Source organism: Sinohyriopsis cumingii, chromosome 2 (assembly GCF_028554795.1).
Source record: "Sinohyriopsis cumingii isolate HCF-2022 chromosome 2, ASM2855479v2, whole genome shotgun sequence".
Taxonomy (NCBI): domain Eukaryota; kingdom Metazoa; phylum Mollusca; class Bivalvia; order Unionida; family Unionidae; genus Sinohyriopsis; species Sinohyriopsis cumingii.
In genome coordinates, this window is record NC_142962.1 from 158404631 (window position 1) to 158531232 (window position 126602).

Sequence of the window (126602 nt, forward strand, 5' to 3'; positions counted from 1 at the left end):
AGACAGACCTATTACAAATGCTCTTATTTCTAAGAGGTCAAGTTCATGTTCATGTATTGAAAGCATTACATTTGTTGTGTCTAATAAACCCCAGTCTGATTTTATTATGGAGAATTATGAACCATTCAAATCGAAGGGCCTACATCGCTCTTGAGTGATTTAGCCAATCCTAACCCTATTAAAATTGTATGGGACACAGGAGCTTCTCAGAGTCTTTTATGAAAGTGTTCTTATTCAGGGAATAGAGTGAGGCTTTTGTAATGTTCCTCTGAGTCTCCATTGTGTAAATTTGTCATCAGACTTAGTTTCAAGACCCGTGACATTCGGAATAATATCTGCTTTACCCGTTGAGGGCATTCATTTATTACTAGGCAACGACCTAGCTGGAGATAAGGTTGTGGTTAATCCACTTGTAACTGACAAGCCATGTTTGAATCAGAAAGTTGATCCAACTGAAAAATCATTCCCTGATTTATTCTCAGCTTGAGAAGTTACCAGAGCTATGGCAAAGAAAGCTCTTGAGAATGATGTTGATTTAATTTAATTGTACCTGTTCCACTCAGTAAAGATTTAAGTGAAGGAATATCATCGGATTCTACTGATATTGGAGTGACAAATCTTCAGAATTGAGAAATTATGAAAGATCTGGACTAGAAACTGTCACATTTGCAAGAGCAAGAAATAAATGAACTGAAACAGTTATTATTTGAATATGAGCACTTATATCCAGATGTTCTTACAAGAACAAACAAAAATTTTATGACGTTGAGATTGTAAATTCCAAACCTGTGAAATAATACCCTAAAGGATGAACCCTCTCAAACAGGAATACTTGAAAATAGAAATTCAGTATTTGCTGGAGAATGATTTCATAGAGCCCAGTAAAAGTGATTGGAGTTCGCCATGTACACTTGTTCTGAAACCAGATAAAACTTCCTGTATGTATGTGCACTGATTATAGGAAGGTGAAAATTTTGACGAAAACAGACTCATTTCCATTCCCAAGAATTGATGACTGCATTGATAAGATCGGAAATGCCAAGTATGTCACTAAATTGACCTTCTGAAAGGACTTTGGCAAATTTCACATATGGAAAGAGCAACGGAAATTTTGGCATTCATGCCTCTAGCTGGACTATATCAATTAAAGTGATGCCATTTGGGATGAAGGGTTGCCACATACTTTTCAACGTCTAATGAATATGATCACCTCTGGTCTTGATAATTATGTTGCTTACATCAATGATGTCATCATCTACAATGAAACCTGGAAAGAACATTTAGCAATAATTCAGAAATTCTTCAACAGACTAACAGATGCAAGTTTGACAAATAATTTATCCAAAAGTGAGTTCTGCCATGCTAGTATAGCTTTTCTAGGACATATCGTGGGATATGGACAAGTTAAACCTATAGATGCTAAGATCAAGGCTATCTCTGAATTCCCAATGCCTGTTAGTAAAAAGTAACTGATGCTATTTTTAGGTATGGCTGGATACTATCGGAAATTTTGTTCCAATTTTTCTATAATTGCTGAACCCTTGACAAATTCATTGAGTAAGAAAACAAGTTCCTTTGGATTGAAAAATGTCAGGAGGCTTTTGATAAGTAAAAAATTTTTTAAGAAATTAAATAAGCACCAAAGATATTATTCAACAATTGAGAAGGAATGTTTGGCTTTGATACTGGCATTACAACATTTTGAAGTTTACATTAGTTCAGCTCCTCCTTCGAGTATTGTTGTTGTTGTTGTTGTTATAGGGTTTAACGCCATTTTTCAGCACAAGATAGGCTATAAATGGTGGTCAGTATTAATGGTGGAGGAAGAACCCAATAAAACCCTGGAAAGAACCACTGACCTACGAGAAGCTACTGGCAAGCTTTCTCACATATCCACATTGGCCGAGCCAGAGACTCGAACCTACGCAGACAGAGGTGAGATGGCAGTGATCCGTGACGGAGAGCGCTTTAGACCACTCGGCCACTCGGGGCCCCTTCGATTATTGTGTTTAGTGACACTTAAATTAGTCACATATGATAATATATTTAATGGTAGGGCACATAAATTACTTCATATTCAAATGTACATACTGATGTACAAGAAAATGTAATTGCTTCCAAAATGCAGTTATTTTCCATCAGATGCTTGGAGAGACATTCAAAACAAACAGCTTAGTTGAATCACATGTATATTTTAAACATGATAACTGTATATGAATATATTTATGGTAACCATCAATATAATTAAGGGTGCACAGTGATAAGAAACTTGTGCTAATGGATGGACATATGATAGACAAAAGGCCAGCCCATGATCTCTTATGGTTTATGACCAGCAAAGCTTACAATTGATTTGTGACCTTGAATCTCTTCTTTTCCCACTATCCATAATCCTGAAGAATGCTCCATGTACATCAGAAAATCTGTCTGAAAGTATGATGCATATCCATGGAAACAGGTCCTTCTCGCCACCTTCACCCCACAACAAAAGAAACTTTCACTAAATGTCTACCACACTTCAGTTTTTACCTTGACTATCTGATGTTGTTGTAGGATTTAACACCATTTTTTAGCACAAGAGAGGATGAACTTGGAAAAAACCCAGAAAGAACCACCAACCCACAAGAAGGTACTGGTAAGCTTTCTAACATACCCACATTGGCCGAACCCGAGGCTTGAACCCACGAAGGCAGAGGTGAGATGGCAACGATCCATAATGGTGAGCACTTTAGATGACACAGACACTCAGGGTCACATGACTATCTGATACCCAAATCCCTATAGACAGTCAAAAAGCCACTCAGGGCCCCTTGACTATCTCATACCCAAGTCCCTATAGATAGTCAAAAAGCCATTCAGGGCCCCTTGACTATCTGATGCCCCAAATCCCTATAGATAGTCAAAAAGCCACTCAGGGTCCCATGACTATCTGATATCCAAATCCCTATAGATAGTCTAAAAGCCACTCAGGGCCCCTTGACTATCTGATACCCAAATCCCTATAGACAGTCTATAGCTCTGAAAAATGCAGTGGAGTCATGAAAAGAAAAAATGTCAATTTTGTTGCAAGAATTGCTTTATTTATGAACTACTCTTCTCCATTATGTAGCAAATATAATGCAAACTGGAGTTCATAGAAATTGCAGATTGGTGAAATATCATTTTTATTCTTCTCTGACATTATTCTCATCTGATAACAAACATCATACTATACATGTTCTACCAGAAGCTGTGGCCATCTCCCTTTGAGAATTATGTCTATCACACAAAAATATAGGTAATGGGTATACACAAGTTGTTTCATGCCAAATTTACATTCCATCTATCTTTTCTTTGAATATAGCTGCATTTTCTGTTTTATCCATGGCAAGAACTCTCTGACCTTGGCATACACTCCTGGTGCATTAGGCATGGCACATTCTCTCCCCCATGATGTGGCTCCTACAACAGTGTATTTACCTGAAAACAACATTTTCAGCTGTAAAATAACAATATAAAATCTGTGTTGATTAACTAGAAAGAACTTAATGCTATTTTAGAGCATTCATGAGATGGTGAATGCAGCAGATTACGTGGTAATTCCATGAGTCATTCAAGGTACGTTTGCAATTGGTCTATTGTAATTACTGCCTCAAGAATGCAATGAAGGTAACATCCCTGTATTACATTTTCCTAAGGTAGTGATCACAAATTTTGAAAATGATTTTGTATGGCATATAGGTGTTTAATTCTTGAAGTTGTAAATCAATTTTAGAAGCCTGCCATATCAACATGATTGTTATGGGTGTTCCCCTTTACATCCATACTTGATGTAGAAAGGTAACTCACAATTTGATCTGAAAGAGTAAATAAATATTCGGACTGCAGACCAGACTGAAAGGGATCAAGCATTAAATGCCTGACCAACTGCATGCATAAGTAAGTTTAGTACAGTTTCATTTCCCATTTTAAATCTGTCAAATAATTTGTAAATGTCCATAGGTTAAATTTCATAGTAACATATATATATATATATATATATATATATATATATATATATATATATATATATATATGTATATATCCTGTAGATCCTACTTCCTACTTCCTCCAGCCTCTGGGCATTCTGAATTAGTGCTAATTACTCTCCCTTGTCACCATTAGGTGACTGCCTGTATGCCAGATGATTTTCAGTGTTACAGCTCTATGGAGGTAAACTAAGTAACAAAAGAAGCAAAACCAAGTTTAGTAAAATTCAACAAGTAAATGACTTACCTAGAATACAAGGTGAAAATTGAAAAAGAACTTAAACTATTGTGAATTAAATCTCAAGTCCAAAAGAATAAAGTGTTCTGAATGAATTCCAGTATTGAATGTGCTGATGTACCAATAGCCATGGAAGAGCAGATATGCCAACAGTCTTGATATACCACAATGATATTATCCTGAATGTCTGGAATGAATTCACAATGATCCTAGAATAATGATGTAGTACAAAATGTCAATGAGAATGTTGTAATTCATTCTAATGAATAAATTTTAAAAAATGTTTCTGCTCAAATTATGTCTGAACACAACTGAACTTAAAATCAGAATGAAGAATGTTGTTTACTTCAAACCCTTATAAAAAAAAAACTAGGGCATAATGAGGGGACCATGATGTGAGACACTTTCTCATCAAATTTGTAAACAAGTTCTTTTCTAGAACCACATTCTAAGGCTAAACCTTGAACTCAAACATCAGTAAGCAAACTATGTATAACATACAAACAAGACAAATAAGCATGTACACCTTGTACAACCTTTTAGGGTCAAAAGGCTAATTCAACAGGTTGTCATTATCCTAATGTCCAATCTACAATCATGGAAAAAAGTTAAACATAGTACAGATATGGAAAACATTGAACACACAAAATAAATATACATAACACAGGTGTGAATAAAAAGCCTCTTCAGACATGGATAGAACACCTGCAATCTTGTCTGGATCTTCCTGAGAATATTTACCTCTAGATCATTTGGATCACTGACCCATGACCTTTCCCAGCTGAGAGGGTTAATCATAACCACTTTGCAAGTGTGATCTTTTATTTCTGAATCACTCTTTGAACAAGAATTGTAGGATGGAAAATTTTCCCCAAATGAATTACAAAGCATCTACTACCTGGGCTCTTGGGTTCAGTGACATGAAGGTAAGTAGCTTGTGCTTCCACTTGATCATAAAACAAGTGACCAATAGGTGTTCTCAAAAAGAGCAAAACCAGTGAAAGATTGGTTAGTGGAGAGATCAATGTCTGTGTAGAACATTACTCCTTGATGAACACTCTGCTAGGACATTGATCCTGCCCATCATATGTGCTATCTGTACAGTGCAATGATGCCAGATAAACCAATAAGGAAAAACCCAAAACTAGTAATGGTCTGGTGATTTGGCCATCCCTTATCTCCAAAGCTAACTGACCACCGCATCATTTTCTGACATATTGATGGCATCTCACCACAGAAGGTTCTGCCAGGAATGAAAGACATAATATGGCCTTCAATTCCAAAAGATTTATGTGATGTGTCTCCCTCTCCAGCCTGTAGTGAAGAGATGCAAAATGTGTGACCCAGATACAGATCCAATAGGTCTCTTCAGCTGCAGCTTTAAATTTAAATCAGTCCTCTCCCAAACAGGACTGGAGTGTATATGTGTTGATCCAGGTTTTTTCTGCATTCATTTCTCTGTGTGTGTGTGTGTGTGTGTGTGTGTGTGTGTGTGTGTGTACAAATGATATTAGTAGGTTAGCCTTATCAGGGAAGCCTTTCACAACAACACTAATCATATCAGGCAGAAGGGAAGAAGCCGTATTGGCTAAGGGCACGGTCTGGTTGACAGGTAACAGGGTGGAGTATGACTTGTTGAAGAAGTCAGCTGTGGGCTGGCCATATGGATGGACCAATTGGATGGATCCCCATAACTGGATATAGATGACTGGTTTGTGGCCTAACTGACTGATACAACTGACTTCCAATCAAACATACTTGGTAGCAATGGACAGCTGTTTGGCCAGCTGGACAGACTGGTTAGGAGCTGGGATGGTCGCAAATGGCACATAGGGCTACTGCAAAGAGCAAAAACTTCATACAAATTCATCAGAAAATTCCTCATGCTGAGATTTGAATGCACTCTGGTCATAGTTTAAAAATAGTTTAGCATATGGGTGGACCTATGCCCACTGAGCTGACAAAAAGGGGAGCAAATTTTCTCTTCACATCCATGTCAAGAGTTGAAGAAGGGAAGTTGGGCAAGAAAGGAAACCTCCTCAATTCCATATCTGTGATAAGGACCCTTGGATCATTCTTTGTATCTGAGATATGAGGAGCAAATGAGAATGTTGCTATATGTCTGAATCCTTAGTGTTTCATTCTTCCTGCTCCAGCTGTCTGGAAGATGATGATTACTGACAACAAAGTTCATAAAATATTGGAAGGATGAGAGGCCAAACAGACATGTCCCACTATACTTGCAACAGAGTTGGTGTTGGTTGACTTTTACATTTGAAGACTTGAATCCAAAGCATTTTCCCTGCCTTTCAAGTGTTTCTGAAGAACCATGGACCAAATTTCTTCTAACCAACTTATGAAGGTATTGGAATGTTAGATATAATGTACATTTAGTACACTAAAGGCATATCTCATTTGTGTCCTCTATGACCTTGAACTTTTTACACTTCGGTCAATTAGCTGTTCGTTTCTCACAACACTGTAAAACAATACATCATGTCACAACACTATAAAACAATACATCATGTCAACACTACAAAACAATACATCATGTCAACACTATAAAACAATACATCAAGTCAACACTATAAAACAATACATCAAGTCAATACTATACAACAATACATCACGCATATCATGCCACAAAAGTGCAGTCCTTACATAAATTAAAAACATAATAAAATTCAACAGCAACTGCTATTTCAACATTACTACAACATGCCAATAGCAAAATTATAAAAGCTCTATGGTCAATGACCAAATCTACAGAGCTGGAAAATTATTCAAAATAACCAATGAAAAATGAGCATAAAGTTACTGCTGCTTGAAGCAAAGATAATTTCACCAAACTATGCCAATTTTTCAAACAGTTTATGATACTTCTGGTGAATCCAACTGATTTGGATAATTATACAGATACTATGTTTGCTTTATCAAGTCAAAGCTTAAATTGAAGAACATTTCTCATACAGGCAGTCACTTAGCCAGTAATTATAGCAGTATATTGGAAGAGTTACTCCCCACAGATACTATTTTTATATTGGATATAGGCAGGAAAGATGGTCTTTTTGGTAGGGCTGAATTTAAGGGGTGGTGGAAGTGATTCCTATTGTTAATGTGATTAGGTAATGAATAAGACATAGACAATTATTATACCAAAAAATACCAAGAGCTCTTACCAAAGTAACTGTTGACCTAAAGGCCTGAGTTTGATGTTGTTCTCAAAGGACTCAGGCATTATCAAAATGTGTCTTTCCTCATGGATGACAGCTAATCCTCTTTTCAAACATTATATTTTCACTAAATGGCATGCAGGCAACAAACGTGTAACAACCATTTAAATTTGATGATCCTTAAATAAGTTTATTCTAAAACCTTTTTCATGTGTACTTGTGTTTTAGTCAGTAACAGATCAAAAAGTCACAGAAATGGGGGTAATTACTGCTCAACCATAATGATCAATATGACATACCGGTATGTATGTTCTAAGCCCATGTCAGATTATGATCATTGTCAACATGTAAACAACACAATTGTTGTTTATAATGGAAATCATTAGTTTCTCTTATTTTGAGACTAATGTAGTGAGGCCTACAGTTCCCACAAAGAACCTGCACTTAACATTTGCTTTTGGCCTTTGTGCCCTACATCATTTGTAGTCAGTTTTCGATCACTGCACAAAAGCCATAGTTGAGAGACAAGACTTGCCTAGACCTGCCAACTCTACAAAGACCTTGCTAGCAAGGCAATCAATGTTTTACTGAAAGTTAGAGTAGTTTTCAATATGATGTAACAATATGTAAGAATATATCATGTACTACTACTGTCAACACACAAAGGATTTGAAATGTGGTCTGATGACTACATTAAGATTAACTAAACAGTTTGTAAAGTGGCCTTAATAACCTCCAGTTCAGTTTCAGAAACTGTGGTTCCAAAACCCTTTTAGGTCAATGACTACTTGATAGACTTCTGAGAAACTAATGGGATGGTCTATTGTCTGTCATTGGACTGTTAATTAGCACATGTTTGTTGTCATCACTCCTCCAAAAGAAAGCTAGAGGATGGCTATGACACTTGAAATGCAAATTAATCTCATGGTTTAACTGGTACTGAATGAAAATAATGCCACTTGTACATTCAATATGGCTGCCATGAAGGAACTCTTGAAAGTCTTGCTATTGCTACTTCTCTTAAACACGTAGATTAACATGGAATTTTCACTCTTATGTCTAATTAGTCCTAAATGAAAATGATACCAATCTGACATCCAATTTGGCCAAAGTCTAATCGCAACTACTTCTCTTGAATGGAAAGTCAGATTCACATAGGGTTTACAGCATAAGACAACATATTATGTTTATTTGGTTGTGCATGAAAATAGTGCCAATCTGATGTCCAACATAGCCACAACAACAACCATATTGAAATCTTAACATTTCTACTCTTCCTAAATGAAGAGTCAGATTTTTATAAGTTTTCAAATGGAGTCTTTGCTAGCTGTCTAGTTGATCCTAAATGAAAAAGATGCAGCTCAGATTTCCATTATGGCCACCACAGTGGCCATCTTGAAAACTTTTTTATTAGTGCTTCTCCTAAACTAATGGTCATGTGACATTTTCACTGAAGGCTTCTTACAATGTCTTGTTGGTTGTCGATGTAAAATGGTACCTATCTGATTGCTGATATTGCCATCACATGTCCATCTTGAAATCTTGTTACCATTACTTTTCCAAGATGGCTGGTCATGTCAAAAGACTGCTCATAATGTCTAGTTAGACATACATGGAAATGGTGCCAATCTGATACCCAATATGGCTACCATCATTTTTTTTAAAAGCTTGATATCCATAATTCTCCAAAACAGTCTAAACAATATAAGCTTTTCATCAGAAGAGATTCTATTATGTTTTGTTGGTCCTAAATGAAAATGGTGCTAATCTGACATCCAATATATCCACCACAACAGCTAATTTGAAAGTCTTGTTATTGCTGAAGAATATCAGAGGTGGTTTCATAACTTAGCAATTTTAATGAAGAAATGGTCTTATCTTAAATTGCTGGAAATAAATTTGGGCTGCTAGAGAATCAGTCCTTTTAAAGGATTCTTGTTTTAAATTCACACAGTAGTGGCAATCGTCGCCCACATTGTGAGAACTGACACATAATATCCAATAAATATAACTGTTGCCTTTCCTAGTTTAAAAAAAGAAAGAAATATTCCAAACATGACCAAGTGCCTGAATAATAAATATATGCAGTAAGTCTGTAAGAAAACCATGAGCAATTAAAGCGTTTGAGGTACTCCTGTAAAATTTGTCTGGTTCCCTGACCAACGTCACCAACTCCACCGACTCTAACATGAAAACCAAGATCCATACAAAACTTGGCAAGGCAAATATCTGGACTTTTGATTAATGATTATATTTTTTTGTATCTTTTGCTTCTGTTCTGTAAGATTGCAATTTATAGGTTGCTTCTGTTCTGTAAGATTGCAATTTATAGGTTGCTTCTGTTCTGTAAGATTGCAATTTATAGGTTGCTTCTGTTCTGTAAGATTGCAATTTATAGGTTGCTTCTATAATTTTTATGGTAAAATCTTAAGGGCTGGCAGGTCTGCTACTCAAAAAACTAACAACTTTAACTGAAGAAGATCCCAATACTGCCTACCAGATCAAAACAACAATACAATAGCAATATTTTATTACCTTTTATGTCACACACAAGAGGTCCCCCACTGTCCCCAGCACAGCTATCCACACGTCCAGACAAGTAACCAGCACAAAACATCCGTGGAGTTAGTTCTCCCTTGTATACACGGTTACATACACTCTCACTGATTATGGGAACTACGGCAGCTTGCAGCATGTTTGGATACTCTGCAAGACAAGTATAAAAGCCATATCAGATATTTTCCTATAAACTGCTCAACTACACGAATCATTAGTAATTTCCCATACTCAGAGCATAAATATTTTAAGAATTCGAACTTTTCGAAACTAACACAATGCTTTCATCAGCGACTAATGTTGATCATGTGACTTATAATGGTCTTGTGATACAAGGAGACTGGTGTAGATGAGTGGTAATTCAAGCCCCTCATCCCTGTTAAGTGCTGGCCTTCACTGTCAAATTCTGAAGATATTTATGCTCTTAGTATGGGATATTACTAATGATCATGAATTATCTAGTATGAGAAATTACTAATGATCATGAATTATCCAGTATGGGAAATTACTGATGATCATGAATTATCAGTACAAGAAATTACTAATGATCATGACTTATCCAGTATGGGAAATTACTAATGATCATGAAATATTCAGTATGGGAAATTACTAATGATCATGAATTATCCAGTATGGGAAATTACTAAAGATCATGAATTATTCAGTATGGGAAATTACTAATGATCATGAATTATCCAGTATGGGAAACTACTAATGATCATGAATTATCCAGTATGGGAAATTACTAATGATCATGAATTATCCAGTATGAGAAATTACTAATGTCCGTGAATTATCCAGTATGGGGAATTACTAATGATCATGAATTATCCAGTATGAGAAATTACTCATGATCATGAATTATCCAGTATGGGAAAACACTAATGATCATGAATTATCCAGTATGGGAAATTACTAATGGTCATGAATTACTCAGTATTGGAAATTACTAATGATCATGAATTATCCTGTGTGGAAAATACTAATGATCATGAATTATCTAGTATGGGAAATTACTAATGATCATGAATTATCCAGAGCAAGGAAGCAAACTATTTCAGTTGCTCAACTACAGTTTTGGACAGAACAGCAGATAATTTGGTCAAGACTGTAAAACATTTCTCATATTATGTTTATTTGGATAGCTTTTATCATCATCATCAGTAGATTTTAAGATCTAATTATTTTCCAGTTTTTACTCTAAATTACCAAGTCTCACATACTATCTCAGTTTAATGATCCACCTGCATTGAGATAAGTTTATAAACTCTAGAAAATGAATCTAATAGGGGTAGTTTGACTATATCTTGTGAATTCATCATTATTCTAACAATCCCCTATCCCCATATTTTACAACAAAGAGGAAGTTCTTCCAGAAGGAATTTGCTATCTTGGCGATCTGTCACTGCCAGAGTTCTGAGTTGACATTTTCAGAAAACAATTTGGAATGGGATTCAAGCTTTACTACTGAACAAAAACCTTTTCTATACCTTTCTTGGTATTTTTTACTTTATGATATCATTATCATAACCTACAAAATATTTGTTATTAACAAATTTAGTTTTCCTGGTTATATGCCACTAAAAAGTTCATGTACTTTTGATCTACTGAAACTGTTAAAATTATGTGAATATTTTGTAATTGAAAAAGAAAATTCTATATAAAGCACTCATACATTTTTATTCATGCTCTTTTAAATTATTGCATCTTTCAAGCATATATCTCCATGGTAAACTGTATTCAGTATGTCATTATCCATACCCTATATCCATATGCACATGTATTTAGTACATCAATATCCACACATATATCTCCATGGTACACTGTATTCAGTATGTCATTATCCATACCCTATATCCATATGCACATGTATTTAGTACATCAATATCCACACATATATCTTCATGGTACACTGTATTCAGTATATCAATATTCATATCTATATCTCTATGCACATGTATTTAGTTCATCAATATCCACACCTATATCTCCATGGTACACTGTATTCAGCATATCAATATTCATACCTATATCTTTATGTACATGCATGCAGTATGTCAATATCCATGTTGTATGAGTCACACCTGGTAAAATTCTCTCAAGTATGTTTTCATAATTAGTTTCAAGAATTATCAATTTTAATGATTGGCAGCCACAGCAGTTGGAAAATCAACATCATTTTACAAATGCGATAGATACTGACACCTGGTTGCTATCTGTGTGATTTGTTCAGGTTCAGTCAAGCAGTCAAGTCATTCCAATAATTTTCCATTCTTTGGTAATGGCAGCCACATTTGTTGGCAGATTGGCATAATTTATATACAAAATTTGAAATACTTTAATACTTTAATTCTTCCTCTGACCTCTGGTCAACCTCTGTTGATTATTTTATCAAATAGTAATATAAATGAAAAGTCTTCAGTGTTGCAAGAATGCTATCTTTAAAAATATGGTCAAATTCTGCTGAGTGGCTACTACAAAGATGTTATATAAAGGATTTCTCTTGTTTTAGTCATATGGATGTCTCACAATAATATGATCCAAAATGTACTTGTCTGAATCACTATAATTCCAAATTAGTGTTCCATTTGAAGAATATTATTGACAAGCAATTTGTTTTTTAAAAAAATAATAATTTGAATACATAATTCCACCCAAATGAAAAACTGAATACATCAATAAAACTGATTCTACTTCAGATGTTAAGGCAAAAAATTAATAATTTTAAGATAAATAAGATCATATACCCCTCATCTTGACCTAGGTCACAATTACCATTTTCTGGAAATACTGTGACTTAATGGAAACTTCCATTCTAGAAGTTTCTAGGGTCAGAGTCAAGACTGCATCTTTTAATTCAAATATTTACATTAATCATGATCTGAATAATGAATCCACAATCACAGAGAAAATTTTAGCTATGTATTATGTTGTTTACAAAAACAATGCCCCTTGTCAGGTACACATTGAACTTGATTTAGACTAAGGTTGATTACAAATTATAAATGTATATAACAAATAATCATTAAGAAAAGTCCAAAAATATTTTAAATTAAATATATGTAACATTCTTAGAAGAAGCTTAAAAATACAGATAAAGCCCATCACAAATATCCAAAACTTGTTTCTGAAGTGTTAACATTAACTCATATCATCCCCCCACCACCACATTCCCCCCCACCCCCATGATGGCAAATAGGTTTCAAAACCATGTTGTTATCTGTTCAATTTCGTGGAACATAATTCTAACTATGATCACTCTCCCTTAGTTAGGGCATCTGGAGTTCAGGTTACAGGGAAGTGTCCGTATTACCTATGAAGTTGTGGCCTTTGATGCCCTGCTTCAGCTCAGGATCTGAAACCTGTATTGCCACCCATTCATTCTCATGAAATAATAATACCAGACATTATCACAATATTTCAAATAATGTAGAAGAATCAACTGATGGATATGAAAAATTACAATATGGCAAGGTCTTTACATGTAAACCTGGATCCCTATACCGCTAAAGCTCATTTGGAGCACTAATTAGTTTGTAGCACTTAACAGTTTTGTATGACTGGCCATGAGATAAATGTTTACTTCATACAGGTTATCTACAGTACAATCAGACATGTCAATATCAGCCACCCATGGGGAAAGGCAAAACAGGTCATTTTATACAGGTGACTGTTTATTACAAACCTAAGGTCTTACAATAAGTAATAGAATAGAGTCAAAAGCAACAATCTTTGTAAAATTCAACAAATAATTTATTTCTCGAGAATACAAAGTGATATTTTTAGCAATGTACAATCTGCATATCACCCTCGCCACAGTACTGAAACTACTCTTCTAAAAGTAGTTAATGACATTCTCTTTGCGTTGGATAGCGGAAAGATTACAGTCCTCACCCTTCTTGATTTGCCTGCAGCATTTGACACAATAGACCATGATATATTACTTCACTGTCTCCAGCATGTATTTGGCATTCATGATACAGCCTTACTCTGGTTCAAGTCCTACTTGGTCAACAGGACACAAATTGTATCTGCAAATGGAATACACTCTAGCCCAGTTGATCTATGTTGTGGTGTTGCACAGGAGTCTGTTCTTGGACATGTTCTCTTCATTCTGTACATTCAGTCGCTCTCAAGTGTCACAGATCATCATCCAGTGTCTCACCAATCGTAGGCTGATGACACCCAAATATACAAATCTAGCCACCCAACCGAAGTTGATGCTACCATCCAAGGTGTAGAGAGGTGCATTTCTGATGTGAAATCATGGATGACATGTAACAAGCTGCAGATGAATGATGATAAAACTGAGGCCATTCTGATCACAACACAAAGACTTTCTCATTAACATCCTTTACCTCAAACAATAAATATCAGCAACACCAACATTAAATTCACATAATCAGTATGAAACCTAGGTGTTACTCTGGTCAGTACTCTCACATTGCACCAACATGTCATGTACATATGCAAGGCTGCATATCTTGAGCTGAGATGCATCAGCTCAATTTGCAAATATTTTCAGTTGATGCCACTAAAACACTTGTGTGTTCATTAGTACTTTCAAGACTGGACTATTGTAACTCAATTCTGTCTGGTTCATCTCAATATCTGCTCCAGAAACTTCAAAAAGTTCAAAACACAGCTGCTCAGATCATACTTAGAGTAGCACGATCAGAGCACACCTCCCCGCTGCTCTGTACCCTTCATTGGCTATCCATTCGATCCAGAATCAAACACAAAATTTGTTCTCTGTGCCACATTTCACTGTCAGACTCTAGTCCAACATACCTATCCGACCTCACCCATGTGTACACACCAGCAAGATATGCTCCTCTTCTGACAATCATATACTCATTATTCCCACTATGAAAATAAAGTCATATGGACAGTGTTCTTTTGCATACCAGGGCCCAGCAATGAATTGCCCACTGGACTTAGACACAAAGACACAGTGATCCCATTCAAGAGTGCTCTCAAAACTCGCTAATTTCAACTGCAAGAACAAACTTAAAGACTTAATAATGCTTCCTACCTTAAATATTCTCAGCATGTTTTTTATGTTTTCTAATTTCATGGTGTTTCTTTTTGTAATCACATCATTATATGTTTTTTTATCTTATAGGTGTTGTATAATGTTGTAAAGTTCTTAGAGCTTCTAAAGATTAGGCGCTATACAAAGTCCTCATTATTATTATTATTATCATTATATTGTAAAATTAACTTATGGTATTGTGAATTAAATCCCAAAATAATCCTAGAATTTATAACACAAGTCCTAATGAATACAGTCTGAATACACTTTAGTGGTATTCTAAAAATCTCACACTGATGGTGTTGATGTGGTTGTTATGGTCTGTGTTGTGACAATGTGCCAAGAGTCTTTTATTGAATCACAATAATACAATCCAAAAATATATCCTTATTTGAATTTCACTATAAATCCAAGCCTTGAAGTACAAGAATATTAATATTGAGCACTTTGTATTTCCACTGAAGAATTATTTGAACTAAATAAGTATGCCAAAATCAAAATACTACACAACAATATTATAACAACTTGATTCTGATCAGATGTTAATGTTCAAATGACTAATTTTCCAGTAAACAAGATTTATATAAAAAACTAAGACTTAAAATGAACCTGGATGATGCTCAGTTTTTATGTGTAGGTGTTAAGGGGCTAAAAAATATGACAGGTTCAAAATACAGTGGGCTAGAATTTTATACAGTTAAGTTTTAGATGTTAAGATGCATCCACAGAGCATCAGTGTAATATGAAAAAGGATACTAAGGAAGTATTAAAAAAAATGGATGAAAATGCAAAAGTTACCTACTGGTAGGAATAAAAATTAGGTCACACTAACCAAGTTATTGATTAGTTACTCTTGCTGAGATGCATCAAATACAAATGTGATGTGTTAGAGTCCAAAAGAGTAATAGTGTTGTGAATAAATTACTGAAAATGAAAAGTTGCTCAAGCATGAAATTTCTGTCACAATAATGTAGTTTTGATAAAGGTGAGTTACGCTTTCCAAAATGCAACCAAATACCAAATATCATGAGTGTAGGTGGAAAAGATTCCAATATACAAAGGGTATAAAGAACCATGAATCAACAAAGAAACACAGTACACCTTATCCCCGTAACTTTGATTGTGTGGGGATGAAAAACTCCAGCAAATGTTGATATACTGACACAAACAATAATCAGGACAATACCACAGGTTCACTTAACCTTAAGGACTTAAGAAGTGCAGGTAACTGAAAGGAACTATCATTATATCATACCTACCATTCAACAGATGAGTAAGCAGCAAATTTTTGGAGCACCATCAAGCTTCTACATACCATTTGACATTTTCCCCCATCCTGAAATGTGGCATTTCATTCCCACTTCATACTCAGTGTTGCTTTCTGGGAGGCATGCTGGCTGTACATAGTCATTGAACACAATGCCTTGTCCATCCTGGGGTCGAATCTTAATAAGTGCTATGTCATAATCCACAGTGTCATCTACAATTATGGAAAATGAGTATCAACAACTTCTGGACTCAAACACAGAATGAAATGCATTGTACATTTCTAATACATTGAAAATACTTCATAGGTTATGTACTGACCATCTTGGTCAGAAAGTGGAAGTGTTCTTCAACTAAACGTTACTGCAAATACTGGTATAATGTGCTGCACCCCAGAGAGCAGTTTGATACACTACAGATAAAAACATTACTAATGCATCACACTAATTTATACTAAAAACAGCCCTGCTTCAATTTATCATTTGCTTCTAATTTATCTCTTCCAAGAGTCAAATAGAAAAGAGGAAATAAAAATCCAAAAAATAAATTTAGTATCTGACATTAACATTAGTAAGGATAGGTCAAGTTGACACACTGGACTTCAGTGCTCTCCAGTCTCAAAGTTTTTATTTTTGCAACTCTGAAGACTAAATTATTGGACTTATGGTGTCATGTGCTTAAGCTTGTCCAATGAGATATTTTGAAAATTCATTCAGAATTATGGCACGATAAAAAAATAAAGCTCTGAAAAATCATTAAAAAATAATAATAAAAAAGACATTACAACTCCCATAATTTCCAAATATGTATAACCAAGTAACCTATTTTGCCTTTCCTAATCTCTGAAATGAAAAATGAATGCATTTCAAAGCAGAGTTTAATAATTGCTTAACTTAGTATGTTTCTATTGTAATAATTCTACTGTTCAAATTTCTGTACTTTATGCACACACATGCATGCACTAGTCATGCACACACATACATGCACTAGTCATGCATGCACTAATCATGTACACACATGCATGTACTAATCATGTGCACACATGTATGCACTAATCATGCACACATATGCATGAGGTAATCATGCATACACATTACACACACATGCACTAATCATGCACACACATGCATGAGGTAATCATGCATACACATTACACACACATGCACTAATCATGCACACACATGCATGAGGTAATCATGCATACACATTACACACACATGCACTAATCATGCACACACATATACACATTACACACACATGCACTAATCATGCACACACATGCATGAGGTAATCATGCACACACATGCATGCACTAATCATGCACACAAATGCATGCACTAATTCACACATTAATGCACTTGTATTAAGCATTCACACAAATGCATGCACCAATTATGCACACATATGCATGTTTTAGTTATGCACACACAAACATGCACAAATCATGCACTAACATGCACACACAAATCATGCACACACATGCATACACAAATCATGCACTAACATGCATGGATCATACATACCCCATGATTTCTTTATAAAATCATGGGGAAAATGAGAACATAGGCAAATAATGTAAAGGAAACTGCTAAATGTACATTTTTATGGGGAAAATGAGAACATATGCAAATAATGTAAAAGAAACACTGCTAAATGCACATTTTTATGTGGGCAAAGAGAGCACTCAGTTATACTAATTAAAAGACAATGTTGTTTTCTGAAGAAGTTAGTGAGAAAAAGCATAATAATTTCACAAAGAGCAATGGTCCTATGTATTTATTCTTGCTTTAACATTAGTTCATTTTATCTCCTAAATCCCAATGCAGCCTTGATTTTTTACTAAATTACATTCAGTCCATCAAATTACAGACACAAACATACACATATATGTAGAAATATGATCATTCTTGTATATAATAGTTAAATTATAAAATGCTATTTCCATCGAAGAAGTTTGAAAAGAGTATGAGTGCTTTTTTTTCAGAAAACAAAAACCTCTCAACCATAACTCTAAATAAATAACATACTAATGTTTTTGAATATTTGTAACCTTGATGGGTGATGGTATTACTTGATGAAGACATGAAACTTCCATTAAATTTAATCATTTTTTAAAGTCTAGAGACAAAATGTCCATGATAAAGTTTCCCATATCAAGCATAACACAGCAAAATGCGGAATTCATTTAGTCTTTAAAGGTTCATTCCATGATGAATTTAATGGCAGTAAAAAAAACACAATGAAAATCATGTTTTATCTGTGGTCTTGATTTAAATGTTAATTCCATGCTACAGATGATTTTAATGACACTAAATAAAGCACAATGAAAATCATGTTTTATCTGTGGTCTTGATTTAAATGTTCATTCCATGTTACAGATGATTTTAATGGCAGTAAATAAAGCACAATAAAAATCATGTTTTATCTGTGGTCTTGATTTCTAGTCACACAGTCTTTATATTACCAATTTTGAATTGGTCTTTTCAATCATAGGTCATGCTATTATATTCATTTTGAATTGGTCTTTTCAATCATAGGACACGCTTATATTATTCATTTTTAACTGGTCTTTTCTTTCATAGGACATGCCTTAATACATCCATTTTGAATTGGTCTCTTATTTTATAGAACATACCTTTAGTGACGTAGTCCTCACAATCTTCCATAACAGATGCCTTACTTTCTCAACACTGTATAGCCAGCAAAGTGTATATGTTCATAAAGCGGATCTTGATTGCAAAGGGTCTTACAAAAACTATTATCTATGTAATTGATAGAAAACTATCAAACATGTGTCCCAGCCTATTTACACTATAATGCATATTTTAATCCTTTTGAATTAATGTTGTAAATGTTAATGTAATCTGTTTGGTAATGGGCTATACAACAGTCATCCCAAAGCAGATACAACATGTTGTAAATGTTAATGTAATCTGTTTGGTAATGGGCTATACAATAGTCATCCCAAAGCATGTACAACATGTTGTAAATGTTAATGTAATCTGTTTGGTAAGAGGCTATACAATAGTCATACCAAAGCAGATACAACATGTTGTAAATGTTACTGTAATATGTTTGGTAAGAGTTATACAACAGTCATCCCAAAGCAGATACAACATGTTGTAAATGTTAATGTAATCTGTTTGGTAATGGGCTATACAATAGTCATCCCAAAATAGATACAACATGCAATGTACTACAGAGAAGTGTGAGACAGACATTCCAGCTTTACCATTATATCTCTCATGGGTGATGAGAACATCAATCTTAAACTCCTGCTCATGGTCATCATAAACCTTGTTATTGTGGTCACCTGATCTCACAACAATGTCATCTTTCCCGTACTTTCTGTGCAAACAGAAACATAGAGTTACACATGAAATTTATACAAGCAGAATTCATCTTCATGACAGAAAGAATGGGAATGGGGAGCTAAAAAATTACTGTCCAAAAAGTTTACAGGAATCCAAGATAAGTCAATGTCTTTTGCCCTTCTGTTCTTCTTGAATGCTCTCTATTCTTGAACAGCTCCAACATACCAAAACCTCATGTCGATATGACCATCTTTTCTGGTGTAGCAAAAACAAGATTTTCATCATGGCCAATATGGTGGCTATACTGGAAGTATGAAGGATGCTAGTTTCATTTAGGGACTGCCAGACATCACATAAAAGTCTTTTAGTGAAAAGACCATGTCAGTATGACAATCCATTTAAGAGAAGAGGCATTAACAAGATTTTCAAGATAGCCATCATGTTAGCCATGTTGGTTGTTAGATTAGAACCATTATCATATAAGATTAACTTGACATCATAAGAAGTATTCTAATGAAAACCAAATGGCAATATATTCATCCAATCTGGAGTAGTTTTAGTAAAATTTTCAAGCCAAGGTGAATGTAAGATCAGCACCATTATCATTTAGGACAAACAAAATATCACAAGTCTTTTAGTACTTTCTAGTAAATTATGTTCCTCTAGAATACTTTTCTGACAACATTGAAGTCAAGAATATAAGCCCTACTACCTCCTGAATCCTATCCTCCCAACGATGGAAATTTGTTTTTTTCTGTCCTTATTATGTAGACAAGGGCAATAACTCTTGCACATTACCTCTCCATGTCACCTACAGGTGCCACTAATATTAAGATGAGTAGAACATCATGTGAATGGATGCTTGCATTGTGGGGAAGATGGGAGGGTATTAAAGTAATGTGACTGGGTAAGCATTCTAGAAGCATCCTAGAAGAAACATAATTTACCAAAAAAATTGGCTGTCTCCTTCAAATACGTTCCCTGATCACATTCGTTTTGGAGAATAGGTAATAGGTGGACGGAATGTTCCAACCTATTCCTTGGGTAATTTCTGAGTGTGGAATATTTGATTCCCCATATGAAGGTTAACCCACTTTACTGATTGCAAGCAGCACAACTAGAAAGAAGAAATAATGAGATCATCTTACTGCATAAAATTTATGGGTGAATCCAATGCAAGCTGTGCAGTGTGCTCATCTGGAGATTGTGCTGATGTCATCTGGGTCTGGTGGCTGCTTGTGCAACTAAGACTGAGCCTACCAGATCCAGAGTTTGCTGATTTGGAGCTATGTCTCATAGGTAAAACACAAGAAGGTTGAATGTGTGTGCCAACCATAATGAGAATTTTTGAGGGGTTATGTGCAATTTCTCAGGCTTAACTGCAAGAAAGAGGCATGTTTGAGTTCCACAAACTAGCTCAGTCCACTTCAGATAACACCTCAGCAAACATACTGGGTCCTGTTTGAAAGCCTTTTGGGTTGTGTCAATACAGGAGAGAGGTCATATGATGCCTTTTTGATTGCCCAATGATGGCAACCAATTCTTGATGATGAAACTGGGTTGCATCATAAGGACTGCTGATCCATTTGATTGAAACTGAAGGTTGACTGGGTCAATAGAGAGTACATGGAATTCACTGCATGCCAAAGCAAATGCTATCAGGAAAAAGGTTTTGTATAAAAGGAGCTTCAGCATGGTCCTGGCTAAAGGCTTGAATTTCTTGAAATTCAGGTGTAAAAGAACAAAGGATAGTTTCCACTTTGGAAAACAATGTGAATGACTTAGGAAACTATCCTTTGTTCTTTTACACCTGAATTTCAAGAAATTCAAGCCATTAGAACTTTTAGGATTATTTGGGATTTAGTGCACAATACTGTAAGTTACTTTTAAATTTTCACATTGTATCCTAAGCAAATACATTATTTGTTGAATTTAACATAACTTTTTGGTTTTGCTTTTTCTGTTACTTAATTTAACCACAGAGCCGTAACAACAAACTTGTTCTGAAGACAGTTGCTCTGGAAAACAAAGGCTTTGATGATAGCTTTCATCCCCAAGATATTGATGTGGAGTCCTGTGTCCTCCTGACATCACTGGTTACTGACAGTGTTGAAGTTTGGTAACAGATGGGCTTCCCATCCAAAGGAACTTGCATCTTTGCACACAATCAAATCCAGTTGCGACTGGTTGAAAGGTAATTCTGTTGTAAGCCAACCTTGGTTGTACCACTGATCCAGGAATGATACTATCTTGCTCGTTGTGCTGATCCTGTAATCAAGTGGCATGGAAGATGGGCACCCTTGAGATAGCAAGGCCATCTGCAAAGGACACATGTATAGGTGATCCAGTAGGAAGATAGGCACCCCCGAGACAGCAAGGCCATCTGCAAAGGACACATGTAGAAGTGATCCAGTAGGAAGATAGGCACCCCTGAGATAGCAAGGCCATCTGCAAAGGGCACATGTAGAGGTGATCCAGTAGGAAGATAGGCACCCTTGAGATAGCAAGGCCATCTGAAAAGGGCACATGTAGAGGTGATCAAGTAGGAGGATAGGAACCCTTGAGATAGCAAGGCCATCTGCAAAGGACACATGTAGAGGTGATCCAGTAGGAAGATAGGAACCCGTGAGATAGCAAGGCCATCTGCAAAGGACACATGTAGAGGTGATCCAGTAGGAAGATAGGCACCCTTGAGATAGCAAGGCCATCTGCAAAGGGCACATGTAGAGGTGATCAAGTAGGAGGATAGGAACCCTTGAGATAGCAAGGCCATCTGCAAAGGACACATGTAGAGGTGATCCAGTAGGAAGATAAAAACCCTTGAGATAGCAAGGCCATCTGCAAAGGACACATGTTGAGATGATCCAGTAGGAAGATAGGCACCCTTGAGATAGCAAAGCCATCTGCAAAGGGCTCATACAGAGGTGATCCAGTAGGAAGATAGGCACCCCTGAAATAGCAAGGCCATCTGCAAAGGACACATGTAGAGGTGATCCAATAGGAAGATAGGCACCCTTGAGATAGCAAGGCCATCTGCAAAGGGCTCATGCAGAGGTGATCCAGTAGGAAGATAGGCATCCTTGAGATAGCAAGGCCATCTGTGAAAGGACACATGTAGAGGTGATCCAGTGGGAAGATAGGCACCCTTGAGATAGCAAAGCCATCTGCAAAGGACTCATGTAGAGGTGATCCAGTAGGATAAGATCTGCTGTTGCAAAAAACAATCTGAGGAGGAACTCCCTCATTGTGATCCATTATATGTTGGAAATAGAAAAATCTTCAATTGGTGGGCATTGATTTCGGAAGTCAAAGTGAACAATTTTGTCAGTTCACTAGTGAAAGTTTAAAACTAGCAGTATGGGGAGGTAATGGGCAAGAGCTATTGACCTTTGTCAATAGCCAGAATTTTTGTCTTTGAGAGGGCTGGATTTGGGAGATAGTAGGGCTAAGATACCTAACATTAATGTGATTGGGGAACGTATTTGAAGGAGAAAATATCAACAAGACCATCTGCTTGGAAAGAGTAGTGATGAAAAACTTTCAACTTGTCCATTGTGGTAGCCATATTGTATGTCAGATCAATCCTATTTTCATTTAGAACCAGCTAGACATCATACAAAGTCTCTTAGAGAAAACCACATTTTTATAAATGTATGACAATCAATTCAGAAGGAGTAGCAACAATATCATCTGTGCTGACCATACTGGATATCCAAGTGGATACCATTTTCATGTACAGCCCAGTGGACATCATTAGAAGTCTATCAGTGAAAATCCCATACTGATATCACCAACTGTTTGAAAAAATAGTGATAAAATTCTTCAAATGGTCCCTATAGAGGCCAAAATAGTTCTCACATCAGCACCATTTTCATTTAGGATTAACCTTACTTTTTTTAATGAAAAGCACATTTTGATATTACCATCTATTTGAAAGAGTAGTGATAACAAGATTTTCAAGATATTGGATGTATAAGGGCCCTGTTTTCATGCAGGACCAACAAGAACTATAGTGTACAGTTTCGTGGCAATCCTCGTAGTAGTTTTGGAGAAGCAGTGATAATAATCTTGTACTAATGGATTTGTACACCAGACAGATTGATGATGTACAGTTTCATGGCAATCCTCCTAGTAGTTTTGGAGAAGCAGTGATAATAATCTTGTACTAATGGATTTGTACACCAGACAGATTGATGATGTACAGTTTCATGGCAATCCTCCTAGTAGTTTTGGAGAAGCAGTGATAATAATCTTGTACTAATGGATTTGTACACCAGACAGACTGATGATGTACAGTTTCATGGCAATCCTCCTAGTAGTTTTGGAGAAGCAGTGATAATATTCTTGTACTAATGGATTTGTACACCAGACAGATTGATGATGTACAGTTTCATGGCAATCCTCCTAGTAGTTTTGGAGAAGCAGTGATAATAATCTTGTGCTAATGGATTTGTACACCAGACAGACTGATGATGAATGACAGATGGATATTTGACTAAAGGTCATTGAAAAACTCTTATGGTAATGATTAATAGAGCACATAAAGTGAACAAAGCAAATGCTTCCCATCAATGTGTTATGCTTCTCATCAATGTAGTATGCTTCCCATCAATGTGGTATGCTTCCCATCAATGTGGTATGCTTCCCATTAACGTGTTATGCTTCCCATCAATGTGGTATGCTTCCCATCAATGTGGTATGCTTCCCATTAATGTGTTATGCTTCCCATCAATGTGGTATGCTTCCCATCAATGTGGTATGCTTCCCATTAATGTGTTATGCTTCCCATCAATGTGGTATGCTTCCCATTAATGTGTTATGCTTCCCATCAATGTGGTATGCTTCCCATCAATGTGGTATGCTTCACATTAATGTGTTATGCTTCCCATCAATGTGGTATGCTTCCCATCAACGTGGTATGCTTCCCATTAACGTGTTATGCTTCCCATCAATGTGGTATGCTTCCCATTAATGTGTTATGCTTCCCATCAATGTGGTATGCTTCCCATTAATGTGTTATGCTTCCCATCAATGTGGTATGCTTCCCATTAATGTGTTATGCTTCCCATCAATGTGGTATGCTTCCCATTAATGTGTTATGCTTCCCATCAATGTGGTATGCTTCCCATCAATGGTATGCTTCCCATCAATGTGGTATGCTTCACATTAATGTGTTAGGCTTCCCATCAATGTGGTATGCTTCCCATCAACGTGGTATGCTTCCCATTAATGTGTTATGCTTCCCATCAATGTGGTATGCTTCCCATCAACGTGGTATGCTTCCCATTAATGTGTTATGCTTCCCATCAATGTGGTATGCTTCCCATTAATGTGTTATGCTTCCCATCAATGTGGTATGCTTCCCATCAATGTGGTATGCTTCCCATCAATGTGGTATGCTTCCCATCAATGTGATATGCTTCCCCTCAATGTGGTATGCTTCCCATTAATGTGTTATGCTTCCCATTAACGTGTTGTTTCCTATCAATGTGTTATGCTTCCCATCAATGCACTATTCTTCCCATTAATGTGTTATGCTTCCTATCAATGTGTTATGTTTCCCATCAATGTGTTATGCTTCCCATCAATGTGTTATGCTTCCTATCAATGTGTTATGCTTCCCATCAATGTGTTATGCTTCCTATCAATGTGTTATGCTTCCTATCAATGTGTTATGCTTTCCATTAAAGTACTGTGCTTCCCATCAATGTGTTATGCTTCCCATCAATTTCTTTTGTTTCTCATCAATGTGTTATGCTTCCCATCATCTTGTTTTGCTTCCCATCAATGTGTTATGCTTCCCCTCAATGTATTATACTTTAGAATATGCTTGTAAAATGAAACAAATGTAACCTACATTTGTTAAGAGTGACTAATAGAGTGAATATCGATATACCTATCAAGTTTCATCACTACATCAGTGGTTCCTTGTGTATGATGTCACAAGGGACAATTATGTAGCAAACAATAAAATGGCGGGGAATCACACTGAAATATGGAAGATACTGCCCTAACATGTCTGTAAAATTAAAACAATAAACAACACATCTTTAAATCAATGATAAAAACTAAGCTATTCAAAATTCATGTGCCTCTTTTAACAAAATCTTACTTAGAGAGGTATGAATACTTCATTAGAATGTATGCTGTTTTGACATTAATTTCTGTGACAATAGATTATTTACTGCTGTTGCTAAAGGGAAGAGATAGTTTTAATTCACAGTAATGTATTCTCCTAGCAATAAAGCACTTTTGATCTGTTATTTTAGAGCAATAGACAAAGCAAATCATTTGTTGTGTAATGGGTTTGGAGAGACATCTCAAATCATTACCATGTAAAAATTTCTGTTTACACTATAATTTTACTCTCTGTCTGTCTGTCTGTCTCTCTCCCTTCCTCCCTCCCTCCTTGGGCCTATTTATTTGATAACTAAATTAATGGCTAATATTAATATGTTCAACTATTTTGCTAATATTACCAGTGGAATATTGTACAAAATACCTAACAAGGAGATAAATATTTTGTTCATCATAAAGGATGTCTAGCAAACAAAAAATGATTTTTTTACATCAATAAGATAAGAGTCTACACATTTGGTTAGGTTTTCTAAATAGAAAAATAGTATGAGATCCATTTAAATTGTTACATATCTGCCTGGATTAATGCAAGGAAAACTCACATCATTTCTTATAAAATATTATGTCCTGTCCTCTATATCCATTTCTTATAAAATATTATGTCCTGTCCTCTATATCCATTTCTTATAAAATATTATGTCCCGTCCTCTATATCCATTTCTTATAAAATATTATGTCCTGTCCTCTATATCCATTTCTTATAAAATATTATGTCCCGTCCTCTATATCCATTTCGTGACCAGACAATAAATAAGAGGTTGACTCTAACAATTTTTAATTTTTCTGCAAAAACTAAACAATCTCTATAGAAATTTATAAATTTATTAAGTGACTGAATATTATTCACTTTTTCATTTCCTCAAAATATTAAAACATTCCAGAAATTTACAGACATGGTGGAACCTGGTATCAAAAGTTGCACAAAATCTGGACCACTGAATATTCAGATTGGATTGGAAATATGATAGAAACTTCTGTGTTGTTCGGATTTACTTCCACCTTTTATAAATTAAGTTTCTTTAAATTGTAGAGGTGAAATTGCACCTGCTTACACATTTGCTGGTTATCTTCATGTCTTAATCATCAAAACTTGAACTGTTACTAAAATAGACTGTGAAATGGGTCAGTATCTTTGAGCATGGCCACTTATCCACAGAATACAGGTCACAAAAACCCAGTTTTTTAGTGTGACATAACTGATTTTCCATATGCACTTGACATGCATGTTTGGTGGAAACGTGATAAAATGTGTTATAATTTGGGCACAGACACCATCTTTAAGTAGTGTTCAAAGCCCTATATATGTGGCTGAGGTGACCCAATTTTAATGTGTAAAATGTTTTCATTCCAAGATGCATTCTTGGTGTAGTTCTAAAGTTCAAAACTGTTATAATCTGACCAAAGACACCATCTTAACTACACTGTAAAAGCGGTCTCAGTCATCCAATCTCTAGGTGTGAAATGTTTTCATTCTTAGTAAAATTTTATATAGCAACTATTGATGTATTGAAATTAGAGCCAAAAATGATAGTCAACACTTTATATTAAATATTAAATGTAGGTCACAATGTTGGTGTGTGACACATTTCCATCCCATGATATGCAAAAAGGTACATTTCATGTCAGTAGATGTAGTGGTTTAAAAAATACAGTACATATATCGAGGATGCAAATAATTAATTTTTTAGTAACTTAGAATAAAATCTGAGAAGCAGGTGACAGTGACCAATCTTTGGTTTAAAACATGAACATCCTAAGTTGCACTCTCAGTAGAAGTTTGATTACAGTGGTTAGGTGTTAGCATTGCAGCATGGGTACAATTTTCAAGTAACTGTTAACAAATTCTGGACAGTAGGGTACAGTGACCCAATCTTCATGTACAACATATGTTAGTCTCAAATTTTATGTCCATATGCTTTAACATTTTGTAGTTACAGATCAGACAGGAAGGATGGACACAGTTTTATGCAATTTTGAATAAATCCTGGAAACTGGATCACAGAAATCTAGCTCTGGTAAGCAACATACATCCATCCTAAGAGTGTTATGTATATTTGATTTCATTTATATTTGATTTAATTTAATTGTTTGTTAGTTTTAATTTTTTTTATTCCATTACATGCTATTGTAATTTAACTTTATTTACTGGATTTGATTTTGTCCAGAAATTCAGTTCAGTTCTGTTTGACCTGACTGTTTTTCATAAACAACTAATAATAGAAACTTTGTATCTAATGCTGACCTAGTTCCTGACCTTGATTCAGAACCAGTAAGAGTTGAAGTAAACAACCTTTTTTTTTAAATTTTTAAATTCTTTCTCAGAGTAAGATTCATAAAGTGAAATCGAGGCCATACTTGGAGTATGTGACAAATAACATGTATGAATTAGGTTTTTCCAGAGGAATGACCCACATCTGGGCATCTGTTTTGCATTGTTGCTAGATTTATTATTGATGTTTTGAGAAAGAATAGTTATTACTTTCCTTAACACTTGATTAGTTAAAGTGTTTTATATTGTGACCAGTTTTGGGGCTAATTATTTTTATTTTCTTCAAATTTTATTTGGATTTCAAGATTGTTTTCCCTGGAAATACTAGTGCACTAAATTAATTCTTGGACAAGGACAGTTATTGAAATTTACATGGAATTCAAACACTGGAATATTATTTTCTGTTATTCAACAAAGAATTGTTGACACATCAGTATGATGCTTATCACAGCATATGTCATCACCTTCCATTTTGGATTTCATTGGAATTTGAACTCAGTTTCATAAGGACTTTTATTACTAGGACTTCTATTTTTAATTGAACGTAAGTTCTTTTTCTCATTTTACCTTGTTTTTCTAGGGAAATAAATTATTTGTCAAATTTTACAAAGCTTGTTGTTTTCACTCTTTTCTTGTTACTTTTATAAGAGCCTAAACATGTAACAAGAGACAAACTTTAGTATAAATTTGGTGGTAATATGACAAAATTAAGAGACCAAACCCCACCGAAGTGAAAGGAGGGCAGGAGGTGGAGACCATAACCAGTTGTGCTTTGTCTGTACAGATCATGAATTCTGGCACTTGATCTTCCAGCGAGACATCCATCAACAACAGGGGTGGTCACCCCATTTGCTGAGATAGTACCTTCTAAAATCTAAATCTTTGATCACTGGGTCTAACAGGTAAAGTTTTGGCTGCCATTAACAATAGGAGTTATCTGCAGCAGTTTGTGTTCCAAAAGCAGGATGGTTTGCTACTATGCTGAGAAAATCTGAGAAGCAAAGAGGCTCCCAAGCTAAGATTTGACTCTTCAAGTGGAGAAGGAACCTTAGCTGTGATCTCCAAGAGACATTCCAGTGGGAGACAAACTCCAAATCAAAGGAGGTTTAGGATCCCTTACACAGATGAATGAATAACTGGATACACAAATTCTATAAAACATAATTCATGAAGCTAGAGAAGATGGAGGCTAGAAGACTATTTCAGTCAATGTTTGAAAATCTGGCTCTTCTCTGGACAATTCTAAATAAAGGAAGGAATATGATTGTGTCACTGAACTTGTAAAAGTGTCATGGTAGGTAAACCTCCTGTAAAGGTTGTAACAATAAATTCAGCTCAGGTTATGCTGGGCATCCATGACATAGCTGGAACTGGACAAAGTATGAGCAGATGTCGGTGTTTTAGAATTGGGACTGGGGTTTATGAGAAAACTAATCTGCATACACAGTTTTGAAAGATCGATGGTATTGATCAAGCTTGTGCTTGTGCTGGAGACATGGTCATCTTATTTTTTGGAAAAGAGTCCAGTATTGGTTATCAAGATAATGATCACAACAGCTAGTACCAGGATCTGTACAAGGTGCTAGAATATTCAGGCATGACTCAGGTAGGACACCATACTATGACAGAAATGGCCCAGTCATCTGTGGAATGCTCTGTTTGTGCCACTGTGGACTGGGTATGCCAGGAAAACTGATCACTGTACCCGATGCTATGAGCTGAAGTCATAGAATGAGAATGTGCCAGAGTTGGTGTAGTCCACAGCAGGATGGTATCTGGTGACAATGTTCAGTACAAGATATCCCTAGAAAGATCACTGTATCCAATATCATGGTAAGTCTATGTTGATTGCATATCTGCTACTAGACCAGATGGTCTACTGTAATCACATGACTGTGTACTTGCCCTGTAATTGGTGCCTAGAAGCTCTGTTCTTTTTACAACAAAGAGGGTGATGTCTGGGCTTGCACTGTGTAATGGCTTGGATTGCTGAATTTTCTTGTGAATGGGTCAACTTTCCATCATTAGCAATTCTGATAAAAGTAAGATGTTAATGAAGGCTGCTGGCATATACATCCTTCATACAGCAATTTTTAGCATTTCTAATTGCCCATGGAGTCCTGCCTTTACAGATTACTCATACATCTCACCTCTGTCAGTGTGAGTTCAAGTCTCAGTTTAACCAATAAGGGCATGTAAGAAAACTTGGAAGTAACTTCCTGTGAGTCTGTGGTTCTTTTCCAACAAATAAGTCATCTGCCATATATAACCTATAATGTACTGAAAAATGACACTCAATGCCAAAGAAACAAAAATAAATTCATATCCATTTGCCCACACATCGTCAGACCAACATGAGCATATGCCATAGACATGTTCATGGCATGAACCGCACCCAATAGAGTTGTGCTGATTGTCTTCAGTCAGGCAGCACATCATATACATGTACATGGCATGAACAGCACCCATTACAGCTATACTGATTGTCTTCAGTCAGGCTAGAAAAATGTGCACACTATCACACTTAACTCACTGTGAAGGGTCCAATGAATGATAAAAAATGCCCTGCAAAATTGTGTCTAACCTTACAATTCATGTAATAAAAAATAATTGAACAATGACAAAATTCATACAAAAGGTGAAGTACTGAGTTGAACTGAGAGTACTATAGACCAAAGGGCTGGCGCTGGTGCTGACACATTCACTGTATGACAAAGCTAGACACATGAAGTGCAAAATATTCATCTACAATGATAGTTAGCTCATAGTGTCAGCTATTACTATGTAGGCAGTTGATATACATGTGCCCAAGCCACACAGTCCAGTGTGCTATAGATAGAACAGTTACCCAGGCAGTTGATATACATGTGCCCAAGCCACACAGTCCAGTGTGCTATAGATAGAACAGTTACCCAGGCAGCTGATATACATGTGCCCAAGCCACACAGTCCAGTGTGCTATAGACAGAACAGTTACCTAAATGACTATGTCAATAGACATGCCTGTAAAATTTATAGCAGTGTAGTATATATTAAGTTCAACATCAATTTTTACCATTTTATCTCTTTTGTACATATATGTTATTTATAGACAGTTTAAGAGTAAAATCTGATCTTTATAGTTGTAAAAAAAAAATTTAAAGAAGATTTTTTTATGTGCTTTACAATCTTGAAAGAACTCATTCACCATCAAGTCACTGAAGTTGTGTCACCAACCGTGGCTGACCTTTCTCAACTTCTAAATCTACCAGTTCACTGTCTACATCTGTATCACAAAATCATTTGAATTTGATAAATTACCAAAAATCAGTGTAACCTACATCAATATGACTATGATAAATTACCCAAAGTCACTGTAGCCTACATCAATAGGACTATGATAAATTACCCAAAATCAGTGTAACCTACATCAATAGGACTATGATAAATTACCCAAAATCAGTGTAGCCTACATCAATAGGACTAAGATAAATTACCCAAAATCAGTGTAGCCTACATCAATAGGACTATGATAAATTACCAAAAATCAGTGTAGCCTACATCAATAGGACTATGATAAATTACCAAAAATCAGTGTAACCTACATCAATAGGACTATGATAAATTACCCAAAGTCACTGTAGCCTACATCAATAGGACTATGATAAATTACCAAAAATCAGTGTAGCCTACATCAATAGGACTATGATAAATTACCCAAAATCAGTGTAGCCTACATCAATAGGACTAAGATAAATTACCCAAAATCAGTGTAGCCTACATCACTATGACTATGATATATCTGACTTATATCTGACTCATCATAGTCATAATTCTAATCATTAAGACTCAAGAAAGTACTAATGAAATAAATAGCCTCCATTCTGGAGAGTGAAGAATCCAATCCAGTTACTTCAAAAAGCAGAATACAACTATATCTTAAACAGCAAAGATGTGATGTGATGTAATGATCATTTACTTCAATGCCTGTATTTTGTAATAACAGGTTTTCCAATGAAGGTGATATAATGAAAACAAGTCTAAAATATCTTAGGTCTGCAATACTGACAATTGCAGCAATGTTGCAAACAGATAAGTGATATTTATGTCATACTATACACCGATGTAAGCAAAACAAAAGAGAGACCATTACTCACCTGAAGCAATGAGCTGCACTCAGGATCCAGTATTCACTGAGAATAGTACCACCACACCAGTGGCTTGTAAACTTGGTGCCTAACAAATCTGAAACAATTCTGACCCCAACCTGCCAAGGGTTTGCTCCTGGGACTGCATTCATTCCTCCAATTATCTGCTCAAATTTTGGTGGTGGAGCTATTTGCTTCTCCTCAGACTCATCCCGCTTGCTGCGCTGGTGCTCCATCAATGGCCTTTTCCCACATTCTACAGATCCTGAAGCAGATGGATTATATTACAATGGGTGACCTCCCTGCCTACATAGAAAAGCTGGTGCTCGTATTAAGTGATGACTGGGGAAAAACACTAGTTTCTTGATACAGTAAGTGAAATTGATTCATAATAAAAATTCAAAATACTGGACATTTCTGACAGCAGGTAACCACCTACATCTGTTGGTATCTCAGGTCAAAATAAGGCATTTATTATATCCAGAAGTTTGTGATGGTGAGGTTCATATAGCATGGACCACGATGTATCAATGATTTATTTACAAAGGCATGCAAGCCAAGTCACCAGATGCCACATGAAGAATATGATCTTTAACCACCAAACTCCCAGACACTATCATGTTTGGAAAAACATACATTTCTGCAGTTGGTTATTCATGATACACATACAATTATCTAACAAACACAAATACAAGCATCTAACAAACACACATACAAGTATCAAACAAACACAAATACAAATATCTAACAAACACAAATACAATAATCAAATCAACACAAATACACGTATCTAACATAAAAACACATACAAGTATCTAATGTACACACATACACATATCTAACATGCACACACACAAGCAACTATAATATACAAATACCATTATCTAACATTAATACATACAAATATCTAACATACACACCCATGTTTCTAACATACACACATACAAGTAAATAACATACATACAAATATCTAATATGCATACAAGTATCTGCCATGCTCAAACACAAGCATCTACAGACATAAATAAAAATATATAACATACACACATACAAGGATATAATATAAACATACAAGAATCTAAAACAAACACACACACACAACACACACACACACCTAACTTACACATTTTTACATAACCTTGATGCAGTTTGGCAATGTAATGTTTTTCTTCTGCACTGCACATGACCAAGATTTGTTAAAAGGAGTGATTTATACCTATTGTAATGTTGATGTCTTGTTCCTCATCAGGGTTTAGACAGGCCACTCCTGCATATTCAAGATTTGTTAAAAGGAGTGATTTATACCTATTGTAATGTTGATGTCTTGTTCCTCATCAGGGTTTAGACAGGCCACTCCTGCATATTCAAGATTTGTTAAAAGGAGTGATTCATACCTATTGTAATGTTGATGTCTTGTTCCTCATCAGGGTTTAGACAGGCCACTCCTGCATATTCATTATCTGTACAGTCATGCTGGCCCCAGGGCTTGTGCAAACATTGAGAGAGAGAAGGTTCACTGCCTGTACACTGCACATCATCCAGAATTATTCCACTTACAGTAGCTGTAACTCTAAAGTGACTCCCACTATATGCTTTACCTCCCCTGCCACAATGAAATTTATAAACAAAGTTAATACAAGAACTGGTCCAGCTTGTGAAAATCTTTAAACTTGATTATTCATCAAAGGGGAGATGTTGAAGCTCTCTTAGTTGGTAGAATGTCAGATTCATAATCCAAGGGTTGTAAATTTTAATACTGTCCTAAAGTGCTGTTAAAAGTCAATCAACCAACAACATATTCATTACAAATCAAGAACTTTTGAACTATTATCTAATTACAAAACAGATGTTTGCATATGAATATCCAGGATCAAACACGACACATTTTATGAAATAGAACACTGAAGTATATGAAGAAAAAAGTCAACCAGGTCTAAAAATGAGTAAATGAAAATAAAAAGACTTAGATTTATTACAATATTGAATGCCATAATTTTGGAAAGAGTTTAATAGATTCAGTGGTATTTAGCACCATAATGAATGAAATTCTTGGTACAGCCTTTCAACCAGTTTGGAAAGTCTTCCAACACAATATGGTCAGATTACTAATCTTCTCATTTTAAGTCTTACACTAATTAGCTTAAATAATTCTGTCATTCCTTGAATATGAAAATAGCTTGCATGTAACTTTAGCCCGAAATGAGTCATATGAGGCCTGTGACTGAGTTTCTCAGAGCTTATTGGGCAGGTCATTACTATGGAAAATATTCATACTGCCCAGAACATATTGGGCAGGTCATTACTTTGGAAAACATCCATACTGTACAGAGCATATTGGGCTGGTCATTACTTTGGAAATCATCCATACTGTACAGAGCATATTGGGCAGGTCATTACTTTGGAAAACATCCATACTGTACAGAGCATATTGGGCAGGTCATTACTTTGGAAAGCATCCATACTGTACAGAGCATACTGGGCAGGTCATTACTTTGGAAAACATCCATACTGTACAGAGCATATTGGGCAGGTCATTACTTTGGAAAACATCCATACTGTACAGAGCATATTGGGCAGGTCATTACTTTGGAAAACATCCATACTGTACAGAGCATATTGGGCAGGTCATTACTTTGGAAAACATCCATACTGTACAGAGCATATTGGGCAGGTCATTACTTTGGAAAACGTCCATACTGTACAGAGCATACTGGGCAGGTCATTACTTTGGAAAACATCCATACTGTACAGAGCATATTGGGCAGGTCATTACTTTGGAAAACATCCATACTGTACAGAGCATATTGGGCAGGTCATTACTTTGGAAAACATCCATACTGTACAGAGCATACTGGGCAGGTCATTACTTTGGAAAACATCCATACTGTACAGAGCATACTGGGCAGGTCATTACTTTGGAAAACATCCATACTGTACAGAGCATATTGGGCAGGTCATTACTTTGGAAAACATCCATACTGTACAGAGCATATTGGGCTGATCATTACTTTGGAAAACATCCATACTGTACAGAGCATATTCGGCTGGTCATTGTTTTGGAAACATCCATACTGTACAGAGCATATTGGGCAGGTCATTACTTTGGAAAACATCCATACTGTACAGAGTACAGAGCATATTGGACTGGTCATTACTTTGGAAAACATCCATACTATACGGAGCATATTGGGCTGGTCATTACTTTGGAAACTGTACAGAGGACCAAAAATATCAATCTATAGGTACATCTATGTTGATACTGTTGATGTATGCTGACAACAATATCAGGTGTAAAATCATTATCAAATATAAAATAGATTATGCCTTATTTTTATATATAACACTGTATGCCTTGTTTCTGATATATAACATTGTATGCCTTATTTTTTTATTTAACATTAGATGCCAATTTTTTTTATTTATAACATTATATGCCTTAATGTTGATATATAACATTATATGCCTTATTTTTATATATAACATTATATGCCTTATTTTTATATGTAACATTGTATGCCTTTTTTATATATAACATTGTATGCCTTATTTTTATGTACAATGGTGTATGCCTTATTTTTTATATAAAACATTAAATGACTTATTTTTTATATATAACATTATATGCCTTATGTTTATATGTAACATTGTATGCCTTATTTTTTTATATGAAACACTGTATGCTTTATTTTTATATATAACATTGTATGCCTTATTTTTGTATATATAACATTATATGCCTTATTTTTGTATATAATATTGTATGCCTTATTTTTATATATAACATTGTATGCCTTATTTTTATATATAACATTGTATGCCTTATTTTTGTATATAACATTGTATGCCTTATTTTTTATATGAAACACTGTATGCTTTATTTTTGTATATAACATTGTATGTCTTATTTTTGTATATAACATTTGATTCATTTAGTTTTGATATATAACATTTTATGACCTAATTTTAATGCAACTTACAACCCTGTAACTCAGCCAAAATGCCTATTAATATGACATAAAGATGAAAAAATGGACAGCAACAGACCCAAAATGGGTAATTTTACAAAAGTTGCATTTTTTTTTTATTTTGCTTCCATTACATTTGCATTTGATATGTGTTCTGTTTTTATTGAATTTGCATTTGTATTTCATCTATCATCTAGTCACCTTTTTTTTATAGTCTAAGAAATGCGTTGGATTCAGAATTTGAGTTTAGCACTTAAAGCCATCATTTCCTTTCATTTCCACTCAATTGGCATGTATGACAGTCAGGTTTTCCATTAAAGGGAGATAACAATAGTCTTATACCTTGTCTTTACTAAAAGTGTGCTTTAATCAAATTTCAGATACATAAATGCAAGCAACAGCATTGTCAGCAATTTTTTTTCTCATTTTATTTAATTCAAAAAAAAGATTATAAAGATACAATCACTGTTTATCATGTCACCATGTCAATGGCATTGTACTTTCTGCCTTAGTCAAAATTGGCAAATTTAATGCCAGTTTGAAAATAACTGATTTTCGTATCTATTTATGAAATGCATTTCATTCCATTTTCATTTCTTATTAATTGTTCTGCAATTTGTAATGTTTTCAAAATGTACTCATCACTTTTCTTGTGTTAATTCTACATTTCATTTTATATGAATTCATTTTGCATACATTTATTTTGCATTTTGGTTTTATTTCACTAGTAAAATTATCCCATTTCAGGATGTCAGTAACTATTTTTCCACAAATCAGATGTGTGGCATTATAGTTTTGAAATTTATGTATCTTCCATTTTGCATGATGAAGATTGTAATCAAATTTATATAAATGATTACCAAAATTTATATTAAGCAAGTTTATGAATTTTAGGATTTTCCAACAGAAATAATTTTGATAATTCATTGGAATAAATAATGAACATATTTTTTCACTGTTGTCAAGAGACATTGACAACATCATGAGCAAAACATTTTATATGCCATTTTTTGCTTGCTTGGTCTAGTGGTAAGTATGGCCACTTCACATGTAGGAGCACCAGGTTCAAATCCCACAAGCTTTTTTTCCCTTCATTTTTGTATCGTTTATGTACTTTTTTTAACCTTGAGTTAGGAAAGAAGAATTATGCTACTAATCATATTTTCCATGTAAAATAAAACAGCAGAACATAACAAAACCAGTGACAGTTGACATTATTGATACCATAACAAAATTCACTATTTAATCTGTTAAAATATTGCCAGCCAATATGTTTGAGCATAACATAAAATGAAATACTGTTTCCACTCATGAACATGCTGAGTTTTTCACCCACTAGATGAAATATATCCATTATCCACTTTAACCAAATCCTCTCTATGTATACAAGATTCCAGGTGACTGTTGCACCAGATGTCAGAGGTTAAGGTCACGGAAGTCATGGATAACAAGACATTTGTCACAAGGGAAATCAAATATCTTGAATTTCAGTTTAAAAACAAGTTAGCTTTCTACAGACCAAAATATAACTTATGATATAACATTGAATTCAAGAAAATGTATACATTTTGTTTACTTGTAACGAAAAAGTTTAATTTTTAGAATATCAAAATGGTTAAAGAAAAAAATGTTTAAAAATATCACAAGAAAAATGAAATCGCATAATTCAGTGGAGGAAATAAATTTACAAATTTAAATTAGCAGTAAATTGTAATTTCATGAAGGCAATTCAGAATTTCCATTTATTTTGATAATTTAGGAATATGAAAAGAAAAACAAATCAGGTTGACCATGGCTTCTAAAATGTTTACTATTCCAAATTCAAATTTAATGAGTACTATGCACACATCTTTCTCTTCATTCATGCTTTACTTTATACTGTTGGACTAAGAGTGTAATTTACTGGTACTACTCACTGGAATCCAAGCATTCTACATACTACACCGGCATCCTTATCATCCCACTCATCATCACAGATGTACCCTGGCCTGCCATCTTTTGTGACCACCACATTACCTTCATACTTTGTTCTTCCACCTCTCAACCTAACATTCACTGTCTCAGCTGAAGGAAAATAGTAACAGTACATATGCATCAACATTCAAATAAAAGTGTCTGAAAACTTAAATATGTTTTAAGCAATTTTTTAGAATAACCATAACTATAATTCATTTAAGATTGAGGACAAGTACTAATGGGTTTTCCAACCCAAAAGTCTGCAATTTTTTATTATTAAAATAAATGAAAAACTACACAGTCCAACCTATCCTAATGGTCACCTGATTTCAGCAGTCACTTGGTCACAATAGCCATTCTAATTTCATATATAAGTGTCATGTAATCAGTGGTCACGTCAGAGACCATGTGTTTTTTTAATTAAGCAGTGGTTTCACATTGCCTTCTGTGGTCACTGGAGCACATTATCAGTTACCACCCTATGTATGTAAACTTTGTTTGTTTGATGAGCAATTCATGGTATATATAAAGGTATATAACCTGAATTGATGTTTAAACATTTTCATATTCAATTATACTTTGTGACCCAGTGAAACTCAAAAGAGCCAGCAATGTCAGTTTCAAAGCATGGCTGTTTTTAACCTTACAGGAGGTATACTATATATCCCTTACTGTTTAGTAATCCGAGTCTCATCTGACAATTCCCACCCCATTTGTGATATCTGGACATTTATGTTGTGGTGTAAGGTCAGAGTCAACCGCCTACTGAAAAATATGAATTTGCCACCACTGTGCACTGGTGGCATAGGGTAGCCACTTACCTGCATGCCATGTAAACTTAAACAATGTTACATCAAGTCATATCCTCATGAAAACAATAGGAAAATGATTTAGTTTTTTAGAAATTGTGAAAATTATAATTATGTCTTTAATCCAATTACACACAAGATGAACTACAGTGTTTATGAAATTTGACCTGTTACTCGCCATTTGCATTGCTAGTCACACAACAAAACAAATATCACAAACTACATTTCCATTCAACAATAAACCCTTTTCCAACTATGTTGAACAAAAATTCTAAAATATTAAATGAAAGTCACATATTGTTTGTAAAAGAATGAAAGGATGCCAAATTCTCAACATATTTATTCCAGGAACAAATACAAAAAACACGTCGCTATCATAGCAACTTGGAGAAAGTCAGATTCATCAAGAATGGAGCACATGTCACCAATGGTTTCACATGACTGCCGCATGGACATATGTTCTCTGCCTGAAGAATTTGACTTTGTGGTGACAAATTTCAACTTTTTGAAAGGCAATTGACTCTGATCCTACACCCCAACATAAATGTCCACTCTGATCCTACACCCCAATATAAATGTCCACTCTGATCCTACACCAAAACATAAATGTCCACTCTGATCCTACACCCCAACATAAATGTCCACTCTGATCCTACACCCCAATATAAATGTCCACTCTGATCCTACATCCCAACATAAATGTCCACTCTGATCCTACACCCCAACACAAATGTCCACTCTGATCCTACACCCCAACATAAATGTCCAAATAATTTCAAGAATGGGGTCAGAAGGGTCAGAGGAATCTCAGATTAAAATTTCAGGTACTACTAACAAAAGCCCCAAGAAGCTTCTTCTTAACTGATCAAAGGTCACAAATAATAGCCAACTGTCTTTTGATTACAGTGAGTTTGAGCAACAGCTTAATCCATTAATTGTTTAAAGTATGAACACATGTTTTCATTCATAACAAAATGTCAGTAGCGTTTCACAATTACAAATAAGCTGTCAATTAGTAATTTTACTTAGGAGCTGTTTGTACTGATAATGTGATAAAAGTGTTTGCATGAATAAGAGAGAGAGAGAGAGGGAGAGAGAGAGAGAGAGAGAGAGAGAGGGAGAGAGAGAGTGGGAGGGAGAGAGAGAGTGAGAGGGAGAGGGAGAGAGATTATTGCATGTGCACAGTTGTAGTTTTCTTGATTGTTGCTAAATAGCTTAACAAAGTACAAGTATCTTGATAGCATACTACTACTGATAATAGTAATACAAGTGAAATAATGATAATACTACTATGCTAATGATATTCGGTTCATAGTACATAAATTTGTCTTCAACCAAATTTTTGAGAACTGTACCTGCCTTCAGAAGTCTCCTGTCTACAAAGGCCATCTTTGCCTTTTCCCATGGGTGGCTGCTGTAGACAGGCTTGACTGTACATATATATTTTACTATTTTAATGAACATTTTTTCATCTATATTAAAGTCTATCTATTCTAATAACTAAAAGTTTAGAATGAAACTCTTACCTGGCTTTTCAGAGCTACATTTAACCCCAGCATCCTCTGTGTGTAAACAGTTGTGTTCTCCCCTAACAGCCATCTGGCACTCTCCCAGTGACTTTTCCCTCCCTGTACAGCTGACATCATCAAACCAGATGGGTCCAGACCCCTCCCCAAAGTGGGCAATAGTTAATGGAACACCATACCTGTGATTAGTGGATTAGTTATTAGTGACAATGCTCTAAGTCTTTTACTTACAAAGACCCTGGTGACCTTCTACAGCACTGACCTTTGAGATTACTGTTATTAGTGGAATTTAGTAGTTCTGGAGATTATGAATATTAAATAAACTAACCTTTTATGAGGTCCATTTTTACTGCATGCTAGAAAAAGACTCTGAATGTAAAGTATTGACTTTAACACAACAGCTGTTAAAGCATCATAACTATACCAATACCGTCATACAGACTCAAGACAGTATAATACTGCCAATGAAACACAAGCAGTATGAATAGAATACCGAAACTTAAAATTTTCTCTTAGAATTGCTTAGGAAATGGGGTTTAAGTGCCTTTCTAATGGGTTCACCAATTTTGTCAACACAGGCCCTTTTGAAGGACATATGGCAAAAAGCAGCCAACCCAGTCTAGCCCAAGTGAACTGCCTGGATGTGTCCTTGAGAAAGGCACTTAGTTCATATTCCCTTGGCATGGTGTAGCTCAAAATTTGTTAAATGTACTGTAAAAATCAATCAACCCACCAGATATTTCTGAAAAAGCTGCAGAAAATAGCATTTAAAAGTAATGGATCTGTTTTGAGATTTTTTTAAACTAAAAATCATCAAAAGCTATTATCACACTCTTTTTATTACAAGGAATCTATAGTCAGATTCATCTATACAGACTTTGAAAAATATTCACTGTCATTACCTCTGAGTCTTTTTCTGAGAGACTAAAATAGTTTTCTCCCATTGGAAAGAGTTGAGGATATAAGATTGTGAAATATCATGATCTGTCATGGCCTTGCTGATTACTACTTTGAAAAAATATTTAATTCAGCTAGAGGCTTAAAGATTTGTTATTGCAAATTAATTATTTTTTTACAGGTCAATATTGATAATGTCCATAAAGAAATCTTTCACCCTTTCTTTTAGTAAAGAAAACCAAATTAAATTAATTATTCCATATTGTTTCTCTTTCCTATTTTTTTTCTTCTTTAAATTAGAGCTGTCCTGTTCAATATATTAATGAATAAAATACTGAAGTGGCATTTTTAATATGACATTCTAATAACGTGAATAACAATGATGACTAGAAAGAGTGGCAAAGTCACATAGAGTCACACACTGAAACAAAATGTTAAACAATGGTTGTGAAGAACTTCTCACTTTTCAGCTACAGGATAATGTTGACTTTCTGTTACTTACTATAGTGAATCCCCCTTTTCAAGCCAAGTAAATTACTCTGCCAGTTGTACAAATCATTTGACATTTTCATACAGAGGAAGGACATAGCTTGATGGGGATCCCAGTGGTTTTGACATGTATATACATTTTAAGGGTAGAAGCTATGAATATTGTCCATATTATAACTCAGAGGGCATGGCAAGACACCCCCAAAAACAATGTGTCCATGTTATAACCAGAGGGCATGGCAAGACCCCCCAAAAAAAACAATGTATCCCTGTTATAACCCAGATGGCATGGCAAGACCCCCCCCCAAAAAAAATGTGTCCATTTTATAACCCAGAGGGCATGGCAAGACCACACAAAAAAATGTATCCATATTATAACCCTGCGGGCATGGCAAGACCCCCCCAAAAATGTGTCTATATTATAACCCAGAGGGCATGGCAAGACCCCCCAAAAAATGTATCCATATTATAACCCAGCGGGCATGGCAAGACCACACAAAAAAATGCTGGATGAATAAATGACTTTACCTTTCATAGTGAGAATATGTTTACACAAATCTGAGAATCTCATCAGTTTTCAAGTTATGACCCAGAGTCTGTGTCTAAGGTATAAGAACTGTGACACTGATTCATGACCCAGGACCAAAGTAAATTAACTGTTCACTTATGCAATATTCCAAAGATGAATGTTGTTGTTGTTGTTGTTGTAGGGTTTAACGCCATTTTTCAGCACATGATAGGCTATACATGGCGGCCAGTATTAATGGTGGAGGAAGAACCCGGGAAAACCCCTGAAAGATCCACCGACCCACAAGAAGCTACTGCAAAGATGAATGCATGCATCAAGGCAAATGTGCACTGAATTCTATCAAGATATGTAGAAATTGGAGGGGGGAGGGACAAATGTCCTCCTCAAGTATGGTGGGGTATTACCATGATGAAATGAAAAGCAATTTCCACTAACAAAACATTTGGTGTAGCAAGTTTCATAACATTCATAACAGTAGTTTCAGAGTTCTAGACATGCAAAAATCTGATAACACCAAGCTGATGTTGTCTCCACTGATGCCACAGCTGCCACTGATTTCATAACTAATATGTTTTGCATTTTTCTCCAAAAAAAGGTGAGGCAAAAAACCCAGATCACACCTCTGTTTATAATGAATGAGACTAAACCATGACAGCCACATGCAAGTCCATGAGACAATGTTCATATCTGACGGCAACAGAATATGTTATATGGTTTTGAGCTATATTAGTTACAAGTAACGTCATATGAAGTTAACTGTCAAGAGCCACAACTCTATCCAAAATTAAGTTGATGAAGCAAAACTCAGAAAGGCAATTATAGATGTACCAGACAATGTATACAAAAAATTGCATTAGATAACGTTCAATGGTTCCAAAGCAATGCTAGAATCTAGTGCTGTAGTGGAGATTAAATACTGAAGAAATAAGAGCTATACTACTATCAGAATTAGACCTGACAAGACAAACCTTTCAAAGGGACACATATAAATATGAAAGACAATACAAATTTCATTAAATTTACCTTCCAGCTGGCATACAGTTATGTTCCAGAGTTGTAGAGCTATTGTAATTACAAGACTTGTGAATGGATGGCCAGTTCAACAACTGGACAGAGGGATTGGAAAGGTAATTACAATAGGACTCCCACATCTATCTCATAATGTGAGGCCTAGTGATGTTGCCTTGGATACCAGAACAGTGATAGCTAGGTCTTATGATCTACTAAAGTAGGTAACACAAATGAATGATGGTTAGCATATTCCATGGATCATGCCATTTCCTTACACATATCCCAGGGATTTGCATGTCACATTTGCAGCATTTGCATTCCATCCATCATCACACACAGTGCCCCTTATGCCATTAATAATGACCTCAACTCGACCTTCATCAGGCGTGGCTCCTCCAACAAGCTGAATTGTCACATCTGAAGTACATAGACACATAAATAATACTGAAACATCTAGCATACTCTTTATCAGAATAACCCTTTCATTTTGCCATATTTTACAGTAATCCATTCTTAAAATAATAAACAAATCATATTTCTCTTATCATTATTAAAGGAAAATTTGAACAGAAGTGCAATATACTAGATATCTGTACATGTCTAGATCCGTGTAGATATCTATGACCTTTCTGAACAAAACTGAATTTTGTAAAAATAAAAAAAGCCAGAAAGAAAGAAAAGAAATATTCACAAAATGTTTCCTTGCTGACCTACAGACTGAATCACAAAGGAGATCATCATTGTAATATATCTTATACATCTTTGTATTCTATTAAAAGAATTAATGAATACATGTACTTATAAAGATATTTACTCTAGTTTTCTGGACTATTTAAACAAGGTCATTGGAAATCAATTTTCATTTTTTTCAAGTAATCAATTAATTACAGACTTTTATTTAGTCACACTTAGCATTTTTTTTACTTTAATATGTTTAAACCATTTTGCTCCTTGTTTAAACTGACCATCACTAAATTAGCTAGCTAGTACAGTGACACTCCCTAGTAAGCAAAGGACTAGCATACTTACTGCATTCTGTATCATCCTGACAGTTGTTACAGTATCACTCCCCTTGGAACACAGGATTAGTATAGATGTATTTACTGCATTCTGTCTCATCTTTGAGCTAGTACAATGACACTCCCATTTGAACACAGGATTAGTATAGATGTATTTACCGCAATCTGTCTCATCTCAAAGCACTTAGTATACTTCATATGCATTGAGACCGACTCATTCTGACAGTTAGTACAATGACACTACCCTGAGAGCATATGGGACTAACATACAAGTACTGATTGCAATCTGCTTCACCCCAACAGTACAATGACATTCTCCAATGAGCAAAGGACTAGCATAATTACTGCAATCTGCCTCATCCTGGCAATATAAGGACAGTCTCCATAGAACAACTTCTGGGACTAGTATACTTACTGCAATCTTTTTCATCCTCACAGTTAGTACAATGGCACTCCCCTGTGCAAACTTTTGTCAGAGGGACACAGCCACCATCTGGACACTGATAACTGTCATTACCACAAGCTGAAACACAACTGTTGTTGTTATACTCTATATTCTATTCAATGGATTCTATCAGTTGTGTAACAAAAACAGATTTACACCAGCCCAAGCTTGATGGAAAGTGAAATGGATCTAAAGATATACTGTGGATACAACAGTCTTCTATAGTCAAGAACAGTGTTGATCAGGGTACAATGAATAAATTATCAATACCTTTCATTAGTCCACAAGGTCTGTCAACAAACCTAGAGAATATTAATCATATGAAAAATAAATGCAATGATCATTTTATATTACAAGTCTTGTATCAATTTATCCATCTCCTTTAATATACAAAAAGTTTAAATTTATGGATGAAATTTCTGAATAAATCTTGTCATGCCCATGAAGCATACAGAGATGGCATTGCTGGTGTTGGTGTGAACTTTAAGTTTTTGCAGTTAGTATAGTTTCTCTAACACAATTGCATGTATAATCATGAAACTTGATGCATGTATTCCTTTTAAGATGATACAGAGAAGGCATACCTATCAACTTTCACGTTGGGACAAAAAACTGCCAATTTTTGGGGTCATTCATGACTATATCATGATCTCAAAATATCTCCTGATTTTTGCAGAGAACTTCCTATTATTACATTATGTCTATCAATTTTAATTTCTCCTAAAAATTTCTACACAGATATATTTGATACAATGCATAAAAGTCATGTTCTATTTTATCACCTGTAAATATTGCTGTGATGTAATAATTACTATCACACTACAATTATTGTTTTCTTCAGTAAACTGAATGTCAAGTTTAAACATTATTCAAGTCAATTTATGAAGTATTTTTACCCCTACAACAATACTAGAATAAAAAAATAAAACGACACCAAAGAACAAACCACAACAATAACATTGTCAGCAATTAGTTTGAATCACCATACTGATCCCTGTGAATGCTCTGTACTTTTCTCTACAAGCAAAAATAGCATATCCATTCCAACCAAAGAAACATACAAAATTAAACACCTGGCATTAATGTACTGTACATACAAATATTCATTACCATCATTAAAAAACATACCATACAGCATATATGCTATCAAAAAAAATTCAGAATAAATATCTTATTTAGTAAACATTATTAAATGCCTTACGAGTTGAGGAAAAAAGGTGGGAAATAAAATATGGAAAAAATTGTTGTTACAAGTATGGTAGCTTAAGACTTCATATTTGAACTGTTAAGATGAATTCATACATACTTTAGGCACTGTTAGTTACAACAAATTAGGGCATCATTTATTTGCCAAGCATGGCTGGTGCTTACATACACACACACTGTATAACATGGTGTCTTTGAAGTATGCTGGAATGCAGTCCTTTTCACAAGACAACTGCAAGGACAAGGATTAACCATTAATTAGTCACAATGGCTTTCTTGCTTGTTTACTAAAGTCTAATCTTTAGCTATTGTGCAGTTTGGCCACAGCTGACCAGAATATGAAGACAGGGCATGTTCTGGGTGAAAATAAGGCATGTAACAGAGAGAAACAGCACCTCCTTTGAAAATTTCATGTGTATTGGACCAGGATGATTGGTCCATATTTAGTAAAAATTATGCTTTAAACATGCAGTGAAAAATCTCAAAAAATTTGGTTCCAATCTGCTTATAATTAGATTAAGTCTTGGCTTTTGAAAAGTCGACAGGTATGAAAAGGAGCTCACCACAATCTACTTTTCATGCTTCAGTGGCTCTGCTTGTATTTGGAACATGTTTCAGGTGAGCAGGTGATATACAGCATTCTGTGGAGTTCTTGTTGGTGGGACTAGGACATTTAAATCATATACACCATTTCTCTATAGAAATTATTTCCATATTGTGGAATTCTTGTTGGTGGGACTGGAACATTTCAATCATATCAACAATTTCTCTATAAAAATTATTTCCATACTGTGGAATTTTTGTTGGTGGGACTGGGACATTTCAATCAAATGAACCATTTCTTTTAAAGTTATCCTCATATTGTCCTGGTCTAATGTCCCTGTCTCAAAATTTCTCACACTGAAGCACAAGGTATATGAATACTAGCCAACATGAATTTTTTTTTAATCCGTTTCTTTGACAACACATACCATACAATTCCTACCTTTAACCTCAAAATGTCAGCAAAGTTCATCCAAGTAAATTGATACCTCATGATATGTTTATTATTTCAGTCAATATACCCATATCATATTTTAATTTGCACTGAATCATGTAAAAATATAACAGGTCTTCAAAGATGAGCTTATTCCTTATGAAAGGCCTTATCTGCAAAATGGAGCCTCTGCAAGCTAGGTCCAGTGGCATCCAATCAGAGGCCTCTCTTCAAACTAGGTCCAGTGGCATCCAGTGACAGAGACCTCCCTGCAATAGGTCCAGTGGCATCCAATGACAGAGACCTCTCTGCAAACTAGGTCCAGTGGTATCCAGTGACAGAGACCTCTCTGCAAACTAGGTCCAGTGGCATCCAGTGACAGAGACCTCTCTGCAAACTAGGTCCAGTGGCATAAAAATGACAGAGACCTCTCATGATAATAATCTGCTAGTGGATAGGATCTATTGCTCATGCCAATGTAATATTTTTAATGCTTTTACAATAAAATGTTTATTATATATATATATATATATATATATATATATATATATATATATATATATATAGAGAGAGAGAGAGAGAGAGAGAGAGAGATATAGATAAATAAACACCACAAGTAGAAATGTAAAGATAGATAGATAAACACCACAAGTAGAAATGTAAGTTTTAGCAATATACACAGTGACTGATAATTAGCATCTACCTTTAGCCACCTGGCAGATTACACCTGCTGTTTCCCATTGATGGCAGTCATGTTTCTTCCAGGGTGGGTGTTGGCAGTCTGCCAAACTATTCTCTGTTCCATTACACTCAGTCTCATCAAGCATTATGACCCCATTCCCATTACCAAATTGTGAAAGTGTTGTAGCTCGAATGGCCCCTCTGAAATTATATTACTACATGTATATACATGTACAGTGTGACCCCGCTATAATGTGCCCTGCAATAATGCAAATTCGGATATAACACAGTTGTGGTGGGGCTCCTGAAATGTCATATATTCATCTGCACATAAAAAATACACTGAAATAGTGTATAAAATAATTTATTATCATTTTGGAAAAGAGATTGTGTATGAATTTAAATATAATATGATCGTGGCATGGTTCCTGAAATTTTAAATACATGTACATGTATTTTTCTTGTACCCAGAAATATATTTTTTTAAAAGCATATGAAATAGTGTATTTAAAAAAATGTATTATCATTTTGGGGAAGAGATCGTGTATGAATTCAAATATAATATGATCATGGCATGGTTCAAAATTTTTAAAATACATGTAGATGTATTTTTCTCGTACCCAGAAAAATATTTTTTTTTAAAGGACATGAAATGGTGTGTAAAATGTTTATTATCATTTGGGGGAACAGTTCACGTATGAATTCAAATATAATATGATTGTGGCATGGCTTCGAAATTTAATAATTTCACCAGGTTCAAGAAGTAATATGTCAAAATAAACATTATCGGAATGTTACTTATTACTTATCCATCAGAAAAGCCAGTAAATCATCTTTGTGATTGTCTTCAATTAATTCTGTATACAACTGTTGCTCAATCAATAGCTGACATGTGTTTCTTCTTTAACCGCGTACATAACCAAGCAGCAGACAATGCAATGGTTGATAATAGATTCTCACAATTTAAAAAACATCAAAATATGAAAGCTGCCAACATGTTTGCTGGGGCTTGGTGGTGTTATTAGATGTAATTAGTTTACCAGTAAGTAATGTCCACTTTTTTATTAGCTGGAAATTGAAAGGGTACAAAATTGTACATGCATTTAGCTTTAAAATCATTATAAAGTATTTTTCACATGTTTCTTTTGATATTCACAAAATCTTAAGTAAAAGTTATATGCATGCTAAAAGCATGTGTTGATTGTTAATTATTCTTGCTGTAGTTGTTCAAATGAATAGGCGTACAAGTGTTAATTATTGGGAATTTACAATGGATAAAGGTCCATGAAAATGCATATGATAAAATTTTAGTAGTATGAAATTTGTACAGACACAGTTCATAGACTCTTGAACGTAATGAACTGTACATGTGTTTCATCTTTCTCAACCTAATTTTGCTGTTAATTTTTCCCACTGAATTCAGACACATAATATTCTGTGACAAAGTTACTGAATAGTTTAAATATGTATGCAATTTCTGCAATGGAATTACATGGATTAAATTCATGCCATGATGGTATGATATCAGACAGTAAGTAAACAGTATTAATACTCTGTTCATCCTATATATTAGATGTTGAATTCAGACACAATGATCTGTGACAAAATTATTGAATATTTAAAATATGTGTACAATTTTTCAATGGAATTGCATGCATTATGGATGAATTGCATGCCATGACGGCATAAGAGTAAACGGTGTTGATACCCTATTCATGATATACATTAGACATGAATAAATGTATATGTGCCAATTTGTTGTTCTCTGATAAAAGTAAAATACTGCAAAGACCCCACATTAACATGACCCTGCTATTAATGCGATACAATTTTTTGGACCCCAATAATTGCATTATTGTGGGGTTCCACTGTATCTGCTGCAATAAGTGACAAAAATTTGCCTCATATTTTACAATGTGAATTGTACCTAAATATCTTTATATTAATTTGCCTCATATTTTACAATGTGAATTGTACCTAAATATCCTTATATTAATTTGCCTCATATTTTACAATGTGAATTGTACCTAAATATCCTTATCCTTATCTTAATTTGCCTCATATTTTACAGTGTGAAATGTACCTAAATATCCTTATATTAATTTGCCTCATATTTGACAATGTGAATTGTACCTAAATATCCTTATATTAATTTGCTTCATATTTTACAGTGTGAATTGTACCTAAATATCCTTATATTAATTTGCCTCATATTTTACAGTGTGAATTGTACCTAAATATCCTTATATTATTAAGATCTGAAGCAAATATGGCTATTTTTACAATGTGGTTACTTTTTACATTCACAACATCAAATGAGTAAGGATTCATAACATTTTTTTAGTAAACATTATGAAGAATATTATATTTTACTTTCCTTTATCTAATTATACATCTCATTTTTAAATTATTACAAAGAAAATCAAATGTTTAATTGTTTTTGATTCAAAATGCCTTAAATATTACACTTTTCTGAAACAAAATTATCAAGAAGTCTTGTTCGCTTTCATGAAACATAAATAGCCCACTTGGAACATGAAATATAAATAGCCCACTTGAAACATGAAATATAAATAGCCCACTTGAAACATGAAATATAAATAGCCCACTTGAAACATGAAATATAAATAGCCCACTTGGAACATGAAATATAAATAGCCCACTTGAAACATGAAATATAAATAGCCCACTTGAAATATGAAATATAAATAGACCACTTGAAATATGAAATATAAATAGACCACTTGAAACATGAAATATAAATAGCCCACTTGAAATATGAAATATAAATAGCCCACATGGAACATGAAATATAAATAGCCCACTTGAAATATGAAATATAAATAACCCACTTGGAACATGAAATATAAATAGCCCACTTGAATATGAAATATAAACAGACCACTTGAAATATGAAATATAAATAGCCCACTTGAAATATGAAATATAAATAGACCACTTGAAACATGACATATAAATAGCCCACTTGAAACATGAAATATAAATAGCCCACTTGAAATATGAAATATAAATAGCCCACTTAGAACATGAAACATAAATAGCCCACTTGAAACATGAAATATAAATAGCCCACTTGAAATATGAAATATAAATAGCTCACTTGGAACATGAAACAAAAATAGCCCCCTTGAAACATGAAATATAAATAGCCCACTTGAAATATGAAATATAAATAGCCCACTTAACAGAGGATTAATGGAGAGGGAAAATAGAAATGAGATTGTTCTGTGTCTCCCTCATGCTTATTCATTGGTAGATATTTAAAATGGGTCATTGTTTCCCATTTGGTATCTTTTACAAGGTTGTTCCTGTTTCTCAGACCTTTCCAGGTTCTGGGACTTTGAGATATGTCTCTTTCGTGGCATATTGTGATATAAAATTGACTCTGTAATGAGTTTCCAGGAAAGCTGACAGGGAAATATGCATCTCCTTTTGTTAAGTGAAGATTAATAAACACAGCCATGGCACTTAGTGAGTGTTAAGGTTCCCTGTTAGCACAGAGACATCATAGACCTGCTCCCAAGCAAAAGTGACAACAGGGTTCTTGATGAATGTGTTGAGGAAATTCAGATTTAAAAAAAAACAGCCCCGAAACCAGGCTATGTTCCGATTTCAGAAAAACAACATAAAAAATAAGCTACATTCAGATTTCTGAAAAAAAAAAAAAACAAAACCAGGCTATGTTCAGATTTCTGAAAAACAACACAAAAAACAAGCTACGTTCAGATTTCTGAAAAAAACAGCTCAAAAACCAAGCTATGATCAGATATCTGAAAAAAAAACAGCACAAAAACCAGGCCAAACATAGATGCTGAAAAAGAGTATGGAAATCAAGGTGCACATGGATGTTATTTGAGCTGGATACCAAAAACACATTTTTTGTAACTGAAGTGTACTGTGGTATTGAATTGGTGACAAATGCAACTCATTTTGTGTAAAAGTGTTGGAATTATTTTATTGTGAAAAATTAAAACATAATTTTAGCCAGCAGAATGTTGGTCCCTTCAGTAATAGTTCTCTTACACAGATAAAACTAAAATGAATTCAGTTACATATAAAGTTATGTAATGCAGTTGACAGATGACCATATTTGTGCCAGTGAGTTGGTAAACAATATATATTGAAATCAATAGCTAACAGCAGAGTGAGGCTGTCCAATGAAATGCATGCAATATTAGTTTCCTTCACTGCTGAGCTTGCTAAGGAAGACAAATTGTCCCAGAACTGAAAAGACACAAGAGTTCAAAGTTCATTAAACTCTAAAAACTTAGAACATCTTACTCTTTAGATTGTTTTAAAATACAAATACACTATTTGTCAAGTATATCAAGACCTGAAAATTATCCATTTTCAAGGTAAAGCTTGCAGCGTTGTCTGCAAAATTCCTAAACAAAAAAGACTTTTCAATTAAATGTTATTATCTTCCCCCAAATTGTGAATAGTGTTATTGACCACAACTCTGGTTAATGCCTGACCTGTCATAACCTAACATTCTGCACACCACATTGGCATCCTGAATGTCCCATTTATCATCACACACCACTCCCCATTCTCCAAGGTATTTGATCTCCACTCGTCCTGAATTCTCTTCATCCCCATCTGCCAGCCGCACCTCTATTGGGGCTTCATGACCTACAATTTGATAGGCTTTATTAAAATCTCAAATTTTACAGGGACAAATCATGGTCATTTGTTTTGTATGATATGTGTGATTTGTGATATACCTTGTTTAAGGTAACTTCTCCAAGACATAGGTATTATAGGAGTAGGATGACAAGAGACCCAAGTGTGCCTGATATCACCCACCTGACATGGATTGGACTAAAAGACAATAGCAATAGGGTAGGTGCCATAGGTTTGAAAGACAGTATAATTTCAAGATATTTGGTTGCAGTTGGTGGTATCTGTCATGTAGCTGTTTCTACTTTAAGTATCTTCAGATGGACACTATCCTAGAAAAAATGGGCATGTACAAATATGCCAAGAAAATCAAACCAATACTAAAGGAGCCATACCAGACATAATTTTATCCTGAAAAGATTTCTAAAAAGCCTGCTAAAAATTAGCTCAGGTGTTCTGAAGAAGTTGAGAATTTCTTTTCCATATGGTTGCTATGGAGACACATCATTTGTAGAAAACCTAAACAAGACTTGGAATGAGGAATGAGTTTGACTGAAATTGACCCATCACATTTTGAGAAGTTTAAAATAGCAAATATTGGTGGATAACAAATAATGGATGATGCATGTCAGATACATGTATGTATGTATGTTTGTATGTATGTATGTATGTATGTATGTATGTATGTATGTATGTATGTGTGTCTATGTATGTATGTATGTATGTATGTATGTACGTATGTATGTATGTATGTATGCATGTATGTATGTATGTATGTACATATGATTTGGATTTTTAACGTAGCTTTAACGATATTTCAGTCTTATCACTATGATGTCTGCAGTGTGGCAGTTTATAGTGATGTCCAGCATTGGGGCATCATGCTGCAGTCACATTATCCTGACACCAGGCTGACCAGACTTAACAATAACCTCTTAATGCTGAGCACCAAGCAAGGCAGCTGTTAGTACCATTTTTAAAAGTCTTTGGTATGACTCGGCTGGGGATCGAAACCATGACCTCCTGCATCCAAGGTGGATGCTCTAACCACTAGGTCACCGGATCGGTCTTGTCAGATGCAAGGCCATACAATAAACTTACTTGTCCTTACTTTAGCCAGTTGAGCTAAATTTGGGTGTAGATGGGTCACAGTGAGAATGTCTTGTCTATAAATGGAGATAACACCAAACAGCTAAACTAGGAATTTCAAACTGTTATCAAAGAGGACTAAATTCATGTATGCATAGTAGATCATAAAAGATTATCAATATTCACTTGACATCAATGACATTTATGTCAATAGCATGTTTGTAAAATGTCATTTTTCTCCAAACCAAACAAAATCACGTGAATAAACAATATTGTTGGATGTGTGCATGTGTAGCTTTAAAAGTGTTAGTCGTATCACTAGGATGTCTGCAGTGTGGCAGTTTATAGTGATGTCTAGCACTGGGCATCATGCTGCAGACATGTAGCAATCATGTCCCACCCAGTCACATTATCCTGACACCAGGCCAACCAGTCCTATACACTAACCTCTTAATGCTGCTAATACCTTTATATAAATCTTTACTATGACTCAGCTGGGGTTTGAACCCACAATCTGCAACATCCAAGGTGGATGCTCTAACCACTTATGCCACCAGTGCAGTCACATTAGTTTTGGTGTACATTTACACAAAATGTATCACAAGAAAATTTGTCTTATGCTGAAAAACTGAGACAAATACAAAATATCTTACACAGGAAAACATTTTTGGTCATTACCATTATCAAATCAAAAGTATACCTGACAGCATGGTTTTCACAGTCTATATAATATTCAGTACATTTATACATTTAAGAAAGGATCCAAGTTATATGTGAAGGAAAGTTGTCTTGCTGGTTAAAATATGCTGTAATGCAGCTAAGGATGCCTTAAGGCTTTAACGTCAACCTTTGACTTCTCAAACTGGATGCTTGGCACTATTGCCAATAACCAAGATGTTATGAAACCTTATAGGTTCTGGAAGTTTCTTATATGTTAGAACCATTGATATAATAGGTATCAAAAACACTTTCCCAAATTATGATCTCCAACCATTTTTTAATCACATTATTGGTATGAGGAAGTGTTGAGGAGATTCTTGAAGCTACATTAATTATCTAAATATGCAGTTCAGTTGGTGGTGTAATTTCAAGCCTGCTGGTTATATATTTATGATGAAAAAGGACATTTTTAACATAAATTAAATATCTCTGAGAATGCTTACATGATCAAGCAGTTTATGATCCAAGAATCCGCTGAGTACATTACCTAGTCACATTAATGTTACAATAATTTGTATGATGAGGAAATATATAAGCATCCAACCTCTACCATGGTTATCCTTTGGGAAATATTAAGACTTGTCAGATCAGCATGTGAGAAATAAAAAGACTTTCCTAACATGAGGCAGCATACTAGGGACAAGCTAGTGACACATACGGTACACCATATGGCTTTACACTAAAGGTAATGAGAAAAGAGGGATCTTTCCTTACAGAAGAAAGATTTTCAGGCAACCACAGCAAAAGCTATAAATCTAAACCCCATGATGAGGTTATTCTGTTGTTAATGGGCTCTGGTTATTGTCTAGGCAAAGGACCCACCCAATTAAGATGCCTTCTCTGCAATGCAAAATCATGATGGTAGAGCTTGAGAAGGTTGACTGTGCATTCCAACCAACAGCCTGAAAATGTCTCAAATCAAAACAGTGTGTGTGTGTGTGTATGTGTGTGTGATTTGGATTTTTAACATAGCTTTGACAATTTTTCAGTCATATCGCTATGATGTCTGCAGTGTGGCAGTTTATCCCGATGTCATACACTGGGGCATCATGCCACAGACATGTAGTATCATGTCCCAACCAGTCACATTATCCTAACACCTGGCCAACCATTTCAAACACTTATCATCTTAATACTGTGTGTCTAGCAAGTACCATTTTTATAAGTCTTTGGTATGACTTGGTTGGAGTTCGAACCCACAACCTCCAGTGTCCGCAAAACATTGCACTTGAAAGTGGGGCTAACAGAGATGGCTTAAATTTTATTAACAGAAATTTTTATGAGGCATATCTGATCCTGTGGGATGTCAGAGTATGCTGAGTGAATTAATCACTGAAGCCAAGAGGCCAGGGCTTAAAAGTTATGTCTTGCTTCCCTACCTTCTCAGGGAGGAAGAGTTATTGGGCCACACTAATGCTTTCTGTGAAGGTGAATACAAAAGCTATTAATAAACATGTTTTATATGATTGTAGCTTCTTTAATGTTCTCTATAATGGTTTGAGAAGTTCCATCTGGGAAACAAGTAAAGTAACCAGGGTTGATTCAGAGTAAAGCACCAAGTCCAAAAGATCCTTACTGTAACCTTTATCCTTTATCCCATAGTTTAAATGTGTCTGAAATCATTGAATGGTAACCCATGATTGTATCTGGAACTAACTTAAATAGCCAGATGTGGAAGATGACCAATTGTGGAATTGAGGCTCACAAGGGAACAATGTTGTTTATCTGCACCAGGCAGTAAAGACATGCCACTTTCCCACACAGGCCTTAAAAAGTGGAAAGCATTCTACATCATTCAAATATCTCCAGAAATGAAACATTCTGGCATGAGACAGTGATGGAAAACCTTTAACTGCAGCTGTTTGTGCAGGTTGGAAATTGTCGTGATTTTCCTAGGAATATCTACTATTAGACTGAATCAATCGGACTGAGGCCCTGTGCCATCTGAAATGAGCAACCAAAATTATTCTACAAGTCTTAACCCTTATCTTTTGAATGACTCTCAAAATCAGAACAGATGGAGTGAAGGTGTATCCACAAATTCATTCCCAAATGACTGAAAGAGTATCAACTTCCCAGACATCTGGTTCTGTAAACAATGAATGCCTGTGGTTTCAAATGGTCTCCAAAAGATCTATTCTTGGGCAACCACAAAAATCTGATAAAAGATTGAGAAATGAAAAGATGGGCCTTCACTAATAATGTCAATAAGAACACCAAGCTGGCCTAGGATATGTCTTGTCTGGAGGGTGATGTGCTACTGGAAACACTAGCACAGAAAGTCACACACCAGCAGCAAATATCTGATGACTTGTTCCTCTCTTGTTTGAGGAGATATTTTACCACCATCAAGTTGCCATATATGTAAATTCAATGAAAGGTTGACAAGAGTAGAGACCACTCAGTGTAATGAGTCTGCCTTGTCCATTTTAAGACTGAGCATGTCTTCTCAGGACAGTGATGTAGAACTGGAGGCATTAGTTCAGGAAGTCCCAGACCAAAATGCATATGTCTGGTGACTTGGTTCTCTCTTGTCTGAGGGTGTACACCACCAATTAGTTGTCATGGATGTTATGAGTGTCACTTTTAACAAAGAAGATCCTTCCAATTATAGGCACAATTATGGCCTCCAGTTGCTGCTACTTTTAATGTACATGATATCCAATAACAGTGCTCCTGAATATTTACAATCACTATTCCAGTATAGGCTGCCTGGCAATACTCCCCACCTGCAATCCATGTCTACCAAACAGTATAAAATTCCCAAACCAAATATGGGATTATTTAAAAAAAAGTTTCCAATACTCTGGAACTTTGCTCTGGAATATTACTCTAGTTGAGATTAGAAATGCCCACTCTATTTCCTTCTTCCAAACCCAATATATCCAGTGGCTTCAGAGATGCAGCTAAAATAAATAAATAAGACAAAAGGAAGGCCATCATACAAACTGTAACCTCCATTTAGATGTTCTCTAAACTGATTCCTGTCATCAGTCTTTTCCTGTGTACTGATTGTAGGAAACCCTGTCTCTTAGTGGAGACAAGAGTCTGACAGTGGGTGTATGAATAGGCAGTCAAGGTGAAGCAGATCTTGGACTGCACTGATTCCCTTGAATAAATCCACTTCCAGTTGGAAACTGACTCTGGAAACTTGACATGCAATGCAATGTGCTTGGATGGAAGCAAATTTGATTGAGATGACTCAAAAACAAATGAAATGCTTGGTGGGAGAGACATCTGACTTCACCTGTTCACCAGAATGCTAAAGGACATAGATGTGACAAAAGGTTGTTCATATCCTTAACTTGAATCACATTAATGCTGTTTTTGCAGGATTCATCCAGATATGCCACATTCTCTGCTGATGAGGTCAACCTGAATAGGATGATGACACAATCGATGGTCTTCTTGAAAAATCCAAGGGTTGATATTGTGAGTCCAAATGGGAGTGCACATACTAGGTACACAGTCCCTTGTAATGTGTGGGACCTGAGCAAATAAGCTTGTCAAGCTTTTTCCTGCCCTCAATTGAACGGTCATCCTTTTCCAGTAAACCTATTGTGTATAACATACCAAGTGCAAAGGATGACCAGAGGGTAAAGTGTTACCTGCTCAAAGGATAAACCATGAACAGTAAATCAGTCATTAAAAGTGACAGACCCTCAACCAGCATGGTTTGCATTATAGGCTCAACTGGATGGCCATGTGAACAGACTGTTGAATGGATCCCATAACAGAACATATAAGATGGGACAATGAGTCAGTTTATGGCCCAACTTTTAATGACTGACCTCTGGTCAATAGAAGTGATGGACAGCTAGTCAATCAGCAGGATGGGCTGCTTGGAAGTCAGGATGGCAAGACATGTGGTCAGCTGGTTGTAAACACCACTGAGGTCAGAACAAAACTCCATGTGCCCTGGCTTACATGACAATCTGATCTGACTAAGGCATGCTGGAGGACTTACCGAAACAAGGTGGCCAAACAATTGGAGCAAACTCTCCTGTCATGTCTGATTTTATCACAGAATGGCAAGAGTTGAGTCAATGGATAAAGTCTCTAGAAGCCAGCATCTTCGATGTCACATGTATCAGTGGTTTCATCTGTAACTCGATCAGATGGCAGAAGTGCAGCTGTATTAAAGGAATTGCCTTCTTCCAGTTCTAGCTGCCTTGAAGAAATGGTAACCAATGGGATGGTCTGAGGTATCTTGGTTGGGTCATTGAGGCATTCCATACTGAAGAAATGGAAACCAATTGTTCAGTCTGAGGTATCTTGCTTGGATCATTGAGGCATTCCATACTGAAGAAATGGAAACCAATTGTACGGTCTGAGAAACTTGGTTGGATCATTGAGGCATTCCATACTGAAGAAATGGAAACCAATTGTACAGTCTGAGGAATCTTGATTGGGTCCTTGAGGCATTCCATACTGAAGAAATGGAAACCAAATGTACAGTCTGATGAATCTTGGTTGGGTCATTGAGGCATTCCATACTGGTTCCTGATTCCATGTTAGAGTGCAGTCTCAAAATCTGGTCTCCAATGATCTCAACTTCAAATATTTCTGCTAGCCTTTCAGTTGTTTGTTTAAAATGGTGGACAAAGACCTCTCTCACCATCCAGAGCAGACACCACATAAATTAGATGATGTACATTTGGTACATGCAATGCTAGTTTCACATGTCCTCTATGAATCTTTTATATAAGAACATTTTGTGACATTGAAAAAAATTACTAATTCATATGAAACACCAACAAACAAGTTGTAAACACGTCAAGTAAAGCACCAAAGTACACATCATGCAAAATTTCAACTTTGTCCGAGACAAAAAATATTTACCAACATTATGTGTGACTGTAAGATCCAAGGCAAAGCCCATAAAAAAATAAAAAAATATGCAAATATCATATTATACTGGCATTACAGGTGAATGGTTCAAAATTATGATGAAATTTTATGGATTTTAGGAGCTTTTAACAATACCATAATGATAGCAAAGTACTGCAGAAAAAGCTTAAACTGGGTACTAAATAGCCCGCTGGTGCTGACAAGGGAGGTATTTTATAAATGTACGGGGGAAGAGATACTTCCCATTGATACTCTATTTAGCACCTATATTGTAAATAGGAAAAGACATTGTTTTGTCTTCAGATAGGGTTAGCTTCAGGTGACTGAGGGAGTTGATTCCAAACATTAATATGATCGGATAATTAATTCAACAGAGAAACACCAATCTGGAGTTTTGTAATTGTTGATTATTTTACTGAACACTAATATGATAATCTTTTAAGCATATAATTATAACGACTTTATTTTTATTCTATGACATGGCCATGTGACATTGCTAAGTGTAATATGTAACAGTGTCACATGATTTTTTGTGTTAAGTCCTGATATTAATTTAGGTGAATGTTGTGTGATACAAATATTTACCACATCTTCCTTCACTTTCATCGGATGAGTCACCACAGTCATCCACCCCATCGCATGCTTTGTCTGAGCCAACACAACGGCTATTGTTACATGTCAGCATCCCTGAGGCTTCACAGTCCTCTACCATCAAGACAATAAAATTTATACATAATATGCACTGATATTCAACAGCACAACTTAGTTCAACCTGTGAATGCTAAATGAAGACAAAACATTTGATAATTCTGCAAGGTGTTTGTGTGTACAGCTTATTTTCATCACTTGGGATGGGAAAAATACTTGTGGAACAGAAACTTTACAGATAATATTTATAAATTCAGCTGAACTTTAAACCAAAGCAAGAATATCCTTTATCGAACTGACATTTTTCTCTATAATCCTATACCCATCACAACTACATTCAAATTCTCAAAGCTTTTTAATAACTATCTTTCATGATATAGTAAACTATTAAAATAAAAAACCTGGAGCATTGAATCATCTGCCTACAATTTGAAAAAAAAGTGGGTCTGAATTATGATTATATTGTGGGCTGATGGAGAATGTCAATCAATTTAACTGCTTGCAAGTGAAAATCTACCTGATTCTAGAAATGGGCTATTCTAACATTTTCTTTCCTTGCTATAATAATTTACAAAGTGATTTTTTGTCTTTTGGCAACAAACCTTTCGAAGGCATGCCTTTAAGCTCATAGTAGTCCATTTTGAAAGAAGTTGGGGGAAGTGGAAAATACTGGGAACTTCTATCTGACAAGTAACAATATTTGTCCACAGGCGAATATGAGAACGATCGGCAGACAAACTTGGTTGTCTGCACACAAACTCTTGCACACTGAAATTAAAAAATGAAAATTGAACCATTATGTCAGGCAATCTTAACATTAGGTAGCCACATGGTTTTTAGGTCATTTCATCTCAATATGAGTGGTATGAATCTGGATACCAGGTTAAAACTGATCAAGCAGCATTCATTTTTCCCTCAGTCAGAAGATAAATATTTTACCAAGTCTGTCTAAAGAAAAATACTGAGGCTTAATTTTATCCTAACCAGACTATGTACAGTGCATATATTTTACCCTGTCATGCTTAATTTCTATCCTAACTAGACCATGTACAGTGCATATATTTTACCCTGTCATGCTTAATTTCTATCCTACCTAAACCACGTACATGCATATATTTTACCATCAAGCTAAATTTCTATTCTACAGATATATGCATGGTCTACAGATACATACCAGAAACATACCATACAGATACATATATCATCCACAGATACATATAGATACCTACCAGATAATACCATACAGATACATATATCATCTACAGATACATACAGATACCTACCAGATAATACCATACAGATACATATATCATCTACAGATACATACAGATACCTACCAGATAATACCATACAGATACATATATCATCTACAGATACATACACATACCTACCAGATAATACCATACAGATACATATATCATCTACAGATACATACAGATACCTACCAGATAATACCATACAGATACATATATCATCTACAGATACATACAGATACCTACCAGATAATACCATACAGATTCATATATCATCTACAGATACATACAGTTACATACCAGATAATACCATACAGATACATATATCATCTACAGATACATACAAATACCTATCTGATAATACCATACAGATACATATATCATCTACAGATACATACAGATACCTACCAGATAATACCATACAGATTCATATATCATCTACAGATACATACAGATACATAACAGATAATACCATACAGATACATATATCATCTACAGATACATACAGATACATAACAGATAATACCATACAGATACATATATCATCTACAGATACATACCAGATAATACCATACAGATTCATATATCATCTACAGATACATACAGATACCTAAAAGATAATACCATACAGATACATATATCATCTACAGATACATACAGATACATACCAGATAATACCATACAGATTCATACATCATCTACAGATACATACAGATACATACCAGATAATACCATACAGATACATATATCATCTACAGATACATACAGATACCTACCAGATAATACCATAACAGATACATATATCATCTACAGATACATACAGATACCTACCAGATAATACCATACAGATACATATATCATCTACAGATACATACAGATACCTACCAGATAATATCATACAGATACAAATATCATCTACAGATACATACAGATACATACCAGATAATACCATACAGATACATATATCATCTACAGATACATACAAATACACACCAGATAATAGCATACAGATACATATATCATCTACAGATACATACAGATACATACCAGATAATACCATACAGATACATATATTATCTACAGATACATACAGATACATACCAGATAATACCATACAGATACATATATCATCTACAGATACATACAGTTACATACCAGATAATACCATACAGATACATATATCATCTACAGATACATACAGTTATATACCAGATAAATACCATACAGATACATGCATGGTCTACAGATACATACAGTTACATACCAGATAATATCATACAGATACATATATCATCTACAGATACTTACAGTTACATACCAGATAATACCATACAGATACATATATCATCTACAGATACATACAGATACATACCAGATAATACCATACAGATACATATATCATCTACAGATACATACAGATATATACCAGATAATGCCATACAGATACATATATCATCTACAGATACATACAGATACACACCAGATAATACCATACAGATACATATATCATCTACAGATACATACAGACACCTACCAGATAATACCATACAGATACATATATCATCTACAGATACATACAGCTACATACCAGATAATACCATACAGATACATATATCATCTACAGATACATATAGATACCTACCAGATAATACCATACAGATACATGCATGGTCTACAGATACATACAGTTACATACCAGATAATATCATACAGATACATATATCATCTACAGATACATACAGCTACATACCAGATAATACCATACAGATACATATATCATCTACAGATACATATAGATACCTACCAGATAATACCATACAGATACATGCATGGTCTACAGATACATACAGTTACATACCAGATAATATCATACAGATACATATATCATCTACAGATACATACAGATACATACCAGATAATACCATACAGATACATATATCATCTACAGATACATACAGATACCTACCAGATAATACCATACAGATACATATATCATCTACAGATACATACAGATACCTACCAGATAATACCATACAGATACATATATCATCTACAGATACATACAGATTCATACCAGATAATACCATACAGATACATATATTATCTACAGATACATACAGATACATACCAGATAATACCATACAGATACATATATCATCTACAGATACATACAGCTACATACTAGATACATACCATACAGATACATGTATGGTCTACAGATACAGTTACATACCAGATAATATCATACAGATACATATATCATCTACAGATACTTACAGTTACATACCAGATAATACCATACAGATACATATATCATCTACAGATACATACAGATACATACCAGATAATACCATACAGATACATATATCATCTACAGATACATACAGATACATACCAGATAATACCATACAGATACATATATCATCTACAGATACATACAGATACATACCAGATAATACCATACAGATTCATATATCATCTACAGATACATACAGATACATACCAGATAATACCATACAGATACATATATCATCTACATATACATACAGCTACATACCAGATAATACCATACAGATACATATATCATCTACAGATACATATAGATACCTACCAGATAATGCCATACAGATACATGCATGGTCTACAGATACATACAGTTACATACCAGATAATATCATACAGATACATATATCATCTACAGATACATACAGATACATACCAGATAATACCATACAGATACATATATCATCTACAGATACATACAGTTACATACCAGATAATACCATACAGATACATATATAATCTACAGATACATACAGATACCTACCAGATAATACCATACAGATACATATATCATCTACAGATACATAGTTACATACCAGATAATACCATACAGATACATATATCATCTACAGATACATACAGCTACATACCAGATAATACCACACAGATACATATATCATCTACAGATACATATAGATACCTACCAGATAATACCGTACAGATACATGCATGGTCTACAGATACATACAGTTACATACCAGATAATATCATACAGATACATATATCATCTACAGATACATACAGATACATACCAGATAATACCATACAGATACATATATCATCTACAGATACATACAGTTACATACCAGATAATACCATACAGATACATATATCATCTACAGATACATACAGATACCTACCAGATAATACCATACAGATACATATATCATCTACAGATACATACAGTTACATACCAGATAATACCATACAGATACATACATCATCTACAGATACATACAGATACCTACCAGATAATACCATACAGATACATATATCATCTACAGATACATACAGATACCTACCAGATAATACCATACAGATACATATATCATCTACAGATACATACAGATACCTACCAGATAATACCATACAGATACATATATCATCTACAGATACATACAGATACCTACCAGATAATACCATACAGATACATATATCATCTACAGATACATACAGATACCTACCAGATAATACCATACAGATACATATATCATCTACAGATACATACAGATACCTACCAGATAATACCATACAGATTCATATATCATCTACAGATACATACAGATACCTACCAGATAATACCATACAGATACATATATCATCTACAGATACATACAGATACATAACAGATAATACCATACAGATACATATATCATCTACAGATACATACCAGATAATACCATACATATTCATATATCATCTACAGATACATACAGATACCTAAAAGATAATAACATACAGATACATATATCATCTACAGATACATACAGATACATACCAGATAATACCATACAGATTCATACATCATCTACAGATACATACAGATACATACCAGATAATACCATACAGATACATATATCATCTACAGATACATACAGATACCTACCAGATAATACCATACAGATACATATATCATCTACAGATACATACAGATACCTACCAGATAATACCATACAGATACATATATCATCTACAGATACATACAGATACCTACCAGATAATATCATACAGATACAAATATCATCTACAGATACATACAGATACATACCAGATAATACCATACAGATACATATATCATCTACAGATACATACAGATACATACCAGATAATAGCATACAGATACATATATCATCTACAGATACATACAGATACATACCAGATAATAGCATACAGATACATATATTATCTACAGATACATACAGATACATACCAGATAATACCATACAGATACATATATCATCTACAGATACATACAGTTACATACCAGATAATACCATACAGATACATATATCATCTACAGATACATACAGTTACATACCAGATACATACCATACAGATACATGCATGGTCTACAGATACATACAGTTACATACCAGATAATATCATACAGATACATATATCATCTACAGATACTTACAGTTACATACCAGATAATACCATACAGATACATATATCATCTACAGATACATACAGATACATACCAGATAATACCATACAGATACATATATCATCTACAGATACATACAGATATATACCAGATAATGCCATACAGATACATATATCATCTACAGATACATACAGATACATACCAGATAATACCATACAGATACATATATCATCTACAGATACATACAGATACCTACCAGATAATACCATACAGATACATATATCATCTACAGATACATACAGATACCTACCAGATAATACCATACAGATACATATATCATCTACAGATACATACAGCTACATACCAGATAATACCATACAGATACATATATCATCTACAGATACATATAGATACCTACCAGATAATACCATACAGATACATGCATGGTCTACAGATACATACAGTTACATACCAGATAATATCATACAGATACATATATCATCTACAGATACATACAGATACATACCAGATAATACCATACAGATACATATATCATCTACAGATATATATAGATACCTACCAGATAATACCATACAGATACATGCATGGTCTACAGATACATACAGTTACATACCAGATAATATCATACAGATACATATATCATCTACAGATACATACAGATACATACCAGATAATACCATACAGATACATATATCATCTACAGATACATACAGATACCTACCGTTTAATACCATACAGATACATATATCATCTACAGATACATACAGATACCTACCAGATAATACCATACAGATACATATATCATCTACAGATACATACAGATTCATACCAGATAATAGCATACAGATACATATATTATCTACAGATACATACAGATACATACCAGATAATACCATACAGATACATATATCATCTACAGATACATACAGCTACATACTAGATACATACCATACAGATACATGTATGGTCTACAGATAGAGTTACATACCAGATAATATCATACAGATACATATATCATCTACAGATACTTACAGTTACATACCAGATAATACCATACAGATACATATATCATCTACAGATACATACAGATACATACCAGATAATACCATACAGATACATATATCATCTACAGATACATACAGATACATGCCAGATAATACCATACAGATACATATATCATCTACAGATACATACAGATACATACCAGATAATACCATACAGATTCATATATCATCTACAGATACATACAGATACATACCAGATAATACCATACAGATACATATATCATCTACAGATACATACAGATACCTACCAGATAATACCATACAGACACATATATCATCTACAGATACATACAGATACATACCAGATAATACCATACAGATACATATATCATCTACAGATACATACAGATTCATACCAGATAATACCATACAGATACATATATCATCTACAGATACATATAGATACCTACCAGATAATGCCATACAGATACATGCATGGTCTACAGATACATACAGTTACATACCAGATAATATCATACAGATACATATATCATCTACAGATACATACAGATACATACCAGATAATACCATACAGATACATATATCATCTACAGATACATACAGTTACATACCAGATAATACCATACATATACATATATAATCTACAGATACATACAGATACCTACCAGATAATACCATACAGATACATATATCATCTACAGATACATACAGTTACATACCAGATAATACCATACAGATACATATATCATCTACAGATACATACAGCTACATACCAGATAATACCATACAGATACATATATCATCTACAGATACATATAGATACCTACCAGATAATACCGTACAGATACATGCATGGTCTACAGATACATACAGTTACATACCAGATAATATCATACAGATACATATATCATCTACAGATACATACAGATACATACCAGATAATACCATACAGATACATATATCATCTACAGATACATACAGTTACATACCAGATAATACCATACAGATACATATATCATCTACAGATACATACAGATACCTACCAGATAATACCATACAGATACATATATCATCTACAGATACATACAGTTACATACCAGATAATACCATACAGATACATACATCTACAGATACATACAGATACCTACCAGATAATACCATACAGATACATATATCATCTACAGATACATACAGATACATACGAGATAATACCATACAGATACATATATCATCTACAGATACATACAGTTACATACCAGATAATACCATACAGATACATATATCATCTACAGATACATACAGATACCTACCATATAATACCATACAGATACATATATCATCTACAGATACATACAGATACATACCAGATAATACCATACAGATACATATATCATCTACAGATACATATAGATACCTACCAGATAATACCATACAGATACATGCATGGTCTACAGATACATACAGTTACATACCAGATAATATCATACAGATACATATATCATCTACAGATACATACAGCTACATACCAGATAATACCATACAGATACATATATCATCTACAGATATATATAGATACCTACCAGATAATACCATACAGATACATGCATGGTCTACAGATACATACAGTTACATACCAGATAATATCATACAGATACATATATCATCTACAGATACATACAGATACATACCAGATAATACCATACAGATACATATATCATCTACAGATACATACAGATACCTACCGTTTAATACCATACAGATACATATATCATCTACAGATACATACAGATACCTACCAGATAATACCATACAGATACATATATCATCTACAGATACATACAGATTCATACCAGATAATACCATACAGATACATATATTATCTACAGATACATACAGATACATACCAGATAATACCATACAGATACATATATCATCTACAGATACATACAGCTACATACTAGATACATACCATACAGATACATGTATGGTCTACAGATACAGTTACATACCAGATAATATCATACAGATACATATATCATCTACAGATACTTACAGTTACATACCAGATAATACCATACAGATACATATATCATCTACAGATACATACAGATACATACCAGATAACACCATACAGATACATATATCATCTACAGATACATACAGATACATACCAGATAATACCATACAGATACATATATCATCTACAGATACATACAGATACATACCAGATAATACCATACAGATTCATATATCATCTACAGATACATACAGATACATACCAGATAATACCATACAGATACATATATCATCTACAGATACATACAGATACCTACCAGATAATACCATACAGACACATATATCATCTACAGATACATACAGATACATACCAGATAATACCATACAGATACATATATCATCTACAGATACATACAGCTACATACCAGATAATACCATACAGATACATATATCATCTACAGATACATATAGATACCTACCAGATAATGCCATACAGATACATGCATGGTCTACAGATACATACAGTTACATACCAGATAATATCATACAGATACATATATCATCTACAGATACATACAGATACATACCAGATAATACCATACAGATACATATATCATCTACAGATACATACAGTTACATACCAGATAATACCATACATATACATATATAATCTACAGATACATACAGATACCTACCAGATAATACCATACAGATACATATATCATCTACAGATACATACAGTTACATACCAGATAATACCATACAGATACATATATCATCTACAGATACATACAGCTACATACCAGATAATACCATACAGATACATATATCATCTACAGATACATATAGATACCTACCAGATAATACCGTACAGATACATGCATGGTCTACAGATACATACAGTTACATACCAGATAATATCATACAGATACATATATCATCTACAGATACATACAGATACATACCAGATAATACCATACAGATACATATATCATCTACAGATACATACAGTTACATACCAGATAATACCATACAGATACATATATCATCTACAGATACATACAGATACCTACCAGATAATACCATACAGATACATATATCATCTACAGATACATACAGTTACATACCAGATAATACCATACAGATACATACATCTACAGATACATACAGATACCTACCAGATAATACCATACAGATACATATATCATCTACAGATACATACAGATACATACGAGATAATACCATACAGATACATATATCATCTACAGATACATACACTTACATACCAGATAATACCATACAGATACATATATCATCTACAGATACATACAGATACCTACCAGATAATACCATACAGATACATATATCATCTACAGATACATACAGATACATACCAGATAATACCATACAGATACATATATCATCTACAGATACATACAGATACATACCAGATAAAACCATACAGATACATGCATGGTCTACAGATACATACAGTTACATACCAGATAATATCATACAGATACATATATCATCTACAGATACATACAGTTTCTACTGGGACACCTTGATAGGCCTCTACAGATGTCATCCAGCCTCGGAATGGAAACTTGTTGAATAGGGGGAGCTTGTACTCTGAAATTTTTTAAATACATCTGCTTTAACCTAACATTATTGGACTTCATTTGAATTTATCTACAATATATTCACTATTTTCATTCAGTTCTGCATATGAAGCATTGCAATTAATGTTATCAACATTTGTTTCTCATCTGAACCCTGACTATTTCATGCAATGAATTTGAAATTTTAAACACAGAAATTGCATACAACAAGTAAATTCACATATGAAAATTTATAATCATGCATGTGAAACTGAATGGGAAATCGAAAAGAAAAATAAATTCTCAGCAAGAAAAGTAACAAATAAACAAATATGCATTTTTAACAAGGTAAATGTTAAAACAATACCATGGTAAAAGAACCAGCAATAACAGTTTAAAGGTCACAGTTCCATTTCACTTTGACCCACTTTACCTCAGTCAACATTTTGCTGCTTGCACTGCTCTTTGTACACTGTCAAGTTAAAATTTTGCTGTAATAAAAATTCTTACAAACTTTCACTTACCAATATGCTCATATGCTGAGCTAATAAAGAAACTGAATGGAAACGCAAGAAAGAAATTTACAATCCAACGTTACATATTGCCACAGAAGCAGACAATTAGTATGGCCATTTACACGATTCTCAACATTGGCACTAACAGAGTCAATAAGTATTCTGCTTAATAGTGCTACGTATCAGACAGGGTGTACAGTTCCAATTTTTTATGGACCAGGACAAACAAAAACAAGGAAATCAATCACACAATATAGTGGGGATTGTATAAGTTAAAATACTTTAATAAAACTTATTCAACTTTGAACATGAACAGTTTTATACTTCAACAAGAAGTTGGGAGGAACGATAATGAAAACTAATTTTGTTCATCTTTTAATATTTATTTTGGTATCACAAATGCTAATTTTAAAAATTTAAGTTTAGGAATGTAAAGGTTAGCTTACAAGTTAGATGCAATGGGAATTTTTGATAATATCTATTAGGATGAAGCACTGGCAATATATAAACATATATACCCCTAATTGCAGAAAACTGTTACTTTATTACGATAACAGTTTTTTTCACTCTTATGATCACAAGGTTTACACTTAGATTTTCAGATTTTACCCTGTTTGTAATAACAGAGCATATTTTATTCCTGGTTTTGAAATCGTATGGAGAACCCTGATAAAAGTTTTGGTATTTGGTATTTTATCAGAGCATTAGAAAAAGTCCTGCAACTTAAAATTAAGTTCAATTCAAGTTTAATGACAAACAACAAGATTGTCAATGCATGAAAAGCCTGGGTAGTCAAATGACTGTCAATGCATGGAAAGCCTGGGTAGTCAAATGACTGTCAATGAATGGAAAGTCATGGTAGTCAAATGATTGTCAATGAATGGAAAGCCTGGGTAGTCAAATGACTGTCAATGAACGTAAAGCCTGGGTAGTCATATGATTGTCAATGCATGAAAAGCCTGGCTAGTCAAATGACTGTCAATGCATGGAAAGCCTGGGTAGTCAAATGACTGTCAATGAATGGAAAGTCACAGTAGTCAAATGATTGTCAATGAATGGAAAGCCTGGGTAGTCAAATGACTGTCAAAGAACGTAAAGCCTGGGTAGTCAAATGACTGTCAATGCATGGAAAGTCATGGTAGTCAAATGATTGTCAATGAATGGAAAGCCTGGGTAATCAAATGACTGTCAAAGAACGTAAAGCCTGGGTAGTCAAATGACTGTCAATGCATGGAAAGCTTGGGTAGTCAAATGACTGTCAATGAATGGAAAGCCTGGGCAGTCAAATGGCTGTCAATGAATGTAAAGCTGGGTAGTCAAATAACTCTCAATGCATGGAAAGCCTATATAGTCAAATGACTGTCCATGCATGGAAAGCCTGGGTAGTCAAATGATTGTCAATGAATGGAAAGCCACAGTAGTCAAATGACTATCAATGCATGGAAATCTTGGTTAGTCAAATGACTGTCAATGCATGGAAAGCCTGGTTAGTCAAATGACTGTCAATGAATGGAAAGCCTAGATAGTTAAATGAAGTCAATGTATGGAAAGCCTGGGTAGTCATATGATTGTCAATGCATGGAAAACATGGGTAGTCTAATGACTGTCAGTGCATGGAAAGCTTAGGTAGTCAAATGACTGTTAATGCATGGAAGCCTGGGTAGTCAAATGACAGTTAATGCATGGAAAGCTTGAATATTCAATTACAAATCTGAACCATTAGGCCTTCTGTTAGGTTTCAAAGTATCCACATGAAAAGCAAATGTTTTAGTAAATTGGATCTCTGGACACTGGGCTATAGGTATGGCCAACTGGATGGCTAGACTGGCTGGTCAGCATTACAGAATGATGAAATGGATCATGAGGATTTAAAAAAAACCTGGAGTTACAGGCCTGAAAGCAATGCTTATTGATGTGGGGGTCTTAGGCCTACTGGGCTGCCTACATATGTGGGTATGCTCCCCATAAGTTCCAAATTATTCACAGAAGTTTACAGTGAATGCAAGGGCAAAAACTCTCAAATTTAGCAACTGTGCCATCACTTCCTGTAGTACTAACAGCATCATGATGTTCCCAACTATGCTACCAAATAACACTGTCTTCAGGTGAAGGTTCAAGATATTGCACTTCTCCCTGCACAAAACTTCATATATTCTTTCTGAATGGATGTCTTGAAATAACAAAGATATTCATAGGATTCAGTACCAGATCAGAGGTGGGTGTTTCTGCCCCCCCCCTTTAAAAAAAACATAAACACATGCACACGAACATGCAGTCACTTGACTCTCGAAATCTGACCATCGTTTTATTCTTGCACATGTTTACTGGGTGCTTTTTCCACATGTTGAGTAAATAATAGACACAAACACCTTTGCTTTGGTGCCCTTTCAAGTAAAGTCAAGGCCCTGTTGAAATTTTAGGAAAAAATAAAAAACATGATTTGATCTGGCCTTGGGATTTTAGGTGTTCGTACATCTGGTGGCAAATAGCAGTGGTCAAAGGGAGATAATAGGTAAGAATTTCTTAGTTTAAGTGGTCAAAGGGAGGTAATAGGTAAGAATTACTTAGTTTAAGTGGTCAAAGGGAGGTAATAGATAAGAATTTCTTAGTTTAAGTGGTCAAAGGGAGGTAATAGGTAAGAATTTCTTACTTTAGTCTATATAGTATATAGACATAAAATGCAAAACTGTCATCTTTTCAGTACAGTTAGATTTGGGAGGTAGTAGAGTTTATTTTCTTAACTCAAAGTGAGCTGGAATGTATTCAAAGGAGATATCTGAACAAATGCAAGTTTTGAAAAATCTTTACTGGTACAAGAAAACATATGGATTATATGGATAAAGAAAAACTTAATGGATCAAGCATTAATTTGATATTTATATTCTTCATATTTATATTTCCTTATAATACAAAAGAAGAGTGATATATAAAATATTATATCAAATAAGGTATCAATATTTTGGTTTTTACTTAAAATCAGAACTGAAATGGGGAAAGCAAGTTTTTTAAACAAATAGTTTATACCAATTAAATATGCAAGACCCTAACTTATCATAAAATCTGGCATTAGCCGGAAGAAAAAAATACTTCAATTGTGGACTGGAGGACATCAAATGTTACTTACCACAGTTCGCCTCATCTTCACCCAGTAAGCAGTCTGATTCAGCATCACATTTCCAAAGAGATGAAATACACCTAAACCAAAACAATGATAATGCGTACAGGGATTAAATACACCTAAACCAAAACAATAATAATGTGTACAGGGATTAATTACACCTAAAGCAAAACAATAATAACATGTACAGGGATGAAATACACCTAAAGCAAAACAATAACAAGGTGTACAGGGATTAAATACACCTAAAGCAAAACAATAATAAGGTGTACAGGGATGAAATACACCTAAAGCAAAACAATAACAATGTGTACAGGGATTAAATACACCTAACGCAAAACAATAACAAGGTGTACAGGGATGAAATACACCTAAAGCAAAACAATAATAAGGTGTACAGGGATGAAATACACCTAAAACAAAACAATAATAATGTGTACAGGGATCAAATACACCTAAAGCAAAACAATAATAACATGTACAGGGATGAAATACACCTAAAGCAAAACAATAACAAGGTGTACAGGGATGAAATACACCTAAAGCAAAACAATAATAAGGTGTACAGGGATGAAATACACCTAAAACAAAACAATAACAAGGTTGTACAGGGATGAAATACACTTAACACAAAACAATAGTAATGTGTACAGGGATGAAATGCACTTAACGCAAAACAATAGTAATGTGTACAGGGATGAAATACACCTAAAGCAAAACAATAACAAGGTGTACAGGGATGAAATACACCTAAAGCAAAACAATAACAAGGTGTACAGGGATGAAATACACCTAGGGCAAAACAATAACAAGGTGTATAGGGATGAAATACACCTAGGGCAAATCAATAACAAGGTGTACAGGGATGAAATACACCTAGGGCAAAACAATAATAATGTATACAGGGATGAAATACACCTAAAACAAAACAATAATAATGTGTACAGGGATGAAATACACCTAAAGCAAAACAATAACAAGGTGTACAGGGATGAAATACACCTAGGGCAAAACAATAATAATGTGTACAGGGATGAAATACACCTAAAACAAAACAATAATAATGTGTACAGGGATGAAATACACCTAAAGCAAAACAATAATAAGGTGTACAGGGATGAAATACACTTAATGCAAAACAATAATAACATGTACAGGGATGAAATACACCTAAAACAAAACAATAATAACATGTACAGGGATGAAATACACCTAAAGCAAAACAATAATAAGGTGTACAGGGATGAAATACACTTAATGCAAAACAAAAATAACATGTACAGGGATGAAATACACTTAATGCAAAACAAAAATAATGTGTACAGGGATCAAATACACCTAAAGCAAAACAATAATAAGGTGTACAGGGATGAAATACACTTAATGCAAAACAAAAATAATGTGTACAGGGATGAAATACACTTAATGCAAAACAAAAATAATGTGTACAGGGATCAAATACACCTAAAGCAAAACAATAACAAGGTGTACAGGGATGAAATACACCTAAAGCAAAACAATAATAACATGTACAGGGATGAAATACACCTAGGGCAAAACAATAACAAGGTGTACAGGGATGAAATACACCTAAAGCAAAACAATAACAAGGTGTACAGGGATGAAATACACCTAAAGCAAAACAATAACAAGGTGTACAGGGATGAAATACACCTAAAGCAAAACAATAATAAGGTGTACAGGGATGAAATACACTTAATGCAAAACAATAGTAATGTGTACAGGGATCAAATACACCTAAAGCAAAACAATAATAAGGTGTACAGGGATGAAATACACTTAATGCAAAACAAAAATAATGTGTACAGGGATCAAATACACCTAAAGCAAAACAATAATAAGGTGTACAGGGATGAAATACACTTAATGCAAAACAATAGTAATGTGTACAGGGATGAAATACACCTAAAGCAAAACAATAATAAGGTGTACAGGGATGAAATACACTTAATGCAAAACAAAAATAATGTGTACAGGGATCAAATACACCTAAAGCAAAACAATAATAACGTGTACAGGGATGAAATACACCTAAACCAAAACAATAATAAGGTGTACAGGGATGAAATACACTTAATGCAAAACAAAAATAATGTGTACAGGGATCAAATACACCTAAAGCAAAACAATAATAACGTGTACAGGGATGAAATACACCTAAACCAAAACAATAATAAGGTGTACAGGGATGAAATGCACTTAATGCAAAACAATAATAACGTGTACAGGGATGAAATACACCTAAATGAAAACAGTAATAACGTGTACAGGGATGAAATACACCTAAACCAAAACAATAACAAGGTGTACAGGGATGAAATACACCTAAAGCAAAACAATAACAAGTGTACAGGGATGAAATACACCTAGGGCAAAACAATAATATGGTGTACAGGGACGAAATACACCTAATGCAAAACAATAACAAGGTGTACAGGGATGAAATACACCTAACACAAAACAATAATACTATGTATAGGGATGAAATACACCTAAAGCAAAACAATAATAAGGTGTACAGAGATGAAATACACCTAAAACAAAACAATAATAATGTGTACAGGGATGAAATACACCTAGGGCAAAACAATAATATGGTGTACAGGGATGAAATACACCTAGGGCAAAACAATAATAAGGTGTACAGGGATGAAATACACCTAAAGCAAAACAATAATAGTGTGTACAGTGATGAAATACACCTAGAGCAAAACAATAATATGGTGTGCAGGGATGAAATACACCTAAAACAAAACAATAACAAGGTGTACAGGGATGACATACACCTAACACAAAACAACAATAATGTGTACAGAGATGAAATTCACCTAGGGCAAAACAATAACAAGGTGTACAGGGATGAAATACACCGAGGGCAAAACAATAATATGGTGTACAGGGATGAAATACACCTAGGGCAAAACAATAATAAGGTGTACAGGGATGAAATACACATAAAGCAAAACAATAACAAGGTGTACAGGGATGAAATACACCTAACACAAAACAATAATAATGTGTATAGGGATGAAATACAACAAGGGCAAAACAATAATAATGTGTATATGGATGAAATACACCTAGGGCAAAACAATAATAAGGTGTACAGGAATGAAATACATCTAAAGCAAAACAATAACAATAGGTATATAGGCTACAAGTGAATAAACCAGTCATTATAGCAGCAATCCAGTTCAAGGAAACAGCAGTATTATTACAACAGCAGTTACTCAGACCATAATAACAAAAGCAAAGTATTTATTAATGGTAGCATAGAAAGAAGCAAATTATGTGAATTGTTTTCCTCTGCCTACAATGGCGAGGTTACAAAAGTTCAACTTTTTATAATGAAATCTGGCTTTGTCCTTACCAACAGAGCTGACATGGAAAGTAACCAGGTTGCAATGCCCTATCTCAATGGGCATGAGAGGAAAAGTGCAGAAAAGGGATAAAATCATAGAGTAGTGACCTTGACCTTAAAGATTACTGTGACACAAGAGTTGCTGTCAAACTGAGAACTGTAAGTATACCATGGTTCACCCCTGTACCTCACACAGCTTGTATGATATAATTCAGAAACAAAAGAAACCTTAAAATATTGTGATATGAGAATTCCACCTCAAATGTGCATGCAACACATCTTCAAGTGCTTTTATATATATATATATATATATATATATATATATATATATATATATATATATATATATATATATATATTTCAAGCTGGAAATATTGATCATAAACCAACTTAAACTTAGAAAGCAAAAAGATAAAAGTAACTGAAACCTAAATGTTGACACGATGACAGGACCCTCAATACTGTACACCTTTTAATGACAATATATAGTAATAGCAAGTTTCATCCCTTCACCTGAAATGTCGCTAAAATTGAGTGGAACAAATAAATTACCATACAAAACCATGACTCTGACCTTAAAGAAAAGACCCAATATGGTAAATACCACACCTGCTATTCATGACACACATGTACGCATTCACTAATATCAAACAACTCCAAATTTACAGAGTTGTAAAGAAAACTTAGTATTTATCCATGACCTTGATCTTGATGACACAACTCCAAGGTGGTTCATGACACATTTTCTCAAAGATAGTTTTTTTAAGAATACCAAGTTCCATCCCCTAATCTCAGAAAGCTCTGAAATTAAAGAGTGGATGTGCAGGTACCTATGAATGAATTTATATAGCACAGCAGCATCCTTCTCTGGCCCCTTGCTGGGCCCCTCTTTGTCTACCATGGTTTCTCTGGTCCCTTGCTGGGCCCCTCTTTGTCTACCATGGTTTCTCTGCCCAGACATCATGTCATTGCAGCTAATAAATGTTAATAAGCTTGTAACTAAATTTAGATATGTTGTCATTTTGACCAATCAGACGACTGAGTTGGATTAAGTGATCAAACATTGTGTCAGTTAGGGCATCAGTCATATAGCAACTGGGATACCTGTAGAGATGCATTCCTTTCAGTGTAGATGCTCATGCATTTAATCTTTAACATTATTTGTGGAAAGAAAATAGATTTAGGTTCTTGGCATCAAACTATTCTTCTGGATTTGTGCTGGATTTGAATCAGTCTACACTGGAATAACGTTTATAACATGGCTAACAGGAATTGCTGAGGCGGCCATTACAGTAGAGTCGACCCTCTTGCTCACCCAGGCTAGCCATCAACGGCCAAATATGACTATGACTAGACACTACTAGTCTCTGCCCAAACTTAGACAAAAACTTTCTAGACAAAGCATTAATTTCAGTAAGGGTAAAGGAAATGTGTAATTCGTTTTTCTTTTTTATCACGGGATGTAGCAGCAGCATTTATATGGATAGTCAGTCTATTCTCAGAACAGACAAATTTGCCCATGTGCTACAGGAAGTACCTTCCACAGATTTACATTTACACGGTGGTGGCATTGCAAAATACGGTGGCTACATTAGCCAAAAGTATTGAATTATTGCCTGACTCTGGAATATTGGCACGAGGGAAGCATGGATCCATCAGACATGCTATTCTTTAGGAATGCAGAATCATTGCTGCCAGATGACACTGTCTTTGACAACAATGCAGCGCTAAGGGAAGACAACTTCCATCCCTTCTGTGAACATAATCATAGCCATTCATGGAGATGCATCCGAATCTTCACTAATAAATTCAAGAAGGTTCAGAGATTCTTCCAGCTCTCATCGTATATGTTTGGTTGGATGGATATCACTGGCTTAGGAACTCCTTTCCACCATATTGCGAGGTCACCTAGAATAATGGAGGCTGTTTTCACCTCGGCAGTCATAACTATTGATTGAAAATGTCTGGATGTGAAAAATTGCCAGGATTTCTGACCCAGCCTATGCAGAAGAAATCCCAGATTAGGTCCAAGAACTACCAACATTAACAGACAGAGAGTTATATTGTTTCATTTTACTATAAAGTGCTCTTTCCATGTTCAGTGGAAGCTTACTTGCACAGTTGGATACACTACATCAATTTAACCATATTAAAACTCCACAGCACTTTCCCTGTTTCAAGTACCAATTTGGCACTATTCATTTTGTATCTTTTTTCAAAACACTATGCACTATCTACCATATCTACCTTTGTCTTGGCTATTGGCTATGTGCACAAACTGAACAATATCCTTGATCTAACTAATTCCTTTCTTATTCCAAACTTCTGCAATTGCTTCATAAAATTTTACCACTACCAACTGATAATGTATTTTTTAAAAATTATTCCGGTCCTGCCATGATTCACTCACAATGCCTTCCATATGGTTCTATTTAAATCCATGTTTCAACTTGCATTTCAGGCATTCCTGTGAGTTGGGGAATGACAATTAGACAACCTGGTTGCAGAAACCCAAGCTTAACTTCAGTTCTCTCAGGTTCAGATCAGTCACAATGGTTTAGTTGTCAAGTTTACACATTACAACACTCCAAGGGTACCCTGTATTACCTTACGTGTCATGCTGCCCCCCCCCCCAATAAAAGACCAGAGCCCTGTCCATGTACTGCATCAATATTTACAACTGCTGGGTTGTCATTTGGACCCACTCTTCCTCACCTATAAAAAGGCTTGCCCATAACCAAGCAGGAGTTCAACCAGTCCTTGACCATAACCAAGCAGGAGTTCAACCAGTCCTTGCCCATAACTAAGCAGGAGTTCAACCAGTCCTTGCCCAATGCAATGTGGTTTTGATCCTTAATCATTCAAGACTCATAGCTTTAAGATTGGGGCAGCAATAGAGGGTGCTAAGCAGGGTCTATCAGACAGTCTTATCCTGGCCTTAGGTAGGTGGCAGTCAGATGTCTTTAAGAAATATATCTGCCTGAGTGATAGAATTTCTAGTTTGTAATTCAATACTGACTTCAGTTTTTCTATACATTACCATAGCACTTTCTACTGCCTGGTTCTGCTTTCCAATATTTTCTGCTTTCAGGTTTCATTGGTGCACAAATCCATACAGCCATCCACATCATACAGGCACTTCACTTCATATGGGTTCCATGGAGAGCACTTCACTTCATATGGGTTCTTTGGAGAGCACTTCACTTCACATGGGTTCTTTGAAGAGCACTTCACTTCATATGAGTTCATTGAAGATGTGACCATCTTTCAACACATTCTTCCAATGGCATTCTGTGACATGGAATATAAGCATTTATGGATATTGTATGCACAGTTCAGCAGTCTTGTGGGTGCACAGACTGATAGATCCATCCATATCATATGGCAGTGCACTTCATATGGGTTCCTTGGAGAGCACTCCATAATGGATTCATTGAAGATGTGACTATCTTACTACACTTCAATCTCCCACTGGCATTCTGTGACATGGAATACAAAGGATTCTGGGTATTGTGGGCACAGTTCAGCAGTCTCGTGGTTGTACAGACCGATAGAGCCAGCCTCACTTGTCGGTTCACACCTGTGTCTATCAATGCACTATTCTGCTTCTTTACTTAGTGATACCATCATCATGCCAGTCATTCATTTTCACATCCTATACTACATTTTCATTTCAGCTGTATCTTTTATTAGTGGACATGTGAATTCCTAACTGGTTATCTAATACATATTGATACCTTTAGGCACATCAAGATTATCAGGAAGTTTCAAACATATTTCATGCATTTTCCAAGTTATTGCATTCTCAATCATTATTATCTTTACTTATCCTTACATTTCCTAAAATTGGGGGCCTTCCTTACATTTCCTAAAACTGGCGGCCTTCGTTACAGTTGCACTGTTCCAAAGTCACAGGGCTCCCTTCACTTCGTTTGGGCCATTGCCAAGTTTCATGTATTTACAGCTTTGCTTTTGACCCCCAATTTGTGTCAGTACTTAAATGTACTCAACTATTATGCCCATATACTTCATTACCCACTTCCTATGGTGCATGTATGGAGTATCGGCTGATGGTTCATGTCATATTTAACCAAACACTTGCTGTTACACCCTAATCAATCAGGCTTTAGACAGAACCATTCCTGTGAGACTGCCTTGATCTCCCTAACTGATAAATGGCTTCAAGCACTTGACCAAGGTAGAATAATAGGAACTGTATTTGTAGATTTCAGGAAAGCTTTTGACATGGTGGATCATGAAATCCTTTTGAAGAAACTGAAAATCTACCAGTGTGATGAAAGAACAATTAGATGGTTTACTTCGTACTTAAATGAGAGAACACAACATGTTTACATAAATAATGTTCTGTCTGAACCTGAAACAATTAGACATGGAGTACCACAAAGCTCAATTCTAGGTCCACTACTATTCATTTTATTTATTAATGACCTACCACTTTTACTAAGAGACTCAATAACATCTACAGATCTCTATGCAGATGACACAACATTGTCAGACATCCAAAACACAAAACATGAGCTCGAAATTTCTTTACAGAATGCACTAAACAAACTGGAAAACTGGTGCACATGTAATGGCATGGTGGTAAATACTGGTAAAACTAAAATATTACTTATCTCAACATGGCAAAGAAGGACAAATCTTGATAGTGATGAACTATGTCTGACATGGAAGGATACAAATCTGCAAATAGTCTGTCATGATAGGCTACTTGGTGTTCTGGTAGATAATAACCTATCATGGACTGAACATATCAAACATACCAGTAAAAAAGTCAATTCAAGTTTATGGCTTCTCAGTAGGATAAGACATTTTCTCCCTGAAAGGCACAGGAAACTATTTTATAACAGTTACATACAACCCTATTTGGACTACTGTAGTACAGTATGGGGTAATTCAAATGATAAAAACATAGCAAAGCTGGCACATCTTCAAAAAAGAGCATTTGGGCTAATATCAATCCAGAAAGAAAGCAAGGAAAGTTTAGCTGGAAGGTTAAAAATATTACCTATTAAAGACCGAATCTGTTTGAGAAAAGCCAAATTAATGTACAGGATATCTCAGAATAGTGCTCCTGAATATTTACAATCACTATTCCAGTATAGGCTACCTGGTAATACTCCCCACCTGCAATCCATGTCAACCAAACAGTATAAAATTCCCAAACCAAATAAGGAGTTATTTAAAAAAAAGTTTCCAATACTCTGGAACTCTGCTCTGGAATAGTATTCCAGCTGAGATTAGAAATGCCCACTCTATTTCCTTCTTCCAAACCCAATATATCCAGTGGCTTCAGAGATGCAGCTTAAATAAATGAATTCCTTTGTATGAGGGCCTCAAGGTAGATTAGTTTTTAGCTAATTGTGTTACCCTCTTTAAATAAGGTCATTATTATTATTATCATAGCAATCCTCAGGATCAGACTTCTCATGTTATCATTGTCCCTATAGCTCATATCAGCCACTTGCGGCTCTACAAACAGGTGTCAGACATTCTTCACAACCCTACAAACTCCCCCAAATCTCTCTTTCTGAGGTATTCCTATATAAAAATTCAGAGCTTGGCTGGTGCAGTGAGCTGTGACAGGATTTGTCTCCAATTATGCCAAAGATTATTTAAATTTACAATAATGTTTATACTGAACCTATGTATTGTGTGTTATTTAAATGGTACCAACTAAAGATAAGGTATGAAAAATGTCAAAATGAAGAATTGTGCAAAATATTTAGTAAGATAAACACTTCCAAATAAATGTAAACATGAAGGACAATGTAAGATACTGAACGTAAAATTGTTACCATTCTGTAAAATGCATAGAATATAAAAGATACAAGATAACGCATGTCAAGTCCTTAAAACATATGGTCAAATAAACGTCATTTGCTGAAAAACAATTTTATATTTTCTTTGGAGGCACATCATACAGTTTCTTTATTTCTTCATACAGTTCACATCAAAATGTGGAGTCTGTCTCACAAGGTGGAAGCCAACACACTTGACAAGGCACATCAAAATGCTGAGTCTGTCTCACAAGGTGGAAGCCAACACACTTGACAAGGCACATCAAAATGCTGAGTCTGTCTCACAGGGTGGAAGCCAACACACTTGACAGGAATGTGTTTCACTGTCAGTGGACACTAGCATGATATACTCTGGTCAGGATCCACCATGCACGAGTCAGGCATGTGTGTCAAATACATGATCAGCATAATATCACTTATTATCTGTCAACTGTTCTATACAAGAGATGCCCCTCTCCAACAGCCGTTTTGATGTTATTAAGTCAGTCTGTGGAGTTTTCATTCCACAAATTTTGCCAAGTATCACAAACATATTGCTTTATACAATATCTGAAGCCAGTGTATGAAATCTTCCATTCTGAGATAGGTGGCTGCAGGCAGCTTCATCTGTTTTATCTCACCTTTCAATACCCTTAGTATCAATATGACTTGGCAGCCAACAGTAACAAAACTTTTTGTATGAGTACATCATATTTCTGTAACATCTGGGATATCAATGGGTTATCAGTTTTGAGGTTTTGTACGGCTTTCAATATGGAAAAGGAATCCAAAAAGATGATGAAGTTTGATTTCTGAAAGGCTTCAATGTATTTCAAAGTTCTGAGTATGGATATTTTCAACATTAAAATTTAGGCTTTATCTGGTAACAGGACTGAGATAGTTCTATGGGGTGATGCAATTTCAGCTCCAACTTTATCTCTATCTTTTGAACAATCTGCATACAGGGATGTATGGCTATTACATTTTATTACATTCACTCTGAATAAGGTGAAGATTTGCTGATGGCTCTTTGGAGTGGATGTACAAGTTCGACAGAAAGATTAAAATATTTATCCATGACCTTGACCTTTATGACAAATGCAGAACTAAACATACCTTCTATAATAATGCATACAAAACTAAACAAGGTATACTTAAACTCAAATGGTTCTAAAGTTATATAACTAAAAGGACAGTGTGCTGCAAAATAAAAATATTGATATTTGCCCTTGACTTTTGAAAAAAGAAACCTTATTGTGGCATTGAACACACACTGTAATGATAATGTCTATGAGTATACAAATTTTCATCCATTTATCTTATATGGCTCTAAAGTTATAAAGCAGAAGAAAAAATGAAAACTTAAAATATTCAGTTGTGACCTTGACCTTGAAGATTAGACCCCCCAATGAAGTAGATGATGTTTAAAGTATACTAAATTTCATCCCTTAATCTCAAATGGTTTTAAAATTACTGAGCAAAGATGTCATGGAAAACAATAGATACTGAACTGTAACCTTGACCTTGAAATATAGCACCCCTAATGTGATATGCAACACACCTTCTAGTGATGATGTACCATGCTTTATCAATAAATTTTGAACAGCTTTAAAATAATTGAGCAGAAGGAAAAGTGTCATGGACACTTAGATGGTCAGTAGAATCACTTGATGCAAAAAATACTGGTTTCAAACTTCATGTTTTCCTCAAGCTCCACACACATTAAATATCTGCATCCCAAGGACTTCTTTCCCCTTCTAAATGAGAAACCGACCCTTTTTTAAAATATTCTTGTTACATGTATATATTTCAAATGTTAACCTCAAGGGAAGCCATATTTTGACAAGAAAGAGAAAATATTCCATGCATTTCATATCTCTTGTAGGTGCTGGCAACATATATATGAAATATGGTCATTTGCACTTTAAGAGGTCCACAAGTTATTTGGAGAAACTAGATTATATTTTATTGTCATCATCTTTTGACCAAACTGGAAAAGTATAGAACTTACTTGTCATCACTTGAGCAGAAGAATTTGTTTGGACCACACATATTATCTGGGGCTGAAATGATAGAGCAAATTTGATTTCCACTATTGTTAGTCCTCCGAACATTAGATTACACATCTAAACAAAAATTGCACAACTTGTTGGTTGTCAGATACATATTTGTCGCAGGAAATTATTTTTGTGACCTTCAAGTAATTTCCCTGTAGTGAAATTTAATAATACCATTGCTAATAACTTCAGATCAAATGTGACCCTAACCCTATATCACAAGATTATTCACACACACATTAACAAATGATTGTATATTCAGACACAAATTTTACAGGATATATTCTCCTTATGCAGGTGATCTAACCCTTCAGTAATCTATCTAGTGATTAACAAGGCAATCTGCAGGGAGTCAGCTTAGGCAAAGTGGAGGAACATAAACAATATCTGTGGTCATAGACATTTTCCACCATTTAAAGGAACATAAACAATATCTGTGGTCATAGACATTTTCCACTATTTAAAGGAACATAAACAATATCTGTGGTCATAGACATTTTCCACTATTTAAAGGAACATAAACAATATCTGTGGTCATAGACATTTTCCACTATTTAAAGGAACATAAACAATATCTGTGGTCATAGACATTTTCCACCATTTAAAGGAACATAAACAATATCTGTGGTCATAGACATTTTCTACCATTTAAAGGAACATAAACAATATCTGTGGTCATAGACATTTTCCACTATTTAAAGGAACATAAACAATATCTGTGGTCATAGACATTTTCCACTATTTAAAGGAACATAAACAATATCTGTGGTCATAGACATTTTCCACTATTTAAAGGAACATAAACAATATCTGTGGTCATAGACATTTTCCACCATTTAAAGGAACATAAACAATATCTGTGGTCATAGACATTTTCCACCATTTAAAGGAACATAAACAATATCTGTGGTCATAGACATTTTCCACCATTTAAAGGAACATAAACAATATCTGTGGTCATAGACATTTTCCACTATTTAAAGGAACATAAACAATATCTGTGGTCATAGACATTTTCCACTATTTAAAGGAACATAAACAATATCTGTGGTCATAGACATTTTCCACCATTTAAAGGAACATAAACAATATCTGTGGTCATAGACATTTTCCACAATTAAAGGAACATAAACAATATCTGTGGTCATAGACATTTTCCACTATTTAAAGGAACATAAACAATATCTGTGGTCATAGACATTTTCCACCATTTAAAGGAACATAAACAATATCTGTGGTCATAGACATTTTCTACCATTTAAAGGAACATAAACAATATCTGTGGTCATAGACATTTTCCACTATTTAAAGGAACATAAACAATATCTGTGGTCATAGACATTTTCCACTATTTAAAGGAACATAAACAATATCTGTGGCCATAGACATTTTCCACTATTTAAAGGAACATAAACAATATCTGTGGTCATAGACATTTTCCACTATTTAAAGGAACATAAACAATATCTGTGGTCATAGACATTTTCCACTATTTAAAGGAACATAAACAACATCTGTGGTCATAGACATTTTCCACTATTTAAAGGAACATAAACAACATCTGTGGTCATAGACATTTTCCACTATTTAAAGGAACATAAACAATATCTGTGGTCATAGACATTTTCCACTATTTAAAGGAACATAAACAATATCTGTGGTCATAGACATTTTCCACTATTTAAAGGAACATAAACAATATCTGTAGTCATAGATATTTTTCACTATTTAAAGGAACATAAACAATATCTGTGGTCATAGACATTTTCCACTATTTAAAGGAACATAAACAATATCTGTGGTCATAGACATTTTCCACTATTTAAAGGAACATAAACAATATCTGTGGTCATAGACATTTTCCACCATTTAAAGGAACATAATATCTGTGGTCATAGACATTTTCCACTATTTAAAGGAACATAAACAATATCTGTGGTCATAGACATTTTCCACCATTTAAAGGAACAGTGTCAGCATCATGATTGGAGAATGTAGAAATTTGGCCTCAAGATTGATTTGAAAATCCATGACTTTGAATTCAAGTTTCCAGAGATACCCAACAAGAGCATCCACTTTAAATCTTTTTATGGTAATCTATTGATTTATTTTGGGAAATGCCATCTTTAGACAGATGATGTTACACAGACAGCCACAAAATGAAAACAGTAACATCCCCAAAATAATTTTAAAAATTTATGAGTCTGACATTAGTACAGCTTTCACTCTTTATAACACTAGTCAGGATCCATGACAACTGACCATGTTATGCATTGAAACACTTTATACTGAGTACAATGATATATCAAGAACATCATAATATATGGAACCACAGTATAGCGGGCAATATCAGAATTTTGTGAAATAATGTTTTGAAAATGAGATGAAGATATAAGATAAAGTTTCACCATTTTTTCCTTCAACCTTTACTGCTATACATTGGTATGATTTTGGTCCTGGGGTCCTTAGTAGTACCTCATTATATCTAAAATAACATTTTAATGAGGTATGTTATAATGGGGGAGAGCTGTAGACTTTTATTAATCAACAACAATGAAGATAAGCTAAAATAATTTAACCGACTTTAAATGTACTACCTACTTTTGCGTAAATATTTTTAATGACAATCACTCTTTGATAATGAGAAATATTGTTACAAATCTAAGAAACACAGGCACACATGCGTAGAAAGAGGAAGAGTGATATTTTTGCATTATTATCCTTCTGCATGAACTTAGCTACAATGCAAATTCATGTTCTTTCTACTGGTACATGGGTTTAGCTACAATGAAAATCCATTTTCTTTCTGTTGGTACATGGGTTTAGCTACAATGCAAATTAATGCTCTTTCTATTGGTACATGCAAATTCATGTTCTTTCTATTGGTACACGAGTTTAGCTACAATGCAAATTCATGTTTTTTCTATTGGTACATGAGTTTAGCTACAATGCAAATTCATTTTCTTTCTATTGGTACAAGAGCTTAATGACAATGCAAATTCATGTTCTTTCCATTGGTACATGACGACATCTGATGATGATAATACAAACCAATTTTCATAACAATCCACTATAAGCTGCAGGAGTAGCTGCATTCATAAACGTTTGTCATACATTGAATCCAGTCATTGTCACAGGGCAATAAGTCTTAAAAAAATTCATAGGAGCACAAAGATTTGCCAATATATGTATAATAATGGTAACAAAGATATTTGCTGTTATGTGCATTTCAGCTGATTACCAGAATATTTAACAAGTTTTATGGCAATCCATCAAAATCTGCAGGACAAGCTGCACTAATGAGTGCCAGGCGGAAGGATGGACAGATGGGAAAATGGATGGACTGGCTCAATGATTGCCAAATACAGCCACCTTTACAAATGTGTAATATAACAATGCAAGATGACACAACTTAAAGCCTTTATTTGTGTCTAAAGCCAATACCTATTAAAGGTGTGAAATGTACAGCAGTAAGACGACAAATATGCATAGGGTGATATCAAACATAAATCTTAATAGACTGTTTTACTGATGAAGAATCATTTCCAAACAAGAGAAGTTGATGGAATTTATCAGCCAATAATGGGGATTAATTTGAATGTTGTTCTAAACTACCTCATCCATAATATACACTCGACTGTGACAAAAAAGCAAATTTAATGTCTGTTGTTGTTGTTGTCATAGGGTTTAACGCCATTTTTCAGCACAAGATAGGTTATACATGGTGGTTGGTATAAATAGTGGAGGAAGAACCCAGGAAAACCCGGAAGAACCACCAACCCACAAGAAGCTACTGGCAAGCTTTCTCACATACCCACATTGGCCGAGCCCAAGACTCGAACCCACACTGACAGAGGTGAGACAGCAGTAATCCATAACAGTGAGCACTTTAGACCACTCAGGGCCGCTGTTTAATGTCTGCTAGTGTATGACCTTTGAGTGATGGATGGTATTTGAATAATCAATCATGAGTTTCTGAAGTTAACACTGAAAGTATTATGCACAGGTTGTAAATGTATTTCAACTGATATCCAGTATCTGAGTGATATAAGTTTTAGTTATCAAAGTTTGACTGTCTGTGTGTGTGTATGTATGCAATATGTCTGTAAACATCTGCTAAATCTTCACCAGCAGCACACATAAACATGTGAACCATGGGCACTAAAATCCTTGCATAAGCATAATGCCATTAGTCCTTGCTTAGTATTTTTTCAATTGTAGATTCCTTTAGTTGCCTTCTCTTCTCTGATCAAAAATATTCTTATTTCTAAGTTCTGGACTTTTATATTCTATAGAATTAGAGATGAAGTACCAGCTGTTGTAATGGTGGTTGTTGGAGCTCTCTGCGTTTGTTCCTTTACACACTTTGGGATATCACAAAAGCCAACCTTCTTCTCTGTATGGCTAACCCAGCACCATGGTCGCTGATCATCATCTGGGTTGCGGCAATAACTGTGGTCACCTAGCCCCTGAGACAAAAAATGGTTCAAAGTTCTATGTAGCATCAGTCAGGACTCATAATGAGAAATATTTCCATGCAACATGACTACGGTCTCACAATTTTTATCTTTGATGATTAATATTTGCTCATTAAGCAAGAGTAGGAAACTTCTGCCTATATTTAATTGGTTACTAACTACTGAATAACTTTACCACTAAAACCAAATGATGGCTGGAAGTGATATTAATTTACAAATCAAAGTACTTAGAATACTGATAACTTGGAGTATTGAAGTAAAATTAATTTACACAAGATAAACTGAAGAACACAAATCTGGATGTACTGTTTAAATCATTGTCCTTTATACTACTGTAAATATATTTCTCTAAATAAATGTCACAAGAGAATTTATATTAGTGCTTGAAATGCTATTTGAAAAATTATTGATTTACTATCATTTCTATTAACACATTAACGCCTGGAGGTTTTTGTCATTTTCGCCTGAAATTCGAGTAGGAAACACATTTTGAAAGCTATTTCTGAATGCATCTGAAAACACCAAATCCCAGGTGATCTTTCAATAACAAACTGCCTAGTTTTGTTAGAAACATTATTTTTCATTGGCTATTTGGCAAATGTATGAACAGAAGGGTAAAAGTTGGATTTTTTTTGGTGGGGGGGCTAAATGGACCCATTATTTTCATATCAAGACCACTCTTTATTCCAAATGCTCATCTTATCCTTAAAAAGAAAGATATTTTAACAAAATCAAAGTGCAGATATAGAAATATAATTAAAGTACAAAACACAGAAACATATGGCACTGGTGACATTGGAAATTTATATTTTGTATTCACAGTTAATACGTATTAAAGACATGCTTTGCTGAAAAAGAAATGCTTCTGAAAATATATGACTATCTAATTCAATGTACAAAATGCTTAAAAATTATCTAAACTCACAAATTCAAAAACCACCATAGCCACAAACAAGAGTGTATTTTCAATCAAAAGAAAACATCTAAAAAGGGTGCATATTAGTCTAATTGGTGACATACTATTACATTTTAAAGATGATTAGATGTTGAAAGTTTTCATGGTTATGAATGGAATTTTGATGCCAAACAGTATTATTTTAACATTCCTAAACTAAACTGTTAGGGAGTTACAAGCAGACTGCCTACTTGTCACATGTTTTGCTTTCAAAGCGATACAGCTTTTCAAGTTGCAATGACCAATTTCTCTTTTATACCATAAGTCTTTGGAATTAAACATTTGTTCTCAACAAGTCTTTGGAATTAAACATTTGTTCTCAACAAGTCTGTTATACACCCTAAGTAACTTGTATCATTCCAAGAAAAAAAATTGTTTAGTACATTACTAAATTTGCATAATATTTACCTTTATGTATGCCTGACATTTAGACATTTATAAGTCAAGTTAATGTGTAGTAATTCCATACCAGATCACCCAAACACCAAAATATTTATTGGTTACCATCTCTGATTTCCATAAAATATTTTCCAGGTGTACTTCTACTGTATGATTCAAGATTTCTAATTTTACTTATGAGGCTATGGCCAAGTAAAGTGGGGGACAGTAGCACAGTTTTTTTCATCCGCAAATTTGTCTGTTGACAGTGGAGGTTTTTCAAATGCTAGTAATTTGTTTATTATAGAGATATCAGATGAAATTTCCTATGCTACATATTTGTGACCTGAGGATTGTATGAAATTAATTTCATCTGAATCAAGTTCATTGCTAAGCTGTACCTGAGGTTCTAACTTGAGATAAATCAAACACTGCAAAATGTGTGCCCTCATTACAGAAGCGGTTTGACCATGTGGGCAATTATCTAGCCTAATGAATTTCTGTATGATCAAGATACACATATTAGCTGTATTTGTGCCAAATTTCAAGTATGTTTTCAAACTAAATCCAATTTGGTGTTTGTGATGGATGACCAGATAATAGTGCTACCTTAAAATCTGAAGAAAAATAATGTGTAATAAAAGGCCAACTTTAGAGGTGTATATCTCTACAAATAAATGAGATATTAAAATCAGATTTAGATTTAGAATTCCCAGGTCCTAGCCTGATGTCTTTTAATATAAAAAGTTACAGGCATCTGAAAACCCTCCACTGTAAACCAACAAAATTGCAAGTGACTGTGACAATACATGCAATTTATGCTAACAATGCATGCTGCTTTAGTAATGGTTCATTACAACCAGTGTCCCGATTATCTAATTTGTTCACACAGTATAAAGATGATGACATACTTCATACTAATACTGTGAATAAATCAAGCAATATTTCTTGAATTTTTGCTTGAAGACATCAGTAGTCTCATTTCAGTCCACTGAAATCTGAAACAATTTAATTTTGTGGCAGAGAACTCAAGACGTACTGGCACTGACAAATATCTGTTTTCATTGGGTATTTTCTTGGTTGGAAACAGCATTTATATCAAAGATGGCAAATTAAATGATAGACTACAAACATTTCAATTTTGTTGTATCTGCATTTGAAAAAAATCATTAAAGGCCAAATCCAGAAGCAAAAATAAAGGTCGATCTTTCCCCACCCCAAATCTAATTTTTAAAATAGTTCTGAGAATTGATTTTCTTTGTCCCTAATTACTGTATGTGATGCAAGAAGATAAATATACCTTAGATCTTCTCACTACATAGTTCTTAAAATGAATTTAACCATGCTGAGACTAGACCAATGTAATGTACAATATTCTAAATTCTGTCTTCTTATAGCACAGTTATGAAAATGTACAAAAACAATGAAGCCAAATGTTCTCTAATGAATATTCATCTGGTCATACCTTGTCTGGGTGTGTTTCAGGGTTAACAAGCATAGATGCTGGGTCATTCCACTTCAGGCAAACAGAGCCTCGTTGTGTTGTGGAGACAAAGCCCCTGTAGTCTACACCATTCCCCACATAGCAATCTGGGTTAGAAAATCACAGAATAATTCATTATTTTCTTAAAATGAGCAGTTAAAATAATGTGTATTTTTATACTGTCAATGATGCATAGTTGAGTGATTGTTTATTTTAATTGCTTATTATTATACAAAAACATGCTTACTAAAGAGGCAAAGTGAAACTGACATTGATTCTCCATGAAGTTTAGACTGCATAGTTTAAAGGGTGTCAGCCATACCTAATTGACTCAAATACCTCGTATTCATAGCTGATTAATTTATTTTCAAAAACAAGATTCACTGAAAAGAACTGATGTTTTGGTTAAACATATAATCTTTATTTTTTTGGAGACCAAAACCAAGTTACTCAACTGGCATTATTCAAAGTATTCTTCATATAAATCCACTAACAGAGTGAGATCAAAATCCATTCATACTTTCTTTGAGTTAAAGACCTGACAAAACATTTGCCCTTAAACATACTGTCTTTGTGCAGATGTTATGTTACATGTCAAAATTTGCATGTGTTACAGTTTCATTAACTCAATGAAGCACAAAATGCATTCAATGTCCTTTGACTTGACCCAAGGTCAATTATATCTGGTTGCCCTTTACCAAAGTGTGGATACATTGGTTGTCACATCTGTACCATTTTCATTCAGAATCAATTGCAAATTGCAAGAAGCTGTTTAAGTCAATGCCACTATTCCTACAATAGAACTGATAAGAAGATTATTGGGATGACCACCGTACTATACAGGAGGTAAGATAAGCAACATTTTCGGTCACAACCAATAAAACACCTAATGCTGATATGACTGATTGTTAAGGAGCCATTACTCTCTTATACTGTGTAAAAAGCATGTACTTTGTCAGTATATCATATCAAATCCAAACTCATCTTGATTTCCAACACAGAAAAAAACTGTATGAAAGGACTGTATGGAAGGAATAGGCAAACTGTGTACAGTATGAAAAAAGTTTATGACCTCAAAAAATGTGAGAAAATAATATCTTTCTTACTTTGGAAACAGTCATTTTTCTTGTTAATTCACATTATTCCAAACTAAATCATAATTAGCTATGACTATAATAAATGGCATATATTTCAAACTAAATCATAATTAGCTATGACTATAATAAATGGCATGTATTCCAAACGAAATCATAATTAGCTATGACTATAATAAATGGCATATATTTCAAACTAAATCATAATTAGCTATGACTATAATAAATGGCATATATTTCAAACTAAATCATAATTAGCTATGACTATAATAAATGACATATTTCAAACTAAATCATAATTAGCTATGACTATAATAAATGACATATATTCCAAACTACATCATAATTAGCTATGACTATAATAAATGACATATATTCCAAACTAAATCATAATTAGCTATGACTATAATAAATGACATATATTCCAAACTAAATCATAATTAGCTATGACTATAATAAATGGCATATATTTCTGATAGAACTCATGGCCATGTTATATTCATAGCATCATCATTTCTTCTTAACTATGAACATGAATCTTACTATCACTACCAAATATTTCAATTCACAAGTAGAAACTAAATGTGTTTGTGTTATAAATTTTGTCCTGCATTGTCAGGCTTACATAAAAAAAAACTTAATATATATGTGTATTTTAACACAGTGCAGCAAGAAAAAAAGGTTGTTATTGTTGTTGTTTTAGGTTTAACCTTATTTCTTAGTGTAAGATAGGTTATATATGGTATCCACTATAATAACTACTGGAGGAAGAACAGAGGAAAACCTCATTTAGAACCACTGACCCAAAGGAAGCTACTGGAAGCTTTCACACTTCACACAACCCCATACTGGCTGAGCCCAAGACTAGAACACACATGGAAAGAAGTGAGAGGGCACTGAATGGTACAGGTGAGCAGTCTAGACCATTAGGACACCCAGGTCCCCAACACAAAAAGCAAAAACATCTACAATTTTCTTGTTAATTCTGCACAGTGAGTAGGTGAAATTACTTATATTTGGTTTTGCATTCCATTTACAGAATAGCATGCCATTGAAAAGTGTATTTTAGGCAGTAAATTAATTTGTAGATGCAACAGTTTTTATTACCATCTTGCATGTGTGTGTCTGTCTATCTACTACTTCATCCAACCATAACTCTCTGGCTCTGCTAGCAGTATGAAGTGTTTATTATAATGACAAAACATTTATTAATGCAACTGAGATTACAAAGTGACCAGTGATAAAAATGAGAAATGTTAGGGTCATGGCCACAACATAACACCAGCTTCATACACACAACATAAATTACAAGTCATCTTCTGTCTAAAGTGATCATCAATTTCTTGGGTTCATTTGTTACCCCATCTTTCTGGTAATAAAAATATGAAAATGGTGCACTATTCTGCCACAGTAATGCATCCTATAGCAGCCACAGCAATGCATCCTATAGCAGCCACAGTAATGCATCCTTCAACACAAGATATTATACTCAAACAGGTACACAACACCATGACATTCAAGTCAGTACACAACACCATGACATTCAAGTCAGTACACAACACCATGACATTCAAGTCAGTACACAACACCATGGCATTCAAGTCAGTACACAACACCATGACATTCAAGTCATTGTATGTTCCTCATCAGGGTGTGTATAGAAAACAACAGCATGGTTTGTCTTTACTATTGCTCCAATTAGTACTGCATAATTTTAATCTCAACAGTATATAAATATTTTAAATCACTCTGCCACATGGTTACACCAAAAGAGTCATATAGAATAACTCATCGTTACACTGAAATAAATCATATACAATTATTAGGATTCAACACCAGAACTAGTAAGCAGCAAGTACATCTTTTACCAGCACCATAAACTAGATTTTAGACATTCGTCTTTAAATATTTACTCATTAAAACAACCAGTTTTAAAGGTTTACCATAGTCACAGTCAATGTATAACTGCAAAACAAGTAAATTTACTGCAAATTTTAATGTTCCCTTTTAATTATACAAAGTGACATGTTTATGAACAACCTTATTAAAACAAAAACAAAATTTAAAGGTATGTAAAAATGGTTGATCAGTAGGTTGACTGGATGGTTAGTAGGCTGACTAGTTGGTTATCAGTTTCGTTTAAAACAGCACCGTCAACTACATTATTTGCCACAACATGCCAAAGAATTAAAGACTGAGTGTCTTTCCCAAAAAAACACAGAGACAGCTGATTAAGACTGGGACGTATCAAACCTGCAATCCATGGACTAGGAATCCAATGCTCTGCCAACTAAGCTCACTCTTTATACAGAAAATACTGATGGAAAAATCTGCCACACCGACAACACCTGGCTGATACTAGCTTTACCATGTGTTTAAGACATTTTTAAATTTCTGAAGGTTTTAAACATGGATATATGGTAAATTTTATAATCCAAAAGATATCCAGTGTCTATTCTCAAAAGATGCTAAAATATGACTGAAAATTTATTCCACACATAAAGATTAAATATCTCCAAAGCTATAACTGTGTAAAAATGTCAACTCTGGTTACTCTGCTTCTACTTAAATTGCTGCAAATTTCACTAGTTTTGGCTTCGGCAGAGTTGGATTTCAATGCAAAATATTATGCTTAAAAAACTGTACATATACAAGATATTGAGTCACATTGACCCCTTAGCTAATCTGTCTCCATTTTATGTTACAAATGAATTATCTTGATCACCTTGACCCATTGGCTGTTCCTTTCCCCATCTCAAAATACAAATACAAGACCTTGATTTGCCTTGACTCCTTAGCTCTTCTGCCTCCATTCAGTTTGATCTTGATCACCTTGACCCATTGGCTGTTTCTTTCCCATCTCAAAATACAAATACAAGACCTTGATTTGCCTTGACTCCTTAGCTCTTCTGCCTCCATTCATTTTAATCTTGATCACATTGACCCATTGGCTGTTTCTTCCCCATCTCAAAATACAAATACAAGATCCTGATTTGCCTTGACCCCTTAGCTGTTCTGCCTCCATTCATTTTGATCTTGATCACCTTGACATATTGGCAGTTCCTTTCCCCATCTCAAAATACAAATATAAGATCTTGACCTACCTATATACCTTTGCTGACCAACTTGCCCCCTTAGCTGTTCCTCTCCTATCTCACATAACAAATACAAAATCTTAACCCACCCAGACCCCTCAGCTGTTCGTTCCCCATTTCATGATAAAAATACACAATCTTGTCTCACATGGATCCCTTACCTTTCCTTTTCTATCTCAAATTACAAATATAAGACTTTGACCCACCTGGAACCCTTAGTTGTTCCTTCTCTATCTCACACAGGTAGTGAAATCCGTCTGGCATAAACTTCCTAGTGGTGTTACAGTGCTCATCCTTCCAGAAATAGTAACCAACATCCACCTTGGAGCCATTAATAAACTCATAATCCTTCTCAAGAAAGATACACTCATCATATTTCTTATTTGATGGTTCTGCTCCTACATGGTGTGGCATCCAGCCTGCAAGAACAAGTCTGACTGGCTGAAAACTGACTAGGTAACAAAAAAAGGTGTATCATTACAACAGGAAAGTTAGGCAAAAGGTCTCAAATTTAAAAAAATGTTCATTTAACTGGTACCACATGACTTACAAAATAATTATTGGTGTTTTGGTTCTTGAGTATACAAACCTACAACAGTATGAATATATTTTTGTGCCAATATGTTTCTGTGATACAAGATGAATATACACATAAAACAACATCAGGAGATATAAAACAATGCCTTGCTTCTAAAATGTACTACAAAAAGGAATTCAAATACATGTAAGACTTCACTTTTTATTTATATTTATCTTTTAAAACATACTGACACTTACAAAAAAAATCATTACCTGGAAACCATTTAAAATATGGAATTGAGGTTGAGGAAGTTTTCTCAATCATCTCTGAAGACCTCTTCCTTCGATTTATTCCCTGCATCGTCCTTCTGTTTCCTTTTGAGGCTCTCTTTATCCTTGCTGATCTGAAGATGTCTCCAAAGTCAAAAGTATCAAGGTCAAGACCTTCAAGGTCAATGAAGGAAATGTCTTCATCTGCAGGTGGGCTAAGTGACCGTGTCACTTTCTGCCAGAACCAGACATTGTCAATGCGCACCCCTCCAGTCAGCACAGAGCCAGAAAACTCTGTTGAAAGTGATTCACATTATATGACTTAGATTCCAATGAAGATTGAATAAAAAAAATGGTAGTTTTTCAATCAAAAACTACAGATTTGCTTGCATTTGAAGGCTACCAGATTTCAAGAGCTTCAATTTGCTATATACCACAAATTTAAACAATGTGAAAAGGAAAAGTCATCAATTTTCCATCTAAAAATTTAAGAACTGTCAAAAATGCCATTTTTAAAATCAAAATCACCAAAATGATTTCAGTAAATGATAATAACAACACTCTGTATTATGGAAGTACCATATTCAGCCATGAAATCTCTGTATCTAATTATTAACTTTCTTTCTTGGGAGTACATCAATAATACAGGAGTGGAAAGTAAGAAATCATTTTTCTATGCCAGAATGCAAAGTGAAGAGTAGATAGTCTTACAAGACCTAGCTGTTGAATGACATAGTAAATCAGCAAGGATGTAATCTGTTAGATTTTTGAAAAAGAAAGCTTCATAAACTAACTTTATACAAAAGCATTGTCTTGTCATGTTACTTGTTTATTGACAGCATGGTTCCCACTCTTACTGAAACAATAATTTACAGTTCTTTTCCAGATTTTTTCCTGGATGAAATTGATTTTTTCAAGGTTCAGTTATGATCTTTACTAAATGAAATTAAAAGACATTTTGGCTAACAAAACTTGACTTTTTAAATGAAAATCTATTTCACTTTTAACATCAGAATTCAACATGTGACCAAGTACCAAACTACTGGAAGTAAAATTAGAAACAAGTTACTATGACTTCTGAAATTTATATAAATCTGCATTTACCTCATATTTTAATTTACATGTGTTGGTATGAGAAAAGTTTGTTAGAAAAGAGTTTTTATAAAATTTTGACAAGAAGCCCTTCAAAATGATACACTTTTGAATAAAAAGAACTGATTTTTTTTTAAAATCCACTCTGATACAAGTCTCAGGGAAAATATCCCTGTCACCACTGTACTCAACACAGTACACTTATCATAACACTTTGCACTCTTACAAAGAAATTATGGATACCTGACACAAGCTTAATACTAGAATGGTTTTTTAGGATCAAGTTTGCATCATGTACATATCTAAAAAGCAAAAGTCTGCTTCCTTTGAAATATGTCCTAGATGGACATGTAGCTAAAATAGGCAAAAGTAAGTGCTAATTAACTGATATATGCTTGTTAAGCAGAAATGAGCATTAGAGCATATTAAGAGAACAAAATACACATAGATATTCTCAAGGTGTGAATCTGCAGCTGCTTAACACAAGGACATGTAAGTAGTAAAGTTTTCCTTAGCACAACCAATTTTATAGGGTTATGACATAAGAATAAGCCATGCTCATGTCAAATTGGTGCCCTAACATCAACTTTCAGTGTAAACCAACTATGGACTGTAGACCAAATGCAGTTATTGTTATGGACAACAATAGCATGGGCTTCTGCATCGAAAAGTGCTCCGACAGTTGGTAGATTTCTATGTATTTAGCAAGGTCTGATAGTAAAAACTCACCATAAGGCAAGTTGGGGTATTTTTCTCTAATATTTATTGAGAGGACACACTGCAGACATGTTGACACAGTGTTATGCTATACTGATCTTATTTTCTGCATTGAAAATGCTACCAATATGGGGCAGACTATGGGTTAGCCAGTCAACTTTATTAATCTGATCACCTGGCAAGTATCCAAAATGATCCATTCTGAAAATGTATCTCAAATGACTGAAGAGTTCTGCAACCTTTGAATATTGTGGTAAGAACTCAACAAATTTAACTCATGATCACTTCAATTACAACCTAGTTACATATTTTATTTTCTGTCATCAAGAGCTGTCCGATAATTTCCACTTTTCTCCCAACTTTGAACAATATTTGAAATTAAAGGCTTTTCCCATTTGTGAACAAACCTTTTCTTTCTCCTGATTCTTTTTTGATTTCCCAGGTGCATAGGAACCCTCTGCCAATAATATGCCAAAGCCATATTGTATTTTAGACATTTTTGTAATTTTCAAACAATGAGCTTTATGATATGAACTGAATTGTAACAGAATAAAAGAAAAAAAAAACTTATTAGTTCAACTTATCAAATTATATTTCACAGGTTCTCAATTTGTGATACAATGAATTTCATTACACAAGCAGCAGTCACTATATTTATATTGATAATAAATACTACTCGTGTACAATCGCCATTCAGTACATGTTCAGTAGATTCACCTTGAAAGATGATACAAATGACAAACTTTGCATTCTTTTGAGGGTATAACTATGCACAGTGCATGCAAATGCTGATGTGTGCATTTATCAGGCACCTTCTAAACCTCCTTTATGATCTTATCTACATTTTTACAAGGTTTACAGCCTGATGATTGCATTTATCGGGCACCTTGTAAACTACTGTTATGGTCGTATCTACAATTTTACAAAGTTTACAGTCTGATGATTGCATTTATCAGGCACCTTGTAAACTACTGTTATGATCATATTTACATTTTTACAAAGTTTACAGCCTGATGATTGCTGGCATAAAAATGCACCAAATGCATAAGTGCTAGATCTTTTCCAAGGATTTTGAGAGTCAAATGACTTGATGCACAAACTGAATGAGAGCAAAGATTACAAAGACAGTATCTTGACTTCAGTTCTTTAATTGTAATTTTTTCAGCTTATCAATATGAATAAAATACTACAGGCCACAAGACGGTCTGCACATAATCAAACACCTTGATCATAATGAATGAACTGTATCAGGGAGTTGCTTTTTGTCTGAAATGTATGATAATGATGTATTGGCTTTGTTACTATATATAAAATTTATTATTATAAGTAATGACTCTAACCAATGCTTTGTTACAATATATAAAACTCAGTATTATAAGTAATGACTCTAACCAATACTTTGTTACACTATATAAAACTTATTATTATAAGTAATGACTCTAACCAATACTTTGATACAATATATCAAACTTATTATAATAAGTAATGAATCTAACCAATACTTTGTTACAATATATCAAACTTATTATAATAAGTAATGAATTTAACCAATACTTTGTTACAATATATAAAACTTATTATAATAAGTAATGACTCTAACCAATACTTTGTTACAAAATATAAAACTTATTATTATAAGTAATGACTCTAACCAATACTTTGTTACAATATATAAAACTTATTATAATAAGTAATGATTCTAACCAATACTTTGTTACAATATATAAAACTTATTAATATAAGTAATGAATCTAACCACTACTTTGTTACAATATATAAAACATTATTATAAGTAATGACTCTTACCAATACTAAGTAACCAATATCTGTCTTATGTATTCAGTCCTTTTTATCTTCTCTCTCTATCAATAATTTATCTCATTCCTTTAAAGATTTTAAGTGTGAAGTGTTTCAAGAAATCAACTAATTAAAAAAAATTGACAATCAGGAAACTACAATTGTGTCAGCTAAATATATCCTAAATGCAACATCAACATTGGCAATGAGCCAATATGACCAAAATACAATTCAATGGTTTTCAAATATTGTACAGAAATCTTACAAACATCAACAGGTTATCTCCAAACATTTGCACACAAAAAGAAAAATCATGTGAGAGGTTATATATAGATATAATTCTGTTTATATAGAAGTCAACAAAACAATTTATGACAATTTTTACCATTGTATTTGTTGATTTATAATGCAAGCCCATTAGCAAACAGCATAGACTTTGGTCTGTCACTGTGATGCCAACCCATGGGCATGCATGCTTATAAGGAATCTTAACATCAAACTAGGCAACCCATCCAGAATGAATACATGATCATTAAAAGGAATGTACCATCATATTGCATCCTATTCTTAACATCAAACTAGGCAACCCATCCAGAATGGATACATGATCATTAAAAGGAATGTACCATCATATTGCATCCTATTCTTAACATCAAACTAGGCAACCCATCCAGAATGGATAACAAGATCATTCAAAGGAATGTACCATCATATTGCATTTTATTCTTAACATCAAACTAGGCAACCCATCCAGAATGGATACATGATCATTAAAAGGATTAAAAGTAATGTACCATCATATTGCATCCTATTCTGAGCCTGATACATACTTGTACACAGTCACAAACAATTAAGTTCCAATAAAAAGAAATGGTGTATCCATTCAGCATATTTCATAAACATTCTACATTCTTACCAAAACAATAATCACAAACATTAGTTTCTCATTAATTATCTGCATCTTTCTGTTCTCTATATATCTGCAGCCATTTTTCACCTATTTATGGTCTAACTGATTGATTTCTTGTTATCTACATTAAATTTTTTACATGGAGAAAGTACATTCTATTTCCAGTTTATCACCTATCAGACTGATACTAAAGTAATTCCCCCTGCAATATAATGTTATGTACATCTTTATGTTATTTGTGTAACTCCTAGTATATATTTTTTTAAAAATTTTGTTCTTTTCATTCATGACTGCAAATTGTAGTGATTATTAAAAGCTGGATTTGGGCACACATGCTTAAGGTCTAATCGTACGAAGTTTAGAAAGTAAAAGTGCATAGGATCTATAAACAGATGCTTACATATGTGTTTACAGTTACTAATAATAAAATTATTACTAAATATGTTGACATGATTCTGTCTTTTCCCACTGGACAGGTGGTATCTTAGAAGAATTAAGTTAATTCCCGTAGGATGAGTTAGGTCACATGAACAAGTATTTTGAAATAAATTGAGAAGTATGATCTGTGTTGTCGGGTATAATTTGATATAAAGTTATAATAGACTCTTAATGGTGAATGTAAGGAGAGAACTGAGCAACCAGATTCCATTCCTTTTTTGGAGTAATTCTTATTTCTTGTATTTCTGTTGTAAATCAAGTCTGCAGACACAATTTATGTTGTTCCTAGATATCATCTGAGAGGAAAAACATTTGTTTGGATGGTTCAGTAGAAATGGAAAGTGCTCTTTTTTAACTATAATTTTATTCTTGAACTTTTATGAATTTTATTCAAAGAAGTTCTGGAGAATGCCCTTTTGTCAATGTCATGATTCTTGGAGGACAAGTACATTTCCAGTTCTGAAATTTATACAAAACTTTTCATTCCTTTGGAACCATTTCAGGATTAATTGGGATTCACTTCATAATACTGTAAGTTTCTCACATTTTCATTTATAACATTGATAATTAAATTGTTTGTTAAGTTTTTTTAAAAACTTAGTTTTGCTTCTTTCTCTTGCTTAGTTTGTAACCATAGTATCATAATAATAGATAATTATTGTTCTAAAATCACCCATCCAATTTTCTGGAATTTTGTCGTGTAATTTGGAATGGAACTTTCTCACTAAATATTTTGTCTTGGATGTGGGAGATTGCTGGTTTGAACCCCAGCTAAGTCATACCAAAGACTTATAAAAAATGGTATCAACTATTTCCTTGCAGTCACTTACCCTTATCTTCTAGGGCATGCAGTCACTTACCCTTATCTCCTAGAGCATGCAATCACTTACTCTTATCACCTAGAGCATGCAGTCACTTACCCGTATCTCCTAGAACATGCAATCACTTACTCTTATCACGTAGGGCATGCAGTCACTTACTCTTATCACCTAGAGCATGCAGTCACTTACTCTTATCACCTACAGCATGCAATCACTTACTCTTATCTCCTAGAACATGCAATCACTTACTCTTATCACCTACAGCATGCATTCACTTGCCCTTATCTCCTAGGGCATGCAATCACTTACCCTTATCTCCTAGGGCATGCAGTCACTTACTCTTATCACGTAGGGCATGCAGTCATTTACTCTTATCACCTAGAGCATGCAGTCACTTACTCTTATCACCTAGAGCATGCAATCACTTACTCTTATCACCTAGAGCATGCAGTCACTTACCCTTATCTCCTAGAACATGCAATCACTTACTCTTATCACCTAGAGCATGCAGTCACTTACTCTTATCACCTAGGGCATGCAATCACTTACTCTTATCACCTAGAGCATGCAGTCACTTACCCGTATCTCCTAGAACATGCAATCACTTACTCTTATCACATAGGGCATGCAGTCACTTACTCTTATCACCTAGAGCATGCAGTCACTTACTCTTATCACCTACAGCATGCAGTCACTTACTCTTATCAACTAGAACATGCAGTCACTTACCCGTATCTCCTAGAACATGCAATCACTTACTCTTATCACCTACAGCATGCATTCACTTGCCCTTATCTCCTAGGGCATGCAATCACTTACCCTTATCTCCTAGGGCATGCAGTCACTTACTCTTATCACGTAGGGCATGCAGTCACTTACTCTTATCACCTAGAGCATGCAGTCACTTACTCTTATCACCTAGAGCATGCAATCACTTACTCTTATCACCTAGAGCATGCAGTCACTTACCCTTATCTCCTAGAGCATGCAATCACTTACCCTTATCTCCTAGGGCATGCAGTCACTTACTCTTATCACCTAGGTCATGCAATCACTTACTCTTATCACCTACAGCATGCAGTCACTTACCCATATCTCCTAGAACATGCAATCACTTACTCTTATCACCTAAAGCATGCATTCACTTGCCCTTATCTCCTAGGGCATGCAATCACTTACCCTTATCTTCTAGGGCATGCAGTCACTTACTCTTATCACCTAGGGCATGCAATCACTTACTCTTATCACCCAGAGCATGCAGTCACTTACCCGTATCTCCTAGAACATGCAATCACTTACTCTTGTCACCTAGAGCATGTATTCACTTGCCCTTATCTCCTAGGGCATGCAATCACTTACCCTTATCTCCTAGAACATGCAGTCACTTACCCTTATCACCTAGAGCATGCAGTCACCTACCCTTATCTCCTAGAACATGCAGTCACTTACCCTTATCTCCTAGAGCATATAATACATTGGAGATGAAGTTATTTTCTCTCTCTGTTTCGATGGTAAGAAGGTGTCCCCCATTATCAGCACATCTGTCCACTGCCAAGTCTCTAGTATTGACTGTCTCAGAGGACATTTTGTAGCATCCGGAGGGACCAGCTATCCAGTCATCAAGGCATCCTGGTTAAGGAGGGATTGTCTTTATTAGACATGGTTTCTATCAATGATTTCTTTACATTTCCCTATCATATCAGAGGTATTGAGTAAATCCATATTTCTGAATAGGCTTGATAATTTTCAGAAGTTCCTTTTTAATTTACTTTTCATTATCATATTTTTTACCGCTACACCTATGTATAATGGTGATATTCTTAAGCGACAAAATGTGTTTCTGACAACACTATTACATCATCTATGATCAATGATTTGCAGGTAATAATTCACATGATAATTAATCTATGGTTATTTTTATCTACCTATAGTTTGTACACAAAAATTGCTGATTTTTTTCATGAAACACTTTTGTCTGAAGACAGGGCTTTTAAGGCAAAAGGATAAAATTTTAAATTATTAATAATAAATAAGAAAACAAGACTATCCTTTATTTATACATAATTGTCAATACATCTTGAATCATGACCTGTTGATCTAGCATTATGATTATATATGTTGGCATGCTGTATTCAAGTTATTAAGCATACAGTCATACCACTGTTTTCAATACATCTAACCCCTGCTGCCTCCTGCTGTGTACAGTCATGCTGTAGCTGCCGGCTACACCCACTGATTGTGGCCTCATTCCCCTGGCAGCTAACCTCATCCATCAAGATACTGCTGTTGTCCCAGCTCCCTGTGCCAAAACCTGCTGAGGGAACTGCTTCCTGTGCTCCACTACAATTATGTATAGAAAGAGGAAGGTACTATAATTGTCATATCTGACCCAAAATTTCAAAACATTTTAAAAAACATTTTTGAACTTAAAAGGTATCAGTAATGGAAAAACTTAAAAGCACACAAATGTTTCTAAAGGCATCCAATATCACATCATATGCATACGCTAATAATGCCACGCTAGGCCATAAAAGAAACAAAATTTTTTGTTAAAAACTTTGGAAATCTTTTCTAAAATTTCAAGTTATTGACCTGCAGCAATCAATTTTATATTTGTGTAAAATATAATGATTTTCAAGAATAATAAAATACTGTAATTAAAATTTCATTTTGGTTGTTGCATGTAAACATGTGAAATACAAGAAAAACTTTTGCCTGTTAGCACTTTTTGCAGCATTGATCTTTCTGTTGAGTATAAATTTACCACTACATTTCAACTAATACACATGTTATTGATCCAGGTACTAATTTTGTTTCAACTTGTAATCCAACGGATTCAGGCTGCAACTTTATGAACTGTATTTCTTAAACTAGCTAGCTAGAGAAAGTAAGTGATTGAGTGAGAGCATTAAGGCAGATAGATAGATAACAAAAGAGAGATAGATATTTATCATCATATAGAATTTAAAGCTCATTTTGCTGTGTTGTGAGAATCCGACCTTATAAACCCCAGCTGCCGACATGCCACATGTGCATCTTCAATGTCCCAGTTATCATCACACACAATGCCCCACTTTTCTCCCACATGAACCTCAACTCGACCCTCAAAGTATTTCCGTGGAACATCATCATCTCCAGCTAGTCTAGCCAATAAAAGTAATATATAAAAGATTATAAGCACAAATTTAAGTAACACATGAACTAATATGATATGTTTTTTTAATATTAAAAAAACACCACTTAAAAAAGTAATCTGTTGTTTGGTATGTTATTGTAAATCAATACTTCTTGAACTCTAAAAAAATTCTTGCATATAATAGACTTGCATCACCCAAAAATGTTAGCAACATTTCAATTGCAGTACTAAAGACCACTGTTGACTTTGATTTAGTAAATTACAACAACAAAAGATAAGAACAGAAAAGAATACATCTTTGCCAATAATTATTTCACCAGGCATACTGACACAAGGTTTTGCCATGGATGAATTTCAGTATCCGACATACCTTGTGTATTCAACTGTAAATGTCCAGGAATTTTCAATTTTATTTAAACAGATGAACAACAAAATCATAACTGAGATTTAGATCCACTAATTGATTACAAAGTTAATTATGCAGTAATTCAGAGAAAAATATAATACTGTTGCTACATGGACACCCAATTACTTTATGATCACTGTTTTCAGATAAGAAATAAGATTAAGTTAAAAAAGGTGGAATAATGTAAAACAATAATTCCATTTTTTAGCATACTCAAGGACATTTAGAAGTTTTCAATAACCAAAAAAGATTAAACTTTTCATGGCAGTGTTTTGTCTCTATGAAAGTGGATCCAGGTAGGACACAAACTTATGAGTTGATAGAATTGTGCAGTCAATGATCACATAACTGACTTGGACTCTTTTTCTAGTCTCCAGTAGCCATTGTAAAGTTAAGATGTTGTTGCAGTCTTTTATATTTACATTTGAACTTTTAATCATTGTAAAATTTAACTTTAATTAGCACTAAGTAGCCATGTTTGTGTGAATATTCTGTGAAACCACCTACCTAGCTATATAACTACCGACCTACCAACCTACCTAGTGTGACAGACTATCAAAGACATAAACAATATATCAAAAAATGTATTTTCTATGATATAAAAGCAGAAGATACAGGTATTTGAAGGGGGAAAAAACAGAAATTAATGTTTCATATTATTTAAAAATAAAATAAAAAAGATCATTGTGTGTGCAATCTGTGCAAGAAGCTGTTATCATTAGAAGCCAGTTTTGACTGGATGAAAATCGTGGGTTTTGAGTAACCTCTGAGTGAGAGACAGATTTCGCTGGATGAAAGTCACAGGTTTTGAGTAACCTTTGAGTGAACGTAAGCAGTACAAATGATAGTTCATGCATCAATAGTTAGGTTGATTAGCAGCTACAAGTAAGGCCTCACATGAAAAGCATGCAGCCCATTCATCTATTTCCTATAGTCATTCCCTGGTACAACATACAGTAAATATATGGAGGGTAGCATGTCACAAAATAAAATGTACTGTCATGAATCTGGGAATTTACCACTGAATAAGGACATTTATTCTTACTTCCAAATGCATGGGTCACACAGGACCTTCTGAGTAGACTAGGATGAATATAGGTATAGCAAGGATGAATATAAATACAATTATTTAACCATGTTAGTAAAGCATAAAATATAGGTCGAATTGACCTTATTTGTTTTTAAGGATGCAGAAGTAACATATATGCACCAAATTACCAAGTTTCAAGTATTTGATTGGAGCATAAACAGCAGCCAATAAATGAACTTATATCATAAAATTTCAACAAAGTCACTAAAGTCTGAAGACCTCATTTTGCAAAAAGGATGCAGAACTTATGAAGATGCATCCACTCACTGAGTCTCATGATTCTATGTAGGATAGTACGTAACTAAATCATGATGCCAAACACTTGTGCAGTCATAATCTAAATGCAAAAACATAACCAAAGTCAGAAAGAGATTAAATATAAATTCACAATAAGCATCTTTTGTTGTAAGAGTGTAGTAGTAACAGATTTATATCATCATCAACTGCATGCTTCTAGCATGAACTGGGCTTGAAAATGAACATTAAATATGAAATTTAACCAAAGTCAGGGAAGTGGAAAGTATGGCCATAATGTTCTGCTATTGAAACTAGTGCTCATCCAGATCAATCAATCACTAAGTTTCATTGATCTAGACAGGATAGTATTAACTTAGAATGCAAAACATGCAGTTATGAGCTAAATGTACATGCTAAATGTGGAATGTTTCATGAGGTGTTATAATTAAAAGAGGGATCCAAGTTGGTCTGTGATGGCTTTCAAGAAAAAGAACATCAGCCATCCTTTGATGAAGGTGAGATAAAAGGAGAGACTGACTAAAAGAAGATTTTATAAGAAACGCTTGAGTTATTATTTTGAGTTTTTGTATTGTTTAATTGTTTTTACGTTGTTCAAGATGATTCTTGAGGAATATTTAAGGGCATCTCATATATTTTTTATTCAGTTGATGTCAAAATACCAAAATGTGCTTACTCCCAATGATAAAAACAACGAGATAAGAAATATGAGACTGAGAAATACATCAGTCCAATTCAGGAACATCCTTCTCAGAGTGAACTTAGCTTGGAGGAGTACTTGAGAACAGTAAATAGCATTAAAAATCAAGTCACAGTCAATAGCATTAAAAATCAAGTCACAGTCAAATAGCATAAAAAATCAAGTCATAGTCAAATAGCATTAAAAATCAAGTCACAGTCAAATAGCATTAAAAATCAAGTAAGTCAAATAGCATTAAAATTCAAGTCACAGACAAATAGCATTAAAAATCAAGTCACAGTCAAATAGCATTAAAAATCAAGTCATAGTCAAATAGCATTCAAAATCAAGTCACAGTCAAATAGCATTAAAAATCAAGTCATAGTCAAATAGCATTAAAAATCAAGTCACAGGAAAAGTGAAGTTTGAACTTCTTTGCATGCTAAAGCAGGGTTGTTTGGTCAATTGTCACATTTTAATACCGATAGAGAGAGAACAATCTCTATTCTTCACAAAATACAAAGTGATTCAAAGGGAAATCTTGACCAGAAAACTATTAACAGCCTGTTAAGCATAAAACTTAAAATTTACAAAGAATATCATCAATGGTCACCAGTCAATGATCCTGTGAAGGAAACTGAAAATGCTCATGTATTTTATTAAAAATCTTTGTGTAAAAATCTTTGTGGTGAACTATGATATACAACTCTTCCATTTTCATTTAATTGACAATATACTGACTGGTATTCATTCATTACTGCTGTCATATTCTTGTTAGAACCTGATTCATGTTCAATACTTTCTGTTTTATTATAGTGTGAAAAGAATACATACTGTTTCAAACAATCCTTGTGTTTTCTTTTAAATCCCTTCAATCATGTAAACCTTATGTCAATTTAAATATACTAGTTCAGAAGCCAATTTACTGATTAAAAATTTGTAAATCTACTGGTTTGATGTCCTGTTTCTGTTCCCTGTATAATATTGTACTGGATTTAAAAACAAATGAGGTCATAAGCTAAATGCACAAACATAACATTTGTCTGTTACCAGTAAACTTAAAATGTAGGTCACACAACCTTCTTTTCTTTAAACTGTGTGGTACTAAAAGAGATGCATCCAATTTTCTAATTTGATGAATCAGGCATAATAAGTGCTTGAGACTGAACCCAAGTCAGTGAAGCATGAAATAATGTCACAGTGACCTACTTCTGTGATGAGTGTGTAGTACTCATCAAGATGCATCCCAAGTTTGATGAATCTTGATATTATAATAGTAAGAGTACAAGGTGTTAAACACAAAAATCCAAAGCCAGTAAAAAGTACAATTTAGGTCACCATGACCTATTGTTGTAAGGGTGGGGTGAAGTGCACACACACACATCAACTTTAATCCTTCTATCATAAACACAAAAGCCAAACCTAAGCCAGTAAAATATAAACTGTAGGTCACAGTGACATTCTTTTATGGTGAAAGTGTGCTACTAATAGAGATGCATATAATCATATACTTTAATCATTCTAAAATGAACAAAACTGGAGAATAAGCTAAAAACACACAATTTAACAAACGTCAGTGAAGCATGAAATCTGGCCACAGTGACCTACTTTTCTGATGAGGTAGTATCATGATGTGTGTGTGTGTGTGTGTGATTTGGATTTTTAACATAGCTTAAACAATTTTTCAGACATATTGCTATGATGTCTGCAGTGTGGCAGTTTATAGTGATGTCTAGCACTGGGGCATCATGCCAAAGACATGTAGCATAATGTCCCACCCAGACACATTATCCTCGGACACCAGGCTGACCAGTCTTAACACTAACCTCTTAATGCTGAGCTCCTAGTGAGGCTGTCGTTAGTACCATGATTATAAGCTTTCGGTATGACTCAGCCAGGGTTTGAACTTGCAACCTCCCACATGTGAGGCAGATGCTCTAACCACTAGACCACCAGAGTGGTCAGCATCAAGATTTATGAATCTAGGTATAATAGTACTTATTTGGTCAGGATCTTAATGCAAAAACTTAACTCAAACCAGTAAAATCAGAAATGTAGGTCAGTGACCTTCTTTTGTGGTAAATGTGTGGTGTTAATAGAGGTGCATACATTCATCTAACAAAATTTAACCCAAAGCAATGCAGTGTAGATCAAAGTGACCTATTTTGTGATGATGATATTGAATTCATCAAGATGCATCCACACCAAATTTAATGATTCCAGGTACAACAGTATTCACACAATGTGCAAAAAAGAGTTATAATGTACAACCTCTATGCCTATGCACAAAATTATTCCCTCCCCAAAAGGGATAGTGCAGAGAAAGACACTCCAAACTGTTGCCTTGAACCTAGGAAGAAAGAATGGCTGACATTATTGTGGGTGTACAGATCTAGTGAAACTCTTCAAAATCAAAACCTGAGAGTATACCTCTCAAGACTGAGAAAAAAGTTTTATAATAAACTTTTCCTTCTTTATCATCATTTTTTACCCAGTAAACCAAAACCCTTTAATTCCAAATTCCCTCCCCCAAAAATTATCCCAAATTTCAATTTTATGCTTCTAAAAAACTCTAAAATCATCACTCAGTTCAACTTGGAAATATACTCTATCTGCTAAATTCCTGACATAAGCAGGAACAGATTTATCACAGTTAGTAAGTACTGTAGTGGGCTGATCTGTCAAAGACCTAGAAAATGTCCTAAGGGTATGTGAGGTTTGTGTGTGTGTGTGATTTGAATTTTTAATGTAGCTTTAACAATTTTTCAGTCATATCACTACGACATCTGCAGTGACAGTTTATAGTGATGTCTAGCACTGGTGTATCATGCTGCAGACATGTAGCATGATGTCCCACCCAGTCACATTATCCTGACACCAAGCCGACCAGTCCTAACACTAACCTTTTAATGCTGAGCGCCAAGTGAGGCAGCTGTTAGTACCATTTTTGTAAGTTTTTGGTATGACTCAGCCAGGGATTGAACCCATGACCTCCTGCATCCAAGGTGGATGCTCTAACCACTAGGCCATTGGAGTGGTCGCACGCGAGGTTAAAACAATATGTGACACACACACACACTGACACAGATCAGCGCTGACAATAGGCTAATCTGAAGTCTTTGTAACATACAAAAGAGCCTGCTTGTAAGGTGAATTAATAATAACTAAAGCTTGTAGGAAAGCATTTAAAAAAGATGTTTTATTATCTAATTGTGATTGATGCTATTCATTTGTATAGATCATAAATATAACAATGGTTGTTTGTATTTTTTAGTAAAATATCAGGGACTAATTAATCAGGCAAGTGGCCTCACGTTTGATACTTTGCCAATGGAGATCGACAAAGCTGTATTCTTACAGATTCATGAAATGGCATAGGTCCCTGAAGTTTTGGATCTTATACAGAGATTTGAACAACTTTGGATAAGGATAAGCATTATTTGGTTATGGCAGCACAAGAAATGGAGTCATTAATACAAGCCAGATTAGTTAAAGAAAGATGTAACAAGAAAACAGACAATGCTCCACTTCAAGCCAGGCAACTGAACTGTGAACATGATGAATTATGATACAGAGCATGGAGTATCATTCATAATTCTAACAGACTTATAGTAAGTTATAAAAGTATCTTATTCCTCAGATGTTTCTTCTGACGAGGACTTATTTAGTCAGGATGTGATTTTTAGAAGGAATGTATATAGGTCAGCTAATTCTTCATGAAAAACATGTAAAAAAAACAGCTTTTTAATTTTCTGCACTCATGTACACATAGATACTGAGACTCATAATTATATTCTCTCTTACTCTCTCCCTCTCTCTTTCTCATTACATAATTGCTTAGAATGAGACTTGTCTTTTTACATCTTCAAAAACCTCAGTAAACCAAAAACTTCTCAAAACGAAACATATTTTTGTGTACCAAGGGTTTTCACTGTAGAGGGGTTTCACTGTTTATGCTTTTATCTGTGTTGATGCAATATCAGGGGCAGTTCAATAGCTTCATAGAGCTGAGCTAAAAAAAAAACCCACAGAAGTTAACATTTATTTAGCAGGAAGAAGAAAACATAAAATTCACTTTTTGTATTTGTAATTTATGATTTTTATCAAATATTTATCCATATTACTACTAAATAGGTGCACATAGATAAAACAAACATCTTATGTTAACCCTGAGGTTGACATTTAACATCAAAAACAACCAAATCATTTTGAATTTCTTCAGTCAAAATTTAGAGCAATTGTATATAATTAATACAGGTAAACTTTAATGCTCCAACTGACCTGATCAACTGACCACTGGCTGGAGGTGACACTGCATTGGCTACTGCTCTGGATTCACTATCCTTATCATAACCCAGGCCTCTGTCTCTGTCCTTGCCATGATTTCCTTTGTCTTTTCTTCCCTGTTTATCTCTATCACTCTACATATTAAAATATAACTAAAATGGGGACAATTTAAAGTGTACCAAAGTAAGACAGATTATCATGTGCTGTATAATACATCCATGCTTGAGATAGCTCCTCCTGCAATAAACTCTAACACAAAATCTTGCAATTTCCTGCCTTGTGTACTGTGGTCAAAATTAGCAAGATATTGCAAATTATTTTTCTTTTTCTTTTTTAATTTTGATGATATGACTGACATTATAAATTGTTGAGAAAAAATAATTATATCAATAATCTGGAAATCAAAGCCTTTCCAACAATATTTTATATGGCTGAATTATCACAGGCTTAGTATATTACAGGATTGCAAGTTTATCTCAAATGATCTGCCACTGACATGCCATCATATTAACCTTAAGCTAGTCAATAATAATAATAATAATAATAATAATAATAATAATATCAATAATATCAATAATAATAATAACAACAATAACATAATATGATATCACTTACCTTCTTGCTTTCAGCAGCAAGCAAGAGAAAAAGGAACAACAAAATAAAAGCAGTGATCTTCATTTGTGTCCCAATATTCAACTGATGACAAGAAAGACTTGATAACACATTACATCAATGGACGTGAAGAGGTCCAATTTAAACCTTTATGAAGTGGCTGAGTAGCAAACCACTCCAAGGCAGCACCTATATATATAAACCAATGCTAGAAACTATGTGGATTGTTTTTGAGTGGCATGGACATGTGACTCAATCTTGAGTCCAATTAAGAGGAAGGGTTACAGAAGAAGAAAATTATCTCCACAACTACATTAATACACACAATGAAATTTACAAACTTAAGTGGTATGTCATATGGGAGTGCTTTGGCCAAGGTCAACTTTTCTGAATGTCAAATGGTACACATCTGTGGCTAAAACATTGTCTCTCCATGAGATTTTATTGGGGTTACATTTTGGGAGATTTGATGACAGAACCAGTTACACAAAAACATAAGATTCATCTGTGCACCTTAAATGCCAAATTTGCTGCATAACATAAAGTGATTAGTTGATTTGGGCATTCCTGCAGCACAGAAAAAACTTTTTACGGTAAATTTCTGACTGGCCTCTTTGATCATGTAAATCAAAGAAATGTTCTGATTAGCTTTCTTGAGATAGTGTATTCAAGTCAGAAATGCAGATTGCTCTTGTTTCGAATATACCATCTACATAAAGACTGTCATTAAAACGACTATTCTACTTGGCTCTATCTTGATTATCCATCTGAGCCTATATAACATGAATAGCTCATATCCTGAATACTTCATTAAGAGAGATCATGTGATTATAACCTATTTTCAGCTGGGCTCACTTTGGATCACCTATTCAAGCCTCAAGAATTCAGTCAAGACTCAAGAATGCATATTTGTACACAGGGCTTGCCAGAGTAGTTTAAATATGGGCAATAAAAGCCTCAAACACAGTACACACTGGAGAACCTAATTACACCAATTACAGGAAATTACATTATTGAAAATGTGGCTACCATGACACTGCATAATTGAGCAGTTTCCACATTTAATGGCCCACAGTACTTGCTCATCTCCACATTATGGTCTAAAAGACTTTTACATTTCCACATCATGGCCCAAGTAAGGGACTAATACACATTTTCACATTATGGCCTAAAAGACTTTTACATTTCTAAATTATGTCCACAAGACTTGCAAATTTCCACATTATGGCCTAAAAACCCTTCACATTTCCACATTATGGCCTAAAAACCCTGCACATTTCCATATTATGGCCCAAAAGGCCTGCACATTTCCATATTATGGCCCAAAAGGCCTGCACATTTCCATATTATGGCCTAAAAGACTTGCAAACTTCCATATTATGGCCCAAAAGGCCTGCACATTTCTATATTATGGCCCAAAAGGCCTGTACATTTCCATATTATGGACAAAAAGGCCTGCACATTTCCATATTATGGACCAAAAGGCGTGCACATTTCCATATTATGGCCTAAAAGACTTGCAAATTTCCATATTATGGCCCAAAAGGCCTGTACATATCCATAAACTATGAAGAAATTGTTAAACTAGTAGGAATTGACACTGAATATCAACTGCATTTTGATTCACATGAAAAATCTCTCTAGGAAAACTTCATATGTTAACTAGACTCAACAAACAAACAATCTTACATACATTTATTCTTGCCAATTTCAATTTCTTTCCCTTAGCCTGCAGTGATATGAACACTACCAACTTTAAAAAATATAAGAGTGTGCTCTGAGATTTGTGAATGATGACTACACAAGCAGCAATCATAAATGTTTCTTTGGCAAGAATGACATCCCTGAAGGTGTGCAGACTTCTGGTTACGGCTCAAGAATATTTCAAACTTCTGAATAAGCATGCTTCCAAATGTACAGATGATTTAATATGTTTAAAATACAATAAATATAATTTTAGATATTTAAATATTTTAGAATTCCCAAAAATTAAAACCTCAACATTTGGTAAAATATCTTTTAGACAGGCAGCTGTAAAATAAGAAATCAAATTTGAATTCATTGAGATCATTAATTCTATCCTGGAATGGTAAAAACTTAAACATTATATCTGTAAATAATACACCCACCCCCTGCCATGAGGATGCTAGCACTAGCATCTGATGATACACTAGTATTTCTAAAAAGAAACCTCAGGCACTGTCTGCAGACATGTAGACGATATTGCCTATATAGCATTAGTCAGATCGGTGTTCGAATATGGTTGTGTTGTCTGGGATCCGTACTACATTAAGGATGTTGATAGAATTGAGAAGATTCAACATCAGGCACCAAGATTTATATCTGGTGACTACAAAACCAGTGTAGCAGGATGTGTCACCAAAATGTTGGCTTACCTGGATCTACCAACACTCCAAGACAGGCATCATTGGATTTGTTTGACATATCTTTATAAAGTAGTCGCCGGGTTAGTGCCAGTTCTCTTGCCAAATATAATTTTAAAACCATTAAAGCAAAAATGTCAGATTAAAGCCAATCTTTTCCAAATTTAGAAAGTATAAATCTTGTAGAAAATTTAGTATAAAATAATAGCAAATGTTTTGTAGTTGATAAATGTAGAAAAGAGCAATTTAAAATTCTTACTTCACAAAAACAATTCTGGACTGGAATCATCTGAGTGACAGTGTTGTGTGAATCAGTGGAGAGCTTCAAGACAGCTCTTGAACAATACTACTAACTTTCTAGTTGGCTGTCTCTTTCAGTGCAAATTTATGCTGTAACTAGCCCTACACTGTACATATTCAGATTCCAGTGCAAATTTCTGCCGTAACTGGACCTGTACTGTGCATATTCAGATTCCAGTGCAAATTTATGCTGTAACTAGCCCTACACTGTACATATTCAGATTCAGATGGTATTTGTGTTATCATGTCATAGAAGTAGAAGAAAAAATAAGGCAACGAGATCATGAATGTCAGGTAGAGTTAGCTAGAAAAGGAGAATATGATTCTGCCTCATGTAAGTTAAAGGGCCCTAAATTTTGACGATGAAAAAGATAACATGGATAGTCATCTTCATCGGTTTGAGTAGTATGCCGAGAACAAGAAGTGGAGTCGAAATGACTGTACACTGCATCTCAGTGCTTTATTAAAAGATAAAGCACTGGATGTGTATTTGCGACTTCCTAGAGATGATGTGTTCAATTATGATGTCCTAAAGGAAGCACTTCTAAAAAGGTACCAGCTGACTGAACAGGGTTTCCATAAAAAGTTCAGGTATAGCAAGACCGAGAAGGGAGAAACCTTTGGTCAGTTCATCGTTAGAATAGCAAACTATTTTCAGCAGTGAATTGAATGCAGCAAAGCGGCAAAAACATATGAAGGGTTGACTGATTTCTTGCTCAGAGATCAATTGTTGAACACAGTCGGTCGGGAAATAAGTCAGTTTCTGAAAGATAAATTCTTCTCAAATGTACAGGATATGGCTAAGCAGGCCGATTACTTTGCCAAGGCTCATGGGGGAACCAAGAACATGGTTTCAAAAGATTTTAAGTCTGGAAACCAATCTACGAGACCTGTCTGCCTAGAAAGCTTATGAAATCAGCTGAGGCAAGTAGATCAGTTAGGGACACAGGTCATCAGGGTGTACAATGTTACTTGTGTAAGGAATGGAATCATATTCAAGTAAAATGTCCTAAAAGGAAAGGACCTACACATAAGGTAGCTGTGGCTATACAGAGTAAAGGTACGTCTGCTAGTCTTATGCAGGTAGAACCAGGTATCCATTCACTTGGAATGTGTCTTTTCCCCAAAGTGCAACTGCCAACTGTGAGAGGTCTTGTGAATGGTCGAGAAGTTGTAGCATTATGTGACACTGGTTGCATGGGTGTAGTGATCAAACATAGTCTCATGCAGGACAACCAAATGCTCGGGTGGGAGTCCCCATGTATGCTACTCGATCAGACAATCGGTCGCATCCCCGTAGCAAGGATCACGGTAGAAACACCTTTCTTAACTGGAACTGTAGATGCCCTTTGTATGGAAAAACCCTATTTACGATCTGACGATCAGTAATGTTGAAGGTTCCCGTCTTCCAACCATGACAGATTTCAGGATACCTTTGGTCCAGGCAGTCGTCGAAATACGAGCACAAACCTGGCAAGAGAAAAACGCGTTTCAGAAATTAAAAGTCCCTGAGTCTATCTCTAGATTTTCACGTAACAAGTTCAAACGGGAGCAAAAACACAATGAATCCATCAAGAGACAGAACAACAATGCAGAAAAAGAGTCAACTGGTTTCAATTCTGTTACATGTGTGTCTCGCAAATCATGCTTATTTTAATGTCTATATTGCTTCATGTCAGTAAAACGCTCATTAGAGTTTACGTTGAATTGTTTTAAATCATACCAATCTTAAAATAAATCTTTTCTTATGAAAAGCATGCTGCATGCAGTCCACTCATCCTATTTCTACAATCATTCCCATTTACAACACACTGTTAATATGTTCGGGTAACTATCAAACAAGTATAGCCATTAATATGGATAGCATATTTATTCCTACTTCCAACCGCATTGTATAGAATGCAGGGACATATTTGGGAAGGGATAGGGGAACCCTTTCCTCCCAAGATAAGTGAGTATGAAACCAGAACAAAACTACAGTACATTTTCTTTACAGTTACATGTAGTTGGTTAAAATTATATCTTGGAAATGCTTTTAATCCAAGTCCTTTGCCCCCTGGGCCCCTAGCAAAGATTCCATCCCATGAACTAGCTAGCTTACTTGTTTAGGTCCACCCCGAAATGATATTCATGCATCCACCCCTAAAATGGGTCTTCAGATTTGTCAGGGATGTATATATAGCACGGAAGAATACTCATTAAACTGGATCAAAGTGCATAAGTATGTGTTTGTGAATTAATATTTTCACATTCCATACCATATGCTTCCAACAGGATGAGACTGTGCACTCAATAGCTGGCTTCAATGTTTTTGTATTAAAACAATGATAAGCAACAAAAGAAGATCACCAGCAAAGTTAGTCTTACAATGACAAAAAATAACTGGAAACAAAACTTAAAATGGTGTTTTTTATATATATTTTTGTGCTGCTCCATCTAGATCGGAAGCCAGTGTCCAATTAGTGCAAAATACTTGAGGGCAGGCCACATCTCATGGCAGGAAATGCTAAGAGTCTAATTGACCTATGGCATGTGGAAATCTTATGTAAAGATTATTTTTCAGTGAACTGCTATAAATTATATTTTGAATAGATTTGTGGCTTTGATAAGATGAGTTAGAAGTAGAAAATAGTCTTTCTTCAAAACAAGATTAATAGCGAAGTACCTGAATAATTGCCCAGATTGTGCTACTTGACTTTCATCAGAGAAGCCAGAGCTGCCTGAATACTGGTGCAGAGAGACTCACTGAAGAAAAAATAATGTATCAGTCCCCACAAACAATAAAAGTTATGTCTTTTGTGACTGATCTCTCTAGTGCTTCTTTGCTATTGTAGGAGGTCTAAATACCATAATATAGTTGTAACAAGTTCCCAGACCTTAACCCACACGAATTTGTCAATGACACTGCAACGAATTTGCCATGCCATCAGACCACGAAATCAAGTGGGATTCACGACACATTCTATTTAGATCAAGAGCACTGCCTATGTTAGTGCAAAAACTATGTCATCCATTTCTCCTTTAGATGCAGTTACCAAGTAGACATGACCTATTTTAGGCTGCAACAAAAACAAGTAGACATGACCTATATTAGGATGCAACAAAAACAAGTAGACATGACCTATTTTAGGCTGAAACAAAAACTTAATGGATGAAAAATCAGGCATAAATTTAAAACAGGAAAAGACAAAGAGCTGTGGTATATGGATGAGGGAAAATTATAATACATTCAATACACACCATTATACAAAAATGTACCACTAAGCAGTCCCCATACTGCACAGATTATTATATTATAAGGCATGTGCCAGTGGTCAGCATCCAAGTGTTGACCATGCTGAGTTCTGCAACAGCCCAAGTAATGCCAAACCAGCCCAGGTCTATGCGAGCTGCTAAACAGACCACCACTACATCAGCACATTTTGTTGTTTTGGCGAGAATCTTATTTTTTGCAAAATCGGTGGCATCTGTTGATGTATCTGTGCTGGGTTTGTTGACTCTGTCACCATAACTTACAGCTTTTATGGGATGATGGATCTCATTCATTGTCGTAACCCATTGTGTTGGTAATTCTTTTGTTATTGTAATTCTTTCCATTTCCTTTTCTATTTTATATATTTCAAAGGCTAGCATTTTAGTTAATTATAAAGTGTTCTTTGCTGTTGATTGAGTGCAATTAAATCACATGAGGTTTGTACTTTTATGTGTAACATCTTCCATTTGAATTTAACATTGCTACTTAGTTCATCAAACGATAACTCTGTCACAACTCTCATTTCTATGTTGGATGGAACTCTTTCTCAGTGAATTTTACTTTATTGCCCTTGGAATTAATTATATTTTGTTTCTTATTTTTTCCCTAATTCCTAGTACATCTTCTAATCCTGGTATATTTGCTTTTCTAATGCACATGGTTTAAAAAAATTCACTGGTTTATTTATGTGCATTAAACATGTCCATTCTCTTTCTTTTTATAACAAGCATCTTATCCTTCTTCAATCTAAATAATAACAATAATTTCCCCCTGAATATCCAATATCTTTGAAACTTGGTTAACTCTTTTTGGTGTATTTTCAGAAGTGTTAATCTCCACATTTTACCACTGTAAAGGAACATCAATCTAATACTAAAAACTTATTCAGGTCTTCAGCAACACCTTTTGGCTCCTCATGAAGGCTGTATAAGTACTGCATAGAAATCTCATGAAGGCTGTATAAATACTGCATAGAAATCTCATGAAGGCTGTATAAGTAATGCATAGAAATCTCCCCATGAAGGCTGTATAAGTACTGCATAGAAATCTCATGAAGGCTGTATAAGTACTGCATAGAAATCTCCCCATGAAGGCTGTATAAGTACTGCATAGAAATCTCATGAAGGCTGTATAAGTACTGTATAAAAATCTCATGAAGGCTGTATAAGTACTGCATAGAAATCTCATGAAGGCTGTATAAGTACTGCATAGAAATCTCATTAAGGCTGTATAAGTACTGCATAGAAATCTCCTCATGAAAGCTGTATAAATACTGCATAGAAATCTCATGAAGGCTGTATAAGTACTGTATAAAAATCTCATGAAGGCTGTATAAGTACTGCATAGAAATCTCATGAAGGCTGTATAAGTACTGCATAGAAATCTCATTAAGGCTGTATAAGTACTGCATAGAAATCTCATGAAGGCTGTATAAGTACTGCATAAAAATCTCATGAAAGCTGTATAAGTACTGCATAGAAATCTCCTCAGCATATGTAACTTTTGGGTCAAATTTTTCTATAGCTCTTTTTTTTAAGAATTACAAAACACACATATCTCCAAATAAAGTAGATTTGCTGCAGCCCCTGTTAGTTTTCAATACTCTAGTACAGTTCTGTCGAATAAGCTTCCACTACATGTAAAGATCTGCTGAAAATATTAGAGCATTTAAGAAAAGATATCATGAGCATGTATGTGTTTCTAACAGATAATGGAATTTAGTATTTTAATACTAAACATGTTGAAATAAACACTAATTATTGCTATCTTCATATAATGTGCATTGTTATACTCTTCTTAAGAGGGCCTCAAGGGAGAATAGTCCTTGACTAATGAGTCACCCTCTATAAATAAAGCATTATTATTATTATTATTAGTCATAAAATTTCAATGTTCAAGCAAAAGAATGAGGTGTAACACTCTATGCAAAGGCCTCTTATAATAAATGGCAGCAGAACAATAATTGTTGCTATGAACAACCCAAGCGCCATTTCTTAGAACCAGATGTTACTTGTGAGCTTTGCAAATTAAGTGATGACATTATCATTCCAGGGACAGTCAGGCTGGCCTTTATTTCTCTCACAAATGGCACAAGGGATGCTGATGCTAACTGCAGTGTATCATTTAAATTCTACTCAAGTCAATAATGAACAAAATATCAATCAAGATAGAAGGTAAAAAGATATACAGCCTGGACTTAGACATCCAGGGGACATACAGATAAGGAAAGAATAATCAGAATGATAACAGTGCTTGTCTGTGTGTAGGCACAGGCAAAGCAGTAGTGCCCATTCAGCCTAATAAAACTATGTCTGACACTTTTTGAAGCAGAAACCATATCATATTGAATTTTGAGATCTTAACAGTTATGTGCCTTATTTATCAAGCTACACTATCCTATGAACTTAACTTTAACGATTATGATCAGGCTACGAAAAGCACAAATATCATTATTGGCCTTTTGCTATAATTTGATTTACAAACCATCCTGAGCTTGCTAAATATATTCGTAAACAATAATAACCAGGGTTTCTGTACTTTATACTAGAATTTCAAAAAAAAGTCAGACTCTGTGGAATATTAATAAGAATTAAAGCTGATAGTTATTTATTCTTGGTTATTGCCACTAATCCTAATTACGGACAAAATAAAGGGAGTCATACTAAAATCCATTAATAAAAAAGGTTTTAGTAACAGTGGAAGGTGTACATTAATCAGGTCAACATGCTGGGATTATCATGTTACAGCCGTGGGAGGTTGTAAGCTAGGGATTGTCATGTTACAGCAGTGGGAGGAGGTTGTAAGCTAGGGATTGTCATGTTACAGCAGTGGGAGGAGGTTGTAAGCTAGAGATTGTCATGTTACAGCAGTGGGATGAGGTTGTAAGCTAGAGATTGTCATGTTACAGCAGTGGGAGGAGTTTGTAAGCTATGGATTGTCATGTTACAGCAGTGGGATGAGGTTGTAAGCTAGGAATTGTCATGTTACAGCAGTGGGAGGAGGTTGTAAGCTAAAGATTCAAGATGAACTGTTGTTGTTGTTGTAGAGTTTAACGCCATTTATCAGCACACGATAGGCTATACATGGCGGCCAGTATTAATGGTGGAGGAAGAACCCGGGAAAACCCCAGAAAGAACCACCGACCCACGAGAAGCTACTGGCAAGCTTTCTCACATACCCACATTAGCCAAATCCGAGACTCGAACCCACACAGACAGAGGTGAGATGGCAGTGATCCGTAACGGAGAGCGTTTTAGACTACTCGGTCACTCGGGGCCCCCCAAGATGAACTAAGTGAGCAACTAACATCTTCGATCAACATAGGTCAATTTTATAGCCCACAGTACTTGGTGCTGGACATGCCAATTTTATAGCCCACAGTACACTTGGTGCTGGACATGCAAATGACAAAAGACCATAATCTTCACAGGTCAGGTAGGCAAACAGAAAATGCAAGCAAGGGAATTACACTGCAAAAATCAGCAGATTGGCACTGGTGCATTGAACACATACATATATATAAGACAAGTGTATGGGTCATTTCTGAGTGGTCTTTTTAAGCAGACATGCCAAGACAGGTGTATTCTGAGTGGTCTTTATAAACAGACAAATCTATGGGTCATTTCTGAGTGGTCTTTATAAGCAGGCATGCCAAGACAAGTGTATTGGTCATTTCTGAGTGGTCTTTATAAGCAGGCATGCCAAGACAAGTGTATGGGTCATTTCTGAGTGGTCTTTATAGGCAGGCATGCCAAGACAAGTGTATGGGTCATTTATGAGTGGTCTTTATAAGCAGGCATGCCAAGACAAATTTATGGGTCATTTCTGAGTGATCTTTATAAGCAGGCATGCCAAGACAAGTGTATGGGTCATTTCTCAGTGGTCTTTACAAACAGACATGCCAAGACAAGTGTATGGGTCATTTCTGAGTGGTCTTTATAAACAGACAAGTGTATGGGTCATTTTCCAGTGGTCTTTATAAGTTGACATGCCAAGACAAGTGTATGGGTCATTTCTCAGTGGTCTTTACAAACAGACATGCCAAGACAAGTGTATGGGTCATTTCTCAGTGGTCTTTACAAACAGACATGCCAAGACACGTGTATGGGTCATTTCTCAGTGGTCTTTACAAACAGACAAGTGTATGGGTCATTTCTGAGTGGTCTTTATAAACAGACAAGTGTATGGGTCATTTCCCAGTGGTCTTTATAAGTTGACATGCCAAGACAAGCGTATGGGTCATTTCTCAGAGATCTTTATAAGCAGACAAGTGTATGGGTCATTTTTCAGTGGTCTTTATAAACAGACATACCAAGACAAGTGTATGGGTCATTTCTGAGTGGTCTTTATAAACAGACAAGTGTATGGGTCATTTCTTAGTGGTCTTTATAAGCAGACATGCCAAAACTAGTGTATGGGTCATTTCTTGGTGGAAAATTAGGTGTCAAAGGAGTTTTTGAGCAGATTTGCCAAGACAAGTATGTGGGTCATTTCTCAGTGGTCTTTATAAGCAGACATACTAAAACAAGTGTATGGGTCATTTCTGAGTGGTCTTTGTAAACAGACAAGTGTATGGATAATTTCTTAGTGGTCTTTATAAGCAGACATGCCAAAACTAGTGTATTGGTCATTTCTCAGTGGAAAATTAGGTGTCAAAGGAGTTTTTGAGCAGATTTGCCAAGACAAGTATATGGGTCATTTCTCAGTGGTCTTTATAAGCAGACATGCCAAGACAAGTGTATGGGTCATTTCTGAGTGGTCTTTATAAGCAGAAAAGTGTATGGGTCATTTCTCAGTGGTCTTTATAAGCAGACAAGTGTATGGGTCATTTCTCAGTGGTCTTTATAAGCAGACAAGTGTATGGGTCATTTCTCTGTGGTCTTTATAAGCAGAAAAGTGTATGGGTCATTTCACAGTGATAAATTAGGTGTCAAAGGAGTTTCTGAGCATACTTCATGGATTGCTCTCTACTACTGCAAAGTAGCCCAGACATTAAATGACATACATAGAGAAAATAATATTATTCCAATAGAATGCCACAATATTCAGTTTCTTTATATAAAAAAACACTTATGGGTTGTGTGTTAATAAGGACTGAACCATCTCTGTCAGATGTAGCTATGTTATGAGCCAAGGGTAGAGAAAATCTTTGCAATGAATATCAATAAGCTAATTTATAATCCACTTGCTGTGTCAGCTCCATTGCCGATGTAATGTGATGCTGGCATAGCAAGGTCTCATTATTAAATGTAGTGACAGTAGCAAAGTACCATCACCTTTGGCATAGTAGAGTGAGGTTGTACCAGTACCTTTGGCATAGTAGAGTGAGGTTGTACCAGTACCTTTGGCATAGTAGAGTGAGGTAGTACCAGTACCTTTGGCATAGTAGAGTGAGGTTGTACCAGTACCTTTGGCATAGTAGAGTGAGGTTGTACCAGAACCTTTGGCATAGTAAAGTGAGGTTGTACCAGTACCTTTGGCATAGTAGAGTGAGGTTGTACCAGTGTGTATGATACAAATTTGAATCAAAGTTGTGCTCAAGATGCACATGACCAATAAGCCAAATTAATCAATATTTGGTGAAGCATGGAGGTATCTACACGGTAATGGAGTTGCCTGACACTAGATAAGCTGAATTCTGTGATGAGCAAAAAGGTAATTTAAATTTGTTATATTTATGAAGCTGAAGTGGGTCCTCACATTACTACAAATATAGGCATATCATTAATAAGACTATACACCATCATAGTTTCACACATCTTGCCTACAGATAATGCTGCAGAATTAGCAGATGATTTAAGATATGATCCAATTATAAAATCCTCCTTTGGCAGTATCTGTTCTCATCTATACTTTAAATATGGTACATGTATCTTACTGGTTGTTCTTCTGCATGCTTAATTACTTTCAAGTTACTACCATTTTTGTAAGTTTTTGGTATTACTCTGCTAAGGTCCAAACCCATGACCTCCCACATCCCAGGTCGACGCTCTAACCACATAGGCCCAAATAATTAATACTGAATTTGAATAAATATGCATACATGACCACAAGGACACATGCTATACACATAGTAAGCCATGAGAAAAAGCTATACATTGAGGTAAAATACAGAATAAACAAACATGGTCTGTGAAATGGTGCACCCATCCGTCAACAGGCTTGATGCCCCTGGCAGTTGCTTGTACTACCTGCCATTTATGACAACCCTGAACCCACTCTTAATAACACTGTCTGCACAGCAAACAGATTCAGATGTTATTTATTTTTGGAAGTACTGCTGCAGTAGAATTATTGCATGTAAGTAATTGTAGCACATGAAGTGAAGTAAAGCTACAGTGTAACTATGAAGCATGCATCTCGTAAGCTGCAGGATGGACTGTATATTACAGTCCTTCTATAAACTTCTTGACAGGCCTTGATACAGCAATCACAAGTCCATCACTATGTGCAATAATAAAGCTAAATCCACATGACTTCTAATCTTTATGGTCTTTTTGATTTTGTCTGGAATTTCATTTGGTATATTGACAGCTTCATAGTCATCATAGACAACAAAAATGGACCATCATCTGCTTAGGTAATTTGTAAATCTCAGAGGTTTTCACCTTTAGCTGGTGGTGCAGTCTTTTGAGCATTGTGCAAATGTTGAGTCAGTCATCAACATATTGGTTTATTTGTTTTCTAAGGAGAGAAAACACATGGACGCAATAACAGCATACTTTTGGTTTTTGTTGTTTCTGAATACTAATACACATAAATTATTGATCCAGGCTTAGAGGAACTTTTCCTCATCATTGGCCACTTCACTCAGTAACAGAAGTGCAGTCTTGTGTTAGATACATACTTCTGAAATTCTGATCAGGTACAGGCATTCGCTCCAGCCAAAAACAGTAATGGACACAGACGGGTTCAGTCTCTCAAATAGCAATACATGTCAAACGTGGATAGGAAATCCAGCATGTAGTTTGCTGAAGAAGTGGATAAGCATATTTTAGGTTTTAGTCATCTTAATGGCTATTTTCTTGATGTATAAGACCATATTGATAATGTCATTGTCCGCTGGGGACCGATGACATGGGCTTTTGACTATACAAAAACAATGAATAATATTTTTTACATGTTTCTAACAAACTTCATCTTGCTTGGGGGCTAAAAGGAACATAGGGGTGACAGAACTGTAATTGCTTATTTTCCAGTACTATAGCTATCTTACGAAATGTTTGACTATACAGAATTTTTTTAACCAAAACCTTGCCAACTGCTTATGATGGGGATGCTGGTGGAATGGAATTACTGATACACAAGTCTTGCCTATGCTAATGGGTATGATG

The 126602-nt window shown here is 34.7% G+C and overlaps 2 protein-coding genes across 2 annotated transcripts; one reads left to right on the forward strand and one right to left on the reverse strand.

Annotated features, from left to right (window-relative positions):
* Nucleotides 1-3058: 3058 nt before the first annotated feature.
* LOC149806187 (neurotrypsin-like) lies at nt 3059-113537 on the reverse strand. The gene is made up of 26 exons (XM_089951098.1): nt 113335-113537; nt 112714-112853; nt 105866-106009; nt 105025-105206; nt 104316-104495; nt 97095-97385; nt 96509-96721; nt 92096-92220; nt 89132-89288; nt 84774-84825; nt 73586-73656; nt 69892-69977; nt 60183-60348; nt 59518-59637; nt 52128-52284; nt 47654-47832; nt 44739-44846; nt 43580-43721; nt 40379-40557; nt 38004-38151; nt 33517-33725; nt 32132-32387; nt 19508-19623; nt 16325-16489; nt 9954-10124; nt 3059-3459 (listed from the first exon to the last, which is right to left on the reverse strand). The coding sequence occupies exons 1-26, from the start codon at nt 113395-113397 to the stop codon at nt 3323-3325; spliced, it is 3957 nt and encodes a 1318-aa protein (XP_089807224.1). The 5' UTR covers nt 113398-113537; the 3' UTR covers nt 3059-3322.
* On the forward strand, nt 33732-37997 carry LOC149806188 (uncharacterized). Its single transcript, XM_089951099.1, has 2 exons — nt 33732-35075; nt 35216-37997. The coding sequence occupies exons 1-2, from the start codon at nt 34322-34324 to the stop codon at nt 35362-35364; spliced, it is 903 nt and encodes a 300-aa protein (XP_089807225.1). The 5' UTR covers nt 33732-34321; the 3' UTR covers nt 35365-37997.
* Nucleotides 113538-126602: the final 13065 nt, after the last annotated feature.

What these genes read in the sequence shown, in the direction of transcription:
- LOC149806188 (XM_089951099.1), top strand. Translation starts at nt 34,322, where the DNA reads ATGAGTCATATGAGGCCTGTGACTGAGTTTCTCAGAGCTTATTGGGCA. An exon ending in GTACAGAGCATATTGGGCAG is followed by an intron (nt 35,076 to 35,215) that starts GTCATTACTTTG and finishes CATATTGGGCAG; the next exon opens with GTCATTACTTTGGAAAACAT.
- LOC149806187 (XM_089951098.1), bottom strand. Translation starts at nt 113,397, where the DNA reads ATGAAGATCACTGCTTTTATTTTGTTGTTCCTTTTTCTCTTGCTTGCT. An exon ending in TTGCTGCTGAAAGCAAGAAG is followed by an intron (nt 112,854 to 113,334) that starts GTAAGTGATATC and finishes TTTAATATGTAG; the next exon opens with AGTGATAGAGATAAACAGGG. An exon ending in TGTAGAATGCTTGGATTCCA is followed by an intron (nt 33,726 to 38,003) that starts GTGAGTAGTACC and finishes TCATTGTGGCAG; the next exon opens with GGGAGGTAAAGCATATAGTG.